The 132,197-nt window shown below is 42.9% G+C and overlaps 5 protein-coding genes across 36 annotated transcripts in view; 4 read left to right on the top strand and 1 right to left on the bottom strand.

Annotated features, from left to right (window-relative positions):
• The first annotated feature begins 10,548 nt into the window (after positions 1-10,548).
• marcksl1b (MARCKS-like 1b) lies at positions 10,549-13,272 on the top strand. Its single transcript, XM_049602174.1, has 2 exons — positions 10,549-10,860; positions 11,855-13,272. The coding sequence occupies exons 1-2, from the start codon at positions 10,774-10,776 to the stop codon at positions 12,389-12,391; spliced, it is 624 nt and encodes a 207-aa protein (XP_049458131.1). The 5' UTR covers positions 10,549-10,773; the 3' UTR covers positions 12,392-13,272.
• A 7,388-nt stretch (positions 13,273-20,660) lies between these two features.
• Positions 20,661-30,477, top strand: LOC125904573 (probable histone deacetylase 1-B). Of its 2 annotated transcripts, none has more exons than XM_049602065.1 (12): positions 20,661-20,802; positions 22,940-23,052; positions 24,104-24,221; positions 24,313-24,387; positions 24,878-25,016; positions 26,081-26,222; positions 26,313-26,405; positions 26,497-26,605; positions 28,516-28,896; positions 28,990-29,145; positions 29,227-29,269; positions 29,550-30,477. In XM_049602065.1, exons 1-12 carry the CDS (start codon positions 20,754-20,756, stop codon positions 29,575-29,577), a joined length of 1,446 nt encoding a protein of 481 aa, XP_049458022.1. In that variant the 5' UTR covers positions 20,661-20,753; the 3' UTR covers positions 29,578-30,477. The 2 variants fall into 2 exon arrangements, with proteins under 2 accessions (XP_049458022.1, XP_049458021.1); XM_049602064.1 differs by having other exon boundaries at positions 29,224-29,269.
• A 3,797-nt stretch (positions 30,478-34,274) lies between these two features.
• Positions 34,275-72,269, top strand: LOC125904611 (CD209 antigen-like protein E). 17 transcript variants are annotated; one of them, XR_007451472.1, is made up of 8 exons: positions 34,275-34,603; positions 40,618-40,737; positions 41,023-41,103; positions 41,209-41,271; positions 41,424-41,566; positions 41,667-41,785; positions 42,153-42,272; positions 52,346-52,403. XR_007451472.1 is itself a non-coding variant. In XM_049602165.1 (7 exons), exons 1-7 carry the CDS (start codon positions 34,441-34,443, stop codon positions 72,013-72,015), a joined length of 801 nt encoding a protein of 266 aa, XP_049458122.1. In that variant the 5' UTR covers positions 34,275-34,440; the 3' UTR covers positions 72,016-72,269. The 17 variants fall into 17 exon arrangements, 15 of the variants coding, with proteins under 15 accessions (XP_049458122.1, XP_049458124.1, XP_049458123.1 ...); XR_007451471.1 differs by having other exon boundaries at positions 42,153-42,528; positions 52,261-52,362; XM_049602165.1 differs by lacking the exons at positions 41,023-41,103; positions 41,209-41,271; positions 41,424-41,566; ... (1 more) ...; positions 42,153-42,272; positions 52,346-52,403 and adding exons at positions 70,298-70,378; positions 70,484-70,546; positions 70,709-70,851; positions 70,952-71,058; positions 71,892-72,269.
• On the top strand, positions 63,801-121,421 carry LOC125904606 (C-type lectin domain family 2 member B-like). Of its 15 annotated transcripts, XM_049602143.1 has the most exons (8): positions 84,299-84,399; positions 91,406-91,460; positions 107,217-107,327; positions 119,487-119,576; positions 119,682-119,744; positions 119,907-120,049; positions 120,150-120,274; positions 121,101-121,421. In XM_049602143.1, the coding sequence occupies exons 1-8, from the start codon at positions 84,304-84,306 to the stop codon at positions 121,243-121,245; spliced, it is 828 nt and encodes a 275-aa protein (XP_049458100.1). In that variant the 5' UTR covers positions 84,299-84,303; the 3' UTR covers positions 121,246-121,421. The 15 variants fall into 15 exon arrangements, with proteins under 15 accessions (XP_049458092.1, XP_049458093.1, XP_049458104.1 ...); XM_049602135.1 differs by lacking the exons at positions 84,299-84,399; positions 91,406-91,460; positions 107,217-107,327; ... (1 more) ...; positions 119,682-119,744; positions 119,907-120,049 and adding exons at positions 63,801-64,129; positions 81,051-81,170; positions 81,573-81,653; positions 81,759-81,821; positions 112,195-112,337; XM_049602136.1 differs by lacking the exons at positions 84,299-84,399; positions 91,406-91,460; positions 107,217-107,327; ... (1 more) ...; positions 119,682-119,744; positions 119,907-120,049 and adding exons at positions 63,801-64,129; positions 81,051-81,170; positions 81,573-81,653; positions 81,759-81,821; positions 88,625-88,767.
• A 10,673-nt stretch (positions 121,422-132,094) lies between these two features.
• eif3i (eukaryotic translation initiation factor 3, subunit I) overlaps positions 132,095-132,197 on the bottom strand; it is a 7,700-nt gene continuing 7,597 nt past the window's right edge. The window contains exon 11 of the mRNA XM_049602114.1: positions 132,095-132,197. This exon is cut by the window's right edge and continues 379 nt beyond it. The gene's annotated coding sequence lies outside the window, so the exon portion shown is untranslated.

Raw genomic sequence — 132,197 nt, 5'->3', positions numbered from 1 at the left:
AGTACAGACCATTCAGTCAATGCAAGATGGCGGCGACAAGCATAAGGAAGCGGAGTTATCAATGTGAGTATTTTCCTCGATAATAGTTGTTTTAAAATGATGATAACCATTGCATTGTCTTAGTTTAACGTCATTTTATGGACTATAGACCTCTTTGTAGCGTAACACACATATTTTTTTTGGCTAGCTAACAAAGCCCTTGCACGTAACCCCGGTTCTCTGATAACCGAGTATGCTGTCATTCAATTACAAAAAGTCATTTTTCTCAGTGATGATGTAGTTGTTATTTTAATATAGGTGAAATGTTTGCATCGACATTTTTGTAAGATGATCGGACGGTGTCATCTCCTGTAGCCGTAGAGTCTGCAGCTGGTAACGTTACAGCTGCAGGTTAACGTTACTGATCGTATTATCTGGTGACTTTCCACTGAATAAGTTACGTCGGTTGTTGTGGTACAGGTTATTTGGTTGAATATCAACTTACAACCCAAAGAGTGAAACGTTACATGGATGAAAGTCACCAGATAATACTTGTGTGACTGTGTAAACAGCCTCACCAGTTCTGCTGGATGTTGACTACAGTATTCATTGTGATTATACCTGCAATACTACATGAAACTAAACTAATAACTTAACGAATATCTGACAGGTAGCCCAAAAAAATAAAAAATAAAACAAAGTAATGTTGTTATCTCTGTTCCATTTCAGGGCCACCACACAAAACACAAGCCCTGATTTATTTCAGGTTTCAGGTTTCAAGTTTACAAAAAGCAAGCAGGCTCCAAAAAACTATGGGAGTGAGTAATTTGTAACTTGTGAACTGTTCATATTCATAACATAATTCTCAGTCACAACGGCAACTGTTCCCCTAGTGATCAAGCATTCTGTTTCAATATGAAATCAGCACAGAAGATTATTGTTTGATAACTGTACATTTGTTTTGGAGCTGCCCCTATTCTGTCACTTTTTGGAAAGATTTTGTCGAGTATATTCGTTGCAACATTTATGTTCTATTTTCACTACTGTACAAAGAATTGCTGTCTGAATTTAATGATATCAGCATTTCAAAACAAAATCAGTTCTATGTCATTAATCTATTTATTATCTTAGCGAAAATCCATATTCATAAGAGTAAATTTTGTAACAGAAAACCCTTGAAAAACCCTCAAAATTATATCAACTATACTACATACTATATACTTAGAAACCATTCAGCACTCCACAAACTCCAAAGCTATAAAGACTCTGAAAATATGTAAACAATTTAACTGTTTGAGCTGCTGAACTTTTTTATTTATTTATTTGTTTGTTTTATTTCTCTTTCTCTTAACCCTGGCATATTTGTTCTGTTCATGTCTGTCACTGCTTGTTTTGTACAAGAATTGAAAAAGTGTTGGGGGGAAAAAAACAAAAAAGAAGTTGCGTCTTTTTATCGACGACTACTGATGACGTATATTTCTTCTTCTGAACTGACAGACTGGAGGGAGTTTTGGCGTATTGATTGCTGCCCCCCACAGTCTTAAGACGTATTTGCCTTTGAGGGGTGTCCCATTTTAAAGTCACAAGATAGCCCTTAAAGGGAAATTTCGGTTTATTTCAACCTGTCTCCTATCGTCCTAAATTTGTTTCAAGTGACTAGTGACATAAAAATAATAGTTAGCATGTTAGCCGTTAGCCTAGATACAGCCGGGGCGCATAGTAGCGTCAGACCTGTTAAAACGTAAGTGAACGGGCAACCTTCAAGTGCAAAGTTAGTCCACTAAACAAGCTTTTTTTCCACAAAGACCGCCTCATATCGTTAGGATAAATGTCAGAGAACATATAGAAAACGACATGTAAACGTGTTGTCTTACCTTACCGGTGTGCTGCCATGTTTGTTTACCATTTAGCTCTGCTTTCCAAAGCGCGGCAGAAATATCGTGAGAACAAGCTGGGGGACCTCCTACAATACACCGAGCCCCTTCTCTCCTTCTCTTAGATTCTGAATAGTTAGTTCTTCTTCACTTGCTAACATTGAGTTAGGTATTTCACGTAATGTTACATAGGTCAGGTTCAGGCAAGTAAAGTTACCTTTAGTGAAACAAACATGGTGATGACGCACCATAAAATGACTCAAAGTTCACACAGTCAAAGTTCTCCTTGGGTAAGTTTGGAAGGAAAGTCCTGTGTGTTGTCATCCATCCACCGCTCCAACCTGCCTCCTTACTGGGACTGCATCCATCTTTAGTCTCATCAGTGCATTCGACACGTGATCACAGCCTTCCCAAAAACATGGTGCATCACTTTTTGCAAGAAAATGTACAAACCATGCATGAGAACAACCTGACATGAAAAGCACTTCTCCTCGCAGTGCTTCTACAAACAACCAACCAAAACCAATGAGTCTCTTACAAAGCTGTCATTCACTGCTCTTGAACTGAGGTCAGACTGTCAAACACTAGGCAACGCTGATCAAATATGAATCAAGATTCTGGTTTTCAGAAACATGTTTTACTGTTTAGCTGTAAAATGAGAAACCCATAATGAAACACCACCCAATAGCTGGCACAAACTTTTAGATTTCACAGCTTAACAGTGACTAAAATATGTTTATGAAAACATCTGAGGTGAGAAATATTCAATGTAGTAACAGAATCTTAATTCATATTTGATGAGTGCTATGTATTTTGACCATAGTTCAGCACTGTGATTAGAAGGAACATGATTTTTTTTTTTTACAGACGATGCTCCCGTTTCCACCAAACACTTTCAGCGTGGTACCTTTGGAACCAGCGGGTTTTTGCATTTAGTCCTTCTCAGGCAAGCTCAGGGGTTTAGTGTTGCTGTAGCCCACAGGAAGTGAGGATTAGAATATATGACCTTCACATAATCCGCTCCAAATGAATCTATATTTTTAAAGTCATTACTAAAAGTGTGTGTCATATAAAAACTAAAGTGATGGTCAAAGTTGTCACAGTGAAATTTAAGGTGTGCTGATGGATTCACGTCATCAACTCATGCATTGAGTAACATTACAAGTTAACGTTCCACCTTAAAAGTTGCCGGCAGTCGGCCCAGTGAATGAAGTTATTTTTTCTCTTTCATTTTATAGTTGTAGTTTACTGATGTATGAACAGAGGTTATATAAAACCAGAGTGAGCGTCCTCTACTGACCAATCAGACTGCAGTGTTCACAGCTCCACCTTTTAGTACCAGATCTGTGTGCTAGGTACCCCAACAGAGGGGGGACCAAACATGGGGACGCTAAGGAACGCTTCTGTTGGTACCATCCACAACTTTTCACTGAGGAGACAGAAACAAAGCGAACTGAACTGAACTGAACTGAACTGAACTGAACCAGACTGCTCAGTGGAAACAGGGGCTTAACTTTCCATTAAGCTTTAATGGAGTTCATATGAAGCCTTTGCAAACCATACACACTCAACTGAAGGTTTCATATTGGTGGGTGTTTGCCTTTATGAATATGACATCATACTTTCAGTTTCCCCACCTTCTTATTTACCACGATACCACTGACTGATTGGAAAGCACCTTACTCACAGCAGCACGCCCTGACTCAGTGACACACAGCCACCGGACTGTTAGGTGACTTCCTCAGAGGAAGGTTGAATGTCACTGATTGTTTACCCACCAGAACAACAGGCCACTGAAAATGTGTCCATTTATGCAACAATGTCAAAAAACACCCTTATCCTTGATTCTTTCTTTTTTATCTTAATGTTCTTCCATTAGCCTTGTAGCCAGGGACAGACTGACATGTTAGCACGATATTACTTCCTTGATTCATTACTGATGTCATCTAGCTCTAATATGATGGATAATTATGTTAGCATGTATTCAGGTTATAATTTATTAAGGTTACAGTGGTGTATATTAGATGCTGGCAATGTGAATAGACCATAAAGCTTGATCAGAGTCCACACAGGTACGTGAGTGTGATAAGAATTATGACCATAGTTTTGATCAGGAGCCAGTTGCACCAGCTGCTTGTAAATTCACACTCAGCGTAGTTTAATAAGTTCACTTTTACACGTAGTTGTTTCTAAATATTTACAGGAACTGCCTGGTGTAACTGTCACCGAACTAACTGAACCAGCTGACAAAGCTAAAATATTTTGTATAAAGAATTTAGTTGTTTTTAGCCTTTACTTTTTTTTTTAATCGGGCCTGGGACGAAAACTGCTTCCATGATTTGGGTTCGGGTCAGGCTTGACAGAAACTGAGCTGGTTTATGTAGGATCGGGCCTGATTTTTTTAGGCCCGATCAAATCTTTATTAGTAGCTAGACCTTAAGTAGAAACCCGGCCCTTCCATCCACAGTTTCCTTCCTGGATCCTCCTGGTTTCGTACCATTTTTGTACTTTTTCATCTTGTTCATCCCACTTCCAGAATCCATCCCCTCTTGGAGACTTGTATATGGTGGGGTGGGTTTAACGGTTGTTTGATGACCTCTTATCACATCCCCTGGCAACACTGATGCTATCACTCAGCTATCAGCACGCCATCCAAACAATGATGTGACTGCATCTACACCTCTGGCTGTCATCGTTCTCCCTTTCTTTCCATCTCAGGCCTCGGCTCTGTTACAGAGATCAAACCCCCCCTCGTCCTCCTCTCTGCATTCCAACCCTCGGCCCATCTATATGAACTCTGTCACAGCTGATGCCCTTCGTGCTTTGTATGTGTGTGTGCCGGTGCATATTGTGTGTCTGTGTGTGAAGGATTGCTTCTCTGTGCCTTTCACCCCCTGACGCTCACTGGTCCCATGACAATGCTTCCCTTATATGCACATAACACACAGACGCACATGTGCAAACACACGCAGACACACATTACACAGAGCAAAGTGTCAAGTGCGGCGATGAGGAGACGATGAGGCTGCGCCTCGTCACTGCCCTCAGCACCGCGGTCATTACCATCACACAGGCACTGGGTTTTCATGGAAGAAGAAGAAAGGAGCACTTGATGTAGATCCATCTGCAAAAGTTACCCATGATGGTCGCTGCCTCTTCCCCCACCAAGGGCTGAGTTACCTCAGGCAGACTGAAGAAGCCCATTCACAGGAGAAGATGGCTTGAGGAGACGGGAGGGCCTGCGTGCCAGGCATTCCTCAGTACACAGTGGACACATTATTATGACATTTACAAGGCCAGCTAGATAGATACAGCGTGATATGTGTGTGAGAAAAGCTGGTCCTCTCAGTGTGACTGCTATGAAGCCAGCGCAAGGGCAAACATCAGAGTAGCACAAGAAGGAAAGTAGAAAAAGTTTGATTTATGTTTTATCACATTTGGATGCATGCAGAAATCCAGACCTGCAAATACAACAATAAAACTTTATGTCAGCGATGTGCTGCTAATTATTTAAACTCCAAGAGAGGGTGAGAATCAGACTTCTGTGAATAATAAAGGAAGAATTCTACACTCCACTTTTCTTCAGCCTCCACATAAGAAATACGTATCTTCAGCATGATTCATGAAATGTGACCAAAAGTGTGTGAGGTGTGTGAGTGTGAGGACACTCCTGCAAACATAAAGTCATGACATTTTTATTTATACATTGTAGATTTGGCTTTAGGCTTCCTATGCTGGATTTATACCTCTGCGTCGAATCAACGCTGTTTCTGCATTGCAGGCTCTGCGTGGGTGTAGAGCCTATGTCGTACCCTATGCCATCGCCTGACGTGCACCTCCTGCAAATGTACCTACACGTCACAGTGACGCAGACCTCCTGTCTGTTTCTGTAAGCTGAAACCATTTCCCTCAGTGGAAACAAAGCTTTGATTTACTTTAATTTCACAGATAAGAAACAATAAATTGTGAAGACAATAAAGCCTCCACTAAAATAGCATTTTAAGTCTTGTGTGTGATTTATCCTGGCTTCATATGAGCAGAGGAAATCTCTGCTAGCTGCTAGGCTAATTTATACAATGTAAAATACCATAGGCTTGTGCTAATAATATTAGCATGTTGAAAAAAATGTTTACAGCTGCTGGCTCAACTGACCCACGCCACTTGTGTGGTAATTCTAAATAGGCATTTTCACAGTCTTGTGCTGTTTTCACACAACAAGCTACAACACAATGTCGTGACCTGCTAGGTCTATTGTTGCTGTTGAAGTTTTACTCAAGTGTTTGTTAACGTGGCGATGTTGTCTTCGGCTGCTACTCACCACAAAGCAAATCGGCTGAACGTCATGATGAGTTTGTATCTGGTTAAAAAATATTTTCACTTTTCATCAGTGTCTGAGCCCCATTTTCACATCATGTCACAGCCCCATGCACCACATTGTATATAAAGCTAGCATAGCTATTTAGCTTACTAAGCCTTCACCACATCACTGCGCTTAAAATGTTGAGACCAGCTCGGCTTTGATTTGTGGTGCTTAACACCAATCTGCAGCGACAAGTGTCTGGTGAAGCATCACGAAAATGTAAAACTTTATTTACTTACAAAATCATCTTTTAAAATGACTTTTTTTTCCCCGAAATGAGGTCCTCTGGTGGTCCGCCAGAAGGGAGGGACTTCATCTCTGTATTGACGTAACTAGACTATGTATGTAACAGTGAAATACTTAAAATGATAACATAATCCGGTTAATGCAGTCACATGAATGTGGCATTTATCATTTTATATAATGTGGTATTAACAACATGTTGTTTAACACATTATATAAAATGTTTGCATGGACTGTGAAATACTCATATAACTGTCTTAACTGCGTTATGAACACATTTTTTAAAATAATTATGTAATGTGGCCACAGAGTGCTTTAACTTACATGTGATGTGCGGAGCTGGTGGACGCAGCATCAAGACGAGCTGCTGACACGCATTCCAATGTTCCCGAGTCTTGCAAAATCAATTAGGCTGATTGGTCGCAGCAGAGAGCGTTTGTGACACTGAACACTGAAGTCTTTTCCTCCCATAACTGAGATTTGTGGCGTTAACAGCTGTTGGAGGAATGTGTGTGGGAGAAAATGATCAGGTGAAATGTGCATGATCATCACATTGACATGTTTTTGCCTCTGGTATGTTGTTGACAAGCGGAAGTGAACAACAAATTTAGTCATGGAGCCATGAGGAGACAGCGTGACATGCTGTTCATCCCGACGCCGCTCCTGTTCCCCGGTTACCATGTCCCCACATCCACAATGAGAGCACAACATCGGACAATAGATTAAACTCTTATTCACCATTGTATGACAAAAGTGGGTTCATTTTACTGTTCAGCTGCTCCTGGCAGAAGCTGATGGACAGAGAGGAGCAGGGTGCGCTGACGGGAAGGGAAAGTAGATGAAGGATATTCTGAAGTAACATTTCAAGTCCAGATTCTCCATATCTTCCTGAACTTTTCACCTGTAGGCTGAAGTTTTGTCTCAGTTTGTGTCCTGCGTCATGTCATCTGTCATATATTTGTCTCATGACGATCTCATGACCATCATAATTCAGTTATTTCAAATAACTGCCGTGCTAACCAGCCAGCTAAGGCTAATGAACATTGGTCACATGTTGAGATTGCATGTAGGTGCTCTGTTTCTGGTGAACTGCGTCAACTGGTAGAGCATATAAAATAAACATTTTGCATTTTCCTGCATTTGCTGTATGAAAAGGACACACAAAGTGCTCATGTCACTGCCTACACTTCCTCTTGTTACAACAGGACCCTGAGTCAAAAATATGCTTCTGGCAACAATTAGATTTTACTGAAACTCTGACTAAGTGCTGCATCAGATTGTAATTTAAGATATGTGTGAGCATCTTTGGTGATAATGAAACCAAAAGAGACACACAGAAACTTCCCTGCTTGCATAATAAATATTCCAAAGTGAAACTGCAGTAGAGTGCTGACCTAATGCCATGAGCTTAGACAGTTAGGGACACCAAAACTGAAACCATCACTTGATTTATCCACTGATCGATGAACAGAAAGTCCAGCTGCAACATTGCTGATGGTTGGTTTATCATTTATGTCAAGCCAAAGCCGAGAAAAATAGAAAGAGAAACAGGCTTGCTGTTTGTTCGACCTTGGTCTCACTCCAAAGTTGTCGAAATGCAGTGCTTGCGCAGAGACATGCAGCATCAGAAACCAACGAAAAAAGGCGTCCTGTAGCATCAGCATGATACGCAGCCAGTTGCTGTTGTAGTTTAATGGCACCCAGCAGCATCGGGGGAAACGCAGCAGGACAAGGACGAAAGTTTGGGCGGCGAAGTCCAAGTGGGGCGAGCAGGAGACAAACACCGACTTTCACCCGAGAGAGCAGTGTTCATGTCCCGTAAGATTGTAAAGCCAAACCATGTGTTTTTGTTGTTGAAGGAAAAAAATATGTCAATTTGCAGTGTTGTACCAACATAGTGCTTTTATTTTGAAAAAAATTTCCCGTGAAAACAGAAGTGTATTTTGAAAACAGACAATGCATGTAACAGGCTGAAGTTGACACGGCGTCCCAGAACGTCAACAACCAACACACCCAGGGTACCTTGGACGTCATGTGTGGACGCGGAAAGTCCATGACCAAATGTGGACATGTGACGAGGTCACAGTGAGGATGTGTAATGAGGTGATGTAATATTGGTTCTCAGGTATTAAGAAGTGCAGTGGTGTAAAGGTGAGGTTGATCGATGGTGAGGAGAGTGTATTTATGTCATAGTTTGATTAGTGATGGATCAGTATAGACAAGCATGTTGCTTTTTCCTTCTCCTTATCGGACGTTAATTTATGTTTCTTATTGTAAGTATGTTCATAATTTATTGTTCGTCTCTGTTTTGTAGGGTTTTTTTCTACAATATATTCTGTTTTTTAATGTTTTAAATCAATTAAATCAAACTCAAGTCAAACTAGCTTGTACTAGTAATTGTAGTGGGGCAACCAAGGATATTTTATTTAAGCACTTGCACACACGCCTACATACCCTCAAATGCAACTGTTTTCAAATTTATATTATTTAATTTATTTATATTAATTAAATATATAATTGGATTATTTATATAATGTATTACATTCATTTATTTAGATATTATTGAATTATTTAGGGCGGCACGGTGGTGTGGTGGTTAGCACTCTCGCCTCACAGCAAGGGGGTTGCCGGTTCGATCCCGGGCGTGGGAGCCCTTCTGTGCAGAGTTTGCATGTTCTCCCCGTGTCAGCGTGGGTTCTCTCCGGGCACTCCGGCTTCCTCCCACAGTCCAAAGACATGCAGATTGGGGACTAGGTTAATTGGTAACTCTAAATTGTCCATAGGTGTGAATGTGAGCGTGAATGGTTGTCTGTCTCTGTGTGTCAGCCCTGTGATAGTCTGGTGACCTGTCCAGGGTGAACCCTGCCTCTCGCCCGATGTAGCTGGGATAGGCTCCAGCCCCCCTGCGACCCTCAAGAGGATGAAGCGGTTAGAAGATGAATGAATGAATGAATGAATGAATGAATTATTTATTCAAGTTTATTTATATAGCACATTTAAAAACATTTAACGCAGTTAACCAAAGTGCTGTACAAAATAAAAAGAGTATGACACACAAATATATAGCGATATAAAATGTACACAAATGCACAACAGGATAAAACCAGTAAAAACAATTACATACGTTAAAAAAAGATTATAAAATACTAAAAATATATTGAAACCACTACAACCAAGCAACATCCATTGAACACATTTCAAATTTATTTATATTGTTTATTAAATTTATTTATATATTATTTATCTATATTATTGAATTATTTATCGAGGTTTACTTATACAGCACGTTTGGAAGCAACCACAGTTGACCAGAGTGCTGGACACACAAATATATAGCGATATGAAATGTACTCTAATGTAAAACAGGATAAAACCGTTAAAAACAATTACATACGTTAAAATACTGATAAAATATTAAAACCACCACAACCACTGAAAACATTTAAAATTTATTTATATATGTTTTTTTTATTTATTTATTTATGTATATTATTTATTTACATTATTGAATTATTTATGCAAGTTTATTTATATGGCACATTTGAAAGCAACCTCAGGTGCTGTAGAAAATAAAAAGAGAATGGTACACAAATATATAGCAATATAAAATGTACACAAATGTAAAACAGGATAAAATTGTTAAAAAAACATTTTATAAAATGCTTTAAAAATGATAACTAAAATAAAAAATAAAATAAAATAAATCTAAATAATCAAACCACATAAAAACATGTAGGTTTTAAAGTTTGTCTTAAAAGGAGCACAGATTCAGCCATCATATGAGCAGAATTAAATGGTCACACACACACTGATAAAATAAGAAAAGGTAATTTAATGGGAATAATATTAATGTTTGATCTTGATGTCATGTCAGTGTTGTTTTTCACTTTCAAGCCTTAAAACACAGCTCAGCTCCACTCAATTGATTTCAATGCTGGGGGTCCTCTGAGGGGCGGGGACAATTAGAGAGTCAGAGGTGATTGGCCGGCGCTGGCTAGACTTGCCCTCAGACTGCCAGCTGATTGGTCAGAGCCCCGCAGGTCCCGCCCACGGGTGGCGCCTTGAACCTGCTGTATGTTCAACCGTTGCGTTCAACCAGTGTTGAGTTTAGAGGGTCTCTGTCTACCGGGGTGACAAGTCCGAGCACAGGAGCCGCCGAGGGGACGTTAACCGAGAAATAAGAAACAAAACACTCTGTTTTCGTCGTTTCACCGCTGGATACGTCACTCGCCCTGGGGTTGGATTAACTTGACACCACTCTTTTTTAGTTTTTCTTTTTAATTTGCTTTAGAAGACGAAACAAACTCACCGAAGACAATGGGATCCCAGTCATCCAAAGGAGATGTGGCCGCGGAGGCGAACGCTGCCGCCGCCGACGGTGCTGCTGTCAAAACCAACGGACAGGTAATTAGCTCACACTGTCGGTGTGTGTTAGTGATGGAGGGGGGCGGCGACACACCGTAAAAGTTTAATTTCTCACACTTGTGTACCAAATTTACTCGACGCTGAGTCGATGCCAGTTGGATGTGAGGACATTTTGGGGCAAGTCAGGTGGGGCTCAGCATCGCTGTCTCCCGCCGCGAGGTGGTCTCAGAGCACCCCCCAAAAAACCATTATAAAGGAGCTAGCATGTTGTGTGTGTGTGTGTGTGTGTGTGTGTGTGTGTGTGCTGACAGGCTGAGCTGAAGCATGTGTACTGTGTGTTTATTTGGGACTGAGGTCTGACACAAAATCCGCACAGTGTGTTTGATAGTGCCAGGCATTAAAGGGGGAGGGGGGGCAGCGCGAGCGCACGTAGGCACTCCTCCCTGTTTAAAGCACGAGCCTGTCGTCTGGACACCTGGTTGACAAACTGGGACTTTCCAAAAATCTAAACAAGTGAGATGAGTCACATTAATGATACATGTCATACTTTAGAGCATTACTGGATCATGATGAATGAAAATTAGTATTACACGTTAATTACACCTGTCAACAGATGAAAAAAATAGATTTTATATTTGTATTTAATTGTTTTAATTGAGCAATTTGCATTTCAAGGTGGTTATTTGGGTTTAAATAACTGTAATAATCAACTGGGAGTGTTTCCATTCTTCCATCGATGAGCTCCAGTCTCGTCTTTGTTGAGCCGATGTCTGTCTGGTACCTCAGCCGGTCTGTGAGGCGCTACCGCCGCCTATCGCCTGATTAGATTACTGCAAGGCGTCGCCTCTGAGCCAGGCGACACGGTGGATAATTGATGAGCACGACGATGCTCTGAAAAGAAACGAGACATGAACATGTAAAATCGCTCCCCCTTTGTTTTTCATGCATGTGCATTCAGTTTCTGTTTTAATTTCATCCTGATGTGTCAGCTTTAGAGACTCATGATGATTAATTTGTGTCAACCTCATTTCAGGAGAATGGACATGTGAAAACCAACGGTGATGTCTCCACAAAGCCTGATGGTGATGCTGCCGCCACCAACGGCTCAGCCGAGGCAGCCAAGGAGCCTGAAGCCGGCGCAGGAGACGCCATCGAGCCGGCGCCTGCTGCAGATGGAGAGGCTGCCAAACCTGAAGGCGAGGCTGCAACTAAGGAGACCCCCAAGAAGAAGAAGAAGAAGTTCTCCCTGAAGAAGTCCTTCAACTTCAAACTGAACCTGAAGAAGAGCAAGAAGAGCGAGGCTGTCAAAGAGGAAGGGGCCGCTGCTGCCGCCACCCCCGCTGAGGAGAAGCCTGCCGAGAACGGAGCCGCTGCTCCTGCAGAGGAGAAGAAGGAGGAGGTGAAGGAGGAGGCTGCGGCTGCGGCCGAGTCCCCAAAGGCAGAGGAGGGGCCGGCTAAAGAGGAGGCCCCCAAGGAGGAGGCCAAGGAGGCAGCTGCCCCGGCCCCCGAGGCCACGAAACCAACAGAGGAGAGCAGCTCGACCCCCGCTCCCTCTGAAAAGAAAGAGTGATTGTACCTTTAGCTCACAATGAACTGGGTGAACTGTTTTTCAAGAGAGAGAGAGAAAATTTAAGAGTATATATATATATTTATATATATATGTGTATATGTATACATATGTATATGGATATATGTATATGTAAATATATACACATGTATGTGAGAGACTCCTTCGACGTGCCACTTTTCGTCATGATAACAAGACGACAGACTAGATTCACTAGATCACCTCCCTGGTTACTGCTCGACATCTGGACCTGGACTGAGATTGAGGCTGTGGGTTGGTCGCTATGTGGAAACTGGATTTTAATGGCTAGAACACGAGCTAATGACACCATGAAGTATAGATGAAGGATGGGTGGAGAAGGACGGAGTCAACGCATCTTTTCCCTTAAAAATCTGCAGATCGAGATGCCTCCTCGCTGAAGGAACGAAACTAGATGAGATACTAGGACACCACCACCACTTGAAATGACTGTTGAATAGAGCAACAACAAAAAAAAGAAAAGAAAAAAAAAGAAATCAGAAAATTCAGAGACTCGCCAACTTTTTACATTCCTATATTTTAACCCAAATTTGAAGTATTTTGTGGTGTATTATAGAAAACCATCTTAAAGATTCAGAGAAGCTATTACTTGTTTGTTTAAAGAAAAAAAAAATAGACGATTTTGATTTTTACCTTACTATGAAAAAAGAACACTTAAGCTTGCTATGTTCACTGTTGCGGTTTGATATGAAGCAGAGTTGTTTATCTGTCGTATGTGAGCCTGAATCTGCTTTGTCTCTGTAAATACATTGGATTGATTTCTGTTCTTTATTTTGCTAATGTTGACAGATGTTATTGGTTTTATTGTAAAGTTGATAATGGTAAATAAATGTTGGTTACCTGCCTGTTCGTGTGTCCTTATGGTTATTACATCTTGCATTACATTTGCAGAGGTCGAGGCACTCAGATCTTTGACTTAATGCCACAGTGTAGAAATACTGCAAGATAAAGTCCTGCATATAAAGTCTTACTTAAGTAGACGTACAGTAGTGTAAACATCAAAATGTACTTAAAGTACCAAAAGTAAAGGTAATAAAAAATAAACATACTATTGGATTATGATGATGCATTCATGTGTTTATCACTTAAATGGTGCAGCTGTTAAAGATGGAGCTAATCTAGGTAGTTTAATTTACGTCAGAATTTACAAGTATATTTTCTATTAATCTGGAACAAAAGTTATTAAATGTACAGTAGAAAGTACAGTATTTGCCGCTGAGATGTAATGGAGTACAAGTATAGAGTGGCATAAAGTGGAGATACTTAAGTAAAGTACAAGTACCCTGCAATTGTACTTATTTCCTCCACTGTTCACTTAATATTAAGTGGTAAACTTTAATTAGAGGATCTGAAGCCTGCCTGTCACATTAAAAGTTACTACAGAAATGTCTATCTTCAAACACACTGGCAGTAATCTAGTCACAGGATCAGGGATACACAATTTACATTCATCCCCTTCAGGCCGATACTTCATTGACTCTGACAGTTTGCATTTCTTTGGTGTCTGTAAGACTAATGAAAGAAAGAAAACAGAAACTTAAATCAGTGCAGCTGCACCGTGTCCTTCCATATTTGACCTCAAAACCCAATTTAAAACCAGACTTTCACTCTTCTAAGACGAAATGATCCATTCATCTTTGTACAAATCAAAGGGGAACACCACCTAAATGAGGAATTCCAATATTTTATTTTCATTTCCGTGGAAAGCTCAAACAATATTTGTGAACAGTCTGGAGCTGCCCCATAGTCAATGAATGAGCCTGATTTTGTGGAGCCACAGAAGGTTTGTTTTATACTCCAATGAGCTTTATTCTGTTGAAATGTTCTCAGAATACTCACAACATTCCCCTGGGAGCTCTCAGTGTCACCTCAGTCCTGTCTATACAGATATATTTGTAAACAGATATTTTCAGCACCTCCAAATCTGAGGCCATGGCTCTCTGCCAGAAACAGGTGGATTGCACCTCTAGGTTGGGGAACAGGTAAGGCCTCAAGTGAGGGAGTTCAAGTATCTCAGGGTCTTGTTCACGAGTGAGGGTAGAATGGGGCGTGAGATGGATTGGCGGTTTGGTGCAGCGTCAGCAGTGATGCAGGTGCTGTTCCGAACCGTCGTGGCGAAGAGGGAGCTGAGCCAGAAGGCAAAGCTTTCAATTTACTGGTCCATCTACGTCCCAACCCTCACCTATGGTCATGAGCTCTGGGTAGTGACCGATAGAACGAGATCGTGGATACAAGCGGCAGAAATTAGTTTCCTCTGTAGGGTGTCTGGGCTCAGCCTTAGAGATAGGGGGAGGAGCTCGGACATCTGCTCTTTCATGTCAAAAGGGGTCAGTTGAGGTGGTTCGGGCATCTGACCAGGATCCTCCTGGGTGCCTTCCACTGGAGGTGTTCTAGGCATGTCCCTCTGGTAGGAGGCCCCGGGGCAGACCCAGAACACACTGGAGAGATTATATTTCTCATCTGGCCTGGGAATGCCTTGGGGTCCTCCAGGAGGAGCAGGAAAGTGTTGCTGGGGTGCTCTGCTCAGCCTGCTGCCCCCGCGACCTGGCCCTGGATAAACAGATGTAAATGGATGGATATTTTCATCTACATCTGGACCTCTTGTCCACACACAAACCTCAACATGTTTTAAAACACCTTAATGTGTAAAACAGTGCATTTGGGAAACGATGTCATCATCTCTTCAATTCATGCATGCTCATTCTTGATTTGTATAAGGAGCGTAGAAACAAGATGTTAGCACTGCTTGGTCTAACTGGCGACTTTACACCACTTCATGGCCGTCTGCTACCTACGCCCACTGTTTTTGCTCCACCTCAGTGTCCGTGGTTTAAAGTCTGCCAGAAACAATGAATTTGGATCGTGACCGGTCAAACCAGCAGATGGTGGGACACTTCACAGGGTCGGATTGTTGTCAGTGAGGAACGGAAGATAGAATTGAGCATGTTTGGGGTGAGCTCCTTCATCCTTTTATCGAACGGGAATCAGCAGTGATGAGGTCTCAAGTCGGTGTTGAAAAAGCTAAGATACGGAGACCGCTGAGGACTGAGACAGCGCCGGTCCTTGGCGAACGTTTGGAGTTTATTTTGCACTATTGTGTGGAGACAGGTATTTTATAAAATGGATATTGTGTGGACAGAATTCTTTTTTAAAACTGAAGGGGAAAATATCTGTTTTCAAAAATGTCTCTATGGATGTAGACAGGACCTTCAGACTTTTTACCCAGTTACATCACAAATTTGAGTTTTAGCACTCTAATTTTTGGATTTGGGAGAGAGTTCTTCATATTGAATCATATTTTTAGACTGTTTCAGACCAAAGGAGGAAAATGTATGAATTTTGAAAATGGGCGTAGCTCCCCTTTAAAGGTTAAATTCATAACCAATAAAACACGTCTCAGTTGAACGCACTCAGGGGTTTTGCTGCTCCAGCCTGTCGAGCTCATGGTGGCTAACGTTAGCAAGTCAGTTTTCTACTTGTGGTGCCTGAAACGCTGCATTTAACCATTCACCATAATCTAGTAATTATCACCTGTTGATACTGTGGCTGTTATTAATCACAGTGACACATTTTGCTTTAACATGCCAGTCATTTTCACAAGGAAACGTCATTTTTTGATAGATGTGACATGAGCAAATAATTGGACCCCAGGTGGCTGCAGCACATGCACATTATTACAGTGGGAGTGATAAGGTTTGTTAATGCAATCCATAAAATCTGAACAGGCCAAACTCTGGCATCAATAAATTTCTATGCTTCTCATTCATGTAATATTAGCCGTTATTGGACTGTCACTCACTCGTGTCAACTAGATTTTATTTACAGATCCCAGAATCACAAATCACACGTTTGCCTCGGAGGGCTTTACAGTCAGTACAGCACCCTCTGTCCTCGACATAAAGAAACATCAATCATTTAACAACAAAGACACTGATCCACCAATAAAAATAAAAGCAAACGGCAAGTATTGTAACTGACATGAGATTAAGTGTCAAATTATTTCACGTGGCGCTCCATCGACATGTCACACAGGTCGTTCGTGTTTTCAGCTGATTGGTTTGAAAGTAAATGAACATAGCAACAGTACCATGTCAGCTCCAGTGACCCCTGACCCTCTATTAGTCTTACGGCCCTGAGATCAGCACCATTACCTCTGCCCTTCCTCTCGCTCCTCCTCCTCCTCACGTCTACAGTATTCCACCCTGAACACAGCAGTCCTGCTCTGGGTGAACTGACCTAGTTCACATGGTGATATGATGAGTTGAGATCTGAGCTATATTAGACCCAGCCTTCAAACAATTATGAATTATTTAAAGAAAGCTGTGGCTCTGCATCAATACAGCTGTCCAGCTCTGGAAGCAGACGATTTCTTCAGGCCTTAACACTTGATTTATTTCAGTATACGTGTCTTTAAATACCAAGCAGAATCATCACAGCTCAAACAGAAATTGTGTAAATCTTCCTCGTCTTTATGCTGCACGCTGGCAGCAGGTTCAGTGAGCTGTAAATTATTCATGGCTGCTCCACAAGGAGTTAATCTTTCCAGTGTTCTGTTGATTCACTATATGGCTGTTTTGTTTGCGCTGCATACTACACATGAGATTCTGTGGCCGATCCGCTCAGGGGTGCTTCATTTCTCATTCAGCACTGACAGACAGGGTCTGCAGAGATTTGGAAGTTAGAGCCAAACACATGTGAGCTTACACTGCCACCTGGTGGTCAGTATCTGGAACGCCACGATGCTGCTCACCTATTGTCTGGTTTCCCAGTCTGTTCCAGCACTAAGCCTGCACCAGTATGCGTAATCAGTCTCATTGTACGCAGCACTGTAAAGCAGGACAGTGACTACATTTGGAAAAATATACATTTCATGCGTTCTTCAAATCATGTTTGTAGCTGTGTTTTAAAATGTGCAGAAATTGCCAATGACATGCGTGTTCCTGTCTGACATTATTTGCAACATCTGAATGGCCGAAACACACGACACTTCACCGATGAGCCAAAACATTCAAACCACTGACAGGTGAACTGAATGACTTTGATTATTGTGTTCCAATGCATTGTTCTGCTGGGAAACCTGTGGTTCTGACATTCATGTGGATACCACCTGACATGCTCCACCCACTCAAACATGTTGCACACCAAGTACCCCCCCACATGGCAACAGTACTCCCCAGTGGCAGTGGCCCCCCAGCAGGATAATGCACCATGCCACACTGCAAACATCGCTCAGGAATGGCCCAAGGAATGTGACAAAGACCTCAAAGTGCCAACCTGGCCTCCAAATTCCCCAGATCCCAATCTGAATGAGCATCTGTGGCACGTGCCATTAACCCACCTCACAACCCACTGGGCTAAATGGATCTGCTGCCAACGCACTGGTGCCAGACACCGCAGGACATCCCAGAGATCCTGTGTCCATGCCTCGACAGGTCAGAGCCAAGTCTGATCCAAGGAGGCCCCACCTTGGATTAGGGTACATCTGGGGTACTGGCACATCCCAAAAATCCTTGAGCAGATTGGGACCTGGGAAATTTACACCTGGAGCTTTCTGTCACGCTCCACAGGCCATTTCTAAACAGTTTTTGTAGTGTGGCATGCTGTTTTTTTCTGAACCTGATCAACTTTAAGGTCAGTAACTTCCCCATCACTCCAATGTGGGACAACTATAGATTCACGTTGAATGGTAGACCACTTAAACATGATGACTAGGAATCCAAGGGTATTAGAGCTTTAGACGATATGAGCAACCCACATGACCGAAAACAGATAAGATCACAGTTGACCAGTTATTTAGGGGAAGCTGTAACCATACCCAAGATGACAGAAACACAAGACTAAATTAACATCAACGGTCAGACAGAAAGACAAAATTATACAAAGTGATGAACACATCATCAGTGGAAACAGGAGACTGAAGAGTGAGATCATGTCTGGAAAACACTTCACAAAGCATCCAAATCAGTAAAGAACAAAATGACTGATTGCAATTAATTACCTGTTTTCAACTGCAAATAATCCCCAAAGGAAAACTGTTTTATTTAATTATTCGACCTTTACTTAACCAGGAAGTCCCATTGAGATTGAAAATGTCCTTTACAACAGAGACCTGGCCGAGGTAGCAGCCAATCAGAACACATTTAAAATACAACAAATACAACATATAATACAAAAATCCACAATAAAACAGCAACGATTCAAACATAGTGGCTTATCAAGAAAAACAAGCACACGTCTCTGTCACCACTTCCTTTATGATGCCCTTGAATTCATCAATGGATTTAAGTGTTTCTGATTTTACACACACACAAACACACACACACACACACACACACACACACTGCAGCCAACATAACCTTGTCCCATTATCCCCTGACAACACTTAATTTACTGGCCTGTATTCACTGTCTTAGGTGTTTTGATAGTGTTTTGTATTCTCTTGCAATTTAGATATACACTAAACAACAATATAAACGCAACACTTTTGTTTTTGATCCCATTTTTCATGAGCTGAACTCAAAGATCTAAAACTCAAAGATCTAAAACTCAAACTCAAAGATCTAAAACATTTCCTATACACACAAAAGACCATCACAAATATTGTTCAGAAATCTGTCTAAATCTGTGTTAGTGAGCACTTCTCCTTTGCCGAGATAATCCATCTCACCTCACAGGTGTGGCATATCAAGATGCTGATTAGACAGCATGAATATTGCACAGGTGTGCCTTAGACTGGCCACAATAAAAGGTCACTCTAAAACGTTCAGTTTTATCACACAGCACAATGCCACAGATGTCGCAAGTTTTGAGGGAGCGTGCAATTGGCATGCTGACTGCAGGAATGTCCACCAGAGCTGTTGCCCGTGAACTGAATGTTCATTTCTCAACCATAAGCCGTCTCCAAAGGCGTTTCAGACATTTTGGCAGTACATCCAACCGGCCTCACAACCGCAGACCACGTGTAACCACACCAGCCCAGGACCTCCACATCCAGCATGTTCACCTCCAAGATCGTCTGAGACCAGCCACCCGGACAGCTGCTGCAACAATCGGTTTGCATAACCAAAGAATTTCTGCACAAACTGTCAGAAACCGCCTCAGGGAAGCTCATCTGCATGCTCGTCGTCCTCATCGGGGTCTCGACCTGACGGCAGTTCGTTGTCGTAACCGACTTGAGTGGGCAAATGCTCACATTCGATGGCGTCTGGCACGTTGGAGAGGTGTTCTCTTCACGGATGAACCCCGGTTTTCACTGTTCAGGGCAGATGGCAGACAGCGTGTGTGGCGTCGTGTGGGTGAGCGGTTTGCTGATGTCAACGTTGTGGATTGAGTGGCCCATGGTGGCGGTGGGGTTATGGTATGGGCAGGCGTATGTTATGGACAACGAACACAGGTGCATTTTATTGATGGCATTTTGAATGCACAGAGATACCGTTACGAGATCCTGAGGCCCATTGTTGTGCCATTCATCCACGACCATCACCTCACGTTGCAGCATGATAATGCACGGCCCCATGTTGCAAAGATCTGTACACAATTCCTGGAAGCTGAAAACATCCCAGTTCTCGCATGGCCAGCATACTCACCGGACAGGTCACCAACTGAGCATGTTTGGGATGCTCTGGATCGGCGTATACAACAGTGTGTTCCAGTTCCTGCCAATATCCAGCAACTTCGCACAGCCATTGAAGAGGAGTGGACCAGCATTCCACAGGCCACAATCAACAACCTGATCAACTCTATGCGAAGGAGATGTGTTGCTCTTATAGACTGTATAAAAATGTGTTGCGTTTATATTTTTGTTCAGTGTATAAATATATTGGTGTTACTGGTGTGGCTGGTTTCAGGCCTGCAGGCTGCACAGGGTCTGTGTGTGTGTGTGTGGACGTGAGGTCCCCTTCTTCAGAGAACTTTGCCTTTATACCCATGTCCTTATTGCTTTTCACTTGAGTGTCCACTTCGAGCAGAATCATGACAGTCATATGATGACATACTGTATGATGACCATGACCCTGAGCCTCAGTGGGTTGTGACCTCCCTGCAGAGTGGGGTCAGACAGACACAGACATGATCAGCTGTCTGATTCACTGCTGGACATCACACACAAGCTTCTTCACTCCCCTCTTCATCAGTGAACTCAACTTACTCTGTGGCTGTCTAGACGCTGTCTGGTTGTAGCTGCAGCCTCGGCGGTCCTTGGTTTGTAAACCAGCGCCTCCCAGCCGGGCGGGACAGCATCTGTGATTGGTTGATGAGAGCTCAGCGCTAGTTCCTTGGTGCAGGAGAGGAGCCGGTGGGCACGAATCAGTGGGGTACTTAGTGTAAAATGGCGCTGTCTCAAGGAACAAAGAAAAAAGTTTGCTATTACTATGACGGTAAATATCCAACCCGTGCTCCTCCGCCTCTCTGATGAATGACGCGGCCTTAATGTGAATGTTTAGGACATTTTACTGGTATTTTTATAAGTGTGCCGTACGACCATGCTAGCTAGCCATCCGGTGGCTAGCAAGCTAACGTTAGCATGCTAAAGTGGCTAACTAGCCTGTTCTAGCTACATGGTATGCTTAGCTAGCTGCTAGCTTAGGCTGCACGCAGTAGTGTGGTGTGTTTTCTCGGTTTTAAGTCTACAGAGCAGACACATTTCCTTAATGGAGTCAAACCTTTTATTGGACTGTGGTGTGTGAATGTGCCGCAATGTGGTCATTACATGCGGAACAGATTAGCCTTACATTTAGCCGGTGCTAATCACATCAGTGTGCCCCCATCATGCTAACAACTTCCGAGTAGTGAGCACCGGTGCACCGGTTGTCACTGTGATTTAAGTTTTCGTGCAAAGAAGTCCCCTAAAGTTATATTGCATGTCCCATTTCTATCATGCATGACGTTAAAAATATTTAAAAAATGCTTCACACTGTATGTAAGTGTAGAAAGTACACGTGGGATTGTTAAACTGCTGAAATGGCCATTTAAATGTGTTAATTATCAGGGTGTTTAAAAAATACTTTTTATGTATGAACATTATTACGTCCAATAAGTATAGGAACAATATAAAATGAAAACAAAGCAATGCACAGGGTGAAAAAGACAAATATGAGGTCATGGGATGTTGCAAAAACATGGCAATTTTTTCTAGTTTAAAGTGTCATATATGGTACACACAATAATCAAGTGTGGTGTATTTCATTTGCTAAATAAATACACCATTTTCTCCCAAATCTTTATGAAGTCGTACAGAATATGTCGTCTGTTTCAGAGGATGTCAGTGTGTAACAGCAGCAGTGGGGCAGTTTTTCTGGTGATGGCCTTTGTGCTTGCTGCAGCAGGATCTGTAGTAGATAGATATCATCTGTACTGAATCCATCAGGCATGTGTCCAAGAAACGCAGATGTGAATGTTGTTCTTATACATAAACCCAAGGTTTTGGTAATGGTCGTTGCTATAACCTTTCAGAAAGTCTGAATAGAGTTACAAGACCAAAAAATATGGACGTGGTCAAGCATGATTTCTCCACATTCCCTCCAGCATCACAGCTGGGTGCCAGTTTGTTTAGACTTCTGTGTGGGCCTGATGAAAAAGTGAATCAGGTTTTTCCAGCAGAGGTCTCTGCCCAGCTCTTATCCCCCATTGTTGTTTCATATAGTCTGTAGTGTCCTTATTCAGTGATGTGATGCAAGGGTATAACTTACTGATAAAACCTTCAGTAAATGTATGAATGACAGTTGGTGGTTCTCTTGGGTTAATACATTTTACCTTTAGCGGAAATAATCATGGAGCTGTAAATACCTGTAAAAGTCCTGCCCGCCCAGGCTGTATGTCTGACATAGATTATCAAAACGTTTAAGCTCCCATTTTTTCAAAATCTTTCGTATGGAGGTGACACCAGAATATGTCAGCTGTCTAAATCCATGTGATGCTGGCTTAAATTCAGGATCATATGCCGTGCATCTATGCAAATAAACTTCCTGTTGTAGCGCGAAACGATTCACCACTTCTACCCACACTGAAAGAGAAATTGTCTCGCTTTCTAATTTCTTTTTTTGTTATTATGTGTGACAAAATTCCAATAGCTACAGACATGTCAGGTCATTGACACCTGTCTCCTGTGCTGGCAAACTTATAGGTCAAGTATCAGTGAGTAATTCAAGCTACAGTCTGGAAAACTGACCATCTCCTGGTTTTGTTTCTCAGGTTTTAACATCAGGTCATGTCAGTGTCCACAGTGTGATGTGCAGTTAAAGATTGTGTGCATAATCTCAACAAAACAAAAGTTGCAACAAAAACTGCTTGGATAATATGTAAGCTGAATGTAGGACAGGTTCATCCATGTTCATAATGTTGTCAGACTTTATTTTCTGAAAGGTATAAAGCATTTGCAAATAAGCAGGGCACATTTTTTTGAATGGAGTTTGGTATGAAGTTGTCTTCACACAGAAGAGCCAAAATGCATCCCGGCAATAGGTATTAAGCAAATTATATAATGTAACCTTGTGTTGATAATCTTGTCTTTCCCAGGGGATGTTGGGAACTACTACTACGGCCAGGGCCATCCCATGAAACCCCACAGGATCCGCATGACACACAACCTCCTTCTCAACTATGGGCTGTACAGGAAAATGGAGATCTATGTGAGTTATATCACAACAGTCAGATCTATACTTCACATGCGTCATGCATTTGTGTCATTATGCTTCTGTAAGACAAAATTAGACTACAATATTAAAAGCTAGAGAGTGGACCGGGGGGGGGGGGTTAAAAAAAACATATTCCTCATTAACCTTTCAGTGCAGGCAGTCGAGGTCTGTATGTCTGATGGTACAGTCTGATACGGCCCCATGGTTTAATAAGTTGTCCTATTAGTAGTGTTTACTACTAGTCATCATTTAGGGCCATTAGTCGACTAGTCGCCCACATGTTTACAATATTAATATAATTATTAAATTATATAGTTTAGTTTTTGTTTTTTATAATCAATTGAATATAGAAGATGTTTAATCGTCAAACTGAAAAACCTTTTTTGTTTTTTGTGAATAAAACTCTGAACTTGATGCTTGCAACATGTTTTAAAACCATTGGGACAGGAGCATATTCACCACTGTGTTACATCGCCCAGGCTTTAACACATTCAATGAAGTGTGGCAGCCAACATCTGGCACCACATATTGTTTTTTAATTTTTTTTTAAGGACCGTTTATTAAGCCCAGTTCAGACCAAAGATTTGAAACCATATCGAAACGTTCTCAGACCTTAAACTGAAATCATTGTGTTGCCCCACCCAAAATATGTAATTTCATAATTAAATGAATATCGTAAACATGTGGGCGATTACTCAACTAAAGGCCCTAAATGATGACTATTGGTCGACTAGGAAAATTCTTAGTTGCGGGCAGCCCTAATGTATTTATTACACAGAGTCCCAACGTTTTTGGAATCAGCTTTTGTTTTTGTGAAAGCACCAAAAATCAGTCCCACAATATCGTCACAATATCAATATTGAGGTATCTGGTTTAATATATCTATATATTGCCCCAGCCCTGTTTTGAATAAGTAAATGAATTAAGACCTGCTATAAAGACTTAAAGCATAGCATGTCAAAATTGGACAGACCCAGTGACGACTGACAAAAAGTGAAGTGTCAGCTGTTCCCGTCTTCCTCCTAATCTGTCTGTCTGTTTCCAGAGACCGCACAAAGCCAGTGGTGAAGAGATGACAAAGTACCACAGTGATGACTACATTAAGTTCCTGAGGTCCATTCGACCAGACAACATGTCTGAGTACAGCAAACAGATGCAGAGATGTGAGTGTCCGCTTCTCTTCCAATGGATGCTGAGGCGTTCTCGCTGTTCACATGTGTGACATGTTTTTTTGTCTTGTTACTTTTCTCACAGTCAATGTCGGAGAGGACTGCCCAGTGTTCGATGGTCTGTTTGAGTTTTGCCAGCTTTCAACAGGTGGATCTGTCGGTAAGTTACTCCAAACACACTTCCCATGATCCCTCTGGTATACCACCTTCAGAATAGAGGGACATTTATGAATGTGTGTGGAACAAATCTGAAGTAAAAGCTTCAGCGTAGCATCAAAAAGATGGTCTTCTCATGAAACGAGGCTGTCTATGCTGTACAACACATATACTTTGGACATCAGCTACATGACCAGAGAAAACCTACAACTACCAGAGTGCACTGTGCTACACTAGACATTTCCATTGGCTACCACCACGAGTATATTTCTGACCTGTGAGAAACACTGGTGTCTTTGAATTTAAGTATAGTTTTGGTAACCTGTAGCAGTCCTTACTACGGAGAACATGCACACAGAGCATTGACCAGAGGGTGCTCATGAAATCTGTACTGGATTGGAAAAAGCCCATAATATCTGAATAGTAACTGCACATTTATGAAAGTCTGTTAGAACTCAAATTGAATCTTTTACTCTGTTTTTTCTGTTCTCCAGCCGGGGCACTGAAGTTAAACAAGCAGCAGACAGACATCGCCATCAACTGGGCTGGTGGACTCCACCACGCCAAGAAGTCTGAGGCCTCGGGTTTCTGCTACGTCAATGACATCGTCCTGGCCATCCTTGAGCTACTCAAGTAAGCTGCTGCCTTCGTCTTTTAATTTAATCATCCTGCCTTTCTGTCCATCTGCCAGGTTTTAGTTGTTTTGTGTCCCCAAAGAAATCTGGCGCAAACATTTTAGACCTGGTTTAGCCGGATTAGATCTACACCTGCTGCTGAGCTTTGTGTCTGATGCACACAATCAAACAATTCGTCTTTTCATGCTAGGCACCAGATTTCTTCCTTTGTCTTTTTCTTGCAGTGTTTATGCTTTTTTTTTTTTTTTTTTTTAGAGATGACAATAAGTGCCTTGTTGTGCTCGCTCCCCATCCATCAATACTTTCATTTTAAAATTATGTTGTCATGTTTTTGTCTGAGATTTTGGCCTGTTTGATTCAGCACTTCACTGTTGAGGTGGCCAAAAGCCCTTTGGACCACTTTCAGAGGTTGTTTGGAGGAGTGGAAACCATACCAATGAACCTTCATTAATATAGGCCTATATTTTATCTCCAAGTGCACGTCACACACTGAGCAAGCCGCCTGTTAATGACGCCGTGGGCTAATGGGCATGTAGCTACTTCCATGTTTCAGATGATACGTCATGTTTGTAGTCGACCAATGAAGATGAGTTTACATATCACCTTGGGTTCGTCCTTCACCTTCTCAAAATGATCCCACACTTTGGATTTCCTGCCCGACATGTTATTAACTAGCCTGTGGAATAACCGCAGGTACCAGCCCTGGAGATTAACCTGACTCCTGTCTGACTGCTGAGCGTGGACACTTCCTGTGTCTGTCCTTTCAAAGTAAAGTCACACATGCTCCAGTCATATAGGTTTGGATTTATTTTGACAAGGCGCAGCTCCTGATAGAGTTTCACTTTTTTAAATTTATTTTCTGCGACTAAGCGACCAATGAAATCTTGCAGACTAACGGACCTTTCTGGTCGACTAACACTTGGTCGACAGGTCGACGCAGCAACACTGAGTTGTCTCATGGAAGATCTTACTCGAGCAAATTGACCTATCATCTTGTCTGTTTTCTCCCCTGATTTGAACACCTCTTGAGATATTCTTAACCAAACTCTTTCTCCTCTCTAGATACCACCAGAGGGTGTTATACATAGACATTGACATCCACCACGGTGATGGAGTGGAGGAGGCGTTCTACACCACAGACAGGGTCATGACTGTCTCTTTTCACAAATATGGGGAATACTTCCCCGGCACTGGAGACCTGAGGGTTAGTTTGTTTGTTCTTATTTCCATTCTAAGATCATCAACATAGCTTGTGTGCACATGGACAGGAATTCAATGTCTCCAATGTGTGCAGGACATCGGAGCTGGGAAGGGCAAGTACTATGCAGTAAACTACCCGCTCAGAGACGGTATCGATGATGAGTCCTATGAAGCCATCTTCAAACCTGTAAGTCTGCTTTCATTTAGGTACTCGTGCTGTTACCACGATCAGACTGTTTATCAGAGCAATGCTGTCAATGTGTGTTTGTGTGTGTTAGATCATGGCTAAAGTCATGGAGATGTACCAGCCAAGTGCCGTTGTGCTCCAGTGTGGAGCAGATTCTCTTTCTGGAGACAGACTGGGCTGCTTCAACCTCACCATCAAAGGTATAAACTAGGATCAAATAATGAAGTGATGACATTTTATATCCAAAAGGTTAAAGGTCAGCTTCTCTGGGACATCATAACCAGAGCCGGGCGATACAACCTCAAACCAATATCACGATTAATTGAACATTTTACCTCTATTACGATTAATAAACGATAATTTTGTTTTTCGTTTTTGCCCTCATAGTTCACTGACAAGATTTGCCCTGTAAATATACTCAACTAATAAAGCTGGGATACTTTTTCTAATGAAAGAGTACACATCTGATCTTTGTGATTTTAAAATAATTAAAGGAAACACACAGATGAACCATTTATGATTATTTATTGAATATTTCATGATTGCAATCAAAGCACACATTACTTGAAATGACGTCGTCCGAAGGTCACATTTACTTTTAATGTAAAAAGTCAAATTCCCTAAAAAAGCAGAAAATGAATAACTTGAGTCCTGCAAACAAAATAGATTTTAAATATTGTTAAATCAAAAGTAGAAAATAACTTATATGACTTATAAACAAATATTTATACAATGCTATCCCCTCTTTTTGACATTTTTGCAACATACCAAACTATGACGGTTTTTTCGTGAATTTTGACGATATACTATAACTGTGACTTTCTGTCACGATTTTGCACAACATGTTTCCTATGACTTTTTTCCTGACTTCTGACGACATGCTATACTATGACTTTTTTCATGATTTTGGACGACATGCTATACTATGACTTTTTTCAAAATTTTGGACGACATGCTATACTATGACGTTTTTCATGATTTTGGACGACATATTATACTACGACGTTTTTTTTATGATTTTGGACGACATGCTATACTATGACTTTTTTTTCATGCTTTTGGACGACATATTATAATGTGACTTTTTTTTCATGATTTTGGACGACATGCTATACTATGACTTTTTTCATGATTTTGGACGACATGCTATACTGTGACGTTTTTTTTTCATGATTTTGGACAACATGCTATACTATGACTTTTTTCATGATTTTGGACGACATGCTATACTATGACTTTTTTTCATTATTTTTGACGACATGCTATACTATGATGTTTTTTTTTTCATGTTTTTGGACAACATGCTATACTATGACTTTTTTCATGATTTTGGACGACATACTTTACTATGTCATTTTTTTTCATGATTTTGGACGACATACTATACTGTGACTTTTTTTCATGATTTTTGACTACATGCTATACTATGACGTTTTTTCATGATTTTGGACGACATACTATGACGTTTTTTTTTCATGATTTTGGACGACATACTATACGATGACGTTTTTTCATGATTTTGGACGACATGCTATACTGTGACCTTTTTTTCATGATTTTGGACGACATGCTATACTATGACTTTTTTTTTTCATGATTTTGGACGACATGCTATACTATGACTTTTTTTTGATGATTTTGGACGACATACTATACTATGATGTTTTTTCATGATTTTGGACAACATACTATACGATGACCTTCTTACATCATATTATAGATGACATTTATTACATTTTTGTGATATACTCTACTGTGACCCTTTTACATCATACTATAGTGTGGGTACTTGCACTGTCTAAAGTGTATTGTGATGACACCACATTCAATAAAAGAATTAACACTGCAGCTCCTCAAGACCACAGTACAATAAATATAAATTTATATACATAAACACACGTACTGTGAAACTCTGAGTCAAGAACTGTGTCACACTTTGATATGTGTTAAATTGTTACAGATGATAGCATTATCATAATATTTAACATTATCGTTAATCTCATATTGATCATATTGTTCAGCCCTAATATAAACATGATTCACCTCCTAAGACAGTACTCAAAAATGCATTTTGTACATAGGAGAACTGAATGTATGTTCGTTCTTCCAGGACATGCCAAATGTGTTGAATACATCAAAAGTTTCAACCTGCCCCTGCTAATGCTGGGTGGCGGAGGCTACACCATTCGCAATGTGGCCCGTTGCTGGACATATGAAACCGCCGTCGCCTTGGACTGTTCCATCCCTAACGAGCTGCCCTACAATGATTACTTTGAGTACTTTGGGCCTGACTTCAAGCTGCACATCAGCCCGTCCAATATGACCAACCAGAACACCAACGAATACCTGGAGAAGATAAAGCAGCGTCTGTTTGAAAACCTCCGTATGCTGCCTCATGCCCCGGGTGTCCAGATGCAGGCAATCCCTGAGGACGCTCCCCACCCAGACAGTGGAGACGAGGATGAGGAGGATCCTGACAAACGCGTCTCTAGTAAGATTTATACTGGTTCTAAGGAAATAGTGGTTAACATAGATGTGACACTTACAGTATGTCAGAGTTGACGGTGTATTACGTGTGTTTCAGTCCGGGCCCACGACAAGAGGATAGCCTGTGAGGAGGAGTTTTCTGACTCGGAGGATGAGGCGGAGGGTCAGGGAGGGGGCCGCAGGAACGCAGCCAATCACAAGAAGGCCAAACGAGTCAAGAAGGAGGAAGAGAAGGAAGGAGAGGAAAAGAAAGGTAAGACTTGTTCACAAATCCAACAGGTATTTTTAAATGAACAAACACTGTGATACTCACTCGTTTTCTGCCCCCTAGAAGTAAAAGAAGAGGAGAAGGAGGAGGAGAAGATGGACACATCAGGGTAAGAGTTTGACTGCAGCTCAGAAGCAGTGATTGACAAATCGACAGCTGTGTTAGAGACTGTTTCTGCTACTGACATGATGAACAGGGACGGTATAAATGTATTAATCAGAGCGATCACATGAGAACTTGGTGCTAAAGCCCGGTTTCCACCGAGCAGTACGGGACTTGTGAAACCCTCATCGTCAAATCTGTTGTGCAAAGAAGTAAAGAGACGTTACGGGGACTGACGGGCTGTCTGGGATTTTGTTGTTTAAATTCTTTAACTGTTTGTGTTTCAGACCAAAAGAAGAGCTGAAGACAACTTGAAGTTTGTTACTGGGAGCGATGGTTGGTTGTACTGTTGTCCTCGAGCCCCACTGATTCCTACACTCTCCTGCTGCGATGACAGGACCTTTTTGTATTCCTGTTTGATCTTGTGTTCTTGCAGCAGACCTGGTTTACACTTTATTCACATTCACATTTCTTTCAACCTCAGTGAAGAGGCATGAATCTGCGACTGCTAATTTGCCCCTTTCTGTTCTCTATGCCAAGTGTAAACCCACCTGGAGCTCCGTATAGTATAAAACAAATGCCACAATTCTTTCTCAGCTGTGGTGTGAACCAGGTCTGCTTTACTGTGAAGAAAAGCACCCAAATTATTACTGTTCCTATCATGATGTTACAGATTTAAACCAGTTTGTGGGGCTCACGCTGAAACGCCTGCAGAGATGTAGATGATTTCTAAGTCTCATGCTCACATGCAAAAAGGCTTTTCTGTTAGTTTTTAAACATCTATTTATGACACTGTTGGAATAACCAGCAGCTGGCAAACTGGCGTTTGGCTCGCTGTGTTAATTCTTCAGTGACTGCATGTTTAGGATGATGTCGTCTTTAGCATGTACATACTGCTCCCTCTGCCCAGACACATCTCTGCTCACTAACTTATTTGATATCATGAACACAGTCGGTCCCTTCAGCCCGTCGTCCTGTCACTATCTGCTCAGTGTTTTTCTTCTCCTGCATTGTTTGTATGTTGAAGTATGAATGGCTGTGAACCTCTTCAGAGGCTCGTGTGTGTGGAAGTGAGAGATTTTAGATATTTTGTACCATTAAACATGAAGGTGGAGTGAGCTGGTAAAATGGCTCCTCTACATGTGGTTGTTTGGAGTTTGATCCTTGTGAAATCTGCATTATCATAACTTTGTAATAAAACATACAGAAAACTGATCCCTCGTGTTCATCATTTTGTTTTTAGAGTGCTTTCTACCCACCTTATTCCTGAGGTCACGACTGCAGAAATGATTACGTGCACAACTTCCTGTGAGATAGAGGAAGTAGCGGTGAGGTGGTTAGCCCCATAGACTGTCTGTGGTTAGCCCCAGTGGCTACTCTCGGTGGCTAACCACCAACACTGGTTCTTCTCCAAAGTCATTTGCCTTCAGTTTAGCAAATGCTGATTTATTTATTAACAAATATTTAACTAATGTTAACTTAGCATTTTCTAAAATGTCTCTGTGGAGCTCTGGTACCTGTTGCACTGTCCGCGTCTCTAACAACTAACAACCAGTCAAGCTACAGTTAATACTGAATTATGTGTTAGTGTCTCTTAATAAGTCATCAGAAATCAGAAATCATCTTCAGAAGGAGCAGATGTTACCTTAAGCTGCTCGGGACATGTTAAAGTTAATATTTTCACGGAGCGAGGCGAGCTAATTGCTAGTGTGCTCGGTTGCTTTGAGATGGCTGTCAGAGATGGCAGAGGTATGATCACATGATCCTGTTTGAGCTATAACAGGTGGTGTGTTCCACGTTTTATTTCCCAGTTGCTCTTGGAAAGAAGAATAGAGGACTGTAAAACTGTAAACAAGTATTAGAAATCAACGGTTTTGATTCAACACTGGAAGTTGCGCACACAATTCACGTAAGGTATCATGGGGGCTCAGAATACAGTGGATAGGGTTTCTGTTTGTGGTAACAGTGTTTATGCTGTCAGTTAATTATCAGTTAATGATCGATTGAGAGTTTCACAGATCACACAGACAACTTGAATTTAGCACTTTCATGGTGCTCATCCTGCGTAAGTTGAACTGGCTTTGTAGTACAGCCCTCAGGAGAGGACCCAGACATCGTACCTTAGCTGTGTTGTCCTTGGAGGCATTGATGAACATGGGGAGATCCACTGATGTCTGGATGTCGTTGATCTGCTTGGTGTGCTCTTTGGCCTTCTTCAGGATCTCTCCAGACTGCCCACAGATACCACAGTCACAACAGCACCTGGACCTCCGCTGCTGGACAGCAGGGATCTCTGGGGGAAGTCAAACAACGTTCATCTGTGCACACAGTGACGACACACAGCTGGTTGAATATGAGCAAAGTTTCCCTGCTTCTCTTCACTGGTTCCTGTGCAGCAGGGTCGGTCTTTGTTTCACTGTTATAATCATTACAAAGCAAAAGCAGCATGTGTATACATTCAGTAGGCTATATCTTCAGTAGCTAGCTAGCTAACCCTACACTTTTCAGGGTTTGATTTTGGTTTTGGAACAGGGAAGAAACGTATATCTTTTTCCAACCTCTCCAGGTAACGAGTATCATTAATACACGACGTGCCCCAGGCACAACATTTAGCTCCACATCCACAAAACCAGCCTGGAAATGAAGGAAATCTGAAACGACTGCATTAGAGTCAGTGTTTGCAGTTTTTCCTCACCTATGCTTTAAAGTTGAAGCTCAGGAGTCTCAAAGAAATAGTTCGACATTTTGGAAAATGCAATCAATATGAGCGATATATATAAAGCTTCAGCTTTAGATTTTTATTTTAGCTTAGCAACAAGAACGGCTTAGGAAACCCCAGACATTCCTCTCCCCAGCAACACTATCCAGCTCCTCCTGGGGAACCCCGAGGCGTTCCCAGGCCAGATGAGATATGTAGTCCCTCCAGTGTGTTCTGGATCTGCCCCGGGGCCTCCTACCAGTGGGACATGCCCAGAACACCTCTAACAGGAGGCGCCCAGAATAAGAATAAGAATATTCATCCCCAAGGAGAAATTCAATTATCTATCAGCTCATCTTTTATATGTCAAAGAATTATAAAGCCTGATGGCTGTTGGTATATAGGATCTTATGTATCTCTCTGTCCTGCACCGAAGAGAGAAGAGCCGTCCACCACAGTTTTTTTGGTCCATCAAGGTGTTGTGGAGTGGATGATCTGGGCTGTTCATGATGGCCTCGAACATCTTTAGTGTGCATCTCTCCACCACCTCCTCCAGTGTGTCCAACCTGACTCCAATCACAGAGCCAGCTCTTTTGACTAGTTTGTCCAGCCGCCTTGCATCTTTGTGTCTGATGCTTCCTCCCAAGCAGACTGCAGCATAAAACAACACACTGGCCACCACAGACTGATAAAACATCTGCAGCATCTTACTACAGATGTCGACAGATCTGAGCTTCCTCAAGAAAAGAGGTGGCTCCTCCCCTTTTTGTAGAGAGCGTCTGTGTTTAGGGACCAGTCAAAGTTATTATCCAGGTGTACACCTAGATACTTATAGCTTGGCACCACCTCGATGTCCACCCCACAGGTATTCACTGGCTAAAGAGGGGGCTTGGACCTGCGGAAATCTATGATCATTTCCTTGGTCTTTGAGGTGTTCAGGAGGAGACAGTTCTTGTGACTCCAGTCACTGAAGGCTTTTATCAGGTCCTTATATTCAGACTCCTGCCCATTCCTGATACACACCACAATAGCAGTGTCATCTGAGTATTTCTGGATGTGGCAGGACTCAGAGTTGTATTTGAAGTCCGCCGTGTACAGTGTGAACAGGAATGGAACCAGGACAGTCCCTTATGGAGCCCCCGTGCTGCTCATTAATGTCCCAGAAACACAGCTCCCCAACCTGAATTACTGTGGCCTTCCTGTCAGGTAATCTGTGATCCAGGAGATAAAGGAAGGATCCACTGCCATCTCTGTGAGCTTGTCTTTGAGCATGTTGGGTTGGATGGTGTTGAATGTGCCTGAAAAATCAAAGAACATGATTCTCACATGAGCGCCAGGTTCCTCCAGATGAGCTAGGGCACGGTGAAGCATGTAGAGGACAGCATTGTTCACTCCAATGTGTTGGTTGTATGCAAACTGCAGGGGGTCGAGTTTGTCTTTGGGCTCAAGTCTCAGTAGGCGCAGAATCAGCCTCTCCAAGGTCTTCATGATGTGCGAAGTGAGGGCTGCTGGTCTGAAGTCATAAAGTTCAGCTGGACATTTAATTTTTGATACCGGCACAACACAGGAAGTCTTCCACAGTGCCGGCACCCGCCCCAACTGTAGACTGAGGTTGAAGATCTTGTGGAGAGGTTGACACAGTTGGGCAGCACAGTCTTTGAGGAGCCTTGGACACACACCATCTGGGCCAGCAGCCTTCCCAGAGCAAAGTCTTCCAGATCAGATGTTGAACCACCTCATCTGACCCCTTTCAACGTGAAGGAGCAGCGGCTCTACTCTAAGCTCCCGTCGGATGTCCGACTCCTCCCCCTATCTCTAAGGCTGAGCCCAGACACCCTACAGAGGAAACTCATTTCAGCTGCTTGTATCCACGACCTCATTCTTTCGGTCACTACCCAGAGCTCATGACCATAGGTGAGGGTTGTGACGCAGATGGACCAGTAAATCGAAAGCTTTGCCTTCCAGCTCAGCTCCCTCTTCACCAGGATGGTCGCACCAAATCCAGATCCATCTCACGCTCTATTATACCCTCACTCATGAACAAGTAAAAAAAAAGTAAAACTCTTAAAATTAATTCACAGAACAATAATCAGTTCTCCCACCCGGTGAATATTTTGAGTCATCAAATGTCAAAGTTTAACTTCACTAAACACGACAGCTTAGTTAGGAAACAGTTTCAGGTTTGACGACAGAAATAACTAAGAAAATCTAATTTCCTGTTTTAGCCATTCTGCCCATCCGTTGTGTGTGTGTGTGTGTGGGTGTGGGTGTGGATGTGGTTGTGCTGGTACTTCCTTTGTGTTCTCTACTGAAACCAGACAAAAGACAGACGATCAAACACTGGCAGCAGCATCAGTGCAGTGCGCTACGTTACTGCTATACTTCACTAGTATACATTAAAGTTTCACAGCAGCTTAGTAAGCGTTGAACACAACGCAGTAAACTGTACATAAAGTGCAGCTACAGTTTGTCCTCTCAAGATGTCCTCAGATATTTACGCCACACCAGATTTATCAAAGAAGGTGAGATACAACAGACAGGTGCAGGAGGACACAGTGGAGTGGGAGGAAAGGCAGGTGGATATCTACGAGAATACGGACGCTATCGGGAATAATCACACTGATATTCAGTCACACGAAGGAGGTAAGTGAGAAATTACACGAACTAATCACCAGAATTAATGTTGGCATTGTTTTTTGAGCTGGCATATTCTTCTATTATTTATTTTAACTGATTTATTTTCTTATTTATTGATGTAAAATTGTTTTTATGCTGCCTCTGGTGTTTCCCTACCAATGAAAGGGTTTCCTCAGTTCCCATTTTTTATGAGTGCTGTTATAATTTTAGTCCTTACCATTACAGTTTCTGCTTTATATGTGTGTGTATGTGTGTGTGTGTGTGTGTGTGTGTGTGTGTGTTTGGAAGCACAATCCGTCCGTAACGCAGTAGTTAGCCGCACAATGATCGGCTAAAGAGAGAGTAGCAGAGCTCTCTGGGTAGACGACTCATCTGCAGCTGTTCTGTTTCTTATTTCAAACACAAGCTCGATGTAATATTTCATCACGCATCACTGCATCATCGTCTTTGTTTATGGTATCATTTAACTGACAAGTTTCATCTCTGAGATCTGAGGAAGCATCAGTTCTGGTAAAGACAGTGTAACAACAGCGTGCAGAGTAACCACGGGTCAGTCAAAGGGGAAGTGCAGCGTGACGAGGTCTGCTGAATATCATTATCAATACAGAGCCAAGAAACAGAGACTGAAGAGGGAAAATCACTATGACAGCTTTTTGTTGTGAGTCATTTGTGCAGTTCAGACATTTCAGATGACGCCATTTTTGTTTTGCTTTAAAATCATAAGTGGTTCACATCAGAGTGTTTAAATGACTTGTTTAAGGCAAGGCAAGTTTATTTGTAGAGCACAATTCGTACACAAAGTAATTCAAAGTGCTTTACAGAACAAGAAAATGCATTAAAATCACAATACAAAATAAAAACATAAATAATCATTATAAAATGAACTTTAAAAGAGAAGAGTGCAGATAAGATCCTTTCAGTCATATGCACAGTGAAATAGAGCTGTTTTGAGCCTAGATCTGAACATTGTCAGAGTAGAGGCCTGTCTCACATCTTCAGAAAGACTGTTCCAGATTTTAGCTGCATAAAACTGGAACCCTGATTCCCCATGTTTAGTCCTGACTCTGGGCACCAGCAGGAGGCCGGTCCCTGAGGTCCTCAGAGTCCGAGATGGTTCATATGGCACTAACATGTCAGAGATGTACTTTGGTGCTAGGCTGTGGAGAGACTTGTGCACAAGCAGAGCTGCTTTAAAGTCTATTCTCTGAGCCACAGGAAGCCAGTGTAGAGACCTGAGCACAGGACTAATGTGCTCGTACTTCCTGGTTCTGGTCAGGACCCAAGCAGCAGCATTCTGGATGTACTGCAGCTGTCTTACGGCCCGTTTGGAGAGGCCAGTGAGCAGGCCGTTACGGTAGTCTAACCTACTAGAGACAAATGCATGGATAAGTCTCTCCAAGTCAGGTTTAGACACTATACCTTTGATTTTGGCAATGTTTTTTAGATGGTAAAAAGCTGCTGATGTTATTGATTTGATGTGGCTGTTAAAGTTCAAGTCTGAGTCCATTATTACCCAGAGATTTCTAACCTGATTTGTAGGTTTTAGAGAGAGAGACTGGAGGTGACTGCTGACACTTTCTCTTTGTTTCTGTGGACCAAATACGATGACTTCAGTCTTGTCTGAATTTAGCTGGAGAAAGTTGTTTTGCATCCACACACTGACCTGTTGGATGCAGTGACAGAGTGAATCCACTGGTCCATATTCACCTGCTGTCAGTGAGACATAGATCTGAGTGTCGTCTGCATAATTGTGGTAGGACACATTATTACTTTGTATTAACTGGCCTAAAGGCAGCATGTAGAGATTGAACAGAAGGGGTCCCAGGATTGACCCTTGGGGCACCCCACAGGTCAAGGCCATGTGGTCTGAGACACAGTTACCAATTTCAACAAAGTACTTCCTGTCTTCTAGATAGGACTTCAACCAATCTAGGGCAGTGCCAGAGATGCCCATCCAGTCCTCTAGTCTCTGTGAAAGGATCTCATGATTGACAGTGTCAAAAGCAGCACTCAGATCTAGCAGGACTAAAACTGAGACTTTGCCTGCGTCAGTGTTCAGGCGGATGTCATTTGTCACCTTAATAAGAGCGGTCTCAGTGCTGTGATGGGGTCTAAAACCTGACTGGAAAACATCAAAGGAGTTGTTCTTTAGGAGAAAGTCAGTAAGCTGTTGGTAAACAACTTTCTCAAGGACTTTGCCTAAAAACGGCAGATTTGAAATGGGCCGGTAGTTGTTCAGTACTGTGGCATCAAGACTGCTCTTCTGTAGGAGAGGCTTTCTGACCACAGTTTTCAAGGCCTTTGGGAATGTTCCAGATTGTAGTGACATGTTAACTATGTGAGCGAGTGGTGGTAACAAACTGCTCAACACAGACTTTAGAAATCTAGTGGGTAACACATCGAGGCAGCATGTAGACGAACTCAGACTGGTGATGATCTCTTGGACAGTTTTGTCAGTTACAGGTGCAAAATGAGTCAGCTCTAAGTGTCTAGGTGGCTGCAGGGTTGTTATTGGTGTTGTGGAATTGATGGCATTTTTAATGGTCTGAACCTTGTCGCAAAGAATACTGCAAACTCATTACACTTAGATGTGGAGATCAGTTCCAATGGCAGTTGAGCTTGAGGGTTTGTTAATCTGTTCACTGTTGCAATTAAGACACGCGAGTTGTTACTGCAGTTTCCAATAATTTCAGAAAAGTACCTCTCCCTTGTTCTACGTAACATCCGGTTGAACACGTATAACTTTTCTTTATAAATTTCATAATGAACATGAAGCTTCGACTTGCGCCATTTCCGCTCGGCCCTCCGGCACTCCCTTTTCTGTGCCCTGACCGAGTCGTCATTCCTCCATGGCGCCTTCTGCTTATTTTTAACCATTTTAACCTTCACAGGGGCAATGGTGTCCAGAACATTCAAAACACTCAAAGTAACAGAGTTCAACAAATCATCAACATTAGAACATGAGGCATTTTCAAAGTTTATCATTTCCATGAACAGAGCACCTGTGCTGTTATTTATGTGTCTCCTCCGAACAACTGCAGGACCAGCCGGTGGTTTGGGAGAAACAGACAGGTCAAAGAAGACACAGAAATGATCAGACAGAGCAACATCAACCACACTGACGTTTGAAATATTAACCCCCTTTGTAATGAGCAGGTCCAGAGTGTGCTGCGCTCTGCTGTGGGTGGGCTCACACACATGCTGAGTCAGGCCAAAGGTTTCAAGGACAGCACTGAGCTCTTTAGCATTTCTGTCACAGACATTATCCACATGTACATTAAAATCACCTGTAATGACCAAACCATGAAAGTCTGTGCATACAATTGAAAGCATCCTGGTAAAATCATCAATAAAACTTTGACGGTGCTGGGGAGGCTTGTATATAACTACATAGAGTATGGACGGAGATTGTTTTAGCTCCATTTTAAAGGATACATACTCAAATGATGAAAATACCCCAAATGACAACCTGTGCATAACCATATGATCTCTAAATATTGCACACACACCTCCACCCTTTTTGTTTTCTCGTGTTTCAGATTCAAATTTGTAGTTGGGTGGAGCTGATTCCGTTAGATCAGCATTACCTGTGTTTTTGTCAAGCCATGTTTCAGTTAAAAACATAAAATCAAGATTATACGAAGAGATCAAATTATTAATTAAAAATGATTTGTTAGACAAGGATCTGACATTAAGCACAGCAAGTTTCAGATTAGTTTCAGTAGGACTGGACATTATCTTTCTACACAGGATATGAATTAAATTTCTCTGATTGGACAGTCTAACTGTCCTTCTGTAATCTGGTCTATGTGGTGTGGCTGTAGATATAGCACTAGGGGAGAATATTGTCTCACAGGGCCCCAGCTTGATATTACCTTTATCATGGCTGTAAGTCCTGGGACAGCAGAGGCCCTGTGCATCCTAGCTCTTAGGGATACCAGCTCTGGGGGCAGGCAGGGGAGGACGAGCAGGGGGAAGTTTGGGTGATGGACCAGATGAAAACCGAGGGGACAAGCTGGGGGAGCTTTAGTTTGTGAAGCAGGAGAGTTGAAGCTCCTGTGTGACTTGAGGGGCACAGTTTTATACGGGGGAGAGTTCAGCATAGTTGGTGATAGAAGTCTTGACCTTGCTATATTAGGGGTGAGGGGAACCGTCTTAATCCCTGATTTGATCAGGCTTTCAAGATGGTTGGGAAGGCCCATGGGGGAAGGTAGGGATGAAAAGGAGAGGGACAAGTCTCTAGAGGGGGTAGATGTGGTGGGGGGGCCCAGGGCTGGTCTGTGGGTAGAGGAGGTGATGGGGGTGCTGCCGGGTCTGAGACTTCTGCTGGGGCCGTCACAGACGAGTCCAAGGCCTGTGATGAGGGCCCGGGGGGAGGTGGAACCGATGGCAGGCCTGAATCCTTCGCTGGGGGCGGTGGAGGCTGTTGTGGTGCTGGAGCTGAATCCTTCGCTGGGGGCGGTGGAGGCTGTTGTGGTGCTGGAGCTGAATCCTTCGCTGGGGGCGGTGGAGGCTGTTGTGGTGCTGGAGCTGAATCCTTCGCTGGGTGCGGTGGAGGCTGTTGTGGTGCAGCTGGTGCTGAAACACTGGCTCGGTCTCTGGCTTCTGCGACAGAGATGCTTCTCTCATTCCTCTTTTCTCTCACTGGTCGCTCAGGACCCTGCCCCGGCCCATTCTGATGCCTCAGAGCGTGGAGGAGGTGTTTCGTCAGCACTCTCCTCCCACCTCAAATTGATTGACCTCTGCACAGGTGTGGGCCCTTTCCCTTGAACAGGTCCTCTCGTTTCCAGAACAGATAAAAGTTCTCAATGTAGTGCAATCCTCTGTGCACACACTCTTTGGACAGCCATGTGTTCAGCTGAAGCAGCTGGCTGAACTTGTTTATCTTCCTGTCTATGTTTGGAAGAGGTCCACTAATGAATGCCTTGACCTCCACTTTATCAAGCTCCTTGAAGAACTTAGTGAAATCCCTTTTCAAGACTTCAGTCTGTTCCTTTCTGATGTTCACTGCACCCACGTGCACGATCAGCTGTTTGACTCCTCGGTGTGTAGACGAAACTTTTGGGAGGAGTGTTGTTATCTGTGTTGTTAGAGACAGTGGCACTGGGACAGCAACATGTTTGAATTCTTCCGTGGTTTATGCCACTGATAGCACCGTCTCCTATCAGCAGCGTATCTCTGACCTTGACGTTTGGTCCAGATTGTCTGTCTGCCTGCTGTCTTTTGCCGACTTTATGGCTCCAGTTTCGTGAAGATAATCCATTTTCTCTTCGTTCGTTAGAAACATTAAATTCAGTCTCTGACAGTGGCAAAAATCTGTTTGTAAGCTGTATTTTGGGTGATGTTACGTAGGTATTAACATTGTCTCTCATCACTTTGTGCTGCTTTGGCTTAGCACCAAGTTCTCTCCAGGATGAGGCATTTGGTCTTTACAGAGTTTTGAAAAAGACACAGTATCACTCAGGTTTAAGATGAAAGTAGCAGGTTTTTCACCCTTTTTACTGAAAGTAACTGTGGGCTTCTTACCACCGGATGTCACTGGGAGCGTCTTGTGAAGTCCTTTTTCAGATTCTAAAGCAAAAATCCGTGCTTGTAGCTCACTAATTTCTTGTTGATATCTCCGACAGCGTTCACAGAAGGAATTTGTTTGGTTTCTTCCCCCGGACATGCTGCTGGCTCGTCAGATCGGTTAAAAATATAAAAATGTTCTTCAGAGTCTTGGTTTACTTAAAATAATTCATGAAATGATGGATATAGAGATTTTGCAGGATTTGTAGAAGGAGTACGATTAAAAAGCAGAGTAAAGAAGGAAGCAGGCTGGAGCAAGCAGGAAAGCGTCTGCACTCTTCAGAAGCAGGAAGCATTGAAAGTGTGTCTGACAAATGTCACTGAACCAGAGATCAATGAAGCTGCTGAGTATGTTATCATAACAGGGGAATGACAGAAACTCTGCGTGTGTGTGTGTGTGTGTGTGTGTGTGTGTGTGTGTGTGTGTGTGTGTGTGTGTTTTGCCACCTTAGGACCGCACACTGAGAAGCATCCTCCAGCCGTCCAAAGGAGGCCTCTCAGGGTAGCTGCATATTGTCTGGGAGTGCTGTGCCTCCTGATGATGACAGGAATCATCCTCTCATCTATACTCTGTAAGATAAAACACAACACTCAGTGGTGAACTCAGATGGTGAGGAGTTTCAGCCTCATGATTTCTAGGTCTGTCTTTATATAACGACATGCCAAATATTTGCTGCTATAGTTATCAGTCGCTGTCATCATTCCCACGGTTCACACTGCCTGTTAAGCTGTCGCTTCCTAACACAAATACAATGAAAGAAAAAGGGGGACAAATTCGACAGTCCTCATTCTGTGTTAACATTCAGCTGAAGCTGTTATGAGTTATAATAAAGGTGTTATCTCGTCTCGTCTTTCAGTCACTTTGGAAAGACACAAGCTGCAGAGCAGATACGACCAACTGAGCAACAACTACAGCCAGCTCCAAAAACAAATTTCAAGTAAGATCAGTTTCAAAATACCATAAAACAGGATCCACCTTCACACTGAAGACTAACCACAAATATTTCCATACTGTCTTACTTTGATCTGTTGTTGTTCTCAAGACACATCAGTCCACTACAGTCAGTTACAGGATGAAGTGAAGCAGCTGAAGGACAAAATTGAAGGTGTTAACAGTTTAAAAACTGACATATTTCTGGAAAAGTATTTACAGAGTAAACAACCTGAAAGGGAAACATGGAAGTTAAGAAAGAGCTTTAACTAAACAGTGACAGTACTGAAGTGAAATCTCTCTTTAAAACACTTGTTTGACATTAAGGGAAGTGGTGTCCTGATGGATGGAGCAGATTTGGATGCAGCTGCTACTTTAAATCTAATGAGAAGAAAACTTGGGGACAAAGCAGAGCTGACTGTCGGCAGAGAGGAGCAGATCTGGTGATCATAAACAACAAAGAGGAACAGGTGAGTGTTCATCGACTGTTGATTCTAGTAAAGTGTCTGCACTTCAACCTGCTCTGACTCTGTTAGCTGTGGCTGATTTTTGTCTCTTGCCAACGACTAGAAGTTTGTCACTGAGCTGAATGTGCGTGGAGAGTCCTGGATTGGTCTACAGAGAACATGGACAGACACAGGATGGAAATATGAATGGCAATGGGTGGACGGATCACCGCTGTCACAAACGTGAGACATCTGAAAGGTTTTTTGCTTCAATCACGTTTCTACCCAAGTTACTGTCTGTCACTAAAATAAGTATGCTTTAAAAAGTAGAATGAAAACAAAAGAGTTTTTAATTGTTATCAATGTGTTTTTTAATGGTCTTCAGAAACTGAATCAGATGATAGGACCTGTGAGGAAGTGTCGAGCTGCTTGATGAACCAGCTCTATATTACCATACTACTATTTACACTATACTGTATCACTCCAGGCTCCAGGATCACTGTGTGCTTAACAGAGAGAAAACTTGTGAACAAACAGCTACAGATTTATGCTGAGTTAAAGCTGCATGAAGGACCGTCTCTGTTTTCTTCTTCTCTGTTGTTCACACAAGTGGAGGTAACATGAGGAAAAAACTAAAGATGAGCATCAGTCCCATGGACGTGTTGAGATGAAGCTGGAGACGGTGCTCAGAGTCAGCCTCAGAGACAATTCATGCCAATAGCCGACTGAGGTGCTGCATCAAATAGTCTTCCTGTAAACATTATTAATGGTGCTATAGATATCAGAAAAACAATGGCAGTCTGTTTTGAGGGATGATTCTTCAAGGTACAAATCCCCTAAATGACTGTAAACTGAAAGATGGGAGTTCTGAACAAGGTTTCATTCTTTCATTGGCAGCCATTACAGATAACATCCATTAACCAAACTGAATCTTCAACCAGTTATTACAATAATTTGATGGATTACAGATAAAATCAATATTTCAAGTAAAATTCAACAGTTTGCCTCAAATTGCAAATAATCAGTTGTTTCAGCCCTGTTTAAAAGGACAACATTTTATTTGTCCTCCAGGTTCTGGGCACCAGGACTACCAACCTCGATGGATACCAGCACGCTGCAACATGCTGCAGTGACCAAGGACAATGGACACAGAGTGGATTATATGAGTCTAAGAACTGGATCTGTGAGAAATAGATTTCTTGTATCCTTGGATGAGGGTGGGTGGTGCTGCCATCAGCTTTGCCAAATCTGACCAATATACATTTTCCATGTGTTCATGTCTTTATTCTGTGCTGCATGCTAAGTAACCTGGATTACACAGATGTTGTTCCTCTGCCCTTCATACTGAACAATGTGGTTGGAAGTCTTCCACACAGCTTTACATGAGCACTGACTCTGTAGTCCTTCAGCATTATTATAATAAAGGTCAATAAAAACATTACATTTGGATTCAGTTTGAGTTTGTCCTGCGTTTCCTTTGAAACACCTGCAGCCTACACCTTCCCATTTTCAAAGAAGGGGACCTGAGGGTGTGCTCCAACTATCAGGGTATCACACTGCTCAGCCTCATGGGTAAAGTTTACTCCAGGGTGCTGGAAAGGAGGCTCCGACCGATTGTTGTACCTCGGCTTCAGGAGGAGCAATGTGGATTCCGTCCTGGCCGTGGATCAGTGGACCAGCTCTTTACCCTTATGAGGCTGCTGAGGGGTCGTGGGAGTTTGTCCATCCAGTCTACATGTGCTTTGTGGACTTGGAGAAGGCTTATGACCGCGTCTCTATGGGGGTTCTGTGGGGGGGTACTGTGGGTCTACAGGGTACCAGGCTGGCTGCTACAAGCCATCTGGTCCCTGGAGCCGAGTGTGAAGCAGTCAGGATGAGAGTCAGCACTTCCAAATCTGAGGCCATGGTTCTCTGTCGGAAGCCGTGGATTGCCCTCTGGGTCGGAGAGAGTTACTGCCTCAAACGAGGGTGTTCAGTGAAGCAGGGACTGAGCTGGACCATCGTGGTGAAGAGGGAGCTGAGCCAGAAGGCAAAGCTTTTGATTTACTGGTCCATCTACGTCCCAACCCTCACCCATGGTCATAAGCTCTGGGTAGTGACCAAAAGAATGAGATTGCGGATACAAGCGGACGAAAGGAGTTTCCTCTGTGGGGTGGCTGCACTCAGCCTTAGAGACAGGGGGAAGAGCTGGGACATCTGGAGGGAGCTCGGAGAAGAGCCGCTGCTCCTTCACATTGAAAGGGATCAGTTGAAGTGGTTCACGCATCTGATCAGGATCCTCCTGGGCACCTCTCGTTAGAGGTCTTCCGGATATGTCCCACTTGTAGGAGGCCCAGGAGCAGACCCAGAACAAACTGGAGGATTATATATGTCATCTGGTCTGGGAACACCTGGGGATCTCCTAGGAGGAGCTGGAAAGCATTGCTGGGGAGAGGGATGTCTGGGTGCTTTGCTTTGCCTGCTGCCACTGCGACCTGGCTCCGGATAACTCATCTGGGATCTTATTTCTCTGCTCCTCCACACTGTTCTGTAACATTATCTGCTCTCTGTATGTTACTAGTCGTGCATGTAGCAGAGCGAATCCTTCATTTCTTCCAGCTGAACTTCAGGTAATTATCACAGAACCCGGCTGCGTGTCAGTGAGGAAGATTTTCTGTCATCTATTTTATTTTCTTTAGCTAAAACATTGTCCCTGTCACCTAAACTTGTCATTTTACTTCACCCACCAGACAGGACAAAAATAACTGACTGGTTGCATTTCATTTCCTGTGTCAGAGATGTGTGAGTGTAGTTATGCACACATATGGGTATATGAGAGCACACACCCATTCTGCAGAGTGAAAACTTTGTATGTCCCCAATGTCAAAGTCAGGGAATAAATAACAACGTGTGTTTTAGATTCAAAGTTTATCAGACAGTTTTTACAATTCCAGTGACTAAACAACTGAATGCCAACATTTAAGTCAATTTAAATTATGTGGAGCTGTTCATCTACCATTAATGTGTTCATGTGTGCATCTGTGTTAGTGGTTTGTCCTGCCCTCACTTCCTGTCTTGAAGGTCGGCCACCTCAACGTCAACAGTGACAGAAGAAAAGGTTCAGTTCAGTTTAGGTTGTTCAAGATGTCCGCTGATGCACTTGCCGCACCTGATTTGAGCCTGAATGTGAGATTTACTCGAGACGTCCAACAGAACAGAGGAGAGGGAGAGGAGGATCAGGTGGAGATCGTCCAGGATGAAGAGCATCACGCTGATCTCCAGTCACAAAAAGCCAGTAAGTCTAAAATGATGAATATTATAAACAGGAAGTTGATGTCAGTTCTTGTGTGGCGTCGTGAAAATAGGATATAGAGTGATGAATCAGGACTCAGTCAATGCACCATCACCCATCATTCACTGTGGGTCATTATCAGGAGTCTTGGTGCTGTAATCTGGTGCTACATGAGTCATGATTCTTATGGAGAGAGTGACAAGCAGTAACAAAGACTCCACAGTTCAAAGAGGCCACTTTAACCTCCAAACAAGCATCATGAAACATGTTCTCTATGTCTGTTGCCTCTGTAGGACCACGCACTCCAAAGAACCCTGCAGCTGTCAAAAGAAGGAGTTTCAGTGTTACTGCAGTGACTCTGGCAGTGATGTACCTTCTGATATTGGCTGGACTCTACATACGCTGTGAGGACTGAAGTTTTGGTAACACGTCATAAGTCAGCCCGCGTTTTAGAGTGTACCTCTCGCCAACTTTCCCAGGAGTTAGCATATAATTCCCGGGATGTTACATGTACTTTCCTGGCAATTAGAGCATAATTCCTCCCGGTCACTTACCACATACTTTCCCAGGAGTTAGAGTATGCCTCGCGGTCACTTAGCACATGCTTTCCCGGGAGTTAGAGTATAACTCGTCACTTATGTAATTTCCCAAAACTTATGGTTTAATTTCCTTATATGAATCTATATATGTATGAAGTGCAGTAAAAATAAATGCTTTTGCCCTTTGCTCATGGCAGTTGATTCAGTCACTTTTATGTGGCCTATGTGTCATCAGGCAATTTCACCTACACTCCAGGGTTTTAATATTTATGTTTTGTTTACATTTCATTGAATGAGTTTGAATATGAATATGTCAAGAAATGGGTCTATATTCTGCAAATTGCCTAATTAACGGGCAGGCTGGAGTACAAAGCAAACATACCTCTCTCAAGTGCACATCTCTGGAAGTCTTGTAGTGCCATCTGAGGAGAAACACAAACAATACAGTAATGTAATAATATAGCCTACATATATCTTAAAATACACAATAATGAGTCATGAAAAGGTATGAAATGTTTTTATTATTTAATTACACAGAAAGCCCATGGTAAGTGCTGTTCTCACATCAACAGCGTACTTTCACCAAAACTTACAGGGAAACGAAGCAGTACTTTCCACCTAAGTATATACTAACGAAAGAGACAGGGCTGGATTGTGAAGTGTGCACTATTTGCCAGTCCTTAGTCTGAAAGTACTGGGTAATTCCCCAAAATTTATAGGCAGTACTTTCCATCTAAGTATATACTAACAAAAGAGACAGGGCTGGATTGTGAAGTGTGCACTATTTGCCTGTCCTTAGTCTGAAAGTACTGGGTAATTTCCCCAAAACTTACAGTGAAACCAGGCAGTACTTTCCATCTAAGTATATACTAACAGAAGAGACCGGGCTGGATTATGAAGTTTGCACTGTTTGCCTGTTTTTAGTCTGAAAGTACTGGGTAATTTCCCCAAAACTTACAGTGAAACCAGGCAGTACTTTCCATCTAAGTATATACCAACAAAAGAGACCGGGCTGGATAATGAAGTTTGCACTGTTTGCCTGTCCTTAGTCTGTAGCGTGGCTCTCAGATGTTAACCCTTTAAAAACAGTTAGTTCAATGCTTCACAAGGTAACAATATTACCAGAAAATAATACAAAGACGAATCAAAGTGTCCCTGACAAAAAAAACCCAGAGTTCCACTGGTTGTCTTATTCAAGTTCAGTTTTGTTCCTTCTGTTATAAACTGTTCAGTTTAGTTTTAATCATTTATTGTGACAAATACACTTTTTAAGTCACAAGTCACACCACGCTGGAGTGTAATGCTCAAGTGATGGAGATAGAAGAATGGATGGGCTCCTGCGGATAATAGGTGATCTTGATCTCCTTGGCTCAAGGCAGAGATCAGGTTCATGGGTGGCTCGCCATCTCTCTCATCAGGTAGAATCTCAAATCCACATGTAATTCTCCATAGGATCTCAAAAACCTCACCTGTTTAGACCGAGGTGATCTTGACCCAAGGAGTTGGATCAAGATCACCCATTATCCACAGGAGCCCATCCATTCTTCTATCTCAATCACTTGAGCATCACACTCCAGTGTGGTAGTAGTATCACAACAAGCTTTTCCACTTGACTTGTGACTTAAAAAGTGTATTTGTCACAATAAATGATTAAAACTAAACTGAACAGTTTATAACAGAAGGAACAAAACTGAACTTGAATAAGACAACCAGTGGAACTCTGTTATTTTTTTTTTGTCAGGGACACTTTGATTCGTCTTTGTATTATTTTCTGGTAATATTGTTACCTTGTGAAGCATTGAACTAACTGTTTTTAAAGGGTTAACATCTGAGAGCCACACTACAGACTAAGGACAGGCAAACAGTGCAAACTTCATTATCCAGCCCGGTCTCTTTTATTGGTATATACTTAGGTGGAAAGTACTGCCTGGTTTCCCTGTAAGTTTTGGGGAAATTACCCAGTACTTTCAGACTAAGGACAGGCAAACAGTGCAAACTTCATAATCCAGCCCGGTCTCTTTTGTTAGTATATACTTAGATGGAAAGTACTGCCTGCTTCTCTGTAATATACCTTTTCATGACTCATTATTGTGTATTTTAAGATATACGTAGGCTATATTATTACATTACTGTATTGTTTGTGTTTCGTCCTCAGATGGCACTACAAGACTTCCAGAGATGTGCACTTGAGAGAGGTAAGTTTGCTTTGTACTCCAGCCTGCCCGTTAATTAGGCAATTTGCAGAATATAGACCCATTTCTTGACATATTCATATTCAAACTCATTCAATGAAATGTAAACAAAACATAAATATTAAAACCCTGGAGTGTAGGTGAAATTGCCTGATGACACATAGGCCACATAAAAGTGACTGAATCAACTGCCATGAGCAAAGGGCAAAAGCATTTGTTTTTACTGCACCTCATACATATATTAAAAGTATACCTTCATGGATTTACTGAAAATTATTTTTAAAGTTGAAAGCAAAGTTTCAACATTCCCAGTGACACAGTCTGAGTGAAATCATGTTTGAGGAAGTATGTGCCAAGTGACCAGGAGGTATTATGCTCTAACTCCCTGGAAAGTATGTGGTAACTGACCGGGAGGAATTATGCTCTAACTTCTGGGAAAGTACATGTAAGTTCCCGGGAATTATACGCTAACTCCCAGGAAAGTGGGCGAGAAATACACTCTAAAACGCGGGCTGACTTATGAAATGTTACCGAAGTTTTTAATCCAAACACTCATATCTTTAGTTCCTCTATGTTTCTTGTCATGTCATGTTTGAGGCCTTTTTTTCTGCTAGATACAGTGGCATGCAAAGGTTTGGGCACCTCTGGTCAAAATTTATTTTACTGTGAGTAGTTAAATAAGTAGAAGATGACATGATCTCCAAAAGGCATGGAGTGCAACACTACTTGTGCACCTAGCAGCGCCCAACCACTTCCTAATATAGGAGCTAACCGACCTTTTAATTCTCTCCACAAGGGATACTGGAATTTCATAAATTAATAAGTTAAATAAGTAGAAGATGAGCTGATTTCCAAAAGGCATGGAGTTAAAGATGAAACATTTCTTCAGTAATTTAAGTAAGATGACTTTTTAATTTCAATCTTTTACAGTTTCAAAATAACAAAAAAGGCAAAAGGGCCTGAAGCGAAAGTTTGGGCCCAGCTTAGCCTCTGCCTGCTTTTGTTTGTTCCCACTTGGCCTAATAATTGTTTCTGTCCAGGATCTCCTGCCGCCAGCCACGCCACACCGGACCCCCTCTGCCACGTACTCTGCCATCACCGCCTACCAGCTAATACCCCCCTTGACTCAATAAACATTTTAAACTTACCTGACCTTGTCCGCCTGCTGCATTTGGGTCCAGCCCGAGTCGTGACAAATTCACAGAACAATAATCAGTTCTCCCACCCGATGAATATTTTGAGTCATCAAATTTCAAAGTTTAACTTCACTAAACACGACAGCTTAGTTAGGAAACAGTTTCAGTTTTGGCAACAGAAATTATTGAGAAAATCTAATTTCCTGTTTTAGCCATTTTGTCAATCCGTTGTGTGTGTGTGTGTGTGTGTGTGTGTGTGTGTGTGTGTAGTTGTGAATAAATGTGTTGGTAGATCTATAAATAGATACATACTGTTATACCACCTATACCAAACTCTCACTTTTTTTAACTATGAAAAAAAGTTTTACAACAATATATTTAAAGTTTGTCTGACCACCAAACTAGAGTTATCAAGTTTTAACCTGAAATGAGTCGAGTAAATGAAAGTGTGTGTGTGGGTGTATGTGTGTGTGTGTGTGTGTGTGTGTGTGAGTGTGTGTGAGTGTGTGTGTTTGTGTGTGTGTGGGTGCTGGTACTTCCTTTGTGTTCTCGACTGAAACCAGACAAAAGACAGACGATCAAACACTGGCAGCAGCATCAGTGCAGTGTGCTACGTTACTGCTATACTTCACTAGTATACATTAAAGTTTCACAGCAGCTTAGTAAGCGTTGAACACAACGCAGTAAACTGTACATAAAGTGCAGCTACAGTTTGTCCTCTCAAGATGTCCTCAGATATTTATGCCACACCAGATTTATCAAAGAAGGTGAGATACAACAGACAGGTGCAGGAGGACACAGTGGAGTGGGAGGAAAGGCAGGCGGATATCTACGAGAATACGGACGCTATCGGGAATAATCACACTGATATTCAGTCACGAAGGAGGTAAGTGAGAAATTACACGAACTAATCACCAGAATTAGTGTTGGCATTGTTTTTTTGAGCTGGCATATTCTTCTATTATTTATTTTAACTGATTTATTTTCTTATTTATTGATGTAAAATTGTTTTTATGCTGCCTCTGGTGTTTCCCTACCAATGAAAGGGTTTCCTCAGTTCCCATTTTTTATGAGTGCTGTTATAATTTTAGTCCTTACCATTACAGTTTCTGCTTTATATGTGTGTATGTGTGTGTGTGTGTGTGTGTGTGTGTGTGTTTGGAAGCACAATTCGTCTGTAACGCAGAAATGTCTCTGTCTCTATGTTTGTTCTGACAGACCTACACGTACAGTATGAACCTCTGTAGTTAGCCGCACAATGATCGGCTAAAGAGAGAGTAGCAGAGCTCTCTGGGTAGACGACTCATCTGCAGCTGTTCTGTCACTTATTTCAAACACAAGCTCGATGTAATATTTTATCACGCATCACTGCATCATCGTCTTTGTTTATGGTATCATTTAACTGACAAGTTTCAACTCTGAGATCTGAGGAAGCATCAGTTCTGGTAAAGACAGTGTAACAACAGCGTGCAGAGTAACCACGGGTCAGTGAAAGGGGAAGTGCAGCGTGACGAGGTCTGCTGAATATCATTATCAATACAGAGCCAAGAATCAGAGACTGAAGAGGGAAAATCACTATGACAGCTTTTTGTTGTGAGTCATTTGTGCAGTTCAGACATTTCAGATGACGCCATATTTGTTTTGCTTTAAAACTATAAGTGGTTCACATCAGAGTGTTTAAATGACTTGTTTAAAGTGTGTCTGACAAATGTCACTGAACCAGAGATCAATGAAGCTGCTGAGTATGTTATCATAACGGGAATGACAGAAACTGTGTGTGTGTGTGTGTGTGTGTGTGTGTGTGTGTGTGTGTGTGTGTGTGTGTGTGTGTGTGTGTGTGTGTGTTTTGCCACCTTAGGACCGCACACTGAGAAGCATCCTCCAGCCATCCAAAGGAGGCCTCTCAGGGTAGCTGCATATTGTCTGGGAGTGCTGTGCCTCCTGATGATGACAGGAATCATCCTCTCATCTATACTCTGTAAGATAAAACACAACACTCAGTGGTGAACTCAGATGGTGAGGAGTTTCAGCCTCATGATTTCTAGGTCTGTCTTTATATAACAATGACATGCCAAATATTTGCTGCTATAGTTATCAGTCGCTGTCATCATTCCCAGGGTTCATACTGCCTGTTAAGCTGTCGCTTCCTAACACAAATACAATGAAAGAAAAAGGGGGACAAATTCGACAGTCCTCATTCTGTGTTAACATTCAGCTGAAGCTGAGTTATAACCAGAATAACATCCCCGTGGCTGTATGCCTCCACACACCAGTCAAGTTACAGCTAGAGTTTACATCTATGTCTGTGAAAACATGGATGTTTCACACCCACTGTCCCCTCTGGGTTGAAATAAAGGTCTCTTATCTTTCAGTCAAAGACGATCTGCAGAGCAGATACAACCAACTGAGCAACAACTACAGCCAGCTCCAAAAACAAATTTCAAGTAAGATCAGTTTCAAAATACCATAAAACAGGATCCACCTTCACACTGAAGACTAATCACAAATATTTCCATACTGTCTTACTTTGATCTGTTGTTGTTCTCAAGACGCATCAGTCCACTGCAGTCAGTTACAGGATGAAGTGAAGCAGCTGAAGGACAAAATTGAAGGTGAGAACAGTTTAAAAACTGACATATTTCTGGAGTGAAAACTTAAAGTATTTACAGAGTAAACAACCTGAAAGGGAAACATGGAAGTTAAGAAAGAGCTTTAACTAAGCAGTGACAGTACTGAAGTGAAATCTCTCTTTAAAACACTTGTTTGACATTAAGGGAAGTGGTGTCCTGATGGATGGAGCAGATTTGGAAGCAGCTGTTACTTTAAATCTAAGGAAGAGAAAACTTGGGGACAAAGCAGAGCTGACTGTCAGCAGAGAGGAGCAGATCTGGTGATCATAAACAACAAAGGGGAACAGGTGAGTGTTCATCGACTGTTGATTCTAGTAAAGTGTCTGCACTTCAACCTGCTCTGACTCTGTTAGCTGTGGCTGATTTTTGTCTCTTGTCAATGACTAGAAGTTTGTCACTGAGCTGAATGTGCGTGGAGAGTCCTGGATTGGTCTACGGAGAACATGGACAAACACAGGATGGGAATGGCAATGGATGGACGGGTCACCGCTGACAGAAATGTGAGACACCTGAAAGGTTTTTTTGCTGCATGAAGGACCATCTCTGTTTTCTTCTTCTCTGTTGTTCACACAAGTGGAGGTAACATGAGGAAAAAACTAAATATGAGCATCAGTCCCATGGACGTGTTGAGATGAAGCTGGAGACGGTGCTCAGAGTCAGCCTCAGAGACAATTCATGCCAATAGCCGACTGAGGTGCTGCATCAAATAGTCTTCCTGTAAACATTATTAATGGTGCTATAGATATCAGAAAAACAATGGCAGTCTGTTTTGAGGGATGATTCTTCAAAGTACAAATCCCCTAAATGACTGTAAACTGAAAGATGGGAGTTCTGAACAAGGTTTCATTCTTTCATTGGCAGCCATTACAGATAACATCCATTAACCAAACTGAATCTTCAACCAGTTATTACAATAATTTGATGGATTACAGATAAAATCAATATTTCAGGTAAAATTCAACAGTTTGCTTCAAATTGAAAATAATCAGTTGTTTCAGCCCTGTTTAAAAGGACAACATTTTATTTGTCCTCCAGGTTCTGGGCACCAGGACTACCAACCTCTGACACTATCTGGAAGGCTGCAACATGCTGCAGTGACCAAGGACAATGGACACAGAGTCAGTTATCTGAGTCTAAGAACTGGATCTGTGAGAAATAGATTTCTTGTATCCTTGGATGAGGGTGGGTGGTGCTGCCATCAGCTTTGCCAAATCTGACCAATATACATTTTCCATGTGTTCATTTCTTTATTCTGTGCTGCATGCTAAGTAACCTGGATTACACAGATGTTGTTCCTCTGCCCTTCATACTGAACAATGTGGTTGGAAGTCTTCCACACAGCTTTACATGAGCACTGACTCTGTAGTCCTTCAGCATTATTATAATAAAGGTCAATAAAAACATTACATTTGGATTCAGTTTGAGTTTTTCCTGCGTTTCCTTTGAAACACCTGCAGCCTACACCTTCCCATTTTCAAAGAAGGGGACCTGAGGGTGTGCTCCAACTATCAGGGTATCACACTGCTCAGCCTCATGGGTAAAGTTTACTCCAGGGTGCTGGAAAGGAGGCTCCGACCGATTGTTGTACCTCGGCTTCAGGAGGAGCAATGCGGATTCCGTCCTGGCCGTGGATCAGTGGACCAGCTCTTTACCCTTATGAGGCTGCTGGGGTCGTGGGAGTTTGTCCATCCAGTCTACATGTGCTTTGTGGACTTGGAGAAGGCTTATGACCACGTCTCATGGGGGGTCCTGTGGGGGGTACTGTGGGACTACAGGGTACCAGGCTGGCTGCTCCAAGCCATCCGGTCCCTGTATGATGGTTCTGTTGGCTTCATCACACCGTGACCTCCAGCATGCACTGGGGCGGTGTGAGAGCGAAGCGGTTGGGATGAGAGTCAGCACTTCCAAATCTGAGGCCATGGTTTTCTGTCGGAAGCCGGTGGATTGCCCCCTCTGGGTCGGGAGAGAGTTACTGCCTCAAGCGAGGGGGTTCAAGTATGTCTGGGTCTTGTTCACGAGTGAGGGTAGAATGGAGCATGGGATGGATCTGCGGTTCGATGCGGCATCTGCAGTGAAGCAGGGACTGAGCTGGACCATCGTGGTGAAGAGGGAGCTGAGCCAGAAGGCACGCTTGTGATTTACTGGTCCATCTACGAACCAACCCTCAACTATGGTCATGAGCTCTGGGTAGTGACCAAAAGAATGAGATTGCAGATACAAGCGGTCAAAAGGAGTTTCCTCCGCGGGGTGGCAGCACTCAGCCTTAGAGATAGAGGGAGGAGCTGGGACATCTGGAGGGAGCTCGGAGAAGAGCCGCTGCTCCTTCACATCGAAAGGGATCAGTTGAAGTGGTTCTCGCATCTGATCAGGATCCTCCTGGGCACCTCTCGTTAGAGGTCTTCCGGATATGTCCCACTTGTAGGAGGCCCAGGGGCAGACCCAGAACAAACTGGAGGATTATATATCTCATCTGGCCTGGGAACACCTGGGGATCTCCTAGGAGGAGCTGGAAAGCATTGCTGGGGAGAGGGACGTCTGGGGTGCTTTGCTTTGCCTGCTGCCACTGCGACCTGGCTTCTGGCCTGGGAACACCTGGGGATCTCCTAGGAGGAGCTGGAAAGCATTGCTGGGGAGAGGGATGTCTGGGGTGCTTTGCGTTGCCTGCTGCCACTGCGACCTGGCCCCGGATAACTCATCTGGGATCTTATTTCTCTGCTCCTCCACACTGTTTTGGAACATTATCTGCTCTCCGTATGTTACTAGTCGTGCATGTAGTGTGTAAAGTGTATTTGTCACAATAAATGATTAAAACTAAACTGAACAGTTTATAACAGAAGGAACAAAACTGAACTTGAATAAGACAACCAGTGGAACTCTGTTATTTTTGTCAGGACACTTTGATTCGTCTTTGTATTATTTGCTGGTAATATTGTTACCTTGTGAAGCATTGAACTAACTGTTTTTAAAGGGTTAACATCTGAGAGCCACACTACAGACTAAGGACAGGCAAACAGTGCAAACTTCATAATCCAGCCCGGTCTCTTCTGTTAGTATATACTTAGATGGAAAGTACTGCCTGGTTTCACTGTAAGTTTTGGGGAAATTACCCAGTACTTTCAGACTAAGGACGGGCAAACAGTGCACACTTGTAATCCAGCCCTGTCTCTTTTGTTAGTATATACTTAGGTGGAAAGTACTGCCTAGTTTCTCTGTAAGTTTTGGTGAAAACGCTGTTGATGTGAGAACAGCACTTGCCATGTGGTTTCTGTGTAATTCAATAATAAAACATTTTATACCTTTTCATGACTCATTATTGTGTATTTTAAGATATATGTAGGCTATATTATTACATTACTGTATTGTTTGTGTTTCGTCCTCAGATGGCACTACAAGACTTCCAGAGATGTGCACTTGAGAGAGGTATGTTTGCTTTGTACTCCAGCCTGCCCGTTAATTAGGCAATTTGCAGAATATAGACCCATTTCTTGACATATTCATATTCAAACTCATTCAATGAAATGTAAACAAAACATAAATATTAAAACCCTGGAGTGTAGGTGAAATTGCCTGATGACACATAGGCCACATAAAAGTGACTGAATCAACTGCCATGAGCAAAGGGCAAAAGCATTTGTTTTTACTGCACCTCATACATATATAGATTCATATAAGGAAATTAAACCGTAAGTTTTGGGAAATTACATAAGTGACGAGTTATACTCTAACTCCCGAGGAAGTATGTGCCAAGTGACCGCATCGTTATATACTAACTCTGTGGAAAGTATGTGGTAAGTGACCGCGAGGGATACTCTAACTCCTGGGGAAGTATGTGCCAAGTGACCAGGAGGTATTATGCTCTAACTCCCTGGAAAGTATGTGGTAACTGACCGGGAGGAATTATGCTCTAACTTCTGGGAAAGTACATGTAAGTTCCCGGAATTATACGCTAACTCCCAGGAAAGTGGGCGAAATACACTCTAAAACGCTGGCTGACTTATGAAATGTTACCAAGTTTTTAATCCAAACACTCATATCTTGAGTTCCTCTATGTTTCTTGTCATGTCATGTTTGAGGCCTTTTTCTGCTAGATACAGTGGCATGCAAAGGTTTGGGCACCTCTGGTCAAAATTTATTTTACTGTGAGTAGTTAAATAAGTAGAAGATGACATGATCTCCAAAAGGCATGGAGTGCAACACTACTTGTGCACCTAGCAGCGCCCAACCACTTCCTAATATAGGAGCTAACCGACCTTTTAATTCTCTCCACAAGGGATACTGGAATTTCATAAATTAATAAGTTAAATAAGTAGAAGATGAGCTGATTTCCAAAAGGCATGGAGTTAAAGATGAAACATTTCTTCAGTAATTTAAGTAAGATGACTTTTTAATTTCAATCTTTTACAGTTTCAAAATAACAAAAAAGGCAAAAGGGCCTGAAGCGAAAGTTTGGGCACCCTGCATGGTCAGTGCTCAGTAGCGCCCCCTTTGGCAAGTATCACAGCTTCTAAACACTTTCTGTATCCAGCTCAGAGTCTCTCAGTTCTTGTTTGGAGGATTTTCACCCATTCTTCCTGCAAAAGGCTTCTAACTCTGTGAGGTTCTTGGGCCGTCTTCATGCTCTGCTCTTTGAGCTCTATCCACAGATGTTTAATGATGTTTAGGTCGGGGGACTGTGAGGGCCATGGCATAACATTCAGCTTGCTCCTCTTAGGTCGTACATTTTGGATTTGGAGGTGGGGGTAGGTTCATTGTCCTGTTGTAGCCATCTTCAACTTTTTACAGATGCTGTGATGCTTGCCTTTAGAATTTGCTGGAATTTAACTGAATCCATTCTTCCCTCTTCCTGTGAAATGTTTCCCGTTCCACTGGGTGCAACACAAGCCCAAAGCATCATCCATCCACCCCCGTGTTCAACAGTTTTGTCTCCAAACATACATTTGCACATTGCGTCCAAAATGTTCTATTTTAACTTCATCAGTCCACGGGACTTGTTTCCAAAAAGCATCAGGCTTGTTTCGATGTTCCTTTGCAAACTTCTGACACTGAATGTTGTGGTGAGGACACAGGAAAGGTTTTCTTCTGATGACTCTTCCATGAAGGTCATATTTGTACAGGTGTGTCTGCACGGTAGAACAGTGCACCACCACTCCAGTGTGTGATAAATCTTCCTGCAGGTCTTTTGCAGTCAAAGGGGGGGTTTGATTTGCCTTTCTAACAATCCTACAAGCAGCTCTCTCAGAAAGTTTTCCTGGTCTTCCAGACCTCAACTTGACCTCCACAGTTCCTCTTAGAGCCTGGTCTCACTTTGGAATCGTTGAGATCTGGCACTTGGGCAGTGACTTGCGGCATTAGAAATGAAAGAAAACAGGTGTTGTTTAATGACGGCATGATACGTAGCCGTTGCTGTTATATTTAATGCCTCCCAGCGGTGTCAGGAGGAAACGCAGCGGGACAAGGACAAAAGTTAAGGAGGCAAAAGTCTGAATGGGAGGGATGAAACACAGACTTTCACCCTAGAGAGCAGTGTTTGTGTCCCCTAAGATTTTAAAGCCAAATCCTGTTTTTTACCCAAACCTAACCATGTGTTATTGTTGTTGAAGGAAAAAAATGTCAACTCGCAGTGTTGTACCGACGTAAATTTCCTGTAAAAACAGAAGTGTATTTTGAAAGAAGACGATCCATGTAACAGGCTGAAGTTGACACGGTGTCCCAAAACGTCAACAACCAACACACCCAGGGTACCTTGAACGTAGTATGTGGACGTGGAAAGTCCATGACCAAACATCAATACAGGAAGAAACTTAACTCTTTTTTAGTTTTTTAGTTTAAAGCAGAACGATTGGGTGTCATTGGTCTGTGTCTTATTTGTTGTGATTCTTGCCAGATATTTTCGTTACTTTGGAAAAAGTGTCTGCACTTCAACCTGCTCTGACTCTGTTAGCTGTGGCTGATTTTTGTCTCTTGTCAACGACTAGAACTATGTCGCTGAGCTGAATGTGCGTGGAGAGTCCTGGATTGGTCTATGGGAAACATCGATAGAGAGATATGAATGGATGGACGGATCACCGCTGACAGAAACGTGAGACACCTGAAAGATTTTTTGCTTCAATCACGTTTCTACCCAAGTTACTGTCTGTCACTAAAATAAGTACACTTTAAAAAGTAGAATGAAAAGAGTTTGTAATTGTTATCAATTTGTGTTTTTTAATGGTCTTCAGAAACTGAATTAGATTACAGGACCTGTGAGGAAGTGTTGAGCTGCTTGATGAACCAGCTCTATATTACCATACTACTATTTACACTATACTGTATAAAAGCAATATTTCAAGTAAAATTCAACAGTTGGCTTCAAATTGAAAATAATCAGTTGTTTCAGCCCTGTTTAAAAGGACAACATTTTATTTGTCCTCCAGGTTCTGGGCACCAGGACTACCAACCTCTGACACATACCAGCACGCTGCAACATGCTGCAGTGACCAAGGACAATGGACACAAAGTCGATATTATGAGTCTAAGAACTGGATCTGTGAGAAATAGGGTTCTTGTATCCTTGGATGAGGGTGGGTGGTGCTGCCATCAGCTTTGCCAAATCTGACCAATATACATTTTCCATGTGTTCACGTCTTTATTCTGTGCTGCATGCTAAGTAACCTGGATTACACAGATGTTGTTCCTCTGCCCTTCATACTGAACAATGTGGTTGGAAGCGTCTGTGTTTAGGGACCAGTCAAAGTTATTATCCAGGTGTACACCTAGATACTTATAGCTTGGCACCACCTCGATGTCCACCCCATAGGTATTCACTGGCTGAAGAGGGGGCTTGGACCTGCGGAAATCTATGATCATTTCCTTGGTCTTTGAGGTGTTCAGCAGGAGACAGTTCTTGTGACTCCAGTCACTGAAGGCTTTTATCAGGTCCTTATATTCAGACTCCTGCCCATTCCTGATACACGCCACAATAGCAGTGTCATCTGAGTATTTCTGGATGCTGCAGGACTCAGAGTTGTATTTGAAGTCCGCCGTGTACAGTGTGAACAGGAATGGAACCAGGACAGTTCCTTATGGAGCCCCCGTGCTGCTCATTAATGTCCCAGAAACACAGCTCCCCAACCTGAATTACTGCGGCCTTCCTGTCAGGTAATCTGTGATCCAGGAGATAAAGGAAGGATCCACTGCCATCTCTGTGAGCTTGTCTTTGAGCATGTTGGGTTGGATGGTGTTGAATGTGCCTGAAAAGTCAAAGAACATGATTCTCACATAAGCGCCAGGTTCCTCCAGATGAGCTAGGGCACGGTGAAGCATGTAGAGGACAGCATCGTTCACTCCAATGTGTTGGTTGTATGCAAACTGCAGGGGGTCGAGTTTGTCTTTGGGCTCAAGTCTCAGTAGGCGCAGAATCAGCCTCTCCAAGGTCTTCATGATGTGCGAAGTGAGGGCTACTGGTCTGAAGTCATAAAGTTCAGCTGGACATTTAATTTTTGATACCGGCACAACACAGGAAGTCTTCCACAGTGCCGGCACCCGCCCCAACTGTAGACTGAGGTTGAAGATCTTGTGGAGAGGTTGACACAGTTGGGCAGCACAGTCTTTGAGGAGCCTTGGACACACACCATCTGGGCCAGCAGCCTTCCCAGAGCAAAGTCTTCCTGATCAGATGTTGAACCACCTCATCTGACCCCTTTCAACGTGAAGGAGCAGCGGCTCTACTCTAAGCTCCCGTTGGATGTCCGACTCCTCCCCCTATCTCTAAGGCTGAGCCTAGACACCCTACAGAGGAAACTCATTTCAGCTGCTTGTATCCACGACCTCATTCTTTCGGTCACTACCCAGAGCTCATGACCATAGGTGAGGGTTGGGACGTAGATGGACCAGTAAATCGAAAGCTTTGCCTTCCAGCTCAGCTCCCTCTTCACCAGGATGGTCACACCAAATCCAGATCCATCTCACGCTCCATTCTACCCTCACTCATGAACAAGTAAAAAAAAGTAAAACTCTTAAAATTAATTCACAGAACAATAATCAGTTCTCCCACCCGGTGAATATTTTGAGTCATCAAATGTCAAAGTTTAACTTCACTAAACACGACAGCTTAGTTAGGAAACAGTTTCAGTTTTGACGACAGAAATAACTGAAAAAATCTAATTTCCTGTTTTACCCATTCTGCCTATCCATTATGTGTGTGTGTGTGTGTGTGTGTGTGTGTGTGTGTGTGTGTGTGTGTGTGTGTGGTTGTGAATAAATGTGTCAGTAGATCTATAGATAGATGTATACTGTTGTTGCTGACAGAAAACCTTGTATCTCCAAACTCTCACTGTCATTGTTTAGGATGATGTCGTCTTTAGCATGTACATACTGCTCCCTCTGCCCAGACACATCTCTGCTCACTAACTTATTTGATATCATGAACACAGTCGGTCCCTTCAGCCCGTCGTCCTGTCACTATCTGCTCAGTGTTTTTCTTCTCCTGCATTGTTTGTATGTTGAAGTATGAATGGCTGTGAACCTCTTCAGAGGCTCGTGTGTGTGGAAGTGAGAGATTTTAGATATTTTGTACCATTAAACATGAAGGTGGAGTGAGCTGGTAAAATGGCTCCTCTACATGTGGTTGTTTGGAGTTTGATCCTTGTGAAATCTGCATTATCATAACTTTGTAATAAAACATACAGAAAACTGATCCACGTTTTCCCCTCGTGTTCATCATTTTGTTTTTAGATTGCTTTCTACCCACCTTATTCCTGAGGTCACGACTGCAGAAATGATTACGTGCACAACTTCCTGTGAGATAGAGGAAGTAGCGGTGAGGTGGTTAGCCCCATAGACTGTCTGTGGTTAGCCCCAGTGGCTACTCTCGGTGGCTAACCACCAACACTGGTTCTTCTCCAAAGTCATTTGCCTTCAGTTTAGCAAATGCTGATTTATTTATTAACAAATATTTAACTAATGTTAACTTAGCATTTTCTAAAATGTCTCTGTGGAGCTCTGGTACCTGTTGCACTGTCCGCGTCTCTAACAACTAACAACCAGTCAAGCTACAGTTAATACTGAATTATGTGTTAGTGTCTCTTAATAAGTCATCAGAAATCAGAAATCATCTTCAGAAGGAGCAGATGTTACCTTAAGCTGCTCGGGACATGTTAAAGTTAATATTTTCACGGAGCGAGGCGAGCTAATTGCTAGTGTGCTCGGTTGCTTTGAGATGGCTGTCAGAGATGGCAGAGGTATGATCACATGATCCTGTTTGAGCTATAACAGGTGGTGTGTTCCACGTTTTATTTCCCAGTTGCTCTTGGAAAGAAGAATAGAGGACTGTAAAACTGTAAACAAGTATTAGAAATCAACGGTTTTGATTCAACACTGGAAGTTGCGCACACAATTCACGTAAGGTATCATGGGGGCTCAGAATACGGTGGATAGGGTTTCTGTTTGTGGTAACAGTGTTTATGCTGTCAGTTAATTATCAGTTAATGATCGATTGAGAGTTTCACAGATCACACAGACAACTTAAATTTAGCACTTTCATGGTGCTCATCCTGTGTAAGTTGAACTGGCTTTGTAGTACAGCCCTCAGGAGAGGACCCAGACATCGTACCTTAGCTGTGTTGTCCTTGGAGGCATTGATGAACATGGGGAGATCCACTGATGTCTGGATGTCGTTGATCTGCTTGGTGTGCTCTTTGGCCTTCTTCAGGATCTCTCCAGACTGCCCACAGATACCACAGTCACAACAGCACCTGGACCTCCGCTGCTGGACAGCAGGGATCTCTGGGGGAAGTCAAACAACGTTCATCTGTGCACACAGTGACGACACACAGCTGGTTGAATATGAGCAAAGTTTCCCTGCTTCTCTTCACTGGTTCCTGTGCAGCAGGGTCGGTCTTTGTTTCACTGTTATAATCATTACAAAGCAAAAGCAGCATGTGTATACATTCAGTAGGCTATATCTTCAGTAGCTAGCTAGCTAACCCTACACTTTTCAGGGTTTGATTTTGGTTTTGGAACAGGGAAGAAACGTATATCTTTTTCCAACCTCTCCAGGTAACGAGTATCATTAATACACGACGTGCCCCAGGCACAACATTTAGCTCCACATCCACAAAACCAGCCTGGAAATGAAGGAAATCTGAAACGACTGCATTAGAGTCAGTGTTTGCAGTTTTTTCCTCACCTATGCTTTAAAGTTGAAGCTCAGGAGTCTCAAAGAAATAGTTCGACATTTTGGAAAATGCAATCAATATGAGCGATATATATAAAGCTTCAGCTTTAGATTTTTATTTTAGCTTAGCAACAAGAACGGCTTAGGAAACCCCAGACATTCCTCTCCCCAGCAACACTATCCAGCTCCTCCTGGGGAACCCGAGGCGTTCCCAGGCCAGATGAGATATGTAGTCCCTCCAGTGTGTTCTGGATCTGCCCCGGGGCCTCCTACCAGTGGGACATGCCCAGAACACCTCTAACAGGAGGCGCCCAGAATAAGAATAAGAATATTCATCCCCAAGGAGAAATTCAATTATCTATCAGCTCATCTTTTATATGTCAAAGAATTATAAAGCCTGATGGCTGTTGGTATATAGGATCTTATGTATCTCTCTGTCCTGCACCGAAGAGAGAAGAGCCGTCCACCACAGTTTTTTTGGTCCATCAAGGTGTTGTGGAGTGGATGATCTGGGCTGTTCATGATGGCCTCGAACATCTTCAGTGTGCATCTCTCCACCACCTCCTCCAATGTATCCAACCTGACTCCAATCACAGAGCCAGCTCTTTTGACTAGTTTGTCCAGCCGCCTTGCATCTTTGTGTCTGATGCTTCCTCCCCAGCAGACTGCAGCATAAAACAACACACTGGCCACCACAGACTGATAAAACATCTGCAGCATCTTACTACAGATGTCGACAGATCTGAGCTTCCTCAAGAAAAGAGGTGGCTCCTCCCCTTTTTGTAGAGAGCGTCTGTGTTTAGGGACCAGTCAAAGTTATTATCCAGGTGTACACCTAGATACTTATAGCTTGACACCACCTCGATGTCCACCCCACAGGTATTCACTGGCTAAAGAGGGGGCTTGGACCTGGAAATCTATGATCATTTCCTTGGTCTTTGAGGTGTTCAGGAGGAGACAGTTCTTGTGACTCCAGTCACTGAAGGCTTTTATCAGGTCCTTATATTCAGACTCCTGCCCATTCCTGATACACGCCACAATAGCAGTGTCATCTGAGTATTTCTGGATGCTGCAGGACTCAGAGTTGTATTTGAAGTCCGCCGTGTACAGTGTGAACAGGAATGGAACCAGGACAGTCCCTTATGGAGCCCCCGTGCTGCTCATTAATGTCCCAGAAACACAGCTCCCCAACCTGAATTACTGTGGCCTTCCTGTCAGGTAATCTGTGATCCAGGAGATAAAGGAAGGATCCACTGCCATCTCTGTGAGCTTGTCTTTGAGCATGTTGGGTTGGATGGTGTTGAATGTGCCTGAAAAATCAAAGAACATGATTCTCACATAAGTGCCAGGTTCCTCCAGATGAGCTAGGGCACGGTGAAGCATGTAGAGGACAGCATTGTTCACTCCAATGTGTTGGTTGTATGCAAACTGCAGGGGGTCGAGTTTGTCTTTGGGCTCAAGTCTCAGTAGGCGCAGAATCAGCCTCTCCAAGGTCTTCATGATGTGCGAAGTGAGGGCTGCTGGTCTGAAGTCATAAAGTTCAGCTGGACATTTAATTTTTGATACCGGCACAACACAGGAAGTCTTCCACAGTGCCGGCACCGCCCAACTGTAGACTGAGGTTGAAGATCTTGTGGAGAGGTTGACACAGTTGGGCAGCACAGTCTTTGAGGAGCCTTGGACACACACCATCTGGGCCAGCAGCCTTCCCAGAGCAAAGTCTTCCAGATCAGATGTTGAACCACCTCATCTGACCCCTTTCAACGTGAAGGAGCAGCGGCTCTACTCTAAGCTCCCGTCGGATGTCCGACTCCTCCCCCTATCTCTAAGGCTGAGCCCAGACACCCTACAGAGGAAACTCATTTCAGCTGCTTGTATCCACGACCTCATTCTTTCGGTCACTACCCAGAGCTCATGACCATAGGTGAGGGTTGTGACGTAAGATGGACCAGTAAATCGAAAGCTTTGCCTTCCAGCTCAGCTCCCTCTTCACCAGGATGGTCGCACCAAATCCAGATCCATCTCACGCTCTATTATACCCTCACTCATGAACAAGTAAAAAAAAAGTAAAACTCTTAAAATTAATTCACAGAACAATAATCAGTTCTCCCACCCGGTGAATATTTTGAGTCATCAAATGTCAAAGTTTAACTTCACTAAACACGACAGCTTAGTTAGGAAACAGTTTCAGGTTTGACGACAGAAATAACTGAGAAAATCTAATTTCCTGTTTTAGCCATTCTGCCCATCCGTTGTGTGTGTGTGTGTGTGTGTGTGTGTGTGGGTGTGGGTGTGGATGTGGTTGTGCTGGTACTTCCTTTGTGTTCTCTACTGAAACCAGACAAAAGACAGACGATCAAACACTGGCAGCAGCATCAGTGCAGTGCGCTACGTTACTGCTATACTTCACTAGTATACATTAAAGTTTCACAGCAGCTTAGTAAGCGTTGAACACAACGCAGTAAACTGTACATAAAGTGCAGCTACAGTTTGTCCTCTCAAGATGTCCTCAGATATTTACGCCACACCAGATTTATCAAAGAAGGTGAGATACAACAGACAGGTGCAGGAGGACACAGTGGAGTGGGAGGAAAGGCAGGCGGATATCTACGAGAATACGGACGCTATCGGGAATAATCACACCGATATTCAGTCACACGAAGGAGGTAAGTGAGAAATTACACGAACTAATCACCAGAATTAATGTTGGCATTGTTTTTTGAGCTGGCATATTCTTCTATTATTTATTTTAACTGATTTATTTTCTTATTTATTGATGTAAAATTGTTTTTATGCTGCCTCTGGTGTTTCCCTACCAATGAAAGGGTTTCCTCAGTTCCCATTTTTTATGAGTGCTGTTATAATTTTAGTCCTTACCATTACAGTTTCTGCTTTATATGTGTGTATGTGTGTGTGTGTGTGTGTGTGTGTGTGTGTGTGTGTGTGTGTGTGTGTGTGTTTGGAAGCACAATCCGTCCGTAACGCAGTAGTTAGCCGCACAATGATCGGCTAAAGAGAGAGTAGCAGAGCTCTCTGGGTAGACGACTCATCTGCAGCTGTTCTGTTTCTTATTTCAAACACAAGCTCGATGTAATATTTCATCACGCATCACTGCATCATCGTCTTTGTTTATGGTATCATTTAACTGACAAGTTTCATCTCTGAGATCTGAGGAAGTATCAGTTCTGGTAAAGACAGTGTAACAACAGCGTGCAGAGTAACCACGGGTCAGTCAAAGGGGAAGTGCAGCGTGACGAGGTCTGCTGAATATCATTATCAATACAGAGCCAAGAATCAGAGACTGAAGAGGGAAAATCACTATGACAGCTTTTTGTTGTGAGTCATTTGTGCAGTTCAGACATTTCAGATGACGCCATTTTTGTTTTGCTTTAAAATCATAAGTGGTTCACATCAGAGTGTTTAAATGACTTGTTTAAGGCAAGGCAAGTTTATTTGTAGAGCACAATTCGTACACAAAGTAATTCAAAGTGCTTTACAGAACAAGAAAATGCATTAAAATCACAATACAAAATAAAAACATAAATAATCATTATAAAATGAACTTTAAAAGAGAAGAGTGCAGATAAGATCCTTTCAGTCATATGCACAGTGAAATAGAGCTGTTTTGAGCCTAGATCTGAACATTGTCAGAGTAGAGGCCTGTCTCACATCTTCAGAAAGACTGTTCCAGATTTTAGCTGCATAAAACTGGAACCCTGATTCCCCATGTTTAGTCCTGACTCTGGGCACCAGCAGGAGGCCGGTCCCTGAGGTCCTCAGAGTCCGAGATGGTTCATATGGCACTAACATGTCAGAGATGTACTTTGGTGCTAGGCCGTGGAGAGACTTGTACACAAGCAGAGCTGCTTTAAAGTCTATTCTCTGAGCCACAGGAAGCCAGTGTAGAGACCTGAGCACAGGACTAATGTGCTCGTACTTCCTGGTTCTGGTCAGGACCCGAGCAGCAGCATTCTGGATGTACTGCAGCTGTCTTATGGCCCGTTTGGAGAGGCCAGTGAGCAGGCCGTTACGGTAGTCTAACCTACTAGAGACAAATGCATGGATAAGTCTCTCCAAGTCAGGTTTAGACACTATACCTTTGATTTTGGCAATGTTTTTTAGATGGTAAAAAGCTGCTGATGTTATTGATTTGATGTGGCTGTTAAAGTTCAAGTCTGAGTCCATTATTACCCAGAGATTTCTAACCTGATTTGTAGGTTTTAGAGAGAGAGACTGGAGGTGACTGGTGACACTTTCTCTTTGTTTCTGTGGACCAAATACGATGACTTCAGTCTTGTCTGAATTTAGCTGGAGAAAGTTGTTTTGCATCCACACACTGACCTGTTGGATGCAGTGACAGAGTGAATCCACTGGTCCATATTCACCTGCTGTCAGTGAGACATAGATCTGAGTGTCGTCTGCATAATTGTGGTAGGACACATTATTACTTTGTATTAACTGGCCTAAAGGCAGCATGTAGAGATTGAACAGAAGGGGTCCCAGGATTGACCCTTGGGGCACCCCACAGGTCAAGGCCATGTGGTCTGAGACACAGTTACCAATTTCAACAAAGTACTTCCTGTCTTCTAGATAGGACTTCAACCAATTTAGGGCAGTGCCAGAGATGCCCACCCAGTCCTCTAGTCTCTGTGAAAGGATCTCATGATCGACAGTGTCAAAAGCAGCACTCAGATCTAGCAGGTCTAAAACTGAGACTTTGCCTGCGTCAGTGTTCAGGCGGATGTCATTTGTCACCTTAATAAGAGCGGTCTCAGTGCTGTGATGGGGTCTAAAACCTGACTGGAAAACATCAAAGGAGTTGTTCTTTAGGAGAAAGTCAGTAAGCTGTTGGTAAACAACTTTCTCAAGGACTTTGCCTAAAAACGGCAGATTTGAAATGGGCCGGTAGTTGTTCAGTACTGTGGCATCAAGACTGCTCTTCTGTAGGAGAGGCTTTCTGACCACAGTTTTCAAGGCCTTTGGGAATGTTCCAGATTGTAGTGACATGTTAACTATGTGAGCGAGTGGTGGTAACAAACTGCTCAACACAGACTTTAGAAATCTAGTGGGTAACACATCGAGGCAGCATGTAGACGAACTCAGACTGGTGATGATCTCTTGGACAGTTTTGTCAGTTACAGGTGCAAAATGAGTCAGCTCTAAGTGTCTAGGTGGCTGCAGGGTTGTTATTGGTGTTGTGGAATTGATGGCATTTTTAATGGTCTGAACCTTGTCGCAAAAGAATACTGCAAACTCATTACACTTAGATGTGGAGATCAGTTCCAATGGCAGTTGAGCTTGAGGGTTTGTTAATCTGTTCACTGTTGCAATTAAGACACGCGAGTTGTTACTGCAGTTTCCAATAATTTCAGAAAAGTACCTCTCCCTTGTTCTCGTAACATCCGGTTGAACACGTATAACTTTTCTTTATAAATTTCATAATGAACATGAAGCTTCGACTTGCGCCATTTCCGCTCGGCCCTCCGGCACTCCCTTTTCTGTGCCCTGACCGAGTCGTCATTCCTCCATGGCGCCTTCTGCTTATTTTTAACCATTTTAACCTTCACAGGGGCAATGGTGTCCAGAACATTCAAAACACTCAAAGTAACAGAGTTCAACAAATCATCAACATTAGAACATGAGGCATTTTCAAAGTTTATCATTTCCATGAACAGAGCACCTGTGCTGTTATTTATGTGTCTCCTCCGAACAACTGCAGGACCAGCCGGTGGTTTGGGAGAAACAGACAGGTCAAAGAAGACACAGAAATGATCAGACAGAGCAACATCAACCACACTGACGTTTGAAATATTAACCCCTTTGTAATGAGCAGGTCCAGAGTGTGCTGCGCTCTGCTGTGGGTGGGCTCACACACATGCTGAGTCAGGCCAAAGGTTTCAAGGACAGCACTGAGCTCTTTAGCATTTCTGTCACAGACATTATCCACATGTACATTAAAATCACCTGTAATGACCAAACCATGAAAGTCTGTGCATACAATTGAAAGCATCCTGGTAAAATCATCAATAAAACTTTGACGGTGCTGGGAGGCTTGTATATAACTACATAGAGTATGGACGGAGATTGTTTTAGCTCCATTTTAAAGGATACATACTCAAATGATGAAAACACCCCAAATGACAACCTGTGCATAACCATATGATCTCTAAATATTGCACACACACCTCCACCCTTTTTGTTTTCTCGTGTTTCAGATTCAAATTTGTAGTTGGGTGGAGCTGATTCCGTTAGATCAGCATTACCTGTGTTTTTGTCAAGCCATGTTTCAGTTAAAAACATAAAATCAAGATTATACGAAGAGATCAAATTATTAATTAAAAATGATTTGTTAGACAAGGATCTGACATTAAGCACAGCAAGTTTCAGATTAGTTTCAGTAGGACTGGACATTATCTTTTTACACAGGATATGAATTAAATTTCTCTGATTGGACAGTCTAACTGTCCTTCTGTAATCTGGTCTATGTGGTGTGGCTGTAGATATAGCACTAGGGGAGAATATTGTCTCACAGGGCCCCAGCTTGATATTACCTTTATCATGGCTGTAAGTCCTGGGACAGCAGAGGCCCTGTGCATCCTAGCTCTTAGGGATACCAGCTCTGGGGGCAGGCAGGGGAGGACGAGCAGGGGGAAGTTTGGGTGATGGACCAGATGAAAACCGAGGGGGACAAGCTGGGGGAGCTTTAGTTTGTGAAGCAGGAGAGTTGAAGCTCCTGTGTGACTTGAGGGGCACAGTTTTATACGGGGGAGAGTTCAGCATAGTTGGTGATAGAAGTCTTGACCTTGCTATATTAGGGGTGAGGGGAACCATCTTAATCCCTGATTTGATCAGGCTTTCAAGATGGTTGGGAAGGCCCATGGGGGAAGGTAGGGATGAAAAGGAGAGGGACAAGTCTCTAGAGGGGGTAGATGTGGTGGGGGGGCCCAGGGCTGGTCTGTGGGTAGAGGAGGTGATGGGGGTGCTGCCGGGTCTGAGACTTCTGCTGGGGCCGTCACAGACGAGTCCAAGGCCTGTGATGAGGGCCCGGGGGGAGGTGGAACCGATGGCAGGCCTGAATCCTTCGCTGGGGGCGGTGGAGGCTGTTGTGGTGCTGGAGCTGAATCCTTCGCTGGGGGCGGTGGAGGCTGTTGTGGTGCTGGAGCTGAATCCTTCGCTGGGTGCGGTGGAGGCTGTTGTGGTGCAGCTGGTGCTGAAACACTGGCTCAGTCAGATAAAAGTTCTCAATGTAGTGCAATCCTCTGTGCGCACACTCTTTGGACAGCCATGTGTTCAGCTGAAGCAGCCGGCTGAACTTGTTTATCTTCCTGTCTATGTTTGGAAGAGGTCCACTAATGAATGCTTTGACCTCCACTTTATCAAGCTCCTTGAAGAACTTAGTGAAATCCCTTTTCAAGACTTCAGTCTGTTCCTTTCTGATGTTCACTGCACCCACGTGCACGATCAGCTGTTTGACTCCTCGGTGTGTAGACAAAACTTTTGGGAGGAGTGTTGTTATCTCAGAGACAGTGGCACTGGGACAGCAACATGTTTGAATTCTTCCGTGGTTTATGCCACTGATAGCACCGTCTCCTATCAGCAGCATATCTCTGACCTTGACGTTTGGTCCAGATTGTCTGTCTGCCTGCTGTCTTTTGCCGACTTTATGGCTCCAGTTTCGTGAAGATAATCCATTTTCTCTTTGTTCGTTAGAAACATTAAATTCAGTCTCTGACAGTGGCAAAAATCTGTTTGTAAGCTGTATTTTGGGTGATGTTACGTAGGTATTAACATTGTCTCTCATCACTTTGTGCTGCTTTGGCTTAGCACCAAGTTCTCTCCAGGATGAGGCATTTGGTCTTTACAGAGTTTTGAAAAAGACACAGTATCACTCAGGTTTAAGATGAAAGTAGCAGGTTTTTCACCCTTTTTACTGAAAGTAACTGTGGGCTTCTTACCACCGGATGTCACTGGGAGCGTCTTGTGAAGTCCTTTTTCAGATTCTAAAGCAAAAATCCGTGCTTGTAGCTCACTAATTTCTTGTTGATATCTCCGACAGCGTTCACAGAAGGAATTTGTTTGGTTTCTTCCCCCGGACATGCTGCTGGCTCGTCAGATCGGTTAAAAATATAAAAATGTTCTTCAGAGTCTTGGTTTACTTAAAATAATTCATGAAATGATGGATATAGAGATTTTCCAGGATTTGTAGAAGGAGTACGATTAAAAAGCAGAGTAAAGAAGGAAGCAGGCTGGAGCAAGCAGGAAAGCGTCTGCACTCTTCAGAAGCAGGAAGCATTGAAAGTGTGTCTGACAAATGTCACTGAACCAGAGATCAATGAAGCTGCTGAGTATGTTATCATAACAGGGGAATGACAGAAACTCTCTGTGTGTGTGTGTGTGTGTGTGTGTGTGTGTGTATTTTGCCACCTTAGGACCGCACACTGAGAAGCATCCTCCAGCCGTCCAAAGGAGGCCTCTCAGGGTAGCTGCATATTGTCTGGGAGTGCTGTGCCTCCTGATGATGACAGGAATCATCCTCTCATCTATACTCTGTAAGATAAAACACAACACTCAGTGGTGAACTCAGATGGTGAGGAGTTTCAGCCTCATGATTTCTAGGTCTGTCTTTATATAACGACATGCCAAATATTTGCTGCTATAGTTATCAGTCGCTGTCATCATTCCCACGGTTCACACTGCCTGTTAAGCTGTTGCTTCCTAACACAAGTACAATGAAGGAAAAAGGGGGACAAATTCGACAGTCCTCATTCTGTGTTAACATTCAGCTGAAGCTGTTATGAGTTATAATAAAGGTGTTATCTCGTCTCGTCTTTCAGTCACTTTGGAAAGACACAAGCTGCAGAGCAGATACGACCAACTGAGCAACAACTACAGCCAGCTCCAAAAACAAATTTCAAGTAAGATCAGTTTCAAAATACCATAAAACAGGATCCACCTTCACACTGAAGACTAACCACAAATATTTCCATACTGTCTTACTTTGATCTGTTGTTGTTCTCAAGACGCATCAGTCCACTGCAGTCAGTTACAGGATGAAGTGAAGCAGCTGAAGGACAAAATTGAAGGTGAGAACAGTTTAAAAACTGACATATTTCTGGAGTGAAAACTTAAAGTATTTACAGAGTAAACAACCTGAAAGGGAAACATGGAAGTTAAGAAAGAGCTTTAACTAAACAGTGACAGTACTGAAGTGAAATCTCTCTTTAAAACACTTGTTTGACATTAAGGGAAGTGGTGTCCTGATGGATGGAGCAGATTTGGATGCAGCTGTTACTTTAAATCTAATGAGAAGACATATTGGGGACAAAGCAGAGCTGACTGTCGGCAGAGAGGAGCAGATCTGGTGATCATAAACAACAAAGAGGAACAGGTGAGTGTTCATCGACTGTTGATTCTAGTAAAGTGTCTGCACTTCAACCTGCTCTGACTCTGTTAGCTGTGGCTGATTTTTGTCTCTTGCCAACGACTAGAAGTTTGTCACTGAGCTGAATGTGCGTGGAGAGTCCTGGATTGGTCTACTGTACGCATGGACAGACAGAGGATGGCAATGGGTGGACGGATCACCGCTGTCACAAACGTGAGACACCTGAAAGGTTTTTTGCTTCAATCACGTTTCTACCCAAGTTACTGTCTGTCACTAAAATAAGTATGCTTTAAAAAGTAGAATGAAAACAAAAGAGTTTTTAATTGTTATCAATGTGTGTGTTTTTTAATGGTCTTCAGAAACTGAATCAGATGATAGGACCTGTGAGGAAGTGTCGAGCTGCTTGATGAACCAGCTCTATATTACCATACTACTATTTACACTATACTGTATCACTCCAGGCTCCAGGATCACTGTGTGCTTAACAGAGAGAAAACTTGTGAACAAACAGCTACAGATTTATGCTGAGTTAAAGCTGCATGAAGGACCGTCTCTGTTTTCTTCTTCTCTGTTGTTCACACAAGTGGAGGTAACATGAGGAAAAAACTAAATATGAGCATCAGTCCCATGGACGTGTTGAGATGAAGCTGGAGACGGTGCTCAGAGTCAGCCTCAGAGACAATTCATGCCAATAGCCGACTGAGGTGCTGCATCAAATAGTCTTCCTGTAAACATTATTAATGGTGCTATAGATATCAGAAAAACAATGGCAGTCTGTTTTGAGGGATGATTCTTCAAGAGTACAAATCCCCTAAATGACTGTAAACTGAAAGATGGGAGTTCTGAACAAGGTTTCATTCTTTCATTGGCAGCCATTACAGATAACATCCATTAACCAAACTGAATCTTCAACCAGTTATTACAATAATTTGATGGATTACAGATAAAATCAATATTTCAAGTAAAATTCAACAGTTTGCCTCAAATTGCAAATAATCAGTTGTTTCAGCCCTGTTTAAAAGGACAACATTTTATTTGTCCTCCAGGTTCTGGGCACCAGGACTACCAACCTACGATGGATACCAGCACGCTGCAACATGCTGCAGTGACCAAGGACAATGGACACAGAGTGGATTATATGAGTCTAAGAACTGGATCTGTGAGAAATAGATTTCTTGTATCCTTGGATGAGGGTGGGTGGTGCTGCCATCAGCTTTGCCAAATCTGACCAATATACATTTTCCATGTGTTCATGTCTTTATTCTGTGCTGCATGCTAAGTAACCTGGATTACACAGATGTTGTTCCTCTGCCCTTCATACTGAACAATGTGGTTGGAAGTCTTCCACACAGCTTTACATGAGCACTGACTCTGTAGTCCTTCAGCATTATTATAATAAAGGTCAATAAAAACATTACATTTGGATTCAGTTTGAGTTTTTCCTGCGTTTCCTTTGAAACACCTGCAGCCTACACCTTCCCATTTTCAAAGAAGGGGACCTGAGGGTGCTCAACTATCAGGGTATCACACTGCTCAGCCTCATGGGTAAAGTTTACTCCAGGGTGCTGGAAAGGAGGCTCCGACCGATTGTTGTACCTCGGCTTCAGGAGGAGCAATGTGGATTCCGTCCTGGCCGTGGATCAGTGGACCAGCTCTTTACCCTTATGAGGCTGCTGAGGGGTCGTGGGAGTTTGTCCATCCAGTCTACATGTGCTTTGTGGACTTGGAGAAGGCTTATGACCGCGTCTCTATGGGGGTTCTGTGGGGGGGTACTGTGGGTCTACAGGGTACCAGGCTGGCTGCTACAAGCCATCTGGTCCCTGGAGCCGAGTGTGAAGCAGTCAGGATGAGAGTCAGCACTTCCAAATCTGAGGCCATGGTTCTCTGTCGGAAGCCGGTGGATTGCCCCCTCTGGGTCGGGAGAGAGTTACTGCCTCAAACGAGGGTGTTCAGTGAAGCAGGGACTGAGCTGGACCATCGTGGTGAAGAGGGAGCTGAGCCAGAAGGCAAAGCTTTTGATTTACTGGTCCATCTACGTCCCAACCCTCACCCATGGTCATAAGCTCTGGGTAGTGACCAAAAGAATGAGATTGCGGATACAAGCGGACGAAAGGAGTTTCCTCTGTGGGGTGGCTGCACTCAGCCTTAGAGACAGGGGGAAGAGCTGGGACATCTGGAGGGAGCTCGGAGTAGAGCCGCTGCTCCTTCACATTGAAAGGGATCAGTTGAAGTGGTTCTCGCATCTGATCAGGATCCTCCTGGGCACCTCTCGTTAGAGGTCTTCCGGATATGTCCCACTTGTAGGAGGCCCAGGGGCAGACCCAGAACAAACTGGAGGATTATATATGTCATCTGGTCTGGGAACACCTGGGGATCTCCTAGGAGGAGCTGGAAAGTGTTGCTGGGGAGAGGGATGTCTGGGTGCTTTGCTTTGCCTGCTGCCACTGCGACCTGGCTCCGGATAACTCATCTGGGATCTTATTTCTCTGCTCCTCCACACTGTTCTGTAACATTATCTGCTCTCTGTATGTTACTAGTCATGCACGTAGCAGAGTGAATCCTTCATTTCTTCCAGCTGAACTTCAGGTAATTATCACAGAACCCGGCTGCGTGTCAGTGAGGAAGATTTTCTGTCATCTATTTTATTTTCTTTAGCTAAAACATTGTCCCTGTCACCTAAACTTGTCATTTTACTTCACCCACCAGACAGGACAAAAATAACTGACCGGTTGCATTTCATTTCCTGTGTCAGAGATGTGTGAGTGTAGTTATGCACAAATATGGGTATATGAGAGCACACACCTCTTCTGCAGAGTGAAAACTTTGTATGTCCCCAATGTCAAAGTCAGGGAATAAATAACAACGTGTGTTTTAGATTCAAAGTTTATCAGACAGTTTTTACAATTCCAGTGACTAAACAACTGAATGCCAACATTTAAGTCAATTTAAATTATGTGGAGCTGTTCATCTACCATTAATGTGTTCATGTGTGCATCTGTGTTAGTGGTTTGTCCTGCCCTCACTTCCTGTCTTGAAGGTCGCCCAGCTCCAAGTTAACAGTGAAAGAAGAAGGTCCAGTTAAGTTTAGGTTGCTCAAGATGTCCGCTGATGCACTTGCCTCACCAGATTTGAGCCTGAATGTGAGATATACTAGAGACGTCCAACAGAACAGAGGAGAGGGAGAGGAGGATCAGGTGGAGATCGTCCAGGATGAAGAGCATCACGCTGATCTCCAGTCACAAAAAGCCAGTAAGTCTAAAATAATGAATATTATAAACAGGAAGTTGATGTCAGTTCTTGTGTGGCGTTGTGAAAATAGGATATAGAGTGATGAATCAGGACTCAGTCAATGCACCATCACCCATCATTCACTGTGGGTCATTATCAGGAGTCTTGGTGCTGTAATCTGGTGCTACATGAGTCATGATTCTTATGGAGAGAGTGACAAGCAGTAACAAAGACTCCACAGTTCAAAGAGGCCACTTTAACCTCCAAACAAGCCTCATGAAACATGTTCTCTATGTCTGTTGCGTCTGTAGGACCACGCACTCCAAAGAACCCTGCAGCTGTCAAAAGAAGGAGTTTCAGTGTTACTGCAGTGACTCTGGCAGTGATGTACCTTCTGATATTGGCTGGACTCTACATATGCTGTGAGGACTGAAGTTTTGGTAACACGTCATAAGTCAGCCCGCGTTTTAGAGTGTACCTCTCGCCGACTTTCCCGGGAGTTAGCATATAATTCCCGGGATGTTACATGTACTTTCCTGGCAATTAGAGCATAATTCCTCGCGGTCACTTACCACATACTTTCCCAGGAGTTAGAGTATCCCTCGTGGTCACTTACCACATACTTTCCCGGGAGTTAGAGTATAACTCGTCACTTATGTAATTTCCCAAAACTTACGGTTTAATTTCCTTATATGAATCTATATATGTATGAAGTGCAGTAAAAATAAATGCTTTTGCCCTTTGCTCATGGCAGTTGATTCAGTCACTTTTATGTGGCCTATGTGTCATCAGGCAATTTCACCTACACTCCAGGGTTTTAATATTTATGTTTTGTTTACATTTCATTGAATGAGTTTGAATATGAATATGTCAAGAAATGGGTCTATATTCTGCAAATTGCCTAATTAACGGGCAGGCTGGAGTACAAAGCAAACTTACCTCTCTCAAGTGCACATCTCTGGAAGTCTTGTAGTGCCATCTGAGGACGAAACACAAACAATACAGTAATGTAATAATATAGCCTACATATATCTTAAAATACACAATAATGAGTCATGAAAAGGTATAAAATGTTTTTATTATTTAATTACACAGAAAGCCCATGGTAAGTGCTGTTCTCACATCAACAGCGTACTTTCACCAAAACTTACAGGGAAACGAGGCAGTACTTTCCACCTAAGTATATACTAACGAAAGAGACAGGGCTGGATTGTGAAGTGTGCACTATTTGCCAGTCCTTAGTCTGAAAGTACTGGGTAATTCCCCAAAACTTACAGGGAAAGCAGGCAGTACTTTCCATCTAAGTATATACTAACAGAAGAGACCGGGCTGGATTATGAAGTTTGCACTGTTTGCCTGTCCTTAGTCTGAAAGTACTGGGTAATTTCCCCAAAACTTACAGGGAAAGCAGGCAGTACTTTCCATCTAAGTATATACTAACAAAAGAGACCGGGCTGGATTATGAAGTTTGCACTGTTTGCCTGTCCTTAGTCTGAAAGTACTGGGTAATTTCCCCAAAACTTACAGGGAAACCAGGCAGTACTTTCCACCTAAGTATATACCAATAAAAGAGACCGGGCTGGATAATGAAGTTTGCACTGTTTGCCTGTCCTTAGTCTGTAGTGTGGCTCTCAGATGTTAACCCTTTAAAAACAGTTAGTTCAATGCTTCACAAGGTAACAATATTACCAGAAAATAATACAAAGATGAATCAAAGTGTCCCTGACAAAAAAAAAACAGAGTTCCACTGGTTGTCTTATTCAAGTTCAGTTTTGTTCCTTCTGTTATAAACTGTTCAGTTTAGTTTTAATCATTTATTGTGACAAATACACTTTTTAAGTCACAAGTTTACTCAAAGATGCCTTATAATTTTAATATATTTAAAATGTATATGTATGGATAGAAAATTCAGTTATATTACAAAATAATATCTCTCAAAGACAGAAATTCAGATAGGCACCAATAGGGGACGCATACACACAAGACTGTGGCGATCCAAGCCCGACGGTACCCAACGGGTCAGGCTGGGTTTGGTCAAAAATGTAGTATAAATTGTATTTGGGCTCGGGTCGGATTCAGTCAGCTTTCAGTGAAAATGTAGTGTAAAGATAAATAAAATCCTATTGTCTGTCCTGTTTATTGCTTGGGCACTGTTATTTACGTGACAACACCTGAACAGAAAACACACACACACATTGGCTGTTTGTTTCTACCTCTCTCCTCGCTCGAAGTCTCGGACCTTCCACCACCCGCCTCTGCCTTGATTAAACTCTGAAAATAAAAAAAAAAGAGGGAGACAGGTTTTTCCTATTTTATCTTATTTTGTTTTTTGTCTCCCTCTCCTCTCGCTGGAAGCATTGGACCTCCTGCCTCCCGCTCCCGTCTCAAACACGGGCTGAGCACCCACGGCGCACGCCCGTCCTGTTAAATACCCTGTAACCGTAACAACTGTGTGGCACAAACTCAGTGCTTTGGTCATTAAATAATGTCGGGCTCGGTTCGGGTTCGGACAGAAATATGCGGCCTGTGCCGCACTCACACACACACACACACACACACACACACACACAAACACACGGAAAAACGGACATTATCATCAGTTTATAAAAAAAACCCGGACACCCCGGACGGGATGTGAAAAGTGGACATGTCCGGGCAAAAGAGGACGTTTAGTCAGCTTAAACTATCGGGGTATCACACTGCTCAGCCTCATGGGTAAAGTTTACTCCAGGGTGCTGGAAAGGAGGCTCCGACCGAGTGACCATAATCATTTCTGCAGTAGTGCCCTCAGGAATAAGGTGGATACTCTCCTGCTGCGATGACAGGACCTTTTTGTAATCCTGTTTGATCATGTGTTCTTGCAGCAGACCTGGTTTACACTGTATTCATATTTACATTTGTTTCAACCTCAGTGAAGAGGCATTAATCTGTGACTGTTAATTTGCTCCTTCCTGTTCTCTATGCTGAGTGTAAACCCCACCCAACACCACTGAACTGGAGCTCCGTGTAGTGTAAAACAAACGCCACAACTCCTTCTCAGCTGTGGTGTGAACCAGGTCTGCTTTACTGTGAAGAAAATCACCCAAATTATAACTGTTCCTAATATAGTCCAGTCAATCTGACTCAAAAAAAGGCCCAACCTAGGAGAAATAGCAGTAGCAATGTTTCATAGTTTTTATTGATCTTAATATCCTCCTGCATCATATATTAAAAGTATACCTTCATGGATTTAGTGGAACATTATTTTTAAAGTTGAAAGCAAAGTTTCAACATTCCACAGTGACACAGTCTGAGTGAAATCATGTTGTTATTAGTTTAAGTGACTGCTGCTGACAGAAACATGTTGGCGTGTTGATGATCCTAATGCATCATACCTGGATGGAGACAAGAAATGAACAGGACGGTGCTGTCTGCTGCTGTATTAACAAAGTGCCTGTAAGCCGCATCAGTTCAGTGAGGTAGCTGTCATGTGACGTGCCAACGCATGTCTTGTGTGTCAGTCGCCCCAGCCCTATGATGGATAAAAGTAAAGAACCAGTCGATCTGCATTCTCGGAACCCTTCAGCTGTATTCGGCCTCTGACTTCCAGCAGACGGAGATACAGCCTCTGGGGGCAGACCCCCAATTTTTTGGCATTCCGGTTTGATTTGGGTGGAGGAGGCAAATTTCCATGTCCAACTTCCGTTATAAGTAAATATGCTCTGTCCTGCATCGAAGAGAGAGGAGCCATCCACCACAGTTTTTTTGGTCCATCAAGGTGTTGTGGAGTGGATGATCTGGGTTGTTCATGATGGCCTCGAACATCTTCAGTGTGCATCTCTCCACCACCTCCTCCAGTGTGTCCAACCTGACTCCAATCACAGAGCCAGCTCTTTTGACTAGTTTGTCCAGCCGCCTTGCATCTTTGTGTCTGATGCTTCCTCCCAAGCAGACTGCAGCATAAAACAACACACTGGCCACCACAGACTGATAAAACATCTGCAGCATCTTACTACAGATGTCGACAGATCTGAGCTTCCGCAAGAAAAGAGGTGGCTCCTCCCCTTTTTGTAGAGAACGTCTGTGTTTAGGGACCAGTCAAAGTTATTATCCAGGTGTACACCTAGATACTTATAGCTTGACACCACCTTGATGTCCACCCCACAGGTATTCACTGGCTGAAGAGGGGGCTTGGACCTGCGGAAATCTATGATCATTTCCTTGGTCTTTGAGGTGTTCAGGAGGAGACAGTTCTTGTGACTCCAGTCACTGAAGGCTTTTATCAGGTCCTTATATTCAGACTCCTGTTCATTCCTGATACACGCCACAATAGCAGTGTCATCCGAGTATTTCTGGATGTGGCAGGACTCAGAGTTGTATTTGAAGTCCGCCGTGTACAGTGTGAACAGGAATGGAACCAGGACAGTCCCTTGTGGAGCCCCCGTGCTGCTCATTAATGTCCCAGAAACACAGCTCCCCAACCTGAATTACTGCGGCCTTCCTGTCAGGTAATCTGTGATCCAGGAGATAAAGGAAGGATCCACTGCCATCTCTGTGAGCTTGTCTTTGAGCATGTTGGGTTGGATGGTGTTGAATGTGCCTGAAAAATCAAAGAACATGATTCTCACATGAGCGCCAGGTTCCTCCAGATGAGCTAGGGCACGGTGAAGCATGTAGAGGACAGCATTGTTCACTCCAGTGTGTTGGTTGTATGCAAACTGCAGGGGGTCGAGTTTGTCTTTGGGCTCAAGTCTCAGTAGGCGCAGAATCAGCCTCTCCAAGGTCTTCATGATGTGCGAAGTGAGGGCTGCTGGTCTGAAGTCATTAAGTTCAGCTGGACATTTAATTTTTGATACCGGCACAACACAGGAAGTCTTCCACAGTGCTGGCACCCGTAACTGTAGACTGAGGTTGAAGATCTTGTGGAGAGGTTGACACAGTTGGGCAGCACAGTCTTTGAGGAGCCTTAGACACACACCATCTGGGCCAGCAGCCTTCCCAGAGCAAAGTCTTCCAGATCAGATGTTGAACCACCTCATCTGACCCCTTTCAACGTGAAGGAGCAGCGGCTCTACTCCAAGCTCCCGTCGGATGTCCGACTCCTCCCCCTATCTCTAAGGCTGAGCCCAGTCACCCTACAGAGGAAACTCATTTCAGCTGCTTGTATCCACGACCTCATTCTTTCGGTCACTACCCAGAGCTCATGACCATAGGTGAGGGTTGTGACGTAGATGGACCAGTAAATCGAAAGCTTTGCCTTCCAGCTCAGCTCCCTCTTCACCAGGATGGTCGCACCAAATCCAGATCCATCTCACGCTCCATTCTACCCTCACTCATGAACAAGTAAAAAAAAAGTAAAACTCTTAAAATTAATTCACAGAAAAATAATCAGTTCTCCCACCCGGTGAATATTTTGAGTCATCAAATGTCAAAGTTTAACTTCACTAAACACGACAGCTTAGTTAGGAAACAGTTTCAGGTTTGACGACAGAAATAACTGAGAAAATTTAATTTCCTGTTTTAGCCATTCTGCCCATCCATTATGTGTGTGTGTGTGTGTGTGTGTAGTTGTGAATAAATGTCTCGATAGATGTATACTGTTGTTGCTGACACAAAAACCTTGTATCTCCAAACTCACTATTTTTTACTATGAAAGAAAAGTTTTACAACAATATATTTAAAGTTTGTCTGACCACCAAACTAGAGTTATAAAGTTTTAACCTGAAATGAGTCGAATACATAAAAGTGTGTGGGTGTGGGTGTGTGTGTGTGGGTGTGGTTGTGCTGGTACTTCCTTTGTGTTCTCGACTGAAACCAGACAAAAGACGGATGATCAAACACTGGCAGCAGCATCAGTGCAGTGCGCTACGTTACTGCTATACTTCACTAGTATACATTAAAGTTTCACAGCAGCTTAGTAAGCGTTGAACACAACGCAGTAAACTGTAAGCTACAGTTTGTCCTCTCAAGATGTCCTCAGATATTTACACCACACCAGATTTATCAAAGAAGGTGAGATACAACAGACAGGTGCAGGAGGACACAGTGGAGTGGGAGGAAAGGCAGGCGGATATCTACGAGAATACGGACGCTATTAGGAATAATCACACCGATATTCAGTCACACGAAGGAGGTAAGTGAGAAATTACACAAACTAATCACCAGAATTAATGTTGGCATTGTTTTTTTGAGCTGGCATATTCTTCTATTATTGATTTTAACTGATTTATTTTCTTATTTATTGATGTAAAACTGTTTTTATGCTGCCTCTGGTGTTTCCCTACCAATGAAAGGGTTTCCTCAGTTCCCATTTTTATGAGTGCTGTTATAATTTTAGTCCTTACCATTACAGTTTCTGCTTTATATGTGTGTGTGTGTGTGTGTGTGTGTGTGTGTGTGTGTGTGTGTGTTTGGAAGCACAATTCGTCTGTAACGCAGAAATGTCTCTGTCTCTATGTTTGTTCTGACAGACCTACACGTACAGTATGAACCTCTGTAGTTAGCCGCACAATGATCGGCTAAAGAGAGAGTAGCAGAGCTCTCTGGGTAGACGACTCATCTGCAGCTGTTCTGTCACTTATTTCAAACACAAGCTCGATGTAATATTTCATCACGCATCACTGCATCGTCGCCTTTGTTTATGGTATCATTTAACTGACAAGTTTCATCTCTGAGATCTGAGGAAGCATCAGTTCTGGTAGTTCTGGTATCATTATCAATACAGAGCCAAGAATCAGAGACTGAAGAGGGAAAATCACTATGACAGCTTTTTGTTGTGAGTCATTTGTGCAGTTCAGACATTTCAGATGACGCCATATTTGTTTTGCTTTAAAACTATAAGTGGTTCACATCAGAGTGTTTAAATGACTTGTTTAAAGTGTGTCTGACAAATGTCACTGAACCAGAGATCAATGAAGCTGCTGAGTATGTTATCATAACAGGGGAATGACAGAAACTGTGTGTGTGTGTGTGTGTGTGTGTGTGTTTTGCCACCTTAGGACCGCACACTGAGAAGCATCCTCCAGCCATCCAAAGGAGGCCTCTCAGGGTAGCTGCATATTGTCTGGGAGTGCTGTGCCTCCTGATGATGACAGGAATCATCCTCTCATCTATACTCTGTAAGATAAAACACAACACTCAGTGGTGAACTCAGATGGTGAGGAGTTTCAGCCTCATGATTTCTAGGTCTGTCTTTATATAACAACGACATGCCAAATATTTGCTGCTATAGTAATCAGTCGCTGTCATCATTCCCACGGTTCATACTGCCTGTTAAGCTGTCGCTTCCTCACACAAATACAATGAAAGAAAAAGGGGGACAAATTCGACAGTCCTCATTCTGTGTTAACATTCAGCTGAAGCTGAGTTATAACCAGAATAACATCCCCGCGGCTGTATGCCTCCACACACCAGTCAAGTTACAGCTAGAGTTTACATCTATGTCTGTGAAAACATGGATGTTTCACACCCACTGTCCCCTCTGGGTTGAAATAAAGGTCTCGTCTCATCTCGTCTTTCAGTCACTTTGGAAAAAGACAAGCTGCAGAGCAGATACGACCAACTGAGCAACAACTACAGCCAGCTCCAAAAACAAATTTCAAGTAAGATCAGCTTCAAAATACCATAAAACAGGATCCACCTTCACACTGAAGACTAATCACAAATATTTCCATACTGTCTTACTTTGATCTGTTGTTGTTCTCAAGACACATCAGTCCACTGCAGTCAGTTACAGGATGAAGTGAAGCAGCTGAAGGACAAAATTGAAGGTGAGAACAGTTTAAAAACTGACATATTTCTGGAGTGAAAACTTAAAGTATTTACAGAGTAAACAACCTGAAAGGGAAATATGGAAGTTAAGAAAGAGCTTTAACTAAACAGTGACAGTACTGAAGTGAAATCTCTCTTTAAAACACTTGTTTGACATTAAGGGAAGTGGTGTCCTGATGGATGGAGCAGATTTGGATGCAGCTGTTACTTTAAATCTAATGAGAAGACATATTGGGGACAAAGCAGAGCTGACTGTCAGCAGAGAGGAGCAGATCTGGTGATCATAAACAACAAAGAGGAACAGGTGAGTGTTCATCGACTGTTGATTCTAGTAAAGTGTCTGCACTTCAACCTGCTCTGACTCTGTTAGCTGTGGCTGATTTTTGTCTCTTGTCAATGACTAGAAGTTTGTCACTGAGCTGAATGTGCGTGGAGAGTCCTGGATTGGTCTACTGTACGCATGGACAGACAGAGGATGGGGATGGAAATGGGTGGATGGGTCACCGCTGACAGAAATGTGAGACACCTGAAAGGTTTTTTTGCTGCATGAAGGACCATCTCTGTTTTCTTCTTCTCTGTTGTTCACACAAGTGGAGGTAACATGAGGAAAAAACTAAATATGAGCATCAGTCCCATGGACGTGTTGAGATGAAGCTGGAGACGGTGCTCAGAGTCAGCCTCAGAGACAATTCATGCCAATAGCCGACTGAGGTGCTGCATCAAATAGTCTTCCTGTAAACATTATTAATGGTGCTATAGATATCAGAAAAACAATGGCAGTCTGTTTTGAGGATGATTCTTCAAGGTACAAATCCCCTAAATGACTGTAAACTGAAAGATGGGAGTTCTGAACAAGGTTTCATTCTTTCATTGGCAGCCATTACAGATAACATCCATTAACCAAACTGAATCTTCAACCAGTTATTACAATAATTTGATGGATTACAGATAAAATCAATATTTCAAGTAAAATTCAACAGTTTGCTTCAAATTGCAAATAATCAGTTGTTTCAGCCCTGTTTAAAAGGACAACATTTTATTTGTCCTCCAGGTCCTGGGCACCAGGACTACCAACCTACGATGGATACCAGCACGCTGCAACATGCTGCAGTGACCAAGGACAATGGACACAGAGTCGATTATCTGAGTCTAAGAACTGGATCTGTGAGAAATAGATTTCTTGTATCCTTGGATGAGGGTGGGTGGTGCTGCCATCAGCTTTGCCAAATCTGACCAATATACATTTTCCATGTGTTCATGTCTTTATTCTGTGCTGCATGCTAAGTAACCTGGATTACACAGATGTTGTTCCTCTGCCCTTCATACTGAACAATGTGGTTGGAAGTCTTCCACACAGCTTTACATGAGCACTGACTCTGTAGTCCTTCAGCATTATTATAATAAAGGTCAATAAAAACATTACATTTGGATTCAGTTTGAGTTTTCTGCGTTTCCTTTGAAACACCTGCAGCCTACACCTTCCCATTTTCAAAGAAGGGGACCTGAGGGTGTGCTCCAACTATCAGGGTATCACACTGCTCAGCCTCATGGGTAAAGTTTACTCCAGGGTGCTGGAAAGGAGGCTCCGACCGATTGTTGTACCTCGGCTTCAGGAGGAGCAATGCGGATTCCGTCCTGGCCGTGGATCAGTGGACCAGCTCTTTACCCTTATGAGGCTGCTGGAGGGGTCGTGGGAGTTTGTCCATCCAGTCTACATGTGCTTTGTGGACTTGGAGAAGGCTTATGACCACGTCTCATGGGGGGTCCTGTGGGGGGGTGCTGTGGGACTACAGGGTACCAGGCTGGCTGCTACAAGCCATCCGATCCCTGTATGACGGTTTGCTTTGCCTGCTGCTCGTGCGACCTGGCCCCGGATAACTCATCTGGGATCTTATTTCTCTGCTCCTCCACACTGTTCTGTAAAATTATCTGCTCTCTGTCTGTTACTAGTCGTGCATGTAGCAGAGCGAATCCTTCATTTCTTCCAGCTGAACTTCAGGTAATTATCACAGAACCTGGCTGCGTGTCAGTGAGGAAGATTTTCTCTCATCTATCTTATTTTCTTTAGCTAAAACATTGTCCCTGTCACCTAAACTTGTCATTTTACCTCACCCACCAGGCAGGACAAAAATAACTGACCGGTTGCATTTCATTTCCTGTGTCAGAGATGTGTGAATGTAGCTATGCACAAATATGGGTTTGTATGTCCCCAATGTCAAAGTCAGGGAATAAATACAAACATGCTGTGTGTTTTAGATTCAAAGTTTATCGGACAGTTTTTACAATTCCAGTGACTAAACAACTGAATGCCAACATTTAAGTCAAGTTCAAATTACGTGGAGCTGTTCATCTACCATTAATGTGTTCATGTGTGCATCTGTGTTAGTGGTTTGTCCTGCCCTCACTTCCTGTCTTGAAGGTCGCCCATCTCAAAGTCAAACAGTGACAAAGGAAGGTTCAGTTAAGTTTAGGTTGCTCAAGATGTCCGCTGATGCACTTGCCGCACCTGATTTGAGTCTGAATGTGAGATATACTAGAGACGTCCAACAGAACAGAGGAGAGGGAGAGGAGGATCAGGTGGAGATCGTCCAGGATGAAGAGCATCACACTGATCTCCAGTCACAAAAAGCCAGTAAGTCTAAAATGATGAATATTATAGACAGGAAGTTGATGTCAGTTCTTGTGTGGCGTCGTGAAAATAGGATATAGAGTGATGAATCAGGACTCAGTCAATGCACCATCACCCATCATTCACTGTGGGTCATTATCAGGAGTCTTGGTGCTGTAATCTGGTGCTACATGAGTCATGATTCTTATGGAGAGAGTGACAAGCAGTAACAAAGACTCCACAGTTCAAAGAGGCCACTTTAACCTCCAAACAAACATCATGAAACATGTTCTCTATGTCTGTTGCCTCTGTAGGACCACGCACTCCAAAGAACCCTGCAGCTGTCAAAAGAAGGAGTTTCAGTGTTACTGCAGTGACTCTGGCAGTGATGTACCTTCTGATATTGGCTGGACTCTACATACGCTGTGAGGACTGAAGTTTTTAACCCAAACTCTCATATCTTTAGTTCCTCTATGTTTCTTGTCATGTCATGTTTGAAGCCTTTTTTTCTGCCAGATACAGTGGCATGCAAAGGTTTGGGCACCTCTGGTCAAAATCCATTTTAGTGTGAGAAGTTAAATAAGTTCAAATAAACACAAGAAGTTTGTGCTCTAGAGAAAGGATCAGCACTCAGTGAATATCCTCCTAAGCCCTATGATAAGCTATTATTGCAAGGCTTAACTATACAGACCAGTGAGCAGTGATCACTAACATGTCTTTGGGGTCATCAGGTGGGAACCTCCTTTCACCAGTGTTTCGTCTAGTTGGTCCCACGACACCTCCAGGAGAATAGACAGTGATCTCTGGCGTCCCAGAGACACTCCCCTAATGTCAGGTCTCACTGCTCCCCGCACCGACCCAATAACCTCCTTTACCTTACTTACACGTTGCTTTCTCAGCCCAAACAGCACTGCCACCTTCAACAAACCCAGGCTCCGTTCATGCCAGCTCCAGGTAGAGACCGTGCCGATACTACCGTTCCTAGCACATTCACCATACTCTATCTCACACGCTACATAGCATAACTACAATATAAGCTAAAGTTAAAGGAGATAGATAAACTTACAGGATCAGCAAACACACTCACCTTGCAGCATGGTCTCAAACAAAAGGGATGTAAATAGGCCACTCCCACACTTAAATAACCTTCCTCTTCCTGGATTTCCTCCTGAGAGGACTGATTGGTGGATCTCTCCACCTGATCTCAAGGAGTTATGTACCCTGCTTAGTAGTTCCCCCTGCTGGCCCCCAGCTGACATTATTTGTCTCATCCAGATCCACTGGCTGGCTCTGGCTGCTTCATCTGACATTTCCTTCACTGTCTTCCTCAAATTTTGTCAGTTTTAGGTTCTGGGGGGTTGGTAACACATCGTATGTAGCCCCTACCAGGAATCTAATATGATTCTCCTCCATACTCCACAGGTCCCTCCAACTAAGCTTCCTCTTCTCTACATTTCCCAATTCAGCCACTGTCCCTGTTTAACCTGGGCCACTACCTTTGCACCCCTTAATATCTCCTCCTTTCTACGTAGCTGTTCCACAACCAGCTTTCTTTTATCTTTGAGACCTGCTTTATTCCATACCGGTTTGCCTGAGCCAAGCCCCAGGCCTCCCAGATCAAACTGAACATTACCTACAATCTCTGCATGCCTAAGAGCTGCCTCTGCCTCCTGAACTGCCGATCTTGGGTTCCACTTCCTCCCCTTGGTTGGATTTGGAACTACACTCCTAACTACCACGTCCTTACTCCCAGATAACAAGAGCTCTGTCCTGACCTTGGTACGTTTAAATTCCTCTGTTAAACTAGATACTGGCAGCTGAAGTATCCCTTTTCCATACAATGCAACACTACTTAGGCATCTAGGAGCACCCAACCACTTCCTAATATAGGAGCTAACCAACCTTTCAATTCTTTCCGCAACTGATACTGGAATTTCATAAATTAATAAGTTAAATAAGTAGAAGATGAGCTGATTTCCAAAAGGCATGGAGTTATAGATGAAACATTTCTTCAATAATTTAAGTTAGATGACTTTTTAATTTCAGTCTTTTACTGTTTCAAAATAACAAAAAAGGCAAAACGGCCTGAAGTAAAAGTTTGGGCACACTGTATGGTCAGTACACAGTAGCGCATGTCATATTTGTACAGGTGTGGCTGCACAGTAGAACAGTGCACTACCACTCCAGAGTCTGATAAATCTTCCTACAGGTCTTTTGCAGTCAAACGGGGGTTTTGATTTGCCTCTCTAACAATCCTATGTGCAGCTCTCTCAGAAAGTTTTCCCGGTCTTTCAGACCTCAACTTGACCTCCACAGTTCCTCTTAGAGCCTGGTCTCACTCAGATGTCACTGAAATCTGACACTTGGGCAGTGACTTGCCGCATCAGAAACCAAAGAAAAAAGGCGTTGTTTAACATCTGCATGATACGTGGCTGTTGCCGTGAAAGTTTAATGTCTCCCAGTGATGTCAGAGGGAAACGCAGCGGGACAAGGACGAAAGTTAAGTCGGCAAATGCCTGAATGGGGCGGGGGGAGGGGTGATGGATGGGTCCAACAAACACGGACGTTCACTTGAGAGAGCAGTGTTTGCATCCCGTAAGATTCTAAAGCCAAACCCTGTTCTTTTTCCCAAAACCTATATCCATGTGTTTTTGTTGGAAAAAAAAAAGTCAACATAAATTTCCTGTGAAAACAGAAGTGTATTCCGAAAGAAGACGATCCATGTAACAGGCAGAACTTGACACGGTGTCCCAGAACATCAACAATCAACACACCCAGGGTACCTTTCACGTAGTATGTGGACGTAGAAAGTCCATGACTAAAACTTCGCTATGTGACGAGGTCGGAGTGAGAATGTTTTGCTTGTTAACTGCTGCATTACGAACTGAGGAAACAGTGATATGAAAACACTTTGCTATTTTATAATAGTCTTCCCTCTGTGGGCATCAGGTCTTTAAGTTTTCAGAGTGCTAGGCAGCTGTTTAGAGGAGCCCATGGCTGCTGATTGTTGGGACAAGGTTTCAGGAGTCAGAGTATTTATAAAGCTTTGAAATTTGCATCACCTGGCCTTTCCTAACAATGACTGTGAACAAGCCAGAGCCCTAACAAGCTCATTAAGGTCTGAGACCCTGGGAAAAGTTGTCTGAGAGCTCAACTGTCTTGGGGTGTCCAAACGTTTGCATGATGCTCCTTTAATTTTTTTTTTTTTTCACTCTAAAATTGTACAAAACAAAAATAATTCTTTCATCTTGCTTAAAACAATGAAAAGCATGTTTCATCTTTAACTTCATGCCTTTTGGAGATCAGTTCATCCTCCACTCACTAAACTATTCACAGTAAATTAAATTTTGACCAGGAGTGCCAAGACTTTTTCATTCCACTGTAATATAACAGGTAAATATCCATATATTTTATCAACATGTCATGTGACGTTCTTCCTGTGATTAGTGGTGTCTGCGGTGGTTTTGTCTGACACACTTTTTTTTGGGAAAAACACTGAAGCTAGTCAGAACAGGTTCATACTCTGTCAACACTTGCACACACAGGAGTTGTCCATGCTTGATACTTCAGTTAGCAAGTCAGTTATGCACAAGTTGAGACACTTCAACATACACAGCAGTTAAAGGACAGGTACACCTGATAACTAAATTCCAGGCTGAAATAGTGAGAGTGATTTTTAATCATGCACAGGAAGAAACTTAACTCTGTTTTTAGTTTAAAACAGAACGATTGGGTGTTGTTCATCTGTGTCTTATTTGTTGTGATTCTCGACAGATATTTTCGTTACTTTGGAAAGACACAAGCTGCAGAGCAGAAACGACCAACTGAGCAACAACTACAGCCAGCTCCAAAAACAAATTTCAAGTAAGATCAGTTTCAAAATACCATAAAACAGGATCCACCTTCACACTGAAGACTAACCACAAATATTTCCATACTGTCTTACTTTGATCTGTTGTTGTTCTCAAGACGCATCAGTCCACTGCAGTCAGTTACAGGATGAAGTGAAGCAGCTGAAGGACAAAATTGAAGGTGAGAACAGTTTAAAAACTGACATATTTCTGGAGTGAAAACTTAAAGTATTTACAGAGTAAACAACCTGAAAGGGAAACATGGAAGTTAAGAAAGAGCTTTAACTAAACAGTGACAGTACTGAAGTGAAATCTCTCTTTAAAACACTTGTTTGACATTAAGGGAAGTGGTGTCCTGATGGATGGAGCAGATTTGGATGCAGCTGTTACTTTAAATCTAATGAGAAGACATACTGGGGACAAAGCAGAGCTGACTGTCGGCAGAGAGGAGCAGATCTGGTGATCATAAACAACAAAGAGGAACAGGTGAGTGTTCATCGACTGTTGATTCTAGTAAAGTGTCTGCACTTCAACCTGCTCTGACTCTGTTAGCTGTGGCTGATTTTTGTCTCTTGTCAACGACTAGAAGTTTGTCACTGAGCTGAATGTGCGTGGAGAGTCCTGGATTGGTCTACGGAGAACATGGACAAACAGAGGATATGAATGGATGGACGGATCACCGCTGACAGAAACGTGAGACACCTGAAAGGTTTTTTGCTTCAATCACGTTTCTACCCAAGTTACTGTCTGTCACTAAAATAAGTACGCTTTAAAAAGTAGAATGAAAACAAAAGAGTTTTTAATTGTTATCAATGTGTGTGTTTTTTAATGGTCTTCAGAAACTGAATCAGATGATAGGACCTGTGAGGAAGTGTCAAGCTGCTTGATGAACCAGCTCTATATTACCATACTACTATTTACACTATACTGTATCACTCCAGGCTCCAGGATCACTGTGTGCTTAACAGAGAGAAAACTTGTGAACAAACAGCTACAGATTTATGCTGAGTTAAAGCTGCATGAAGGGCCGTCTCTGTTTTCTTCTTCTCTGTTGTTCACACGAGTGGAGGTAACATGAGGAAAAAACTAAATATGAGCATCAGTCCCATGGACGTGTTGAGATGAAGCTGGAGACGGTGCTCAGAGTCAGCCTCAGAGACAATTCATGCCAATAGCCGACTGAGGTGCTGCATCAAATAGTCTTCCTGTAAACATTATTAATGGTGCTATAGATATCAGAAAAACAATGGCAGTCTGTTTTGAGGGATGATTCTTCAAAGTACAAATCCCCTAAATGACTGTAAACTGAAAGATGGGAGTTCTGAACAAGGTTTCATTCTTTCATTGGCAGCCATTACAGATAACATCCATTAACCAAACTGAATCTTCAACCAGTTATTACAATAATTTGATGGATTACAGATAAAATCAATATTTCAAGTAAAATTCAACAGTTTGCTTCAAATTGCAAATAATCAGTTGTTTCAGCCCTGTTTAAAAGGACAACATTTTATATGACCTGCAGCCTACACCTTCCCATTTTCAAAGAAGGGGACCTGAGGGTGTGCACCAACTATCAGGGTATCACACTGCTCAGCCTCATGGGTAAAGTTTACTCCAGGGTGCTGGAAAGGAGGCTCCGACCAATTGTTGTACCTTGGCTTCAGGAGGAGCAATGTGGATTCCGTCCTGGCCGTGGATCAGTGGACCAGCTCTTTACCTTTGTGAGGCTGCTGAGGGATCGTGGGAGTTTGCCCACCCCGGCTTATGACCACGTTTCTACGGGGGTCCTGTGGGACTACAGGGTACCAGGCTGGCTGCTACAAGCCATCTGGTCCCTGTGTGACAGTTCTGTTGGCTTCATCACACCGTGACCTCCAGCATGCACTGGGGTGGTTTGGAGCCGAGTGTGAAATGGTCGGGATGAGAGTCAGCACCTCCAAATCTGAGGCCATGGTTCTCTGTTGGAAGCCGGTGGATTGCCCCCTCTGGGTCGGGAGACAGTTACTGCCTCAAGCGAGGGGGTTCAAGTATGTCTGGGTCTTGTTCACGAGTGAGGGTAGAATGGAGCGTGGGATGGATCTGCGATTTGATGCGGCATCTACAGTGAAGCAGGGACTGCGCTGGACCATCGTGGTGAAGAGGGAGCTGAGCCAGAAGGCAAAGCTTTTTATTTACTGGTCCATCTATGTCCCAACCCTCACCTGTGGTCATGAGCTTGCAAGAATGAGATTGCGAATACAAGCTGTTGAATGGAGTTTCCTCCGTGGGGTGGCTGCACTCAGCCTTGGAGACAGGGGGAGGAGCTGGGACATCCGGAGGGAGCTCGGAGTAGAGCCGCTGCTCCTTCACTTTGCTTTGCCTGCTGCTTGCGTGACCTGGCCCCGGATAACTCATCTGGGATCTTATTTCTCTGCTCCTCCTGTTCTGTTACATTATCTGCTCTCTGTCTGTTACTAGTCGTGCATGTAGCAGAGCGAATCCTTCATTTCTTCCAGCTGAACTTCAGGTAATTATCACCGAACCTGGCTGCGTGTCAGTGAGGAAGATTTTCTCTCATCTCTTTCCTTTTCTTTATCTAAAACATTGTCCCTGTCACCTAAACTTGTCATTTTACTTCACCCACCAGACAGGACAAAAATAACTGACTGGTTGCATTTCATTTCCTGTGTCAGAGACGTGTGAATGTAGCTATGCACACATATGGGTACATTAGAGCACACACCTCTTCTGCAGAGTGAAAACTTTGTATGTCCCCAATGTCAGCGTCAGGGAATAAATAAAAACATGCTGTGTGTTTTAGATTCAAAGTTTATCAGACAGTTTTTACAATTCCAGTGACTAAACAACTGAATGCCAACATTTAAGTCAATTTAAATTATGTGGAGCTGTTCATCTACCATTAATGTGTTCATGTGTGCATCTGTGTTAGTGGTTTGTCCTGCCCTCACTTCCTGTCTTGAAGGTTGGCCACCTCAACGTCAACAGTGACAGAAGAAAAGGTTCAGTTAAGTTTAGGTTGTTCAAGATGTCCGCTGATGCGCTTGCCGCACCTGATTTGAGCCTGAATGTGAGACATACTAGAGACGTCCAACAGAACAGAGGAGAGGGAGAGGAGGATCAGGTGGAGATCGTCCAGGATGAAGAGCATCACGCTGATCTCCAGTCACAAAAAGCCAGTAAGTCTAAAATGATGAATATTATCAACAGGAAGTTGATGTCAGTTCTTGTGTGGCGTCGTGAAAATAGGATATAGAGTGATAAATCAGGACTCAGTCAATGCACCATCACCCATCATTCACTGTGGGTCATTATCAGGAGTCTTGGTGCTGTAATCTGGTGCTACATGAGTCATGATTCTTATGGAGAGAGTGACAAGCAGTAACAAAGACTCCACAGTTCAAAGAGGCCACTTTAACCTCCAAACAAGCATCATGAAACATGTTCTCTATGTCTGTTGCCTCTGTAGGACCACGCACTCCAAAGAACCCTGCAGCTGTCAAAAGAAGGAGTTTCAGTGTTACTGCAGTGACTGTGGCAGTGATGTACCTTCTGATATTGGCTGGACTCTACATATGCTGTGAGGACTGAAGTTTTGGTAACACGTCATAAGTCAGCCCGCGTTTTAGAGTGTATTTCTCGCCCACTTTCCTGGGAGTTAGCGTATAATTCCCGGGAACTTACATGTACTTTCCCAGAAGTTAGAGCATAATTCCTCCCGGTCAGTTACCACATACTTTCCAGGGAGTTAGAGCATAATACCTCCTGGTCACTTGGCACATACTTCCCCAGGAGTTAGAGTATCCCTCGCGGTCACTTACCACATACTTTCCACAGAGTTAGTATATAACGACGCGGTCACTTGGCACATACTTCCTCGGGAGTTAGAGTATAACTCGTCACTTATGTAATTTCCCAAAACTTATGGTTTAATTTCCTAATATGAATCTATATATGTATGAAGTGCAGTAAAAACAAATGCTTTTGCCCTTTGCTCATGGCAGTTGATTCAGTCACTTTTATGTGGCCTATGTGTCATCAGGCAATTTCACCTACACTCCAGGGTTTTAATATTTATGTTTTGTTTACATTTCATTGAATGAGTTTGAATATGAATATGTCAAGAAATGGGTCTATATTCTGCAAATTGCCTAATTAACGGGCAGGCTGGAGTACAAAGCAAACTTACCACTCTCAAGTGCACATCTCTGGAAGTCTTGTAGTGCCATCTGAGGAATGAAACACAAACAATACAGTAATGTAATAATATAGCCTACATATATCTTAAAATACACAATAATGAGTCATGAAAAGGTATGAAATGTTTTTATTATTTAATTACACAGAAAGCCCATGGTAAGTGCTGTTCTCACATCAACAGCGTACTTTCACCAAAACTTACAGGGAAACGAGGCAGTACTTTCCACCTAAGTATATACTAACGAAAGAGACAGGGCTGGATTGTGAAGTGTGCACTGTTTGCCCGTCCTTAGTCTGAAAGTACTGGGTAATTCCCCAAAATTTATAGGCAGTACTTTCCATCTAAGTATATACTAACAAAAGAGACCGGGCTGGATAATGAAGTTTGCACTGTTTGCCTGTCCTTAGTCTGAAAGTACTGGGTAATTTCCCCAAAACTTACAGTGAAACCAGGCAGTACTTTCCACCTAAGTATATACTAACGAAAGAGACAGGGCTGGATTGTGAAGTGTGCACTATTTGCCAGTCCTTAGTCTGAAAGTACTGGGTAATTCCCCAAAATTTATAGGCAGTACTTTCCACCTAAGTATATACTAACAAAAGAGACCGGGCTGGATAATGAAGTTTGCACTGTTTGCCTGTCCTTAGTCTGAAAGTACTGGGTAATTTCCCCAAAACTTACAGTGAAACCAGGCAGTACTTTCCATCTAAGTATATACCAACAAAAGAGACCGGGCTGGATAATGAAGTTTGCACTGTTTGCCTGTCCTTAGTCTGTAGCGTGGCTCTCAGATGTTAACTCTTTAAAAACAGTTAGTTCAATGCTTCACAAGGTAACAATATTACCAGAAAATAATACAAAGACGAATCAAAGTGTCCCTGACAAAAAAAAAAAAACAGAGTTCCACTGGTTGTCTTATTCAAGTTCAGTTTTGTTCCTTCTGTTATAAACTGTTCAGTTTAGTTTTAATCATTTATTGTGACAAATACACTTTTTAAGTCACAAGTCACACCACGCTGGAGTGTAATGCTCAAGTGATGGAGATAGAAGAATGGATGGGCTCCTGCGGATAATAGGTGATCTTGATCTCCTTGGCTCAAGGCAGAGATCAGGTTCATGGGTGGCTCGCCATCTCTCTCATCAGGTAGAATCTCAAATCCACATGTAATTCTCCATAGGATCTCAAAAACCTCACCTGTTTAGACCGAGGTGATCTTGACCCAAGGAGTTGGATCAAGATCACCCATTATCCACAGGAGCCCATCCATTCTTCTATCTCAATCACTTGAGCATCACACTCCAGTGTGGTAGTAGTATCACAACAAGCTTTTCCACTTGACTTGTGACTTAAAAAGTGTATTTGTCACAATAAATGATTAAAACTAAACTGAACAGTTTATAACAGAAGGAACAAAACTGAACTTGAATAAGACAACCAGTGGAACTCTGTTATTTTTTGTCAGGGACACTTTGATTCGTCTTTGTATTATTTTCTGGTAATATTGTTACCTTGTGAAGCATTGAACTAACTGTTTTTAAAGGGTTAACATCTGAGAGCCACACTACAGACTAAGGACAGGCAAACAGTGCAAACTTCATAATCCAGCCCGGTCTCTTTTGTTAGTATATACTTAGATGGAAAGTACTGCCTGCTTTCCCTGTAAGTTTTGGGGAAATTACCCAGTACTTTCAGACTAAGGACGGGCAAACAGTGCACACTTCGTAATCCAGCCCTGTCTCTTTCGTTAGTATATACTTAGGTGGAAAGTACTGCCTAGTTTCTCTGTAAGTTTTGGTGAAAGTACGCTGTTGATGTGAGAACAGCACTTGCCATGTGGTTTCTGTGTAATTCAATAATAAAAACATTTTATACCTTTTCATGACTCATTATTGTGTATTTTAAGATATATGTAGGCTATATTATTACATTACTGTATTGTTTGTGTTTCGTCCTCAGATGGCACTACAAGACTTCCAGAGATGTGCACTTGAGAGAGGTAAGTTTGCTTTGTACTCCAGCCTGCCCAAGCACTAGGCAATTTGCAGAATATAGACCCATTTCTTGACATATTCATATTCAAACTCATTCAATGAAATGTAAACAAAACATAAATATTAAAACCCTGGAGTGTAGGTGAAATTGCCTGATGACACATAGGCCACATAAAAGTGACTGAATCAACTGCCATGAGCAAAGGGCAAAAGCATTTGTTTTTACTGCACCTCATACATATATAGATTCATATAAGGAAATTAAACCGTAAGTTTTGGGAAATTACATAAGTGACGAGTTATACTCTAACTCCCGGGAAAGCATGTGCTAAGTGACCACGAGGGATACTCTAACTCCCGAGGAAGTATGTGCCAAGTGACCGCGTCGTTATATACTAACTCCGTGGAAAGTATGTGGTAAGTGACCGCGAGGGATACTCTAACTCCTGAGGAAGTATGTGCCAAGTGACCAGGAGGTATTATGCTCTAACTCCCTGGAAAGTATGTGGTAACTGACCGGGAGGAATTATGCTCTAACTTCTGGGAAAGTACATGTAAGTTCCCGGGAATTATACGCTAACTCCCAGGAAAGTGGGCGAGAAATACACTCTAAAACGCGGGCTGACTTATGAAATGTTACCGAAGTTTTTAATCCAAACACTCATATCTTTAGTTCCTCTATGTTTCTTGTCATGTCATGTTTGAGGCCTTTTTTTCTGCTAGATACAGTGGCATGCAAAGGTTTGGGCACCTCTGGTCAAAATTTATTTTACTGTGAGTAGTTAAATAAGTAGAAGATGACATGATCTCCAAAAGGCATGGAGTGCAACACTACTTGTGCACCTAGCAGCGCCAACCACTTCCTAATATAGGAGCTAACTGACCTTTAATTCTCTCCACAAGGGATACTGGAATTTCATAAATTAATAAGTTAAATAAGTAGAAGATGAGCTGATTTCCAAAAGGCATGGAGTTAAAGATGAAACATTTCTTCAGTAATTTAAGTAAGATGACTTTTAATTTCAATCTTTCACAGTTTCAAAATAACAAAAAGGCAAAAGGGCCAAAGTTTGGGCCCAGCTTAGCCTCTGCCTGCTTTTGTTTGTTGTTAAATAATTGTTCTCTGTCCAGGATCTCCTGCCAGCCACAGCCAACCGCCACCCTCTGCCACCTCTGCCACGCTTGCAATACCCCCTTGACTCAATAAACATTTTAAACTTACCCTTGTCCGCCTGCATTTGGGTCCAGCCCAAGTCGTGACAAATTCACAGAACAATAATCAGTTCTCCCACCCGATGAATATTTTGAGTCATCAAATTTCAAAGTTTAACTTCACTAAACACGACAGCTTAGTTAGGAAACAGTTTCAGTTTTGGCAACAGAAATTATTGAGAAAATCTAATTTCCTGTTTTAGCCATTTTGCCAATCCGTTGTGTGTGTGTGTGTGTGTGTGTGTGTGTGTGTGTGTGTAGTTGTGAATAAATGTGTTGGTAGATCTATAAATAGATGCATACTGTTATACCACACCAAACTAAACTTTTTAACTGAACTATGAAAAAGTTTTACAACAATATATTTAAAGTTTGTCTGACCACCAAACTAGAGTTATCAAGTTTTAACCTGAAATGAGTGAATAAATGAAAGTGTGTGTGTGTGTGTGTGTGTGTGTGTGTGTGTGAGTGTGTGTGAGTGTGTGTGTTTGTGTGTGTGTGGGTGCTGGTACTTCCTTTGTGTTCTCAACTGAAACCAGACAAAAGACAGACGATCAAACACTGGCAGCAGCATCAGTGCAGTGCGCTACGTTACTGCTATACTTCACTAGTATACATTAAAGTTTCACAGCAGCTTAGTAAGCGTTGAACACAACGCAGTAAACTGTACATAAAGTGCAGCTACAGTTTGTCCTCTCAAGATGTCCTCAGATATTTACGCCACACCAGATTTATCAAAGAAGGTGAGATACAACAGACAGGTGCAGGAGGACACAGTGGAGTGGGAGGAAAGGCAGGCGGATATCTACGAGAATACGGACGCTATCGGGAATAATCACACTGATATTCAGTCACACGAAGGAGGTAAGTGAGAAATTACACGAACTAATCACCAGAATTAGTGTTGGCATTGTTTTTTTGAGCTGGCATATTCTTCTATTATTTATTTTAACTGATTTATTTTCTTATTTATTGATGTAAAATTGTTTTTATGCTGCCTCTGGTGTTTCCCTACCAATGAAAGGGTTTCCTCAGTTCCCATTTTTTATGAGTGCTGTTATAATTTTAGTCCTTACCATTACAGTTTCTGCTTTATATGTGTGTGTATGTGTGTGTGTGTGTGTGTGTGTGTGTGTGTGTTTGGAAGCACACAGTAGAAATGTCTCTGTCTCTATGTTTGTTCTGACAGACCTACACGTACAGTATGAACCTCTGTAGTTAGCCGCACAATGATCGGCTAAAGAGAGAGTAGCAGAGCTCTCTGGGTAGACGACTCATCTGCAGCTGTTCTGTCACTTATTTCAAACACAAGCTCGATGTAATATTTTATCACGCATCACTGCATCATCGTCTTTGTTTATGGTATCATTTAACTGACAAGTTTCAACTCTGAGATCTGAGGAAGTATCAGTTCTGGTAAAGACAGTGTAACAACAGCGTGCAGAGTAACCACGGTCGGTGAAAGGGAAGTGCAGCGTGACGAGGTCTGCTGAATATCATTATCAATACAGAGCCAAGAATCAGAGACTGAAGAGGGAAAATCACTATGACAGCTTTTTGTTGTGAGTCATTTGTGCAGTTCAGACATTTCAGATGACGCCATATTTGTTTTGCTTTAAAACTATAAGTGGTTCACATCAGAGTGTTTAAATGACTTGTTTAAAGTGTGTCTGACAAATGTCACTGAACCAGAGATCAATGAAGCTGCTGAGTATGTTATCATAACGGGAATGACAGAAACTGTGTGTGTGTGTGTGTGTGTGTGTGTGTGTGTGTGTGTGTGTGTGTGTGTGTGTGTGTGTGTGTGTGTGTGTGTGTGTGTGTGTTTTGCCACCTTAGGACCGCACACTGAGAAGCATCCTCCAGCCATCCAAAGGAGGCCTCTCAGGGTAGCTGCATATTGTCTGGGAGTGCTGTGCCTCCTGATGATGACAGGAATCATCCTCTCATCTATACTCTGTAAGATAAAACACAACACTCAGTGGTGAACTCAGATGGTGAGGAGTTTCAGCCTCATGATTTCTAGGTCTGTCTTTATATAACAATGACATGCCAAATATTTGCTGCTATAGCTATCAGTCGCTGTCATCATTCCCACGGTTCATACTGCCTGTTAAGCTGTCGCTTCCTAACACAAATACAATGAAAGAAAAAGGGGGACAAATTCGACAGTCCTCATTCTGTGTTAACATTCAGCTGAAGCTGAGTTATAACCAGAATAACATCCCCGTGGCTGTATGCCTCCACACACCAGTCAAGTTACAGCTAGAGTTTACATCTATGTCTGTGAAAACATGGATGTTTCACACCCACTGTCCCCTCTGGGTTGAAATAAAGGTCTCGTCTTATCTTTCAGTCAAAGACGATCTGCAGAGCAGATACAACCAACTGAGCAACAACTACAGCCAGCTCCAAAAACAAATTTCAAGTAAGATCAGTTTCAAAATACCATAAAACAGGATCCACCTTCACACTGAAGACTAATCACAAATATTTCCATACTGTCTTACTTTGATCTGTTGTTGTTCTCAAGACGCATCAGTCCACTGCAGTCAGTTACAGGATGAAGTGAAGCAGCTGAAGGACAAAATTGAAGGTGAGAACAGTTTAAAAACTGACATATTTCTGAGTGAAAACTTAAAGTATTTACAGAGTAAACAACCTGAAAGGGAAACATGGAAGTTAAGAAAGAGCTTTAACTAAGTGACAGTACTGAAGTGAAATCTCTCTTTAAAACACTTGTTTGACATTAAGGGAAGTGGTGTCCTGATGGATGGAGCAGATTTGGAAGCAGCTGTTACTTTAAATCTAAGGAAGAGAAAACTTGGGGACAAAGCAGAGCTGACTGTCGGCAGAGAGGAGCAGATCTGGTGATCATAAACAACAAAGGGGAACAGGTGAGTGTTCATCGACTGTTGATTCTAGTAAAGTGTCTGCACTTCAACCTGCTCTGACTCTGTTAGCTGTGGCTGATTTTTGTCTCTTGCCAATGACTAGAAGTTTGTCACTGAGCTGAATGTGCGTGGAGAGTCCTGGATTGGTCTACTGGAAACATGGACAGACAGAGGATGGGGATGGCAATGGATGGACGGATCACCGCTGTCACAAACGTGAGACACCTGAAAGGTTTTTTGCTGCATGAAGGACCATCTCTGTTTTCTTCTTCTCTGTTGTTCACACAAGTGGAGGTAACATGAGAAAAAACTAAATATGAGCATCAGTCCCATGGACGTGTTGAGATGAAGCTGGAGACGGTGCTCAGAGTCAGCCTCAGAGACAATTCATGCCAATAGCCGACTGAGGTGCTGCATCAAATAGTCTTCCTGTAAACATTATTAATGGTGCTATAGATATCAGAAAAACAATGGCAGTCTGTTTTGAGGGATGATTCTTCAAAGTACAAATCCCCTAAATGACTGTAAACTGAAAGATGGGAGTTCTGAACAAGGTTTCATTCTTTCATTGGCAGCCATTACAGATAACATCCATTAACCAAACTGAATCTTCAACCAGTTATTACAATAATTTGATGGATTACAGATAAAATCAATATTTCAGGTAAAATTCAACAGTTTGCTTCAAATTGAAAATAATCAGTTGTTTCAGCCCTGTTTAAAAGGACAACATTTTATTTGTCCTCCAGGTTCTGGGCACCAGGACTACCAACCTCTGACACTTACTGGAAGGCTGCAACATGCTGCAGTGACCAAGGACAATGGACACAGAGTCAGTTATCTGAGTCTAAGAACTGGATCTGTGAGAAATAGATTTCTTGTATCCTTGGATGAGGGTGGGTGGTGCTGCCATCAGCTTTGCCAAATCTGACCAATATACATTTTCCATGTGTTCATTTCTTTATTCTGTGCTGCATGCTAAGTAACCTGGATTACACAGATGTTGTTCCTCTGCCCTTCATACTGAACAATGTGGTTGGAAGTCTTCCACACAGCTTTACATGAGCACTGACTCTGTAGTCCTTCAGCATTATTATAATAAAGGTCAATAAAAACATTACATTTGGATTCAGTTTGACTTTTTCCTGCGTTTCCTTTGAAACACCTGCAGCCTACACCTTCCCATTTTCAAAGAAGGGGACCTGAGGGTGTGCTCCAACTATCAGGGTATCACACTGCTCAGCCTCATGGGTAAAGTTTACTCCAGGGTGCTGTAAAAGGAGGCTCCGACCGATTGTTGTACCTCGGCTTCAGGAGGAGCAATGTGGATTCCGTCCTGGCCGTGGATCAGTGGACCAGCTCTTTCCCCTTATGAGGCTGCTGAGGGGTCGTGGGAGTTTGTCCATCCAGTCTACATGTGCTTTGTGGACTTGGAGAAGGCTTATGACCACGTCTCATGGGGGGTCCTGTGGGGGGTACTGTGGGACTACGGGGTACCAGGCTGGCTGCTCCAAGCCATCCGGTCCCTGTATGACGGTTCTGTTGGCTTCATCACACCATGACCTCCAGCATGCACTGGGGCGGTGTGAGAGCGAAGCGGTTGGGATGAGAGTCAGCACTTCCAAATCTGAGGCCATGGTTTTCTGTCGGAAGCCGGTGGATTGCCCCCTCTGGGTTGGGAGAGCGTTACTGCCTCAAGCGAGGGGGTTCAAGTATGTCTGGGTCTTGTTCACGAGTGAGGGTAGAATGGAGCATGGGATGGATCAGCGGTTTGATGCGGCATCTGCAGTGAAGCAGGGACTGCGCTGGACCATCGTGGTGAGGAGGGAGCTGAGCCAGAAGGCACGCTTGTGATTTACTGGTCCATCTACGAACCAACCCTCAACTATGGTCATGAGCTCTGGGTAGTGACCAAAAGAATGAGATTGCAGATACAAGCGGTCAAAAGGAGTTTCCTCCGCGGGGTGGCAGCACTCAGCCGTAGAGATAGAGGGAGGAGCTGGGACATCTGGAGGAGCTCGAGAAGAGCCGCTGCTCCTTCACATCGAAAGGGATCAGTTGAAGTGGTTCTCGCATCTGATCAGGATCCTCCTGGGCACCTCTCGTTAGAGGTCTTCCGGATATGTCCCACTTGTAGGAGGCCCAGGGGCAGACCCAGAACAAACTGGAGGATTATATATCTCATCTGGCCTGGGAACACCTGGGGATCTCCTAGGAGGAGCTGGAAAGCATTGCTGGGGAGAGGGATGTCTGGGGTGCTTTGCTTTGCCTGCTGCCACTGCGACCTGGCCCCGGATAACTCATCTGGGATCTTATTTCTCTGCTCCTCCACACTGTTCTGTAACATTATCTGCTCTCTGTATGTTACTAGTCGTGCATGTAGTGTGTAAAGTGTATTTGTCACAATAAATGATTAAAACTAAACTGAACAGTTTATAACAGAAGGAACAAAACTGAACTTGAATAAGACAACCAGTGGAACTCTGTTATTTTTTTGTCAGGGACACTTTGATTCGTCTTTGTATTATTTGCTGGTAATATTGTTACCTTGTGAAGCATTGAACTAACTGTTTTTAAAGGGTTAACATCTGAGAGCCACGCTACAGACTAAGGACAGGCAAACAGTGCAAACTTCATAATCCAGCCCGGTCTCTTCTGTTAGTATATACTTAGATGGAAAGTACTGCCTGGTTTCACTGTAAGTTTTGGGGAAATTACCCAGTACTTTCAGACTAAGGACGGGCAAACAGTGCACACTTCGTAATCCAGCCCTGTCTCTTTTGTTAGTATATACTTAGGTGGAAAGTACTGCCTAGTTTCTCTGTAAGTTTTGGTGAAAGTACGCTGTTGATGTGAGAACAGCACTTGCCATGTGGTTTCTGTGTAATTAAATAATAAAAACATTTTATACCTTTTCATGACTCATTATTGTGTATTTTAAGATATATGTAGGCTATATTATTACATTACTGTATTGTTTGTGTTTCGTCCTCAGATGGCACTACAAGACTTCCAGAGATGTGCACTTGAGAGAGGTATGTTTGCTTTGTACTCCAGCCTGCCCGTTAATTAGGCAATTTGCAGAATATAGACCCATTTCTTGACATATTCATATTCAAACTCATTCAATGAAATGTAAACAAAACATAAATATTAAAACCCTGGAGTGTAGGTGAAATTGCCTGATGACACATAGGCCACATAAAAGTGACTGAATCAACTGCCATGAGCAAAGGGCAAAAGCATTTGTTTTTACTGCACCTCATACATATATAGATTCATATAAGGAAATTAAACCGTAAGTTTTGGGAAATTACATAAGTGACGAGTTATACTCTAACTCCCGAGGAAGTATGTGGTAAGTGACCGCGTCGTTATATACTAACTCCGTGGAAAGTATGTGGTAAGTGACCGCGAGGGATACTCTAACTCCTGAGGAAGTATGTGCCAAGTGACCAGGAGGTATTATGCTCTAACTCCCTGGAAAGTATGTGGTAACTGACCGGGAGGAATTATGCTCTAACTTCTGGGAAAGTACATGTAAGTTCCCGGGAATTATACGCTAACTCCCAGGAAAGTGGGCGAGAAATACACTCTAAAACGCGGGCTGACTTATGAAATGTTACCGAAGTTTTTAATCCAAACACTCATATCTTGAGTTCCTCTATGTTTCTTGTCATGTCATGTTTGAGGCCTTTTTTTCTGCTAGATACAGTGGCATGCAAAGGTTTGGGCACCTCTGGTCAAAATTTATTTTACTGTGAGTAGTTAAATAAGTAGAAGATGACATGATCTCCAAAAGGCATGGAGTGCAACACTACTTGTGCACCTAGCAGCGCCAACCACTTCCTAATATAGGAGCTAACCGACCTTTTAATTCTCTCCACAAGGGATACTGGAATTTCATAAATTAATAATTTAAATAAGTAGAAGATGACCTGATTTCCAAATGGCATGGAGTTAAAAATGAAACATTTCTTCAGTAATTTAAGTAAGATGACTTTTTAATTTCAATCTTTTACAGTTTCAAAATAACAAAAAAGGCAAAAGGGCCTGAAGCGAAAGTTTGGGCACCCTGCATGGTCAGTGCTCAGTAGCGCCCCCTTTGGCAAGTATCACAGCTTCTAAACACTTTCTGTATCCAGCTCAGAGTTTTTAAATTCTTGTTTGGAGGATTTTCACCCATTCTTCCTGCAAAAGGCTTCTAACTCTGTGAGGTTCTTGGGCCGTCTTCATGCTCTGCTCTTTGAGCTCTATCCACAGATGTTTAATGATGTTTAGGTCGGGGGACTGTGAGGGCCATGGCATAACATTCAGCTTGCTCCTCTTAGGTCGTACATTTTGGATTTGGAGGTGGGGGTAGGTTCATTGTCCTGTTGTAGAAGCCATCTTCAACTTTTTTTTACAGATGCTGTGATGCTTGCCTTTAGAATTTGCTGGAATTTAACTGAATCCATTCTTCCCTCTTCCTGTGAAATGTTTCCCGTTCCACTGGGTGCAACACAAGCCCAAAGCATCATCCATCCACCCCCGTGTTCAACAGTTTTGTCTCCAAACATACATTTGCACATTGCGTCCAAAATGTTCTATTTTAACTTCATCAGTCCACAGGACTTGTTTCCAAAAAGCATCAGGCTTGTTTCGATGTTCCTTTGCAAACTTCTGACACTGAATGTTGTGGTGAGGACACAGGAAAGGTTTTCTTCTGATGACTCTTCCATGAAGGTCATATTTGTACAGGTGTGTCTGCACGGTAGAACAGTGCACCACCACTCCAGTGTGTGATAAATCTTCCTGCAGGTCTTTTGCAGTCAAAGGGGGGGTTTGATTTGCCTTTCTAACAATCCTACAAGCAGCTCTCTCAGAAAGTTTTCCTGGTCTTCCAGACCTCAACTTGACCTCCACAGTTCCTCTTAGAGCCTGGTCTCACTTTGGAATCGTTGAAATCTGGCACTTGGGCAGTGACTTGCGGCATTAGAAATGAAAGAAAACAGGTGTTGTTTAATGACGGCATGATACGTAGCCGTTGCTGTTATATTTAATGCCTCCCAGCGGTGTCAGGAGGAAACGCAGCGGGACAAGGACAAAAGTTAAGGAGGCAAAAGTCTGAATGGGAGGGATGAAACACAGACTTTCACCCTAGAGAGCAGTGTTTGTGTCCCCTAAGATTTTAAAGCCAAATCCTGTTTTTTACCCAAACCTAACCATGTGTTATTGTTGTTGAAGGAAAAAAATGTCAACTCGCAGTGTTGTACCGACGTAAATTTCCTGTAAAAACAGAAGTGTATTTTGAAAGAAGACGATCCATGTAACAGGCTGAAGTTGACATGGTGTCCCAAAACGTCAACAACCAACACACCCAGGGTACCTTGAACGTAGTATGTGGACGAGGAAAGTCCATGACCAAACATCAATACAGGAAGAAACTTAACTCTGTTTTAGTTTTTTAGTTTAAAGCAGAACGATTGGGTGTCATTGGTCTGTGTCTTATTTGTTGTGATTCTTGCCAGATATTTTCGTTACTTTGGAAAAAGTGTCTGCACTTCAACCTGCTCTGACTCTGTTAGCTGTGGCTGATTTTTGTCTCTTGTCAACGACTAGAACTATGTCGCTGAGCTGAATGTGCGTGGAGAGTCCTGGATTGGTCTATGGGAAACATCGATAGAGAGATATGAATGGATGGACGGATCACCGCTGACAGAAACGTGAGACACCTGAAAGATTTTTTGCTTCAATCACGTTTCTACCCAAGTTACTGTCTGTCAATAAAATAAGTACGCTTTAAAAAGTAGAATGAAAAGAGTTTGTAATTGTTATCAATGTGTGTGTTTTTTAATGGTCTTCAGAAACTGAATTAGATTACAGGACCTGTGAGGAAGTGTCGAGCTGCTTGATGAACCAGCTCTATATTACCATACTACTATTTACACTATACTGTATAAAAGCAATATTTCAAGTAAAATTCAACAGTTGGCTTCAAATTGAAAATAATCAGTTGTTTCAGCCCTGTTTAAAAGGACAACATTTTATTTGTCCTCCAGGTTCTGGGCACCAGGACTACCAACCTCTGACACACACCAGCACGCTGCAACATGCTGCAGTGACCAAGGACAATGGACACAGAGTCGATATTATGAGTCTAAGAACTGGATCTGTGAGAAATAGGGTTCTTGTATCCTTGGATGAGGGTGGGTGGTGCTGCCATCAGCTTTGCCAAATCTGACCAATATAGATTTTCCATGTGTTCATTTCTTTATTCTGTGCTGCATGCTAAGTAACCTGGATTACACAGATGTTGTTCCTCTGCCCTTCATACTGAACAATGTGGTTGGAAGTCTTCCACACAGCTTTACATGAGCACTGACTCTGTAGTCCTTCAGCATTATTATAATAAAGGTCAATAAAAACATTACATTTGGATTCAGTTTGACTTTTTCCTGCGTTTCCTTTGAAACACCTGCAGCCTACACCTTCCCATTTTCAAAGAAGGGGACCTGAGGGTGTGCTCCAACTATCAGGGTATCACACTGCTCAGCCTCATGGGTAAAGTTTACTCCAGGGTGCTGGAAAGGAGGCTCCGACTGATTGTTGTACCTCGGCTTCAGGAGGAGCAATGTGGATTCTGTCCTGGCCGTGGATCAGTGGACCAGCTCTTTACCCTTATGAGGCTGCTGGAGGGTCGTGAGAGTTTGTCCATCCAGTCTACATGTGCTTTGTGGACTTGGAGAAGGCTTATGACCACGTCTCATGGGGGGTCCTGTGGGGGGGTACTGTGGGACTACAGGGTACCAGGCTGGCTGCTCCAAGCCATCTGGTCCCTGTATAACGGTTCTGTTGGCTTCATCACACCGTGACCTCCAGCATGCACTGGAGCAGTGTGAGAGTGAAGCGGTCGGTATGAGAGTCAGCACTTCCAAGTCTGAGGCCATGGTTCTCTGTCGGAAGCCGGTGGATTGCCCCCTCTGGGTTGGGAGAGCGTTACTGCCTCAAGCGAGGGGGTTCAAGTATGTCTGGGTCTTGTTCACGAGTGAGGGTAGAATGGAGCGTGGGATGGATCAGCGGTTTGATGCGGCATCTGCAGTGAAGCAGGGACTGCGCTGGACTGTCGTGGTGAAGAGGGAGCTGAGCCAGAAGGCACGCTTGTGATTTACTGGTCCATCTACATCCCAGCCCTCACCTATGGTCATGAGCTCTGGGTAGTGACCAAAACAATGAGATTGCGGATACAAGCGGTCAAAAGGAGTTTCCTCCGCGGGGTGGCAGCACTCAGCCTTAGGAATAGGGAGAGGAGCTCAGACATCCGGAGGGAGCTCGGAGTAGAGCCGCTGCTCCTTCACATCGAAAGGGATCAGTTGAAGTGGTTCAGGCATCTGATCAGGATCCTCCTGGGCACGGCTCTTTAGAGGTCTTCCGGATATGTCCCACTTGTAGGAGGCCCAGGAGCAGACCCAGAACACACTGGAGGGATTATATATCTCATCTGGCCTGGGAACACCTGGGGATCTCCTAGGAGGAGCTGGAAAGCATTGCTGGGGAGAGGGACGTCTGGGGTGCTTTGCTTTGCCTGCTGCTCGTGCGACCTGGCCCCAGATAACTCATCTGGGATCTTATTTCTCTGCTCCTCCACACTGTTTTGTAACATTATCTGCTCTCTGTATGTTACTAGTCGTGCATGTAGCAGAGCGAATCCTTCATTTCTTCCAGCTGAACTTCAGGTAATTATCACAGAACCTGGCTGCGTGTCAGTGAGGAAGATTTTCTGTCATCTCTTTTCTTTTCTTTATCTAAAACATTGTCCCTGTCACCTAAACTTGTCGTTTTACTTCACCCACCAGACAGGACAAAAATAACTGACCGGTTGCATTTCATTTCCTATGTCAGAGATGTGTGAATGTAGTTATGCACAAATATGGGTTTGTATGTCCCCAGTGTCAAAGTCAGGGAATAAATAAAAACATGCGTTGTGTTTTAGATTCAAAGTTTATCGGACAGTTTTTACAGTTCCAGTGACTAAACAACTGAATGCCAACATTTAAGTCAACTCAAATTACGTGGAGCTGCTCATCTACCGTTAATGTGTTCATGTGTGCATCTGTGTTAGTGGTTTGTCCTGCCCTCACTTCCTGTCTTGAAGGTCGCCCAGCTCAAAGTCAACAGTGACAGAGGAAGGTTCAGTTAAGTTTAGCTTGTTCAAGATGTCCGCTGATGCACTTGCCGCACCTGATTTGAGCCTGAATGTGAGACATACTAGAGACGTCCAACAGAACAGAGGAGAGGGAGAGGAGGATCAGGTGGAGATCGTCCAGGATGAAGAGCATCACGCTGATCTCCAGTCACAAAAAGCCAGTAAGTCTAAAATGATGAATATTATAAACAGGAAGTTGATGTCAGTTCTTGTGTGGCGTTGTGAAAATAGGATATAGAGTGATAAATCAGGACTCAGTCAATGCACCATCACCCATCATTCACTGTGGGTCATTATCAGGAGTCTTGGTGCTGTAATCTGGTGCTACATGAGTCATGATTCTTATGGAGAGAGTGACAAGCAGTAACAAAGACGCCACAGTTCAAAGAGGCCACTTTAACCTCCAAACAAGCATCATGAAACATGTTCTCTATGTCTGTTGCCTCTGTAGGACCACGCACTCCAAAGAACCCTGCAGCTGTCAAAAGAAGGAGTTTCAGTGTTACTGCAGTGACTCTGGCAGTGATGTACCTTCTGATATTGGCTGGACTCTACATACGCTGTGAGGACTGAAGTTTTTAACCCAAACTCTCATATCTTTAGTTCCTCTATGTTTCTTGTCATGTCATGTTTGAAGTCTTTTTTTCTGCCAGATACAGTGGCATGCAAAGGTTTGGGCACCTCTGGTCAAAATTTATTTTACTGTGAGAAGTTAAATAAGTAGAAGATGAGCTGATTTCCAAAAGGCATGGAGTTAAAGATGAAACATTTCTTCAGTAATTTAAGTAAGATGACTTTTTAATTTCAATCTTTTAGATTTGAAAATAACAAAAAAAGACAAAAGGGCCTGAAGCGAAAGTTTGGGCACCCTGCATGGTCAGTGCTCAGTAGCGCCCCCTTTGGCAAGTATCACAGCTTCTAAACACTTTTTGTATCCAGCTCAGAGTCTCTCAGTTCTTGTTTGGAGGATTTTCACCCATTCTTCCTGCAAAAGGCTTCTATGGGGCCATTATGGTAGCAAAATAGCTGCAAATGCCTATCTCAATCTGTGTGTGCGTAATCAGATTTGCACATGCGTAAAAAATTCTACAAATCTGTATTCAGATTTACAAGTATATTGTGATCTGTAAATCTGTACACAGATCTGCAAATGCGTACAGAGATCCGTAAATATGTAGACAGATTTGTAAATACCTATGTCTTTAGCTTTAACTCAGTCGGGCCTCTCAATTGGCTCTCTTTGTACACCTGATTTTTGCTACTCTTCTGCCGTGTGAGATCCGCAAATGCGTGAGATTCGTGTCTATAACTCAAAGCTTGCGTCACCCTGAGCACAGGCTGACAGGCTCAAGCTGCCAATGTGTTTCCCTTAGCACAGGCTCACAGGCGCTACTTTGTCGCACTGTTTTGTTGTTGTATGGGCAGGCTGCAGCCTTGGAGGCAAGGGCGTAGGTTTGATTTTCACATTGGTAGGGACATAAAAGTGCTCCATGGCAGCGACCTGTACGTTGATGATTTTTTAATGCAATTTCACGTCATGCGAAACTGATCACTGCTTTATAATGCATATTTACATATCTACACTAAATACAAGAATGTCTTGGTTAATGTGTTCTCTAATGTTATCAGTTACATGAATATTAGTCTCTATATACAGACTCTACATTCAGTGAATGTAGAATCTGTAGGCAAACCCCGGAGATCTTGCCTCCGGAAGAAGAGCGGAAGAGCCCTGGTTTCTGGTTGTAGGCTGTTTGTAGTCCGTGTGATATTGACCAATCACGTTTGTGCCGGCTGCAGTTGTTGCCAGGTTCGGTCCATGCGGTGAACTAATGAGGCGGAACATAATTGGCATCACTGCAAACTCTGAATCCATCACAGTGGTTCAGCATATTGACTTATATACAATCTGGAAATCCATCGGTAAAAAAATAAAATAAAATAAATAAAATTTTTTCTTCCTTTACCTCTGGAGGCACAGCCTGGAGTTTTTTGACTTACGGAAGTGCAGGGGCCTCACGCCCTTCACTTCCGGCGGTGCCCCCAGGGAATCGCCGTGTTGTTTACAAATACTTCACGTAGAAAACCAGCAGAGTTTAGCTATATATCACATTTTTCACGTCACTATATCACCGTGTAGACTAATCTGATGTTTGTTAAGTCTATAAACACAATGATTGAACAAACGTTACTATTTCCGTGTGCACGTTAACATGGTTATTGTAGATTAGCTGGGCTAACCGTTAGCTGTTAATGTTAGCCGTTAGCGGTGTCTGTAATAACCATAGACTGTATAAAAATAAGGTAATAACTCATTAAACGGTCCGTGAATAAAATATCTTTTCCAGCGGATATCTTAGTTACAACATGATTGAGCTAGCAAAGCAGTTTTGTGTTGCTATGTGTGGTATTTATTCAATTATGGGAAATCACGATGTCTAGAAAGCATCAATGGCTGCAGCTGATGGTGTTTTGGGTGGAGTTGTTGCTATGGACGTGGAGCTTGCTGTTTCTGTAGGTACACATTTCCTGGGGACACCTGCACGTCTCAGCCGCGCCCCCTCCATTGTGATTGGCTAAAGCGCAGCATCGTTCAGACTCAAAGCCCCGCCCGTTCACATGTGAACAATTCTTTATATTAATTATTATTATTATTATCATTGTAATTGAATTGTTAGATTTACAGATCACAATACACTTGCAAGTCTGAATATAGATTTGTAGATTTTTTTTTTTTTTCACATTTACATATCTGATTACGCACACACAGATTCTAAATACACATTTGCAGATTTTTGTACGCATTTACAAACTTTATTATGCTTTTACAAATTATTTTACACATGTACAAATCTGTGGGCGGCACGGTGGTGTGGTGGTTAGCACTCTCGCCTCACAGCAAGAGGGTTGCCGGTTCGATCCCAGGCGTGGGAGCCCTTCTGTGCGGAGTTTGCATGTTCTCCCCGTGTCAGCGTGGGTTCTCTCCGGGCACTCCGGCTTCCTCCCACAGTCCAAAGACATGCAGATTGGGCAGTAGGTTAATTGGTAACTCTAAACTGTCCGTAGGTGTGAATGTGAGCGTGAATGGCTGTTTGTCTCTATGTGTCAGCCCTGCGATAGTCTGGCGACCTGTCCAGGGTGAACCCTGCCTGTCAGCTGGGATAGGCTCCAGCCCCCCCGCGACCCTCAAGAGGATGAAGCGGTTAGAAGATGAAGATGTAAAAATCTGTTAACGCACACACAGATTGAGATATGCATTTGCAGCTATTTTGCTACCGTAATGGCCCCATAGCTTCTAGCTCTGTGAGATTCTTGGGCCATCTTCATGCTCTGCTCTTTGAGCTCTATCCACAGATGTTTAATGATGTTCAGGTCGGGGGACTGTGAGGGCCATGGCATAACATTCAGCTTGCTCCTCTTAGGTCGTACATTTTGGATTTGGAGGTGTGTTTAGGTTCATTGTCCTGTTGTAGAAGCCATCTTCAACTTTTTTTTTACAGATGCTGTGATGCTTGCCTTTAGAATTTGCTGGAATTTAACTGAATCCATTCTTCCCTCTTCCTGTGAAATGTTTCCCGTTCCACTGGGTGCAACACAAGCCCAAAGCATCATCCATCCAGTCCCTTGTTTAACAGTTTTGTCTCCAAACATACATTTGCTCATTGCGTCCAAAATGTTCTATTTTTACTTCATCAGTCCACAGGACTTGTTTCCAAAAAGCATCAGGCTTGTTTCGATGTTCCTTTGCAAACTTCTGACACTGAATGTTGTGGTGAGGACACAGGAAAGGTTTTCTTCTGATGACTCTTCCATGAAGGTCATATTTGTCCAGGTGTGGCTGCACAGTAGAACAGTGCACCACCACTCCAGAGTCTGAGAAGTCTTCCTGCAGGTCTTTTGGAGTCAAAGGGGGGTTTTGATTTGCCTTTCTAACAATCCTACAAGCAGCTCTCTCAGAAAGTTTTCCTGCTCTTTCAGACATCAACCTGACCTCCACAGTTCCTCTTAGAGCCTGGTCTCACTTTGAAATTGTTGAAATCTGGCACTTGGGCATTAGAAACTAAAGAAAACAGGTGTTGTTTAATGGCGGCATGACATGTTATGATTTGGCCATGTGGAAAGTCCATGACCAAAACGCTGATATGTGACGAGGTTGCAGTGAGAATGTTTTGCCTGTTAACTGCTACATTATGAACTGAGGAAACAGCTCCCTGAAAACACTTTGCTGTCTTCTTATAATCTTCTCCTGCTCTGTGGCCATCAGGTCTTTTGGCTATCAGAGTGCTCGGCAGCTGTTTAGAGGAGCCCATGGCTGCTTGATTGTTGGGACAAGGTTTCAGGAGTCAGAGTCTTTCTAAAGCTTTGAAATTTACATCACCTGGCCTTTCCTAACAATGACTGTGAGCAAGCCAGAGCCCTAACAAGCTTATTAAGGTCTGAGACCCTGGGAAAAGTTGTCTGAGAGCTCAACTGTCTTGGGGTGTCCAAACGTTTGCATGATGCTCCTTTAATTTTTTTTTACTCTAAAATTGTACAAGAGATCAGTTCATCCTCCACTCACTAAACTATTCACAGTAAATTAAATTTTGACCAGGAGTGCCCAAACTTTTGCATTCCACTGAAATATAACAGGTAAATATCCATATATTTTATCAACATGTCATGTGACGTTCTTCCTGTGATTAGTGGTGTCTGCGGTGGTTTTGTCTGACACACTTTTTTTTTGGGAAAAACACTGAAGCTAGTCAGAACAGGTTCATACTCTGTCAACACTTGCACACACAGGAGTTGTCCATGCTTGATACTTCAGTTAGCAAGTCAGTTATCCACAAGTTGAGACACTTCAACATACACAGCAGTTAAAGGACAGGTACACCTGATAACTAAATTCCAGGCTGAAATAGTGAGAGTGATTTTTAATCATGCACAGGAAGAAACTTAACTCTGTTTTTAGTTTAAAGCAGAACGATTGGGTGTTGTTCATCTGTGTCTTGTTTGTTGTGATTCTCGACAGATATTTTACTTTGAAAGACACAAGCTGCAGAGCAGAAACTCAACTGAGCAACAACTACAGCCAGCCCAAAACAAATAAATTTCAAGTAAGATCAGTTTCAAAATACCATAAAACAGGATCCACCTTCACACTGAAGACTAACCACAAATATTTCCATACTGTCTTACTTTGATCTGTTGTTGTTCTCAAGACGCATCAGTCCACTGCAGTCAGTTACAGGATGAAGTGAAGCAGCTGAAGGACAAAATTGAAGGTGAGAACAGTTTAAAAACTGACATATTTCTGGAGTGAAAACTTAAAGTATTTACAGAGTAAACAACCTGAAAGGGAAACATGGAAGTTAAGAAAGAGCTTTAACTAAACAGTGACAGTACTGAAGTGAAATCTCTCTTTAAAACACTTGTTTGACCTTAAGGGAAGTGGTGTCCTGATGGATGGAGCAGATTTGGATGCAGCTGCTACTTTAAATCTAATGAGAAGACATATTGGGGACAAAGCAGAGCTGACTGTCGGCAGAGAGGAGCAGATCTGGTGATCATAAACAACAAAGAGGAACAGGTGAGTGTTCATCGACTGTTGATTCTAGTAAAGTGTCTGCACTTCAACCTGCTCTGACTCTGTTAGCTGTGGCTGATTTTTGTCTCTTGTCAACGACTAGAAGTTTGTCACTGAGCTGAATGTGCGTGGAGAGTCCTGGATTGGTCTACTGGAAACATGGACAAACAGAGGATATGAATGGATGGACGGATCACCGCTGACAGAAACGTGAGACACCTGAAAGGTTTTTTGCTTCAATCACGTTTCTACCCAAGTTACTGTCTGTCACTAAAATAATTACAATTTAAAAAGTAGAATGAAAACAAAAGAGTTTTTAATTGTTATCAATGTGTGTGTTTTTTAATGGTCTTCAGAAACTGAATCAGATGATAGGACCTGTGAGGAAGTGTCAAGCTGCTTGATGAACCAGCTCTATATTACCATACTACTATTTACACTATACTGTATCACTCCAGGCTCCAGGATCACTGTGTGCTTAACAGAGAGAAAACTTGTGAACAAACAGCTACAGATTTATGCTGAGTTAAAGCTGCATGAAGGGTCTCTGTTTTCTTCTTCTCTGTTGTTCACGAGTGGAGGTAACATGAGGAAAAAACTAAATATGAGCATCAGTCCCATGGACGTGTTGAGATGAAGCTGGAGATGGTGCTCAGAGTCAGCCTCAGAGACAATTCATGCCAATAGCCGACTGAGGTGCTGCATCAAATAGTCTTCCTGTAAACATTATTAATGGTGCTATAGATATCAGAAAAACAATGGCAGTCTGTTTTGAGGATGATTCTTCAAAGTACAAATCCCTAAATGACTGTAAACTGAAAGATGGGAGTTCTGAACAAGGTTTCATTCTTTCATTGGCAGCCATTACAGATAACATCCATTAACCAAACTGAATCTTCAACCAGTTATTACAATAATTTGATGGATTACAGATAAAATCAATATTTCAAGTAAAATTCAACAGTTTGCTTCAAATTGCAAATAATCAGTTGTTTCAGCCCTGTTTAAAAGGACAACATTTTATATGACCTGCAGCCTACACCTTCCCATTTTCAAAGAAGGGGACCTGAGGGTGTGCACCAACTATCAGGGTATCACACTGCTCAGCCTCATGGGTAAAGTTTACTCCAGGGTGCTGGAAAGGAGGCTCCCCAATTGTTGTACCTTGGCTTCAGGAGGAGCAATGTGGATTCCGTCCTGGCCGTGGATCAGTGGACCAGCTCTTTACCTTTGTGAGGCTGCTGAGGGATCGTGGGAGTTTGCCCACCCCGGCTTATGACCACGTTTCTACGGGGGTCCTGTGGGACTACAGGGTACCAGGCTGGCTGCTACAAGCCATCTGGTCCCTGTGTGACAGTTCTGTTGGCTTCATCACACCGTGACCTCCAGCATGCACTGGGGTGGTTTGGAGCCGAATGTGAAATGGTTGGGATGAGAGTCAGCACCTCCAAATCTGAGGCCATGGTTCTCTGTTGGAAGCCGGTGGATTGCCCCCTCTGGGTCGGGAGACAGTTACTGCCTCAAGCGAGGGGGTTCAAGTATGTCTGGGTCTTGTTCACGAGTGAGGGTAGAATGGAGCGTGGGATGGATCTGCGATTTGATGCGGCATCTACAGTGAAGCAGGGACTGCGCTGGACCATCGTGGTGAAGAGGGAGCTGAGCCAGAAGGCAAAGCTTTTTATTTACTGGTCCATCTATGTCCCAACCCTCACCTGTGGTCATGAGCTTGCAAGAATGAGATTGCGAATACAAGCTGTTGAAAGGAGTTTCCTCCGTGGGGTGGCTGCATTCAGCCTTAGAGATAGGGGGAGGAGCTGGGACATCCGGAGGGAGCTCGGAGTAGAGCCGCTGCTCCTTCACTTTGCTTTGCCTGCTGCTTGCGTGACCTGGCCCCGGATAACTCATCTGGGATCTTATTTCTCTGCTCCTCCTGTTCTGTAACATTATCTGCTCTCTGTCTGTTACTAGTCGTGCATGTAGCAGAGCGAATCCTTCATTTCTTCCAGCTGAACTTCAGGTAATTATCACCGAACCTGGCTGCGTGTCAGTGAGGAAGATTTTCTCTCATCTCTTTCCTTTTCTTTATCTAAAACATTGTCCCTGTCACCTAAACTTGTCATTTTACTTCACCCACCAGACAGGACAAAAATAACTGACTGGTTGCATTTCATTTCCTGTGTCAGAGATGTGTGAATGTAGCTATGCACACATATGGGTATATGAGAGCACACACCTCTTCTGCAGAGTGAAAACTTTGTATGTCCCCAATGTCAACGTCAGGGAATAAACACAAACATGCTGTGTGTTTTAGATTCAAAGTTTATCAGACAGTTTTTACAGTTCCAGTGACTAAACAACTGAATGCCAACATTTAAGTCAATTTAAATTACGTGGAGCTGTTCATCTACCATTAATGTGTTCATGTGTGCATCTGTGTTAGTGGTTTGTCCTGCCCTCACTTCCTGTCTTGAAGGTTGGCCACCTCAAAGTCAACAGTGACAGAAGAAGGTTCAGTTAAGTTTAGCTTGTTCAAGATGTCCGCTGATGCTCTTTCAGCACCTGATTTGAGCCTGAATGTGAGATATACGAGAGACGTCCAACAGAACAGAGGAGAGGGAGAGGAGGATCAGGTGGAGATCGTCCAGGATGAAGAGCATCACGCTGATCTCCAGTCACAAAAAGCCAGTAAGTCTAAAATGATGAATATTATAAACAGGAAGTTGATGTCAGTTCTTGTGTGGCGTCGTGAAAATAGGATATAGAGTGATAAATCAGGACTCAGTCAATGCACCATCACCCATCATTCACTGTGGGTCATTATCAGGAGTCTTGGTGCTGTAATCTGGTGCTACATGAGTCATGATTCTTATGGAGAGAGTGACAAGCAGTAACAAAGACTCCACAGTTCAAAGAGGCCACTTTAACCTCCAAACAAGCATCATGAAACACGTTCTCTATGTCTGTTGCCTCTGTAGGACCACGCACTCTAAAGAACCCTGCAGCTGTCAAAAGAAGGAGTTTCAGTGTTACTGCAGTGACTCTGGCAGTGATGTACCTTCTGATATTGGCTGGACTCTACATACGCTGTGAGGACTGAAGTTTTTAACCCAAACTCTCATATCTTTAGTTCCTCTATGTTTCTTGTCATGTCATGTTTGAAGCCTTTTTTTCTGCTAGATACAGTGGCATGCAAAGGTTTGGGCACCTCTGGTCAAAATTTATTTTACTGTGAGAAGTTAAATAAGTAGAAGATGAGTTGATTTCCAAAAGGCATGGAGTTAAAGATGAAACATTTCTTCAGTAATTTAAGTAAGATGACTTTTTAATTTCAATCTTTCACAATTTCAAAATAACAAAAAAGGCAAAAGGGCCTGAAGCTAAAGTATGGGCACCCTGCATGGTCAGTGCTCAGTAGCGCCCCCTTTGGCAAGTATCACAGCTTCTAAACACTTTTTGTATCCAGCTCAGAGTCTCTCAGTTCTTGTTTGGAGGATTTTCACCCATTCTTCCTGCAAAAGGCTTCTTGCTCTGTGAGATTCTTGGGCCGTCTTCATGCTCTGCTCTTTGAGCTCTATCCACAGATGTTTAATGATGTTCAGGTCGGGGGACTGTGAGGGCCATGGCATAACATTCAGCTTGCTCCTCTTAGGTTGTACATTTTGGATTTGGAGGTGTGTTTAGGTTCATTGTCCTGTTGTCGAAGCCATCTTCAGCTTTTTTACAGATGCTGTGATGTTTGCCTCCAGAATTTGCTGGACTTTAACTGAATCCATTCTTCCCTCTTCCTGTGAAATGTTTCCCGTTCCACTGGGTGCAACACAAGCCCAAAGCATCATCCATCCACCCCCGTGTTTAACAGTTTTTTCTCCAAACATACATTTGCTCATTGTGTCCAAAATGTTCTGTTTTTACTTCATCAGTCCACAGGACTTGTTTCCAAAAAGCATCAGGCTTGTTTCGATGTTCCTTTGCAAACTTCTGACGCTGCATTTTGTGGTGAGGACACAGGACAGGTTTTCTTCTGATGACTCTTCCATGAAGGTCATACTTGTACAGGTGTGTCTGCACAGCAGTGCACCACCACTCCAGTGTGTGATAAATCTTCCTGCAGGTCTTTTGCAGTCAAACGGGGGTTTTGATTTGCCTTTCTAACAATCCTACAAGCAGCTCTCTCAGAAAGTTTTCCTGGTCTTTCAGACATCAACTTGACCTCCACAGTTCCTATTAGAGCCTGGTCTCACTTTGAAATCACTGAAATCTGGCACTTGGGCAGTGACTTGCGGCATTAGAAATAAAAGAAAACAGGTGTTGTTTAATGGCGGCATGATATGCGGCCGTTGCCGTTATATTAAATGCCTCCCAGCGGTGTCAGGAGGAAACACAGCGGGACAAGGACAAACGTTAAGGAGGCAAAAGCCTAAATAAGGCGGGTGGGAGGGGTGATGGATGGGTCCAACAAACACCGACGTTCACCAGAGAGAGAGGTGGTTGCATCTTGTAAGATTTTAAAACCAAACCCTGTTCTTTTCCCCAAACCTAACCATGTGTTATTGTTGTTAAAGGAAAAAAACATGTCAACTCGCAGTGTTGTCACGACATAAATTTCCTGTGAAAACAGAATTGTATTTTGAGAGAAGACAATCCATGTAACAGGCAGAACCAGGCGCATCGCCAGACACTTTTCACCAGGGCACGTGCCTCGGTAAACATGCGCTGTAAAAATTCCCAGTCCAATTTCATAAATAAGCCTATTGTTTTTCATTACTGAATATGTGTAGGGCTATGCTATGACTGATATGTCAAGGAAGAATAGCACGGGCACAATTTCTTCTTCAACCACGTAGTAGGGCCGGCGCCGCATATCAAAGAGTGGAGAGGTTGCACTTGCAGGCATTGGGCGCCCCTGTGCATTTTCAGTGAATGGAACGCGCATGAAGCCTAGTGCGCATCCGTGCAAAATTGGAATTGGAAGGCAAGCCACTGCGGCCCGCGGTACAAATGTTTCAGCAGACAGCAGCCCACACATGTTGTCAAATAAAGCCGAAGCGTAGTATATAATACCACTACACATTGATGGTTTACCGTCATCATGGACATAAGGAAATTCTTTTTGCAGTACAGAGGAGGCAGGGACAGGGAAGCAGCAAGGAGAGATGAGAATGAGGTGGAGGGAGGTAAGATCATCGGGTTCAAAGTCGAGTGGTTCAAACTTCTTGTCTGTTTTGTCGACGCCAAAAACATGAGTCTCGCAAATCGCGACCCCAAATTAAACTATGGCTAGTTTAGGTTCACTTTCGATAACACTCAAAAATGCCATTTCATTGGCAGAGGGAAAGACAGCTAGCATAAGCCTACTGTCCATTAAGGCTGTCAGGTGTTTGCTTGCTCATGCACTGCACCAGACGTTTTGCTGAGATGAAAATCAGGTAGTACAGTTTGATGCTTAAAAAGTAAACTTGTATAAATTGGACTAGGTGGGCTGTGGGTGGGCTCGTTTAAAAAGCTACCCAATTAGGGGAATACCTTTTCAGACCATATCAGGTCCTCTTAATTTAAGATTTTGACTTTTTTTTGGTAATATTCCCTCTTGTCGAGGATTTCATGATTACATTTATTGTGCTACAGTAAGACTGAAAAGTTCAATAACTGGACTGAAATACTGTTATTATTTGTGTATATGTTCTTTATTTTGTACGTGTTGATTTGTAAGATTGTATGACTGTATAAATCACTTTTTTTGGTAATATTCCCTCGTGAGGAAGGCTGATTTGATTATGTTTGATGTGCTACACAAGGAGGAACTGAAAGGTTCAATGGCTGAACTCAAAAGTGTTTTTATTTGCTTACAGATATAGCTCTGTTAAACCTGTTGAGGTTCATGCAAATAAATAAATGTTCTCATACATCCAGTACAGGCTAACTTTCTGTATGTCATACGTCTTACCATAGTGCTTTTGTAAGTTTGAGAGGCATTTATATTTAGTAAGTATTGTAAATCTATATGTGTGTTTGTGTGCGTGTGTGTGCGTGTGTGTGTGTATGGACGGGGGGTGGGGGGGTTTGGCTTCTGACTAGGGACCCCTGCACAGTTGTATACCTAGAAACGCCCCTGGGCAGAACTTGACACAGTGTCCCAGAACATCAACAACCAACACACCCAGGGTACCTTTCACATAGGTCGGAGTGAGAACGTTTTGCCTGTTAACTGCCATTTCTCAATGACATGATGAACTGAGAAAACAGCTCCCTGAAAACACTTTGATGTCCATGAAGCAGCAGAGGACTGTAAGAAGATAGTAGTTATGTTAGTTTTCAGAGTGCTCGGCAGCTGTTTAGAGGAGCCCATGGCTGCTGATTGTTGGGACAAGGTTTCAGGAGTCAGAGTCTTTCTAAAGCTTTGAAATTTGCATCACCTGGCCTTTCCTAACGATGACTGTGAACAAGCCAGAGCCCTAACAAGCTCATTAAGGTCTGAGACCCTGGGAAAAGTTGTCTGAGAGCTCAACTGTCTTGGAGTGTCCAAACTTTTGCATGATGCTCCTTTAATTTTTGTTCACTCTATAATTGTACAAAACAAAAATAATTCTTTCATCTTGCTTAAACGCTTAAAAGCATGTTTCATCTTTAACTTCATGTTTTTTGGAGATCAGTTCATCCTCCACTCACTAAAATATTTACAGTAAATTAAATTTTGACCAGGAGTGCCCAAACTTTTGCATTCCACTGTAATATAACAGGTAAATATCCATATATTTTATCAACATGTCATGTTGATAAAACACTGAAGCTAGTCAGAACAGGTTCAGACTCTGTGAACACTTGCACACACAGTTCTACACATCATATATATTATGTACATATTAACTCTCATAACATAAGTTCAATCAACGTCTGGCATGTGATTCCCATTTAAGCTAAATTAATATTTGTTGATGATCTTTTTTTGTTTTCTTGTCCATGCTTGATACTTCAGTTCGCAAGTCAGTTATCCACAAATTGAGACACAATTACACCTGATAACTAAATTCCAGGTTGAATATAGTGAGAGTGATTTTTAATCATGCACAGGAAGAAACTTAACTCTGTTTTTAGTTTAAAACAGAAAGATAGGGTGTTGTTGGTCTGTGTCTTATTTGTTGTGATTCTTGACAGATATTTCTGTTAATTTGGAAAAAGACGAGCTGCAGAGCAGATACGACCAACTGAGCAACAACTACAGCCAGCTCCAAAAACAAATTTCAAGTAAGATCAGTTTCAAAATACCATAAAACAGGATCCACCTTCACACTGAAGACTAACCACAAATATTTCCATACTGTCTTACTTTGATCTGTTGTTGTTCTCAAGACGCATCAGTCCACTACAGTCAGTTACAGGATGAAGTGAAGCAGCTGAAGGACAAAATTGAAGGTGAGAACAGTTTAAAAACTGACATATTTCTGGAGTGAAAACTTAAAGTATTTACAGAGTAAACAACCTGAAAGGGAAACATGGAAGTTAAGAAAGAGCTTTAACTAAACAGTGACAGTACTGAAGTGAAATCTCTCTTTAAAACACTTGTTTGACATTAAGGGAAGTGGTGTCCTGATGGATGGAGCAGATTTGGATGCAGCTGTTACTTTAAATCAAAGGAAGAGAAAACCTGGGGACAAAGCAGAGCTGGCTGTCGGCAGAGAGGAGCAGATCTGGTGATCATAAACAACAAAGAGGAACAGGTGAGTGTTCATCGACTGTTGATTCTAGTAAAGTGTCTGCACTTCAACCTGCTCTGACTCTGTTAGCTGTGGCTGATTTTTGTCTCTTGTCAACGACTAGAAGTTTGTCACTGAGCTGAATGTGCGTGGAGAGTCCTGGATTGGTCTACGGTACACATGGACAAACACAGGATGGAAATATGAATGGCAACAGCAATGGGTGGACGGATCACCGCTGTCACAAACGTGAGACACCTGAAAGGTTTTCTGCTTCGATCACGTTTCTACCCAAGTTACTGTCTGTCACTAAAATAAGTACGCTTTAAAAAGTAGAATGAAAACAAAAGATTTTTTAATTGTTATCAATGTGTGTGTTTTTTAATGGTCTTCAGAAACTGAATCAGATGATAGGACCTGTGAGGAAGTGTCGAGCTGCTTGATGAACCAGCTCTATATTACCATACTACTATTTACACTATACTGTATCACTCCAGGCTCCAGGATCACTGTGTGCAAAACAGAGAGAAAACTTCTGAACAAACAGCTACAGATTTATGCTGAGTTAAAGCTGCATGAAGGGCCGTCTCTGTTTTCTTCTTCTCTGTTGTTCACACAAGTGGAGGTAACATGAGGAAAAAACTAAATATGAGCATCAGTCCCATGGACGTGTTGAGATGAAGCTGGAGACGGTGCTCAGAGTCAGCCTCAGAGACAATTCATGCCAATAGCCGACTGAGGTGCTGCATCAAATAGTCTTCCTGTAAACATTATTAATGGTGCTATAGATATCAGAAAAACAATGGCAGTCTGTTTTGAGGATGATTCTTCAAAGTACAAATCCCCTAAATGACTGTAAACTGAAAGATGGGAGTTCTGAACAAGGTTTCATTCTTTCATTGGCAGCCATTACAGATAACATCCATTAACCAAACTGAATCTTCAACCAGTTATTACAATAATTTGATGGATTACAGATAAAATCAATATTTCAAGTAAAATTCAACAGTTTGCTTCAAATTGAAAATAATCAGTTGTTTCAGCCCTGTTTAAAAGCATTTTATTTGTCCTCCAGGTTCTGGGCACCAGGACTACCAACCTCTGACATTTACTGGAACGCTGCAACATGCTGCAGTGACCAAGGACAATGGACACAGAGTGGATATTATGACAAAAAGAAATGTATCTGTGAGAAAAAGATTTCTCGTATCCTTGGATGAGGGTGGGTGGTGCTGCCATCAGCTTTGCCAAATCTGACCAATATACATTTTCCATGTGTTCATTTCTTTATTCTGTGCTGCATGCTAAGTAACCTGGATTACACAGATGTTGTTCCTCTGCCCTTCATACTGAACAATGTGGTTGGAAGTCTTCCACACAGCTTTACATGAGCACTGACTCTCCTAGTCCTTCAGCATTATTATAATAAAGGTCAATAAAAACATTACATTTGGATTCAGTTTGAGTTTTTCCTGCGTTTCCTTTGAAACACCTGCAGCCTACACCTTCCCATTTTCAAAGAAGGGGACCTGAGGGTGTGCTCCAACTATCAGGGTATCACACTGCTCAGCCTCATGGGTAAAGTTTACTCCAGGGTGCTGGAAAGGAGGCTCCGACCGATTGTTGTACCTCGGCTTCAGGACAACCAATGTGGATTCCGTCCTGGCCGTGGATCAGTGGACCAGCTCTTTCCCCTTATGAGGCTGCTGGGCGGGGGTCGTGGGAGGTTGCCCATCCAGTCTACATGTGCTTTGTGGACTTGGAGAAGGCTTATGACCACGTCTCTCAGGGAGTCCTATGAGGGGTACTGCGGGACTACGGGGTACCGGGCTGGCTGCTACAAGCCATTCGATCCCTGCACGACCAAAGTGAGAGCACACTCTCGTGGGTGTTGGCCTCCACCAGGGTTGTCCCTTGTCACTGATCCTGTTTGTGATCTTCATGGAAAGGATCTCGAGGCCTGGCCAGGGGGAGGAAGGGGTCTGGTTTGGGAACCTCAGAACCTGAAATCTGTTGTACAAAGAAGTAAAGAGACGTTTCCCAGACTGACAGGGTGTCTGGGATTTTGTGTCTGAAATTCTTTAACAGTTTGTGTTTCAGACCAAAAGAAGAGGTGAAGACAACTTGAAGTCCGGCACTGGGAGAGATGGTTGGTTGTACTGTCGTCCTCGAGCCCCACTGGTACCTATCCACCTTAATCCAAGCCCCGATGATACCTTGTGTGAATTGTGTGCGCACCTTCCGGGGTTGAATCAACACCGTTGATTTCTAATACTAACAGTTTGTTTCCAGTTTTACAGTCCTCTATTCTTCTTTCCAAGAGCAACAGGGAAATAAAACGTGGAACACACCACCTGTTACAGCTCAAACAGGATCATGTGATCATACCTCTGCCATCTCTGACAGCCATCTCAAAGCAACCGAGCATGCTAGCAATTAGCTCGCCTCGCTCCGTGAAAATATTGCTAACTTTAACACGTCTCGAGCAGCTTAAGGTAACATCTGCTCCTTCTAAAGATGATTTCTGATTTCTGATGACTTATTAAGAGACACTAACACATAATGCAGTATTAACTGTAGCTCCATGTAAAGTGAATAAACGTGATGTTTCTCAGCTAATCCTCCGCTCGTCTGCATTAACCACGCAGTTTACACGATTTGTTGACTTCAGATTTATTAAAAACTGTTCTGAGTGAAACATGAAGCTGAATTTAGCCCCCACACCAGGCCCCCCGGGCTGGGGGGCCTGGTGTGGGGGCTGGGTGCTGCCTGCGGGGGATGTTCTGGTGCTGCGCAGTGTGGGCCTGCCCGTTGGTGTGCGGCCGGCGGTGGGGGGTGGGTCGGATGGGCTGGGGGTCCGGCTTTGGGTCTGTGGCGGTCTGGGGGGGTACTGGCGGGGGTTGCGGGTTGGCCTGTGGTCCTGCGCGTTGGGGTTCGAGGGGGCTGGGTGGGGCCCGTCGTCCATGCACCCTGGTGGCGTGCCTCGTCCTTCTGCAGGGGGTCGATTTGCTGCGGGCGGTGTGGCGCCTAGGTCGGGACCATTGCGTGATGCTGCAGTTGCTTGGGGGACGGGGTTGGGTCAGGGCCCGTTGGGTTTCCTTGGTGCCCGCCTGGCCCGCTGTCGGGGGGGGGGGGGTGTCTCTGGCTCTCTGGGGGTGCCGGCCATTGCCGCCCCAGGTCCTTGGGCCTGTGTGGTGTCCTGCGGCCTCTGCGGCTCCCTGGTCTTGGGGTCTGGGCGCTCCTGCAGTCTTGGGGTGCCATACCGCCCCCTTCCCCCACAGGGCTGGCCCTGGACCCTGGTGATGGTTTTCATAAACACATTGGGAGGGTTCAAATACACGCATGTATGTTCGATACTTCAGCTCCGTGACGCATCGCAAAGAACCGATGGGATCACTCCAAAGGGGCCCACTTGCTTCTCAAACCACAGGTTTGAGTGATCCCATCGGTTCTTTGCACAAACCACCACACTGCGCTGGCAGCTCTTCTCTGCAATCGGGCTTTCCTCCTCCACCAAGACTCTCATATTTTTGGTGTTCAGTATAGACTCTTATGTTTTTGTTTTTCAGTACAGTATAGTAGACATGTATATGTTTATTTTTGATAATCTGCATGGAGCACAACCACCTCAAGGCCACAATACATCAGCTACACTGCCTGTTTCTCCCCTGTTTTTTTTTGGTTTTGTTTGTTTGTTTATTTGTTTGTTTGTTTTTCCTCCTTCTTCTCTGCATGCACTGTCACTATATAACTCAGGACTTAAGCACCTGCCCCTCCCCCTTGCTTGTTTCCTTACTTTCCCCTTGACACACTTTGGTGTATCACGGCCCTCTCTGGCTCATATTAGGAAGTTTTTCCAATAAAGGCTGTTAGGCTAGTCTCCAGGGAGGGTGGGTGACGGTCACAACCACGCATTATGGGTATAAAATACTTGACTGCAAGATTAACAGTGCATCAATCTTCACAAGAAGCTTACACCCTTTTGTGGTGCTAAGCTATGAAGACCAATGCAGACAAGTAGGGAAAAGAAAAAAAAAAAAAGAAGCTGAATTTAGCAGCAGACCTCAGTAACGACTAAATACATATTTCACAGTTTATTTTCTAATGTAGGTTGAGACTGAAGTCAGACGGGGAAAGACAGGGATATCATGTACTGACGCTGAGTGACGGACCTGTCAGTCTTTATCACACTTTATTTGTCATATCAATGGTAACCATGGCAACAGGAACAATCCCTTTTTGTTCTGGTCACATGTTCAACACACAGTTGCTGAAGCCAAAAATTTAGCTCAGACTGGTCGTTACAGATGTGGACAGGGGCGGCTGTGGCTCAGAGGTAGAGTGGGTCATCCGCCAATGGAAAGATCAGCGGTTTGATCTCCGGCTCCTCCAGTCTGCATGTCCAATGTTTGCACTGCCCTCTTCATACAAGGTACATTTTTCCAGTATACTGTACATGGAATCAATCATTTTATTCATTCATTAATCAACCATTGGTGTTATGTGGACTGTCTGACTTTGGATTGTCTTGCAGTGTAAGACAAATTGACAAATTCAAAGAAAAACCTTAAGGAAATTCGACTTAGAAATTAAGAAACTAGAAATTAAGAAACTAGAGAAAGAAGTAAGTGATTTTAATGCACATTGTAAGCATGACGCAATGTATTAATCAATGTTAATTCTCTCTTTCTCTCCCCAGCTCCAATCAGACAGCGACTGATAACATTATTTGTCATACTTTTTTTTTAGCACGTTTTTAGTTAAAATAGTTGCCTTAATAAGTTTTTTGTTAAAATAGCTGCCTTTTATGGAGAGGACAGGTAAGCATGAGGGGGGGGAGGAAGAGAGAGAGGGGTGATGACATGCAGCAAAGGGCCACTGGCAGGATTTGAACCCGGGCCGCTGTGGCAACAGCCTTGTAGCTACGTGGGGCGCCTGCTCTGTCACTAAGCCACCAACTCCCCCAAAATAGCTGCCTTTTAATACGTTTTTTTTTTGTTGTTGTTGTTAAAATAGTTGCCTTTTTGCAGTTCTTATTAAATGGCTGCTTATAGCAGGGTTGTTGAAAATAGCTGCTTTTTGCAGTTTCATTGAAAAGCTGCTTATATCAGGTTTTGTTTTTATAAAAAGTATAGATTGCTTAAGAAAAAAGCAAGTCATCTGAGGGAGCAGAGAGCACTGGCAGTTGTCAAGCTCCAGTGTGAAAAGAGGAAGCTGCAGGACATGGAGCTTGACAGACAAAAGAAAGACCTTAAGGAAACTTGACTTGGAAATTAAGAAACTACAGAAAGAAGTAAGTAATTTTAATGCATATTGTAAGCATGACAGTGATGCAATGTATTAATCAAAATTATTTCTCTCCTTCTCTCTCACAGCTCAAAGCAGACAGTAACTGATTACAGTATTTTTCATTTAAATAAAATGAGGTCAAAGAATATTGTAGTTTCATCTTCATGTTTTCATTCATTGATGTAAAGTACACTTGAGTTATTGGTCCAGTTAACTGGGAATATAATTTGGGAAGGCCATACAGTTATGACACCTAATAACCACTAATTGTGTTCATGCCAAATACACCTACTTGTATGTTTATTCCAACAATTAATATTGGTAAAGATATGTGCATGTCAAAGTATGCTTGGGCTATGACAAAAATAATGTTGTAAATGTTAAATGTTTTTTATTATTGTAGGCTTAATGTATTTTGTTCAAAAATGAGGCAAATACGTACATAAGAACATGAAATGACAGTAAAACACATTGATTTCCTTTCACAGTGACAGCTGACTGGACAGATAGGGCACCAGGCTAAACTAAGCCTGGTTGTTAGCCTGGTCGGGACCAGGCTAAGTGCACAGAATAAATCTCCATGGCAACATATGTGCCTCTGCTTTCGAACAACCGAATCAACACTAAATTAAGCCAGGATAACCAACATATCCCAGCTTAATCCCTTATCTAGGTTTCGAACAACAGGCCCCTGGTCTGCTTTACTGTGAGGAAAAGCACCCAAATTATAACTGTTCCTAATATAGTCCAGTCAATCTGACTCAAAAAAGGCCCAACCTAGGAGAAATAGCAGTAGCAATGTTTCATAGTTTTTATTGATCTTAATATCCTCCTGCATCATATATTAAAAGTATACCTTCATGGATTTAGTGGAACATTATTTTTAAGGTTGAAAGCAAAGTTTCAACACTCCACAGTGACATAGTCTGAGTGAAATCATGTTGTTATTAGTTTAAGTGACTGCTGCTGACAGAAACATGTTGGCGTGTTGATGATCCTAATGCATCATACCTGGATGGAGACAAGAAATGAACAGGACGGTGCTGTCTGCTGCTGTTTTAACAAAGTGCCTGTAAGCTGCATCAGTTCAGTGAGGTAGCTGTCACGTGATGTGCCGACGCATGTTTTGCGTGTCAGTCGCCCCAGCCCTATGATGGATAAAAGGAAAGGATCAGTCGATCTGCATTCTCGGAACCCTTCGGCTGTATTCGGCGTCTGACTTCCGGCAAACGGCGATACAGCCTCTGGGGGCAGACCCCCAAATTTTTTGGCATTCCGGTTTGATTTGGGCGGAGGAGGAGAATTTCCGTTTCCAGCTTCCGTTTAAATTTAAGTAAATATGCTGAACTACTGCTATGGATTCAGAGTTTGCAGTGACGCCAATTATGTTCCGCCTCGTTAGTTCACCGCACAGAGCGTTTAACCTGGCAACAACTGCAGCCGGCTCAAACGTGATTGATCAATATCACGCGGACTACAAACTGCCTAGCACCGGAAACCAGGGCTCTTCCGCTCTTCTTCCAGAGGCAAGATTTCCGAGGTTTGCCTACAGACTCTACATTCACTGAATGTAGAGTCTGTATATAGACACTAGTCGATCTGTACCAAGAAATTACTGATGCAGGGGAAAGGGCAATGACACTGATCTACAAGTAACAGAGAAACAGAGTCTCTCAATGAGAAAAAATAACTTACAGCAAAACGGCTTTCCACCCTCACAACCAATGTGCCAACATCTACATCGATCAGCCAGAACATTAAAACCACTGACAGGTGAAGTGAATAACATTGATCATTCTGTTACTCTCCAATGTTCTGCTGAGGAACCTTGGGTCCTGGCATTCATGTGGACACCACTTGACACGCATTACCCACCCAAACACCATGACAGACCAACACGCCCTCTCATGGCAACGGCACTCCCTGATAGCAGTGTGACAACAACACAGGACAACCCCAGAGGTCCTGTCTCCAGGCCTCGACAGGTCAGAGGCCCCATCATAGATCGGACTTGGCTCTGACCTGTCGAGGCCTGGACAAAGGATCACTGGGGCACTGGTTTATCCCACAGATGCTTGATCAGATTGGGATCTGGGGAATTTGTCATGTTCCTTGGACCATTCCTGAGCAGTTTCTGCAGTTGGGCAAGGTGCAATGCATTGCTAAGGGGCTCCTACCATCAGGGGTACTGTTGCAATAATCTGTGGTACTTGGTCTATAACAATGTTTAAGGGGGTGGAGTGCATTAAGGGGCATCCACATGAATACAAGAACTAAAGGTTTCCCAGCAGAAAATTGCACATTGATGAAATGACTGATGTTAGTTTTGGCTGATCGGTTTTATATGTGTGCAATGTGTTACAGCTTCAGTTTACCATCAGGTTCAGGAAGGGAAACTTACCTCCATTAGATGAATAGGGCCGGAGGATCCAAGACTCATGCCTTACTCCCGTCCATTCTGACCAGGACTCCATTCCTTGGTCCTTGTTGAAGTTTGTGCGCTGCAGCTGCAAGTCAGGTTGTGGTGCTATGTGCTGTAAATGTTGTCAAAGGCTTGAGTGCTCCCTATAACAGAGGTGTTAAGAGCTTTGCCTTCCTACCTCATTAACCTCTTTACCATTTATCGTTAATATAAATGACCTTCATTCAGTCTTAAGAACTTACGCAATTCACAACACTCTTGGGGCGTGGCAGGATGTAAAGAAACTTTGTGGATCTGGTCTTGGAATCTCTACACTAGCTCCTCTATCCTCCGATCCAGACCTGCCACCCTCATTTGACCTATGGCTAAGCCACGCCTCCCTCCACTCACTCGGACAAACTATCAACATTCAGTGACCGGCGCTATGGCAGGTGTCACAGTACACGACATTTCGCACAAGGCAATTGATGATTTTTGGGGACATAACGATCAGATGTCATTGAGACGTAACCAAAAGGGCCTAAACTACACATTGGAGGGATATATTCATCATTTTATTGTTGAGAAGGTCGATGAAAAGCTTAAATTACAAGCCAAAATTTACAGGTCACAGTGTATGCTTGTGAACCACATCTCGTTGCTGTCACCATCAAAGAAAACAAGTTAAAGTGCCACTGAAGTTAAGGTTTTTGGCTCAGAATATGAGAAAAGGATAACGGCCTTTTTACCATCTTTACCAAGAGTGTCTCTCCGTTAGTTTGGTGCTACAGTATTTACACTGAATCATTCAGCGTAACGTTTGCCAACCTTTGTTATCTCTGCCATTACAGATAAGTTAATGAAGCTAAGCTCCAGAAGTTAACGTTAGCTTAACTAGAGCCCTTTGGACAACAGCTAACAATGATATACGATCACCAAAGTACAAAACTAGAACAAAATAGGCTAATGAACTCCCAGCAAACAAGGTGACATGATGAACAACGCAGCTAGGAGCTAACGTTAGGCTAACTTTAGCTAACATTAGCTAGAGATGTTAAAGATAACTTTATATTTCTTTCCAGCAAAGTGACAATATGTTGCCTCAAACACAATGTTGACTTACCTTAGAACAGATGTAGACATCATTGTTAATCTTATTCACGTTGAGTTGATGTTGTGGTCTAACGTTACCACACAACTTTATCCAAAGGAGACACTTTTCTCACTTGAGATGTGGTTTAAAGTGTAAAAAATACACCTCGTCGCCCAGCCTCTCAGGATACCTTGTGTCAGACTTGCATGTACCCTATGCACACCGTTTGAGCATGGTATACACCAGTTTGACTCTCCCTGGGGTTGTCAAGGATGGAGGAAATTCTGGAAAGCTCCACGTCATTAAAAAAGGAAGATCTCCAATCTATAGTTCTCTGTTAGAACATCATAGTTGGTCCCACTGAAGACTGTATGGCAGAAAGATTTGGGTCGTGAGTTTACAGATGATCAGTGGAAGTGTATATGTCAGAATGTTTTCACAGAATTATAACTCCATGCACAGGAAGTATGTTACCCCGCTACATTTGAGTAAGATACATCCTAACTCATCCTCTAAATGTCACAGATGTAAAACATGTACAGGGTCAGTCATTCAAGTTTTCTGGGAATGCACAAAACTAAAACATTTTTGGAAAGAGGTGCACAATCAACTGTTCATGTCTTGAGGATTTCATCTGACATTTCGCCAGTGCGATGCCTCTTTGGTACAAAACTGAACAGGATGCTGGACCTGACGTCTGTTAAGAGGACCAGCATTATATTATATAGCAAGGAAGTGCATTTTTTGTTTGAACATTTAACTTGTTCAAATAATTATTGAATGATACACTACAACTGAACTGGGGGGGGGGGGGTCGGGTCTTCCTGAGAACATGGGAACCTCTTATGGATCTTTGACCATCCTCCTGCATTGTTTGTATGTTGAAGTATGAATGGCTGGTTTTTTTTGTTTGTTTATTTGTGCTTTTCTTCAAGATTGCTTACTGTAGGGTTTTGATTTCTGGTGACAGACAACTGACAGACAACTGACGTTGTCAGTTAATTATCAGTTATTGATTGAGAGTTTCACAAATCACACAGACAACTTGAATTTAGCACTTTCATGGTGTTCATGGTGGGTAAATTGAACTTGCTTCACAGTACAGGCTTTTGGTTTGACTAACCCGTCTGGATTACTTGTACTACAAAGCTGGTTATCAGCAAATTCAGTCAACTCTGGGTTTTCCTATCCAGTGTTGAGTTTGTTCATGCGTAAGAGTCGGGGTTTTTAATAACGATCAACATCATCGGAGCCATGAATGAAGGAGGCTGCTTCATATCATATGAGATGAAATGGTTCTGACAATAAACTGTCACTGGCGTGGGGTGTGAAGGATACTCTGTAATCTTGTTATAAAAAATGCAAGGGCATAGGTTTGATTTTCACATTGGTAGGAACATAAAAGTGCTCCATGGCGGCGACCTGTACGTTGATGATTTTTTTAATGCAATTTCACGTCATGTGAAACTGATCACTGCTTTATAATGCATATTTAGATATCTACACTAAATACAAGAATGTCTTGGTTAATGTGTTCTCCAATGTTATCAGTTACATGAATATACACTGTTAACTTCACCACATCCGTCCGTATGCGTTTCCCAGGGTCAACTATAATAACAACAATAACAGTATACTCCGAAGGGGCTTAACTTCAGTACCAGCCTGCAGTTGGGTTGGTAATAGTGATCTGAATTGATATTGATATCGGGTAAAAACATGTATTATGCATGAATCAATATTTTTACTTACCCCTAGTCACAATGCTGAATCTCACTATCAATATAAATCCTTCATGATTCAGTCTCACCTGTGAGGCTCCTGTCTCTCCTCTATCTCCCCCTGTCTCTCTTCCATTTCCTTCTGTCTCTCTTCCTGCCTCTCCTCCTCCATCTCCTCCAGTCTCTCTACTACTTGTCATCTGACAAAAAAATATATTGATGCAAGACATGTGAACAGTGGGACAATCTGAGATGCAACAGTCATAGATTTTGATTGTTGTAGCCTGAGGAAAACATACTGTATGTTTTACAATTGTGTAACTCATTAAACATCTGAATGTATATAGGCTAAAGAACAGCCATAATGTCAACACAAGTTAGTCAGCTTCGTCATGTTCAACATAAATAAAATAAATCATCAAAAATGTAAATGCTCCAAAATCATTATAATACAACAGTGCGCAAAATGTTGCACTTACACCCAATATCTATTACATAAATATGACTCAGCTTTGGTGTTTTTACTGGGAGCAGTGGATCTCTATTCTCCTAATTCTCTCCACACACCATGGATGCTGAAGACTGTCACTGAAGGAGCTATTATTTATAGTTTACACTTTATTTATTCAGACTGTTTCTATCATGACATCTTACTACAAACATTAAACTGTCATCAAGACATAACATCTGATTGCTGAAGGAGTATGCAAAGTGGAATTTCATGTTCTCTGGCATATAATATTGCTCTAATAGTTGCCAAACTTAGCTCAGCTAGTATTTGCTCGTTAGCATCTCATTATCTAGGAAAAAGCTGCCAAGGAACGCCATTCAGTTCACCTAACATCAACAAGTGTTGGCAGAAAATACGATTTTTTTAGCTTATTTACTGAACCAACCGACTCACCGTTCACACTCAGCGCTCTGGTGACGCGCGTGTCGTTCCCTCACGAATTGCCGTGAACTGTACGGTGACGCACACCCACAAAGTCAGTGGAGAGAGCGGCGCTGGGGAGGACTAATCACACGTTATCAAAATAACGGTTGAGCCAGTCGATGAGCAATACGAGATTAGAGGTGGGACGTATGGTAGACACCAACGATTGTTAACCCTTGGTGTACCATATTGAGCGGACGCCAACATCCAGTGTTTATATTGGTCAGGACAATACAGAAGTGGCTGAATATTGGTAGGGACATGTCCCTACCCAATCCCACACCTATGAAAAAAATGTACAAACATTGAAAATAATATCCAATAATTCAACGTTGACCAAGACTTACATTACGTGTTACAGGCTATATGTGACATTAGTATTTTCTACCATCACACATGAAGGTGCAATGAGCTGGTAAAAGGGCTCCTCTAAATGTGGTTGTTTGGAGTTTTATTCTCGAGAAATGTGCATTATCATAACTTTGTAAAAATGTGTTCATTATTTATACACCCTGACCAGAAAAATCCGACCACTTTTGTTTGATTACTTTCTGTAGGGTTTCTATTTTTGTTAACAGTGACAATTATCAATCATTGATCAATTGAGAGTCGCACAAATCAGACAGACAACTTGAATTTAGCACTTTTATGGTGACTTGTTGTGAAATGGCTTACAACAGAAACTAAATCAATAACTCAGATTAAATAGACTTGGGAATCGGGGAGTGTGGGTT

The sequence above is a fragment of the Epinephelus fuscoguttatus genome, linkage group LG17 (assembly GCF_011397635.1).
Source record: "Epinephelus fuscoguttatus linkage group LG17, E.fuscoguttatus.final_Chr_v1".
Lineage (NCBI taxonomy): Eukaryota > Metazoa > Chordata > Actinopteri > Perciformes > Serranidae > Epinephelus > Epinephelus fuscoguttatus.
Note: the sequence above shows the minus strand (reverse complement) of the source record. Positions and strands in the feature narration are given on the sequence as shown.

Bases quoted from the DNA above. Each gene is read 5' to 3' on its own strand.
- marcksl1b (XM_049602174.1), top strand. From the start codon at position 10,774: ATGGGATCCCAGTCATCCAAAGGAGATGTGGCCGCGGAGGCGAACGCT. The intron at 10,861-11,854 runs GTAATTAGCTCA...ACCTCATTTCAG, and splicing joins CTGTCAAAACCAACGGACAG to GAGAATGGACATGTGAAAAC.
- LOC125904573 (XM_049602064.1), top strand. From the start codon at position 20,754: ATGGCGCTGTCTCAAGGAACAAAGAAAAAAGTTTGCTATTACTATGAC. The intron at 23,053-24,103 runs GTGAGTTATATC...GTCTGTTTCCAG, and splicing joins ACAGGAAAATGGAGATCTAT to AGACCGCACAAAGCCAGTGG. The intron at 25,017-26,080 runs GTAAGCTGCTGC...TCTCCTCTCTAG, and splicing joins GCCATCCTTGAGCTACTCAA to ATACCACCAGAGGGTGTTAT.
- LOC125904611 (XM_049602154.1), top strand. From the start codon at position 34,441: ATGTCCTCAGATATTTACGCCACACCAGATTTATCAAAGAAGGTGAGA. The intron at 40,738-41,022 runs GTAAGATAAAAC...CTCGTCTTTCAG, and splicing joins CATCCTCTCATCTATACTCT to TCACTTTGGAAAGACACAAG. The intron at 41,104-41,208 runs GTAAGATCAGTT...GTTGTTCTCAAG, and splicing joins GCTCCAAAAACAAATTTCAA to ACACATCAGTCCACTACAGT.
- LOC125904606 (XM_049602135.1), top strand. From the start codon at position 63,967: ATGTCCTCAGATATTTACGCCACACCAGATTTATCAAAGAAGGTGAGA. The intron at 81,171-81,572 runs GTAAGATAAAAC...CTCGTCTTTCAG, and splicing joins CATCCTCTCATCTATACTCT to TCACTTTGGAAAAAGACAAG. The intron at 81,822-112,194 runs GTGAGAACAGTT...TTTGACCTTAAG, and splicing joins GCTGAAGGACAAAATTGAAG to GGAAGTGGTGTCCTGATGGA.